This window comes from Pholcus phalangioides, unplaced genomic scaffold, assembly GCF_987345545.1.
Source record: "Pholcus phalangioides strain wild (caught in Gottingen) unplaced genomic scaffold, Ppha-v1.0 ptg000172l_1, whole genome shotgun sequence".
Classification (NCBI taxonomy): Eukaryota; Metazoa; Arthropoda; class Arachnida; order Araneae; family Pholcidae; genus Pholcus; species Pholcus phalangioides.
In genome coordinates, this window is record NW_028301637.1 from 4,613,643 (window position 1) to 4,727,158 (window position 113,516).

The 113,516-nt window shown below is 36.5% G+C and overlaps 4 protein-coding genes across 4 annotated transcripts; 1 reads left to right on the plus strand and 3 right to left on the minus strand.

The window, feature by feature from the left end:
- Positions 1 to 2,687: 2,687 nt before the first annotated feature.
- Positions 2,688 to 57,215, plus strand: LOC149063594 (DNA-binding protein RFX2-like). Its single transcript, XM_089255938.1, has 17 exons — positions 2,688 to 2,845; positions 8,616 to 8,761; positions 9,339 to 9,576; positions 11,889 to 12,006; positions 15,282 to 15,387; positions 17,329 to 17,451; positions 19,227 to 19,409; positions 22,324 to 22,505; positions 24,078 to 24,197; positions 27,317 to 27,581; positions 33,230 to 33,324; positions 35,582 to 35,727; positions 35,820 to 35,917; positions 39,257 to 39,406; positions 42,196 to 42,404; positions 50,062 to 50,215; positions 53,828 to 57,215. The coding sequence occupies exons 2-17, from the start codon at positions 8,633 to 8,635 to the stop codon at positions 54,119 to 54,121; spliced, it is 2,610 nt and encodes an 869-aa protein (XP_089112064.1). The 5' UTR covers positions 2,688 to 2,845; positions 8,616 to 8,632; the 3' UTR covers positions 54,122 to 57,215.
- Positions 57,216 to 71,551: 14,336 nt separating this feature from the next.
- Positions 71,552 to 89,701, minus strand: Trs31 (trafficking protein particle complex subunit 31). The gene is made up of 7 exons (XM_089255820.1): positions 89,600 to 89,701; positions 89,419 to 89,507; positions 84,303 to 84,429; positions 83,597 to 83,654; positions 79,764 to 79,823; positions 75,580 to 75,644; positions 71,552 to 72,291 (listed from the first exon to the last, which is right to left on the minus strand). The coding sequence occupies exons 1-7, from the start codon at positions 89,666 to 89,668 to the stop codon at positions 72,193 to 72,195; spliced, it is 567 nt and encodes a 188-aa protein (XP_089111946.1). The 5' UTR covers positions 89,669 to 89,701; the 3' UTR covers positions 71,552 to 72,192.
- Positions 89,702 to 93,788: 4,087 nt separating this feature from the next.
- On the minus strand, positions 93,789 to 99,984 carry RpL21 (ribosomal protein L21). The gene is made up of 2 exons (XM_089255821.1): positions 99,847 to 99,984; positions 93,789 to 94,385 (listed from the first exon to the last, which is right to left on the minus strand). Exon 2 carries the CDS (start codon positions 94,377 to 94,379, stop codon positions 93,843 to 93,845), a length of 537 nt encoding a protein of 178 aa, XP_089111947.1. The 5' UTR covers positions 94,380 to 94,385; positions 99,847 to 99,984; the 3' UTR covers positions 93,789 to 93,842.
- Positions 99,985 to 107,637: 7,653 nt separating this feature from the next.
- LOC149063597 (uncharacterized) lies at positions 107,638 to 110,213 on the minus strand. The gene has a single exon (XM_089255797.1). It carries the CDS (start codon positions 109,442 to 109,444, stop codon positions 108,404 to 108,406), a length of 1,041 nt encoding a protein of 346 aa, XP_089111923.1. The 5' UTR covers positions 109,445 to 110,213; the 3' UTR covers positions 107,638 to 108,403.
- Between the last annotated feature and the right edge of the window lie 3,303 nt (positions 110,214 to 113,516).

The following is a 113,516-nucleotide window of genomic DNA, read 5'->3' on the forward strand; positions in this document are numbered from 1 at the left end:
CTTCGGTGTGAGATCTCAGCCTGATTAGTCTTCCACAAGGTCATGTGGAAAATTTGTGAAACACAATGAAATGCTTTATTTTATGCTGCTTCTCTGTCCTTATTGGTTGTCCTCATTTTTAGCCTATCTACCGCCGGTGATTTTCATGCTACAGTTGCCGTTCGAACGCTATTTAGGGTTTTTCACAATGGAGATCACATTCCAATACAAAAAACTTGGTGTTGCCATTTGATATTTTCGAAATTTTCTCACTGTAACCGTAACTGTTAGAGTGACACTGTTGTTTTCCATATCATTCTTGAGCGCATACCTCAAAATACCTTATGCCAAAATTTCATTCAGTTTCTGTGAATGGCATGATAGTTAGGGACCCATATGTCGGGATACTTTTTTTATAATCACCCTGTATACACAGTATATAGTATACAGTTATATATACACAGTATATAGTTGTATAGTATATAGTATACAGTTATATAAACACAGTATATAAACACAGTATATAGTTGCATAGTATATAGTATACAGTTATATATACACAGTATATAGTTGTATAGTATATAGTATACAGTTATATAAACACAGTATATAGTTGCATAGTATATAGTATACAGTTATATATACACAGTATATAGTTGTATAGTATATAGTATACAGTTATATATATATATATATACAGTATATAGTTGTATAGTATATGAGAGTTGAGTTATTGTTAGACTTGAGAAAAATACGGGATACTGGGATTCGAAATCCCGTTCCAATTCCAATTGGGACATCACCAATTATCGCCAAAAGTTATGCCAAAAACGTAAGCAAAGCTGCCAAGTATTGCTAAAATCATCAAAAGTCGCCAGTAGTAGGAAATGAAGCAAAATGCAGTGGATCAAATGCACTACGGAAGAAAACACTTTAAAAAAAGACAATTTATTCTTATTTACAGTCGTAACTATCGTAATATAGATATAGATGGCTTTTTTCTCAGCCAGAGATATCAAGGAAACAGTTATTTTCCGGATATTATGCTGAGAAGGGTTGCCCGGTATGCAAGAGGGCCTGGGTTCGAGTCCCGGCGGAGACGTGATGACTTTTCTTTCCGAGCTCACCTCAGCATAATATCCGGAAAATAACTGTTTCCTTGATATCGTAATATAATTTATAAGTTGGGAAGATGATTTTATAATCGTTGATTTTTCAATGAAGAATAAAAATTCAAGTAGACTTCGTCGAAAATACGTGAAAAAAAACAGACATGAGGCTTTTTGGATCACGTGATATTTTCCCTTTTTCTTGAGAGACGTACAAGGTAACCAATATGGCGACTTCCTGTGCGACTCATGAAAGAAACAATGCTAAATTAAAGAAACAGAAATGAATCGGGTTTTTTTTCTTTTTAATGGGAGGTAGATACTTCGAAATCTTTTTTTTTAAGTTCAAGTTATTGATCTGCCTGTTTTTCCTTCAAAAAAAAATGCTTGATTAAAGCGGCAGAACTTCTTCAATGTAATTTATATGGGCCCATAATTAATTTCAAAACATCATAAACTATATGGATTGATGCAATTGTGTAATATAAGACAATACGGAGGAGACATTAGTTCTCATTTTCGCGCTTGAGAAGATATAAATAAAAAGCTGATTGATGTTATTGCAGGGATATCCACCTCAAAAGTGTGGGTCTGGCTCATTATTTTATATTTAATTTTCTGGGTTTCGTACCTCTAAGTGAACTCAATATTTCGAAAACCAAAGATTCAATTCAATTTTTAAAAATAATTGACGTGGAGGAAAACCCCACTAAATTTCTACGCTGAAATCGGCAATTTTAACATCGATCTCTATGGGGGAATCATCTAGTGTTTGTCTCTCAGTGTGATGCTGATGATGATTATGACGGCTATTCGAAAAGCCTCATTTTGCAAAAAATTCGGGTTGTTTAAGAAAGAAAACAAGCAGATCTCCTCGTCAAAAAGGCTACTACTATTATTAAACCAGAAAAAAGGCTCACCATACAGAGCAACCGGACTGCAGCGGTGCAATTATTCAATAATTGCATTTCACTCATAGCTATGAAAAATTAATGGCAGATGGCAGCACTACACATAACAAGCGTTGCACGGAAACAAACTTTATGTTAGGTTCACAACAAATACACAAGCACGTTTTCCAACTCTTCAACCACCTGATAAAATTTCTTCATTGAGACAGAGCGGTAGGCCATAATCTGGTTACGAGGATGAAAATGACTAAAATTACATGAAAGTACGAGGATATCTCTATAAATGTGGGACGTATAGTTAGTTCACAGTTATCCGTAAATTTTTCTTTAAAATATGGTCAGTTGGGCCTTTTTCAGTAAATTTCCTCGCTCAAATATGGTCACGTTATCTATAACATTATCCTACATACAATATATTACTTGTAATTTTTCTGCTAACAATCATGAAAGTAAATGAAAAAAATTAATTAATAAAATAATTAATTACATGCTACATAAATTATTTGAAAATCAAAAAAAATAAATTTAACACTTGAATTGATAAATCCTGTTTGAGGTTATATGCGAGGCAAATGTGTCAAGTTTTCTGATTGGCTGAGGTTGTGGAAACAGGGAGCAGGGTATGAGTGGGGTGGTTTGGGACTGCACATAATAAAAAGGATTAGATAGATGGCCGCTCCCGTGGCAACAGAGATTTGTTTAAATCGCCATACTAGTCTCTGCCTAGGATGATGATGTTCCCTATGCTGTTGTTGTTATTGTTGTTAGTGCATCTGTCAAAATAGAAGAAAAATGCACAGTTGGGGTTTGAGCCGCTGCCCTTAACAATCGCTTCCCACTAACGAGGTAAAAATATAATTAGCTCTCCTACTTTTTATACATTTTTTGTTATTTCTGTGTATCGGCGTTGTCTAGGGTCTGTTTCGTCAGTGAACGCGACAACATCCTCTAATCCATTTCCGATGCGGGTTTTTTGAAACTTATTTTTCATCAAATCGTGGTTGTTATTTGTTGATCTCCGTGAAAAAGTGTAATGAGTCCAGGAGCTCCCCCCCCCCTCCTCCCCTATCCCCGGGCAGGGACTCGAACCCGCGATCTTTAGAGGCACTGAAGCAAGGACGCTCAACGTTTTAGGAGAGTGGAGTGGGGGCCACTTTATTCGTTTGTAAACGTGTCGTGGGCCGCTTGGGTGATCTGTAGGTATCGTGTTTTGGAACCGCGCCACAGACCACTTAAAAGTTCCGTGAATATGCCGCGAGTCACTTGAGTGATCTGTTAATGCGCTGCGGGTCCTTCTCGTGATCTGGAATCTGTGGCCAGAGTCGTTCAGGTGGTCTGTGTATATGCAGTAAGGCACTGGAGCAGGCGCGGATCCAGGACGATGTGACGGGAGGGAGGCGAATTGTGCGAGTTCGTTTGATTGTCCCTTATTTTACAGGACAGATGAATTTTCAAATATTGTTTGGCTCTTGGGCAGTCGTTCTTATTGCTCCGCTCTTGACTCACGCCAGAGCAGGCTGCAGACATCTTTAGCTACAAATGGAATTGGGGGGGGGGGCAGGCATTTTCAGCTGTGAATGGAGTGGAGGCTGGCATCTTAAAATGCGATCAAAGCCAAGGCAGATATCTTCATCTGTGAATGGAACAGTGGAGGCGGGCATCTTCAGCTGTGAATGGAGGGGAGGTGGGCATCTTCAGCTGTGAATGGAGTGGACTCGGGCATCTTCAGCTGTGAATGGAGGGGAGGTGGGCATATTCAGCTGTGAATGGAGTGGAGGCGGGCATCTTCAGCTGTGAATGGAGTGGGGGTGTGCATTTTCGGCTGTGAATGGAGGGGAGATGGGTATCTTCAGCTGCAATTAAAGCTAAGGCAGATATCTTCATCTGTGAATGGAACAGTGGAGGTGGGCATCTTCAGCTGTGAATGGAGTGGAGGTGGGCATCTTCAGCTGTGAATGGAGTGGAGGTGGGCATCTTCAGCTGTGAATGGAGGGGAGGTGGGCATCTTCAGGTGTGAATAGAGTGGAGGCGGGCATCTTCATCTGTGAATGGAGTGGAGTTGGGTATCTTCAGCTGCAATTAAAGCTAAGGTAGGTATCTTCAACTGTGAATGGAGCAGGGCAGGCACCTTCAGCTGTGAATGGAGTGGAAGCAGGCATCTTCAGCTGTGATTTAAGCCAAGGCAGGCATCTTCAGCTATGAATTGAGCAGGAGCAGGAATCTTTAGCTGTGAATGGAGTGGAGGCGGGCATCTTCAGCTGTAAATAAGAGTAGAGGCGGGCATCTTCAGCTGTGAATGGAGTGGAGATGGGTATCTTCAGCTGCAATTAAAGCTAAGGCAGGTATCTTCAACTGTGAATGGAACGGGGCAGGTATCTTCAACTGTGAATGGAACAGGGCAGGTATCTTCAACTGTGAATGGAACGGAGCAAGCACCTTCAGCTGTGAATGGAGGGGAAGCAGGCACCTTCAGCTGTGAATGGAGTTGAAACAGGCATCTTAAGCTGTGAATGGAGTGGAAGCAGGCATCTTAAGCTGTGATTTAAGCCAAGGCAGGCATCTTCAGCTATGAATTGAGCAGAAGCAGGAATCTTCAGCTGTGAATAAAGCAGGCAGGTGAATCCAGAGCTTGTATCAAAGTGGAAGTTTTCTCTCAGCTCCAGAACCTTCACTGTTATTTTAGTGTTAAAATTTTCCATCAACTCAAAAGTTTTCTTCGCCTTTGAAGTCAAAGTTTTCAGGTGCGATGAATTTAAGAAAAATTGCTTCTGGTGAGGAATTCGAGGAATTGTTTTTTCCCTTTCCTTTCCCGCTTTTTTTCTTTCCAGTTTTGTAGATAAACTTACGAATGACTATTGACGTGGCAATCTGTGCTAGCAAATCTTTTTTTACACATCTGGTAACTTCTGTATCGCCTATCGGCTCAGTTTGAGTGCAGCGTTCAAACTTCAGAAAAAATCTTTTTTTTTTTTTGAAAATGTCATAGTAAAAGTTGAAACCTCTAGATTTGAGACAAAAATAACAAATTATCAATGAAGTTTGGATAAATTCAAACCGCAAGGAAAGTTTATTGGTGAAAAAGTGAGGCAAATTAACCTGTGAATCGAAAAATTTTGATGCGTAGTTTGATTTTGATCTTGAAAAATGGATTTCCAAATTAAAGATATGACACACTTAAAATAATAAATTGGTTGGATTTGTTGATGTATAGATGAGGCAAATATATGGGGGAAAAATGTTCAAATTCATCTCGCCAGATCTCATTGGTGAGCGTCTTTTGCTGACACATTGACAATGACATCTGAATTTTAATTGAAGAAAACTACTTTAATAAATCTAGAATCGCCGTATTTGTGAAGTATATTCAGAATTCTCTAGCTTTTACTTCTAAATTTTTTATGAAGAGACATAATTAGAATGAGGTTTGGCAGCTGAGTCTCGAACTTGGCTTTCATTAAAAAAGTTATCAGCAAGGCCTGGATGTTGTTGCCCTAAAAATTCTTGAAAAAGGCTTCAAAAAATGCCCTAAAAACTTGAAAAAATGCCATCAAAATAATGAAGATCTTTTGAGAAAGCGGTTACGTTTGAATGTCAAAAGAAAAAGTTTTGACAACATCAAAATCATGTGTAAATTTTTTTTCTCAAGTTTTTCCCCCTATTTTTATATATTTCATCAAAAATAATTTTTTTAATAAACAAATAGTTCATGAATCGGTTTGGAACACTGGTGTTATGCACTGATAGGGCTCCAATTTGAGGGCCTGAGACGATTCCTATTATTTTTTGTTTTTCACAAGAAATTCACTATTAAGAGGCTTGTGAAGAATCTGATCGGAGGGTCCTGTTGCCAGATGTGGTGCCCATGACTGCCATACTGGGGAGGAGAATAGGGATTTTTGAAGTAGAAATTGAAAAATGAACCACCTCCAAGGAAATCCCATGTATGCCTAGGGGGTTAATTTTCCATAATCTCAAACCATATTAATTAACTGCACATATTTCTTTGAGTCGAATTTGCGTAATTTCTCCGTAGTTTTCTACATAGCCCGTATATTTCGATTGATTATAACACATTACCTGATGCTAGATTGATTTCATGTAATAAATTGAATTTTTGTGCAATTCTATGTGTTTTTGTCTGCTATATTAAATTGTTTGGCAAGAAAAAAAAGTTGCCACTTTGGCGGTGACCACACTTATGGAAAGTTAACTTGCCTAGGGTTAGGAAGCCTAAAAAGCAGCTTTTATTTCATTTTTCATGAAATCCAAACATATTTCTTTATTAAGTACTCAATGCAATCAGTATTCATATAACTTTCATCCATCTTTTCCATTGTCAAAAAATTATAAAAGTAAAAAAAAAATCACGAAAATGCCAAAACAAATGCCCTAACAGTGAAAAAAAAACAGAAAAATGTAAAAAAATTCAAATGTCATCAGCATCTGGGCCCTGGTTATCAGTATACCACACACACACAGCAGTTCCCAAACACTTTCAGTTGTGGACCCCTGGAAATATAAATGTGTTTCTGTCATGAGTCCTTATTCAGAACAGCACTAACTACAGCCATCTATCAACAAGCTTGAACGATGGAGCACATTTCATCCAGCACTAGCGAATGTTAAGATTCTCATCTGTCACAATGAAGGTTGTTTTCAAGGTCCTTGAGTTCGATCCTGGGGAAGAACATAAATAACAAGTTCTTTTCTCAAAAAAATGGGGTAGACTGTCATAGACACGGCTGCAAGTACTGACATGAATATGTTTTTTGTGCCTTGAATCGTATGTTAGGCGTAGGCGGAGATAGATTCGGAAGTCTGGGGGGGGGGGCAAGGTCATTATTGCTGGGGGGCACGATGATGATGATGATGATGTCAATTCATACACAACATATACATTAGATCTGCCCACTCCCTTTTTGATGCTGGGACCCCGCCCATGATGTTAGGCTACTACTTAACTGTTCATGCACCTTGTACGCATTCCTCTATTGAATTTCTAACGAATAGGTACATGTCGGAATATGCGTGTCTGTGTTGTGAACCTAACATGTTTGTTTCTGTGTAATGCTTGTTATGTGTAGTGCTGTCCCCTGCTATATTTTTTCTAACTATGAGTGAAGTGTAATAATTGAAGATTTTATCATTGTAGGAATGTCGTTCTCTGTGACGAGACTTTTTAACAGGGAGATCGGCTCACATTCGTGCCTCTAAGCTGGGAACAGGAGAAAACAAACTTCAGCCAACTTTCACTGTGTCACTTACATGTAGATCTTTCAGAAACTTTACAAATTTGTGTTTTTTAGACTTGGCGTATTTTCTAATAAACAATTATCCACCATAACTCGAAAACGGTTTGAGATAGGACAAGGTGTTGATGGGGGCATTTCATGATCCACTTGGGCTTGTCTATCACCCCCTTTTGTATGGCAGAATAGGTTTGATTCAACCTATATAGCCATGTGTGACACGTTGGTGCCTACTGTACCATCTTGCATCAGAACATCAAACTTTGACTAGCGATCTCTGGCCACAGCTCGAATCATTTCTGAAAATCGGACTTAGGCCAAAACTCTTGGCTTATTTGCAAATTGGCTGACCCCTTCATGAATTGGCTGCACTTCTGACTTTGGCAGTAACATATACATACCAGGGCTTAACAAATCTCAGGCGCCAGGTAGACATGGCAAATTAAAAAAAATCTATATTGGCCCCTATAATTTTTTGTGTGTGATCAGTAGGTCTCAGGACAAAATACAGTGTTTAGAACTAATTTCAGCACATCCACTAACCCGAAAAGGGATCACCAAGTGAAAAACACATTATTCAAAACCATTTTTCCATGAGAAAAAAAAATGCTTTATCACTATGAAATTCGGCCAATGCCAAAATTTTTTTTCAATTCATCAAGCATTATTGCATACTCATAATATGTTATGTCTACATTTTAAATAGTTTTATTTTTCAATATTCTCCCATTTAATAATTAGGCGTTAGAATAACTCTGTGGTCAGATGGCAAACTGTCACAATTGACTTTTCCCAAAAAATTTAGTTTTTTGCATTCTGGTATCTCGTTTGTCAAAATTTTAGAAGGTGACAAAATTTCATCTATCTCTTTCAGTTTATGAGGAACCAACAGAAGCAGATTGCAATAAGTCAAAAAGCCTCAAAATCACATTTTTGTGAAATATTGTTTACAAATTTGCCCTCTGGAAATTTTGAAAATGTGACTTGTTACATTTTGCCATCTGAGCACTGAACTTATCATTACCAATTTTTTCATGTCCAAGTAATTTGACTATTGTTGCTATTTATACGATATTTGTAAATAATACTGTTATGTTTGAAAATATTTTTTTTACTTCAAAATTGGAATTTCCGATAAGTTAAACTATCAAACTAACTTTAACTCAAAGTTTTCTGTTGGTTGCTGCACATTCAAATTATCAAGATATTATTGTATTAGTCATCTCAACTCATTTTCATTTTAAGTTAGAAATGAAGTATTCCACCAACTCACTGGTTTTGGCCTTCTCATTGCTTTTGTTATCATTAAATTGTACGAATTAATATGGTTTTTTTTAATCATGAAAATATTAATTTTTGTTCGTAAGGTTCAGTATCAGTCGCCATGGCTGCCCAGACTTTTATGGCAGACATGCAAGCTCTAAGTGCTGTGCAGCAAAATTCACCAATGACGCAGCAACAGCAGACAGAACAGAGTATTACTCAAGCGATCCAGGCGACGCAATCTAATCAGGTGAGATGCAGTCATTCATTTAATGAATTAGATTGATATTAAGGATTGCAAATAATTGTCTTAAAAATGCTAATGAAATGTGGTCATTTTGACCACAAAAGCTACTTTGACCTTAACAGTTTATCTCAGTTCCTTGAAATTTCATGACACTTTTCATAATTTTAAGGCTCTTAAATTCCTAAAATAAAAATGTTCTAGGTTTCTTATTTTAGTAGTGAAATGAAGTTCTACCTAGAACGACTGCAACTGTCATTTTGACTGCTATAGAGATATTTAACTAATACGATTGCCGAACATGCTGAAATAGACAGTCATATGGGCAAACATTAATAGTGAAAGAACAGATGTTTCACCATGGTGTTCACTTTTCTCCAGTACCCATTTTGTGCCATTCTACACTTGCATCTAAGTTTCTTTATGTACTTATCCTGGTTATTGTTATCAAAACCCTCAAGCCCTAATGTGATCATGATCACATTTAGCGGCTTGCACTGTTTGTCACCACATTGGAAAAAAATCTTGAATTGCACTGGTTTTTTGTTTAAAATTATTTTCCCCCTCTTTTGTTTCAATGCAGAACAAAGTACAAACATCTGTAAGTAACTCATTATCACCATCTGTGAATCACAACACTCATAATGGACAACAGCCGCAGAAAGCTAACGTCCCTCAAGTTCCGGGTATTCCTTTGTCGCCATCAGTCTCCTCGGCCCAGGTTCCTTGTCACTCTCCACCAAACCAGCAGAATCAAAAAGCCGAGCCTGTTGTACAAGCTGCCTCAGCTGGTGCTGCATCACAGTTTATTGCTGTAGCAGGTAATTTTATTGACTTGTTTTTGGGTTTTTTAAAGAAATAATTCAGATCCACAGTATTTTCCTGTGTATAATCTTTGGATCATACGTTTCAAATATGTATGTGTACTGACATTTCTTAACGTAGACTTTTTACTGCTGTGTCTTATCTGCAGCATTTTTTCTGAGAGGTTGGAATGGAAAAATATGTTTAAAAAATTTTGTATAAAATAATTTTTATAGATTTATAGGTAGCGCTATGCAAACAAAAAAAATTGAACATATAACAAAAAAAACAATCATTTAAATCTCCTCTGGACTTGAGGGGTTAATCATCAATATAATGAATCTCATCTCGTAGGCCGAAGGAGATTAATGGAATTGTGCTGATTTTTGCAGGTGTTTAATTAAAAAATTATAACTTTTAAACTAAGTGTAGAATTAATTTAAAATTTTTTATGTTTATAAAATAATGTCTTGTCTAGAATATTATATAGTATCATGTGTGTTGTGTGCCCATACTGAGTTGGCCTCTGACCTTGACCTGCGAAGAGAAGGTTTATTTTCCAAGGAGGTGAAAAACTCACTAAAATAGCACAAAAGACACCAATGGAAAATACCAACTACTCCTTTTTCCTGCGATCTTTTTTACCGGAAGAAGATAATAGAATTGTCCATCGTGACATTTCGTGACATAGCCAGAGAACAACTCAGCGTGGGTATACAATACCTAATTTTTTTTCTGTATTTTCATTTTGGTAAAATTGTTGGTTTCCTCTTCTACCACGGCCCAAAAATCAGATTTAAAACTCAGCCTCATTGCTGTAACAAAGAACTAACTCAATTATACTGGACATTCCAGCTCAAAAGGGACTTAAACACTCACTTTACAGTAATAATTATGCAGAGTGTTTTAGCTCAACAGGCTAAAACATGTTCTTTACAATAATATCTCAGATCCCCACATGTTAAGCAGCAAAGGTTCATCACTCACAATTAAATACAATAAATGAAAATAATATAACAACTATGATTGTACAAAGCCACATTATTCCTTTTTCGAATGATATCAAGCATAGAGGTCGTGAAATAATATAATGGATTAAAAAAAGATATGTATATGTTGTGGTTGGCACTATCGCTCTGCGACATGTGAAGTCAGGGCCCAATGTACAGAGTATGTCGCTCAACGTTGAGGGGTTAAAATGTTCATTTGTTGCTTTTCCACTGATATTTTTTATTTCAAAGTAGAGAAATTTGCATTTGTGCATTATATGTAAGAAATTACAGAAATATTTATATTTCTACACTAAATGTATACAGTAGAGCATCGATTATTTGAATACAATCAGCTGAAACATTGTTTAACGGAAAGCGTTTCAGTCGGGAACTTACAATTCGCATGCTATGTAGAAGTTCTGCTTGTAGCCACAAATGCTAAAATGATACTAAATATATGCAGTTTTGTGTTTAATATCATTGCTTCTTTGCTTCATATTATACCTATGATACTGGTATTATTTTTTCCCATAAATGATCGGTTATCCAAACACCCCTAGTCCCGAATTGTATTGGATAATCAATGCTGTGCAGTATGTGCTTCAGGGCTGGACAAATCTCCAAAAATTTTCATACCCGACTTAGAATAATACATGCCCGAATCAATATTTTAGATACTAGCAGCAGACATGTGGTTGAAAAATTACATGCCGGACAACATTTTTATCCATGGGGCTTGTTCAGCTTTGATGTGCTTATATGTGGTGCTCTGTAAGTCCTGATTTGGCCTTTATCTCATCAGCCATTCATCATAGAGGTATGGTTTCAACTTAGAACTTGAATGTGTTCAAAAATCACTCTAACAGTTTTGAGAGTGAAAACACAATGTGTCAAAAATAAAAAATTTAAAATTTTGTATGGACACCGTCTTAAAAAAAACCTAATTAGAAAATTTTTGCTCTGTTTCTTCTGAAACCAACAAAAACATTTCATGTTTCAAAGTGCAATATTAACTGACATTTGAATTCAAAATTGGAGAAACATTGGGAAAGAACAGCGTAAACTATAATTCCTTAAAACAGTCCAGACATGGTCTTCTTAATGCTGGCCCATGCAGAAGTCTCATGATAATGAAATCTGGGATTATGATTTTTTCATGAGTAAACATTGAAATAGATAAGCAGGAACTTTCAGTTAGGTAGCCCCCCAGAGCATCATTCAGCCCTTGGTGCTCTTAAGATGGTCCCGAGTCCAGAAAGAATTCTTATTTAGGTTAAGTTACAATGAAATTCATATTCGAGAAAATATATTCATAAATTGACTCTTCTTTTCTTCAGTTTCTGAACATGATCATAATGCTGAAGGCAATATAACTTTGCAAGCAGCTCATCCGACATATGTGCAGTATGTTGACAGCAGTGGAGAGCCAAATATTTATGCCACAAATGGACAGATGTAAGTATGAAATAATATTTTTGTTATTATGCAGATTAATTCAGATTGTTTGTCCACTGGACTACCTTTGCGACTATTGAACATTAGAGGACCAGACATTCCTCTCTTCACATCTCAGAAAGATATCAAAGTTTTTCCAAAGGATGGTTGCACCCCACAAATTTTAATTCTTTTCTCTCTTTTTTATTTTAAATATTTGCTCATCAATAATTCATCAGCATTAATGGGCAACCAACAAACAATCATTACTTAACCATACATGCATCTCATAAACATTGTTATACAGAATTTCAAACAAATTGGTACAGGACGCAGGGTACGTTGATTTAACTCTTTACACCCAGATAGAAAACCTGGGAGGGTCGTGAAAATACCAAGTTTTTTGTGTTCGAAGTGGACTCGTCCAAATTTCGGCCACTTTCCCTCTCCCCACCCTTTCTCCATGAGTTTCTATTCATGCCACCCTTTGCATTGACGTTCACCCCTTCATTTCAATGGATTTTCGGGAGATAATTTGTCTATATATATATATATATATATATATATATATATATACTGAAAACACCCCTTTCCTCACAGTATTATCTCTTCGTAAAATGCATTGAGTACCCTTAATTCATTCTCAAGGAACATTCTAGTGCATCAGCTTTTAAAATCCCATTGATAGGGCGTTGCAGTTGTCTTTCCCATTCCCGCCTCTGACAAGAGCTTTCATCTTCTTCCCCGTTGGTGACAAAAGCCCACCAAAACATACCCATACCCCCTAGCTGGGCCGACTTGAGGCGGTTATGGGCATTAACCTACTCGGCCGACTTCGGGCGATCTGGGCATTATAGAGTTAAATCACTTGATTTTTTTGGAAAAATTGTTGATTTAAATCACAAAATTAAATTTTTTTCTTTACATAACTTCAATGATATTGAGGCAAAAGTAACCTGTTGTGGTATGCATGTTATTGATATGTGGTAAAGTTCATAATTAAAAGTATAGAAGATGCTCATAGACTTTCTATGTTGAAAGCCTATGGCATTGTCCTAGTCTTTCTCCAAGTTGGACATCACCCATAAAAAACTGTTCTTTAATTTTGAAGTCTTACCAAGTTTACTATATATACCATGCCATTAGGTTTGTTTTGTTAAACAGATTTAAAAAACTGATAACATCTGAGCTAAAGCTTTGGTAATTTCATGCCATATTCTGACGTCATATTTGAAGATAAAAACTTTTCGAGAATTTCTTTGTTTCTTTTCCAACAAAACAATTTGAAATTGTTAAAGCTTTCATCTATTTTTATTTTCTTTATAAAGAGCATAATTAATTGTGTGAGGGGACAAAATGCATGGAAGCCTTTTAGAAATGCACAAAACATGTGTTTCTATTCTTTCCTTTCAAAGTGTGCATAATTTATGCAGTTTTTCTAATCCAAAATCTGATATTTTCTGGTTTTATAAGTAGTATATATTTATTCCTTCTGGCATACCCTGAGGGAAATGCCAAATCACAAATTTTGCATACCTTTTTGAAAGTTATACCAAAAATCATGTCATACCAAAACAATCAAATTTTCATTAAAAAAAGTCAGTGTAATGGCCAGCTAGAGTGTCTGAAACGGTAACCCCAGATCTAGCATGGGGGGGGGGATAAGGGGGACCCCCCTTGAATATTTTTTATGAAAATTCAACCATGTGGGGAGTATTACTTTTCACATTCTTTGGTTCCTTTATAGTTAAATTTTAAATCATTGATCTTACTCATATATCTAATTTCTTTGTCTGTAATATTCTCATTAAACTGGTCTATTGCGAAGTCCAGAAAAATATTATAATTTGAATCTAAATATATAATTTGAATCTTGCCCTATTTATATGAAACAAAACTCATTGAAATCATTCCATTCCTGGGGAAAACTATATAGCCCTTGAATAGATGATTATTGTTTCTAACCACATTTCATGGATGTTGGGTTCTGTAAGAAACCTGTGTCATACCTTTCATCAGACATTTTGAGGTATTTTATTATGTTTTGGGGTACAATTACATCTGAATTTAAAATTCTTATATTTTTACTCACAGAACGGATCAAAGTATTCCATAAAATTGCACTTAGGGTCATTATTACATTTCTTGAAGTCAAAAGCATATGCTCACTTACAATATAAGACTTTGTTAATTTCATTCTCTGTTATATCCCTACCATCTTCATAGTAAGCAATAGATGTTGTACACTTTCACTGCAAGCACATTGCCTTGCAACTTCTTTAAACTGTCATTTTCATCTGATAAAATGTGGTCATCACCCTTTGATAATCTATTATTTTCTGATTTCACTTTTTTTATTTCTCTCGTAGGCAATCAAAGCATCCTATCTTTTAATTTAGAATCTAGATCTTGGGGAGGGGCATTATGAACCCCCTAAAATGGAGGTCCCAATTTGGGGCACTCTTTCCCCCCCCCCCCTACTAAAATTTTTATTTTTGAGGTGATCGCAACCCCATTCAAAGGGAACTCCCCATTTCATCCAGGCCAAATCTTGAGGGTTTTAGGCCCCCCAGCAGGCTGTTACCCTGACTTATTTAATGAAAATTTGATTTTTTTTTTTCATTTATTTATCCAATATTATTGGCCCTGGGGACTATACAAGAAGAGGATGCAATTGAAAGTGGCAAAGATATTGTTTGATATTTATTGGCTAAAAAATTAGTGATAGTGGGGGGGGGGTCTACAATAAAGCTGGGGAATTTGTTCCATTCACCAATGGTCAAAGCCGTCACTAGAATCAAAAATAGGTTCTCTAATTTAAGGGAATGACCTCATCTTCTGTAGATGTGGGATGATTTGCTAGGATACCAAAGTTGAGATGACCATGGAAAATCTTGTATAACTTTTGATATGAAATTTGTTATGAAATACATGATTTTTGGTGTAATTTTCAAAAAAAAAAGTGAAATTGGGAATTGGGACATTATCCCGGTTGTGCCAGAAGGAGTAACTATATACCACTTTCATATGCCCAAGTAGTTAAGTAGTATTTATATCACAATTATTTATGACATGTAGAAAAATAATTTAACATTGCAACCATTGAAATGTTTGTTAATATATTTTTATTGACTTCTGCTTAGCGATAGAGATTTTTTATTTTGTGAGACCTGCTTGCACTCAATAATTTTTTATAATTTATGACTTTGACAAAAATAAGTTATAAAATTGTTTTTTCATTTGCTTATTCCTAGCTCTGTTAATGTATTGATCAAAGTTTTTTTCATAATTTGTAGGGCGGGTTACTCTGTCTATAGTGTCACTGACTCTGCTGCGATGTACACACCAGCTACTGCTACTTATTACAGTACCAATAACGGTACACCTGTTACATATTCTCAGGTGAGCGAGACTGATGATTTATATCTTAAATTGTAAAACATAACTTTTTTCTATAATATCTTAATCAGACATACCTCACTTTACGTGATTAATTTTGTGGAACCAATTAATTGCATAAAGTGAGTTGAATTTAGCATGAGTAAGATAGCAATTTTGGGGGGGGGGGCATTCTTCAGTATGATTTTAAAAATGTAGTTAATGAATTAGTCAAGCTGATAAATAAAAAATTGATAAATCTTCTTTGTTGGATGAAATGGATTTAATTAATACTATTTTATAAATGCTATATATTTCTGGCGCTCTTAAATCGTATGACAAATGCACTAGTTCAGGTCAGTGTGGGTCTGCTCTCCTGAAATACTTGGTATGATAGGGGCTTACACATTTTTTTAATGAAACAGTCAAGATTCATCTTAAAAACAGCATTCTTCATTATATTAATGATTTCCCTACCTCTCGCAAATGTGAAAATTCTATTTTTATTGGAAGGGTTTTATTTTTGATCACAATTCTGATGGCATAGTCAAGTGATGGGCAAATTTTTTTTGGAACCGGGCCAAAAAGAAAAAAGAAAACATTTTCGTAGAGCTGACATTGATCCTTAATTAGAATTTTTATGCTTAGAAATGAAGTGGCAGATGTGTTATATACTTTGAGAACTGCCACGGTTTCATTGTGAATGAGAGAGAATGGTTTGTCTTTTATAACTGTGAAAAATATGTAAGTTTCCTATATTTTAATAACTTTCTGCATATTGCACACTTGTTCCATTTTCTTTATGTGCAAAAGTTTTAAAATCAGTTTCTATTTGAATTCTCACAACTATATTTTTCAAATGCAAAAAGAAGGAACATACCCTTGGATAAATTTTTTATTAAACACTGACATTTGAAATTTCTATAGTCCCTTTTGAAGCCGCTGTGGTGGTCGAGTGGTCATAGCGAGGACTCGCATCATGAGGTCTCGGGTAACCCCACCATCGCAGCAGTGGTGGTCGGCTAAAGTTGGGTTTCTGTGGTTCCCAACTTCGAGGTGCAAATGCAGGCTGATCTCCCCACTAGAAAGTCTTGCTGCAGAGAGCAACAAGCCTACAATGATAAAATATTCAAACACTACACTTCACTCATAGTTCAAAAAATATATGGTAGATGGCAGCACTATAACAAGCATTACACATAAACAAGCTTCACGTTAGGTTCACAACACAGGCATGCACATCACAATGTGTACCAATTCGTTAGAAATTCCTCAGAGGAATATGGACGAGGTACATGTGTGGTTTAGTAGTAGTCCCTTTTGAAATCTGTGGGTGGGCCGAGTAGAACCTCTAAGTAGGCCATAGTTTGCCCATCACCATCACAGTCTAATGTGTTAAAAATACATTCTGGCATTTGCTTTCTTGGAAACTTTTTGAGCTCAATAAAAACTGATAAGACTTAACAACAAAGAACTTTATCATTTATGTTTAATATTTTCATGTGAGCCATAAACATTATTAATAAATGCGTCACTATGTTATTAACTCGCTGTGGCAAGTGGAATTTTGGGTGTTTTATACATCCTCAGATCCAAAAGATTTTATGATAACTTTATAATTTCTTTAATTTAAACTCATTTTCAGAATTTACATCATTAGAATCAAACTTCAAACTGAATTTCCCAGGTTTGCAAGGTTTTAAACGAGTTTTTAAAATTGGGTTATATTGAAAATGCATCAAGTGACGTATAGCTATACTTAAAAACTGAATTTTTTGTATTATATATTTCTCTCATACTAATTTGTTATTTTGAGAATGTTACTGAATAAACAGTCATGCTAATAAATAATTATCTTACGAGCATATATGTTATTCTATCATTCACTTCATTGGGCAATTCACCTAATGTGGACGTGACTTTATTTAGTGATTCTCAAAAATCTTTCATGTTATTTACATTCAGCTGATTGAAGATAGTGGAGATTTCAAGGTCCAAGCTTCAGCATTAGGTGGCGATGCCACTCACCACACCCTGACTGCAGCATCTAATGCTGTGACCTTGGCAAGCAGGATGTCACCTGTTTCTGTAAGTATGCTGTTTATATTTCCATTCCCCCCTTTTTTTAAGTGGAATCTGTTCATCTATTCACAATTACGATTCATCAAACCTTGCAATTATTATGTAATATTGTATTGCTAATGAACAGAATTATCCAGCAATGAAATCATTCTGAAAATTTTTTATTGATCAGAAAGAAGTAATTATTACAGTAGAGTCTCTCTCAATAATTTGAGTCTCAAGAGTTCGAGGTTGCATATAATCTGAGGTGATAGAGCTTTTGAAAATATTTTTTCAAACCTCTTTTTTTTTCCTATTTCTCACTGTGAACACGTTTTATTTCATTTTGTTTTGATTCATCCAATGAATGTGAGTATAAGCCCAGTTTTTACCCTTTCTGATGCATTGTCCCCACAGTGAGACCACCTGTTTACATTGTTTTCTATAGGTTGTGGGAAAATGTCTGCACTTCAGAGGATTAAGGGGTCTTGATTCCTAGGCAGAGATCTTCTGTGGATCCACTCTCCCCCACACCACCAGCATTTTCCACATGTTTCTCTGTAGTAAATTTGTAGTGTAAAAAAATAACATTCATATCGGGTCCCATGGATACGAGAGACTGTCAGCCTCCCTTGTAAAGAGGCCATCTGTCTTGGCAGCCCTAATCTCAATGAGCTAAGCAGTTGAATTAAAAGAACGAAATAGATCCTAGTAAGTATGAATACATAGATCTAAAGCTCTCTCCCTCCTACTCTGAAAGTCTATTTCTGCTGTTCTTTTAGGATAATCAGAGTTTTTGTTCAACTGAGGCACAGCTTCCATCCCGTTCACCTCGAATTATCAAGACTATTGCAAATGTGTAGTTGTGTACTGGCACAGACTGGTGACAGGTTAAAAACGAGTCTCTCCATCCTTAATAAGTGCTATTGAATTGATGTTTCACACTTTCAATTAAAATATTTTCACAAGCAATCACAATTCAATACCCAGTGTCAGCCTAAGGTCATAGTACATGGTACTGTTTCTCTCTCTTGTGTGACTGGTAAACGTAGTTCCAGAAATGCCCAGCTGACTGTTTTTGTGAAGCATGATGTCATGGCCGCTGTTGTCACATTGTGAATCCAGAGTGAAGAAAGCAACTAGTTTGATATACAAATAAGGGTTAACCAACCACAAATATATGGTTGGTTATATTTGTGGTTTCGTCAATAGCCGGCTGTACGTAAGGCAATGGGAGTCTTAGTGCACTTACATTTCAACTTCATTCACAGTCTCAATCAGCTGCATTTCCCCACTTGCTGGTAGACTCTGCTTAGGTAATCAGAAGCCTCTAGTCATGGGAAAGCTCTACCAGCCCAAAAGTTCCTGATTCCACACAGGCTGCTTCTTTACCTAAGGCTCTAGGATATCAAGGATTTGTCAATGATCACTCATGGTTTGCTGACCTCCAAGATGGGGAAAAATCCTGGTGACAAAGATTTCAATCAAATTTGAAAAAATTCTAAATGTTAATGGTTAAATTCAGTCTGTGAAATTAAAAATTATGATTTTGAGTTCATTTTCTGGCTCTTGTTGCATTGGATTCACTCATGATACTCACTATTCTATCAAACCAGAAGTGTAACCACTTTCATCACGATTGCAAATAGTAAATGTTTTTGATATCTTAAGTCATGTTAAAAATGAAATGCACTGAACGTATATTTTGGAGGAAAAGGTAAAAGAAATGAAGGGTGTATTCACAAAATATCCAGTATAGTATTTTTATAGATATTTTTATTCATGATTTTTCTAATTTGCAGGAAGATCCTCAGAAAGTTGCAGATATCATTGCACCCTTCACGAATGATCAGTGTGTGATTCAAACACTGCACAGCCCCCATGATAATGGACAGTTGCAGATGGCATCGCAACAGACCCAGGCTCAACCCGCACCTAGTCATCACTCCCAACATCAGAATGTCAGGGACATGGATATCATTCATGTATGTTTCATAAATCAGGTTTTAATAAAATTTAATCTTTATATGCTGATTTTTGGCAGTGTCTGAACCTTTTAAAGTATGGAGAGACTTCGGAGAGCTGCCAAAACTTCAATACAATACCCACAAAAAACATGAAAATTCTGGCATTTGTTAATTTCAGATGTGGAAGTAAGCTGGCAGCATGTCAGGGCTTAACTAGAATTTCTGCCCCCCCCCCCCCAACTTTAAAATTCGATAATTTTATAAGTGTTCTTTTTTCCCACCTGAAACTGCCACTGCCTTAAGTTTTGCCATTGGGGCAGTTGCTCCCCATTCTAGTTCCGAGCCTGAGTATGTCTCAAATATGAAACAAACATAATACAGTAGACTCTCTGTAACTCGACACCCCAAAAGTATAGACAAACATGTCGACTTAAGCGGATGTGGAGTTAGCAGGGTTTCACTCTAAATTTTTGTCCAATCGTTTTTGTGTACGTAATTATATACATTCTAACAATTGTGTTAAATAAAATGCTAATTCTCATTAATTTTAATTTGGGGTTGTTTCAAAATAGAATCAAAACGTATAAAAAAAATTTACCTCATGAAAAATAATCAAGTACATTTGCTTGTTTTTCTTTCCGAAGAGAAAACAAACAATTTTCTACACTATTCAGTTTATACTGTTATTGTTCGGCTCTTTCCTGACTGTGTAGGAAGTGAGGTATCACATCTAGAGTTTCTAGTGCATCAGGGAGAGATGGTGCTTCTTCATCTGAACTTTCTGTGATTCTATTTCTTCGAAACTTGAAGCACTTGCTGTGGGTGATTGATTCTAGAATATTGTTGTCTGCTAAAAGTCCCGAAGTTACAAGATCAGAGTCAATACTCACAAATTCATTGTCGATACAATCACCCATAGTACTATTTGTGCTCTCTCCACACTTAATCTGGGAGGAATTTTCGGAGAAATCATCGTTTTCCAAAGACTCGGAACAAAAACCAACATGACGGAAGCAGTTCCGAATCGTGGAACTCATGCCCGAGTTCCATGCAGAATCAATCATTTCAACTGAATCTAAAATAGAAATTTTTGCATTCTAACATCCACAAATTCACAAATTTTTTGTCTGTAATTTTCTGTAAAAAGTTTTCATATTTAGGATAATTCCTAATTTCCTTGATTGAGACTTTTTGCGGAATCTTTTGCTTTCTCTTGAATTATTGATCCTGATAATGGGATTAATAAGTGAGATTGGGGATTTGAACCACAAAAGAGTTGCTTCCTCTACATTGCTGAATTCTGATTTTTTATGCGTTTTCTGCTTGGTTCATAAGAAGATTCAAATGCTTAAAAAAAATTTCCCTCATTTTTAGCAAATGTTGAAATGGGTTATGTGCAACTCCATATTCTTCGGCGAGTATACTCGCAGAGTTTTTCCCGATTCTAGTTTTTTGAAAGCTTTAACATTTGATTTTAAAGTTAAGGTATGAAGATCACATGGAACCATTGCATTCACAGCCGTCGATACTCACAATGATAACCAAATGACATATTCAGTATCTAACCAGGCTTTAGCTCTTTTTCTTTTATTTTTCCAAGAAATCATAAAACCGAGTTCTGCCAAAAACATTCTCCACAACAGACAATATCAAAACTCACAATAGATAAGATTTTTATCTTTATTGGATGTTGACAATTTCAACATCCAATAGCGATCACACCACACTTTAGGGATCATCCACACTTCTTTTGGCCATGAAAAGAATGAAAGACCCCTGTCCTGGAAACGTCACTAAAATGATAGGCCGGCCAAGAGGCTTCAAACATTCATTCTTCACATGCACGCCCCCCCCCCCACCCATAGCGCAAAAAAGAAACCCATCATATAGAACAAAGAAACAAAGGATTATTGAAGTATTGAAGTATCCACAGACAACTACAAAAAATGCTTAGAATGCTAATACATGGGAAATTGTGAGAAAGGAACAGCAAAAAGGGACAGAAATCGTAGTCGACTTAAGCGGAGTTAAGCCAAACACATGTCAAGCTAGAGAGTTTCTCCTTCATTGAAATTAGTATTGGACCAACCAAGGGAATAATAGATGTTGAGTTATCCACGTGTCGAGTTACCGAGAGTCTACTGTACTCTGACACCATAAACATGTTATGGCTCACAGAAAACTTTCTAGCATGCATCAGTTTATTAGAAATTTTTTGCCTCTAAAGACTGTTTTAAATACAGTTTCTTTTCTAATACCATAGTTGAATGGAATGTTTTCCTCCACTATTGTTTAAGCTCCCACATTCTCTGATTTTTTGTCAAATATTACAAAACATCCATGTGTAAATCTACCTCTTCCTCTTGTCTAGGCCTTTCAAAAGGCTTATACAAGAGGACACAAGGATATACAAGAGGAAATTCACCAGAGGAATATTTATAAGGTGCATGCATGATATAGTAGTGATTGTGTCTGCATATTAATTTCAAATTTTTGTGTAATGGACATTCTTAAAATCCACATTATTAGAATTTTTTTACTCTTCATTTCCAATTAAATTTTATCAAATAACGTTTTTTTACTCTGTAAAGCAATGTGCAAATAAATATAAGTGAAGCTGTAAAATTTGTTTAAAAAAAATAAAGTTACATTCACAAAAAAACAGAATTTTTATGATGTCAGTTTGAAAAAAAATTGCCTCCAGTAATAAGAGTTTAAAATAATCAGTTTTTTTTAAACTTCAATAGAAATAATTTACTTAGTATGAAATCAAAATCAAGAATTTGTGTGAACATGTCTAGCTGTACAAAATGTTCTCACAATGATCTCTACTATCTTTGACGAATAACTTGAAACACTGACAAAATAGTTATAAAATTCAAATATAATTCTGGTTTTTCTTCAATTGCCATCTTTTGTTTTGTTTTTTTAGGTTCAATGGTTGATTGATAATTATGAAACAGCAGAGGGCGTTAGCTTACCCAGAAGCACATTGTACAACCACTACCTACGGCACTGCTCTGAGCATAAGCTTGAGCCAGTGAATGCTGCTTCTTTCGGCAAACTGATACGTTCTGTCTTTCTTGGCTTGCGAACTCGACGATTGGGAACCAGGTATTCAATTAGCTACTTATTTTGATTAAATTCAATAACTACCAAGTTATTATTTCTTCATATACGGTTAACTGCTAATGTTTCCACGAGTGAATCGTTTGTAGAAAAATCTGAGATTGTGTAACGTGGCAATGAATGCTCATAATTTTAAAAAAGATGCTAAATTATTGAAACTACAATGAAATCTTGCTACAAGGATACTTAATATAACAATAAATTCCTCTACTGCGATATTTTTTTGAATACAATTTGATATTGTATTGTCTATTGGGTAACTCCTCTTGATACAGTGATATTTTTTACTATGATAAATCCCTTATATAACAATTTTTTTTTAGGATACTTTGAAACCACTACAATGCTATTCTTTATATTTCCACTCAAAATCACCTTCAATTTATTCCTAAATTCCTCACCAGTGTTTGTTTTTTTGAGGGTGTTTAATACATCAGTATTTTGCTCTATCTACCCTCCGAAAGTGTTAATGAAGTTGCTAGTAGTGAAGCTACTTTCTACGTAGTACACAAAAGTGTTCTGCAAAAAATAAAAAACAACTATTTTACAGGGGGAATAAGCTAAGTATTTTGTTCATCAACTGATCAAATAAATATTTTATCATGAGCAAATACTTTACATTTTGTGGTGGTATCAATAACAGCAATTCAGAAGGGATGCCAAAAACAGCATAAATTTGATGGCACCTGATGATAATGCTACTTCTGGATATAATAATGATAACCCCTCCACAACTATTTGTTTTCTTGGCCCTCAAAATATCATTATATTGAGGTCAGGGTTGGTCTGATTTTGCCTAACCCTCCCCAAAAAACCACCAAAAATTACACCCTGAACACTGTTTTTTCTTGGAAACAGTATGCTTTCTAATGATGTTATTGCACTGTTGTACTCTATCGTATCCTTTAAGTGGTAATTAGAAATCACTGAACACCCTCCCCTGTTCAAAATGCCATATTTTTTTAATGAAATAGGCCCTTTTTCAATTTTCAGTAGGCATAAACTAAGGGGTGTAGGACAAGGTTCCCGTTGAGAAATAATTTTTACAAAATATTTGGGCATAAATACTCTGTCTATTATATTTATGTAGGCTACAGCATATATAACTTGCTTTCCTCCTCCTTCAATATTAAAAACCAGAGTTTTTGCCAACCCTGATTAAGGTTTCACTGTATTTCACAAAATGTTTTCAATCATTTACTGTGGTTCTTCAAAAGTTATTTTATCTAATGAAAATCACACACATTGTTTCATGTGTAATATCATTCCTACATCCCTTTTTACTCTAATGTTGAACATTAAGATCAGATATACCAAGTAGTCTTTATTCTAACCCTTTCAGTTCCATTATTCACAAATGGGAAAAGTGAAGTTCAGCCTCGACTTCAACAACAAAACACGCATAATCCTTGAAGTCGGAGCTGAATTCCCTTGAGGTTAAGAAAAGGAATATCTCTCCAAAGCAACCCCAACTGTCTTATTTCATTCTATATTAAATTCGTTTCGAAAGTTATCTGGTATGTTTTATTGTAAATGTTTCTCTTATTCTTGTTTCAGAGGAAATTCTAAGTACCATTATTATGGAATAAGAGTGAAACCTAATTCGCCATTGAATCAGTTGACAGATGAATCTGCATCGTCAGCTCTCAGACAGCAAAACCTCAACCAAATTAAAAAGTAAAGGCATTAATTTTTTTCTTGACATATACATGTAATTCAGATATTAAGTTTTATTTATTTTAATTAATACAGTCAAACCCTGTTAGCGAAGAAATTTAACGAAGACTTTGTTACAAGAAACTTGGAAGAAATAGAATTAAACACAGTCTGTAATTGTGAAGATGACCAAACAATGACTAATTCTAACAATTCTATGTACTTCTTTGAAATTAACGATTATGATATTGATTAGGTTATGTCAGAATTGAAGACTAATAAAGCAAGTGGAATTGACCAAATAACCCCTAAGATGATGAAAATAATTGCCCATTATCACGTGGATGTAATAAAAAACCATAGTACACCCCATTTATAAATCAGGAGAGACAAATAACTTACTAAACTATAGACCCATATCAATTCTTCCAATATTTTCAAAAGTAATAGAAAAGTGCATAAAAAAACAGCTCGTAGATTTTCTTAATTATCAGCATCATTTAGCTCCTAACCAATATGGGTTTCAGAAAAATAAGAATACAGAAATGGCCATCTTAGAGCTGTGCAATTATTTAAATACCGGGTTCAACTGCAATAAATTTTCTATAACGATATTTCTGGATTTAAAAAGAGCCTTTGATTACGTAGATTTAGAGATACTCACAGGAAAATTGTCAACAGCTGGTATACGTGGAAACATATTGAGCTGGTTTAAATCATACTATTCTAATAGGAAACAATCAGTTAAAATAGGTGAAGAAATGAGTACATTGATAGAAGTAAAAAAAGGTGTCCCCCAGGGATCTGTGCTTGGCCCGATATTGTTTCTCATTTACATAAATGATATATTCAAACTCAACATAAATGGTAAATTAATCTCATTCGCAGACAATACAGTACTGTATGTTGAAGACACTGAAATTACAAATTTAATAAAAAAAGTTGAAGAGGACCTATTTAAAATCAGTAACTGGCTCAAGAAAAATAAACTAAAACTAAACATACAGAAAACTAAATACATATGCTTAAAAACAAGAAACATAAATAGTTTGACAAATTTGAGTATAAAAATTCATGATCATTGTCTGTGTCAACATATATTACAATGTAACTGTCAAGAAATTGAAAGAGTACATGAATACAACTACCTAGGAATAATAATACAAGATGATTTAAAATGGAAATTACAGTGTGAAAAAATAATAAAAAAATTAAGAATATATGCAGCAATTCTTTATAGACTAAGAGACACAATAGACAATAACTTTTTAAAAGATTTATTTTATGCTTGGATATATTCAACAGTAACATATGGAATCACTGCTTGGGGAGGTGCATATCAAATAGATATACAAAAACTAGATAATATACATAACAAGATAAGATCCCAAATAACAAGCACCACAATAAACATCAACAAAACAGAATGCCATAAGCTAACTATAAGACAAAACTATACAAATACAACACCACAACAGGCAAATTGCCCAACGAGGTGGCTGACTTAAGAACATAATGGATCCCCCGAGCCCTTTTTTACCCTACCTACAAGCCCTACCTACTACTGCTACACCACACATGCACCCCGCCCACAACCCCCCGCGGAACCCCCAACAAATCGGTACATGCAGGAATGTGCGTGTACGTGTAGTGAAACCTGACGTGGAGTTTTTTTGTTTCTCTGTAATGCTTGTTATGTGTAGTGCTGCCATCTGCCACCAGTTTTTCAAACTATGAGTGAAGTGTTATGATTGAATGATTTTTTGTTGTAGGACTGTTGCTCTCTGTGGCGAGACTTTTTAACGGGGAGATCGGCTCGCATTTGCGCCTTGAAGTTGGGAACCACAGAAAACCAACTTTAGCCGACCACCACTGTGGGGTTCGAACACGGATCCTCACATCGCGAGTCCGTCACTATAACCACTCGACCACCGCAGCGGCTATGTTTATAGACTAATAAAATTTTCATTCTTAAACAATAATTGGTTAAAAATGAAACAAAATAGAATGTCATCTAGATTAAATAACATATATAAAGTGCCAAAAACAAATAAAACGTTATTTCAAAAGAGTTATAGATACACCGCTCCAAAAATAATGAATCTATACCATGCAATCAATCATACAAATAATTACATAAGATCTAATAACAATATATTCACGTTTTCTATGAATACCAGTCTAGAATCTATATTACAACAATAATACAACCACATGATACAATCCATCTGTACGTAAAATTTCTTTGTAACATAAATACAAAAAAAAAAAAAAAAAAAAAAGCTGTATATTGAACAATTATAAACCGACCTAAACCATAATAGGCTGTTGCTAAGAAAAATAATCTACGGAGAAACCCTGTAGACCTACTGGAAGGACAGGCATGTCCCTTGAGGTCAAAAGTGTATGTTTAATGTGTTTCTGTATATGCTTGTATATATGTTTGTATGTTATTAAAAAAAAAAAAAAAAAAAAACTCCAAGAGACAGGAGAAATCACTTTGTTATAATGAAATTTTGTTACGAAGGAATTCCAAGTTTTTTAAATATGCTCATATGTAAACTTATCTGTGGGCTTAGAAAAGTGCTCATTAAAATAAAGTATTTAGAGACATAATAAATAAAGTATTTAAAGAAATTAGAGAAAATAAAGATTTTTTTTCTATAACGGTATTTGTTAAAATTGGTTTTGACTGTATTCATTTATTGTAAGATGCCGGACATGACACAACAAAGAAGAACAACAACAATAAAAGCAAATAATAAGTTAAAGGTATAAAGTCCTAACATGCAACAACACTGTATGGATGCCATTTTCAAAGAATTTGTATAATCACACACAATAGAGCTCTTACCAGTGATCTTGCATGGATTGGTTATGAAACTGTAACTCTCAATTAATCCACAGTAAAATAATGTTCAAATAAGTGGAAGTTGTGTTCAGAATGAAGCTGAAGGAAATGCACCAAAACATGTCAGGAACTTCTGGCTTTACCTTCGTTATGTGCCTTTAGCATTGGTTTCTGCTTTACTATGTATTAGTATCTGGCAAAGGATTATTATGAGTTCTTTATTTCTGATTAAGCATTTTAAAACAATTTTCTGGTTTTTTTTTTTATTTTCAAAATTCCTCTTTTCAAGTCGTTTCAAAGCTAGTCCACCTTCTAAGTCAGAAAGTAATGATGGCAGCAGTGCATCCAGTACCTCAGGTGTTGCTAGTCAAACAGAGAACACTAGCATGCAGCAGCAGCCATCTTCTGTACCACTCCAACAACATCAGCAGTATTTGGGTGATGCCTCTGCAGCGTTGCCTGACTTTGCAGACATTGAGATAACTGATCTACCTGAGAGCTTGAATCCAGAAGATCTTGAGGCATTTAGACTTCTTTATAAGGAACATTGTGAGGTGAGACTTATTTTCAATGATTTTGTTTCTCTTCATAAATTATTCACTATTTTAATTATCGTATTTGTTAACCTCCCTTCCCCCATAGCCCAGTATATATTTGGATATACATGGTCAAAAAACTATTACGCCAATTCTTTTAACAATTTTTTTTGGTATTTTAGAAAGTAAATATCTTTTAGTGTCATTTCAGTACAAAATATGTCTATACATACAATATTTTTTTTATCTGGAAAGAGTTGAATGCCTGTTAGTGTAATTTTTGAAAGCTGCTGACATTTTACATGTTCGGAGAAGTATAAAATCCAGTGGCAGCTCATCACAGAAAATTCTGGGATGTGCCGAAAGTATTTTGGATTGTATTATTATGCGGGCAGGACCTGATTTCCACATGAGCAAGTCGGGCATTTGCCTCGTGATTTTGGGGGCCCAAATTTAGACATATATTCATTGACTAACCAAATATCTTTGACCTCAATTGCTGTGGGGGGGGGGGGGTGGAATGTGTATCTACTATTTTTGCTTATCAAATTGTTTTTCACAGTATCTGCACATCTATGCAGTACAAAAATAATAATTCTGTATGGACCCAACATTAAGTAAATAATTTGTGCAGGTAGCTTCATAACTGATATCTTAACAGCATTGAAAATCATCATTTAGGTTCAGCAGTTACCAGTAGCAATTGTTTTTTGTGAATTTTGAAAATGCATACTCTGCTTTCGACATTTTCTAATTTAAAAGATGTGTTATATGAAATACATGAAGATAAATGCACTGCAGATTATGTTTGTATATTTAATTATATTCTAAGTAGCTATAATGTGCCTGGAGCTTCCTGGGTTCTCTCCATATCCTTGGCAGCATTAAAGAATCGACAACCCATGATAAAGGAATAACCATGTATGAAACGCACTGCTAGGAGAAACTACTACTACTAAACCACACATGCATCCAACCTCATCCATATTCCTCTGCAGAACTTCTAACAAATTGGTGCATGTTGGAATGTGCATTTATATGTTGTGAAGTTTGTTTCTGTGTAATGCTTGTTATGTGTAATGCTGCCATCCACCATCAATTTTTCTAACCATGACTGAAGTGTAATGATTGAATAATTGTTAGGAAACCACTGCAACCAAAGTAAACATTCCAAAAAGTCATTGCTGATGCCCAAAGCATTGTTGACCGGCAGTTTTTTGCCAATTTCAAGCATTTAATCAGCTCTGATGAACTTTTAAAGTAACCTATTGTTCAAGAGTTGGGTTCTGTTTAGTGTATATGCAAAGTTTGGCAAAGATGTGTATATATATATATATATATATACGGGGTGATTATAAAAAAACTATCCCAACATATGGGCCCCTAACTATCATACCATTCACAGAAACTGAATGAAATTTTGGCATAAGGTATTTTGAGGTATGCGCTCAAGAATGATATGGAAAACAACAGTGTCACTCTAACAGTTAAGGTTACAGTGAGAAAATTTTGAAAATATCAAATGGCAACACCAAGTTTTTTGTATTGGAATGCGATCTCCATACTGAAAAACACTAAATAGCTTAATATACTTGGAATGGCACCTGTAGCACGAAAATCCCCGGAGCTAGGCAAGGAAAAAGTAAAAAGGACTTTGCCGTGCACCAGAGCATTAATGTTCGTTTCATTCGTCACACCGTTTCTTCGGCTGAGATCCCAGCCTGATTAGTCCTCCACACAACGAGAAGAAGAAACCAAGAAATGCAAATTTCGGGTTCTACGTAAGACACAGTCATGACTGACGTCGTCACTCTAGGTGAAAGAAAAGGCACTGCGAAATGCGAGCCATGTATGTTGCTTTCTGCCATTCCAAACAAGATGCCGCTTTCAGGGAAAGAACGTGGGGAAATCGTAAAGATTTATTACCTGAATGGACAAAATGCCGCAGAGACATTGCAGAAACCATGAAAACCAGACACAGAAACCATGGATTACGGGGAGGCCCGTGCACTGTCAAAGCTGTACGGGACTTGATTCATAAATTTGAAGAAACTGGTTGCATATGCGATCAACCTCGGTCTCAACGACCTTCCGTTCCCATGGAAGCTGTTGCAGAAGTTCATCAAATGATAAGCACAGTTTGTCCCGCAAGTGCACGTGGTGTTTCACGTGTTCTGAATCTGCCAAATTCAACTGTCCGCAAGATTCTGCGCTCTGTTCTAAACATGTTTCCATATAGATTCCAGCGTGTCCAGATGTTGGAAGCGGGAGATTATCAATTACGGCTGGATTTTGCGAATCAATTCCTTATCTGGTACGATGAAGATAGCAGCTGGCCTTTACGCATTCTGTAGACAGATGAGGCTCATTTCTCGTTAACTGGTAACGTGAATTCGAAAAATTGTGTGCACTGGGCAGACAATAATCCACATGAGGAAAAAGTGACTGTGTGGTGTGGTATAACGAGTACGTTCATCCTCGGTCCTTACTTTTTTGAAGAGGTTACTGCCGGTGATCTGCAAACATGTACAGTAACGAGTGCTCGCTATCTGGACATGTTAACTCGTTACGTGATTCCCGCATTGCAATGGCAAAATGCTCTATCTGAAGTTGTGTGGATGCAAGATGCCGCTCGTCCACATGTAGGGTCTTCAGTCAAACGTATCTTAAGTCAACAGTTTGGTGACAGAGTTATCTCCCGTCATTTCCCGTTTCTGTGGCCACCAAGGTCTCCTGATCTCACACCAATGGATTTCTGGCTGTGGGGATATCTGAAATCCAAAGTATATCAGTTTTGTCCGCAAACTGCATCTGATTTGAAAGATGCCATCAGAACTGTGATTCAAGAGATTCCTATTGCCATGGTACGTGCTGCAGTGCTATCCACCATCTGCTGCATGCAAAGTGTCATCGTGTGTGAAGGAGGTCATGTGCAAAATTTGTGAAACACAATAAAATGCTTTATTTTATGCTGCTTCTCTGTCCTTATTGGTTGTCCTCACTTTTAGCCTATCTACCGCCGGTGATTTTCATGGGACAGTTGTCGTTCGAACGCTATTTAGGGTTTTTCACAATGGAGATCACATTCCAATACAAAAAACTTGGTGTTGCCATTTGATATTTTCGAAATTTTCTCACTGTAACCGTAACTGTTAGAGTGACACTGTTGTTTTCCATATCATTCTTGAGCGCATACATCAAAATACCTTATGCCAAAATTTCATTCAGTTTCTGTGAATGGTGTGATAGTTAGGGGCCCATATGTCGGGATAGTTTTTTTATAATCACCCCGTATATATATGAGTATAGAGAACATATGCACACAGACACGAAAAATCAATTTTATATATATAGATTTGAAAAATAAAAAGTGAAAGTTTGGAGGTAGATGGCAACATCAGCATCTCTGTAGCTGCTTTTTTGCGCTCAGTCAGAAAAAACTTAATAACCTGTATAACAACCATTTCTCTGTTTCCCTTTCTCATGCTTCTACCAAGGCTGTCTCTTGCTTTTGTTTGGATAGAATGTGCCGCCAAACCTTTTTTTTGGAAAAATATGGGGTGACAGTATGACTTGTATTTTACAGGACAAATTCTATTTCATCAGCGCTTCTGAAAATATTTTTCTAATGGATGTTATGAAATGCATTTGAAGAATTAAATTAATGACTAAAAGTTTTCTTGGGATGCGTGTCTTCGCACCTTCTTCAAGAGCTGCCCTTGGTAAAGCCGCATTGAATTGAGAGAATTGGAAATAAAATTCAAAGAAACAACTATTCAACTCTGCTAAGCAAGATTTCGGCTGAAGTTGGTTTTCTGTGGTTCCCAACTTCAAGGCACGAATGCGAGCCGATCTCCCCGTTAAAAAGTCTTGCCACAGAGAGCAACAGGCCTACAATGTCACAAATATTCAATCATTACACTTCACTCACAATTTGAAGTATAGATGACAGCACTGAAATATCGTACACAACACTAGCTACACACTCAGATTGTTAGGTGCACTCACTTTGTTCCAGACTCTGCCACGAAGCTGGGCTGGAAGAGATCTCGGCAATGGGATAAGTCCGGTGGCAGAGACCCTGGCATTCATTCATTGCTAAGCAAGATTTTATCTGCTTACATATAACAGTGAAATAAAAGCAAGCTGTATATTTTACCTTTCTAATTGTCTATTGTAACTAATTAAAAAAATCCACTTTAATCGATTAAATTGCTGTATTGGTGTATTGTTTCAAGTAAAAGTATGCCAACAAAACCAATTTATATCCGTTTTTGTAAATAAAAAAATTTATATGTTTTTATGGGGGTGAACCATAGAAAGTATAAGATGCACCTCTATTTTTTTCATTTTGTGCATTGAATCAAAAACTATTGTGGTGGATCCCTTATTCACGAAGTCTCATCTCCCTAGTCCAAATATTTTTGTCAAAATGTTTCCATTGAAGAAGAATTATTCCTTGCTTGATGTTAGTTGGTATTGCGCAATCTCAATGAAAATGCATCAGTCAGTATCTACTGTATTGATATATTGTAAAACACACTCCATAGAATAATTTTGTTTCACATAGGTACTACAGGTTAAACCTTGGTTAATGAAGTTAATGCATTCCAGAACCATATCCGTTATCCTGAATGCAATTTTCCATAGATTTCTATGGAGAATTGTTTAATTCATTCTAAGAACTGCCCAAAATTAAATCAAAATATTTTCATAAAACCCTAAGAAGCACTGTAAAAAAATAAAAATAAAATACTAACCAAAGGCTGATATAAAGAACTTCACAATTGGCTGAAGGGGAATTTAAAGGAAGGTGGGTGAACTGACATTTTTTTTATTTTACTTCAAGTACGCTACATAGTCAGATTCGTAAGCCGTAGTGGAAAAAAGAAAAGGTGTGAGGTTGTGTGCTATGTGCAGTTCATTTCTCTTTCACGCACATGCAAATGGAAAAAAATTAGTTCCTAGAGTGTCCAGATTGGTCAGTTTGGTATTAAGAGTCTTACCATATGCACTAAAACTATTCAAGTCTAAGGTTTTCCTCTTATTTTTGCATTTTCTCTTAGCTTAATCATTCATTTTATATGAAATGACACAATCTTTCTGAAAAAGACGTGTATATCAGAGAAGCGATTCTGAGGTGGAAATAAATTTATTTGGCTGAAGTGATTCTTAATTGTTTAATTCTTCAACTTAATTTACCCATTGAATTCATTTTGATTACCATAAAAATTTAGCTCTTGACACAACTGTTTTATGAAAGATCATGCACCCATATCAACAAAAGTATTTGTTAGCCGGATCTACATTCATTAGCTGAGGTAAAAAAATCTGAAAAAAATATTCATTAGCTAGAAAAATTTGTTTGCCAAAGTATCACTGTATATGACAAACCTCAGATGAAGCAAAAAGTTCTTGACAGAGCTCTGGTATGAGTCAGAATCACAGGGACACAGATCTGTGTAATCTCTTTGGTTTTTTTTAAATTGTCAAGAAGTTTTTGAAAAATTAATAGAAGACTGAAAGAAAAAAATAAATTGAGTTCCATTGTCATATTTGTTAATGTCTGAATAAATTATTGGTTTGATTTTTTTTTTTTTTTTTTTTTTTTGCACAACCAACGAATATTCCGGTTCATTTCTTCAACTCTTTATTACTCATTATAGGCATTCTTGGATGTTGTCGTAAACCTGCAATTTTCAATGGTAGAAACACTATGGCAGTCATTTTGGAGGACCTATAGTAACAATCTTGGTAGACGGTAAGTTATGTTACATATACCATTAAGTTATTTATTAGATTACTTCACAAGTTAAATACCAGAGGTCTCAAATTTAAGTCAAATCTAACTTGAAAAATACGTGTAATAATGTTCTTTATTGATTTAAATTATAATTATAAATTTAAATTATAATTGTACTATAATTTAAATCAATCATCCCTTAGAATCATGGTTAAGAGACAGGTCGCAATGAGTTATGGTGGACAGGGAATTCTCTGATTGGAGGAGTTCCTCAAGGAAGTGTCCATGGCCCCATACTTTTTCACTTTTTATCGATAAACTCGATCAGGGTATCGATGGGCTTGCTAGCATATTGATCATTGATAATATTTGTCGCACCACGGTCATATTCTGCACACGAGGGCTAATTAGACCGGGACCTACAATTTATTGCCAATTCCGAATAGCAGGCTTGTTTTTTATACTCATCGAGAGATTGGTGCGCTAACCCCTTTCGGTTTTTTTTATCATATATAGAAAAGAGTTCAAAGTATTTTTTGAAATAAATTTGGAAGCACTTCAGGTCAATATAAACTTTTTTGACAGATTTTGAAATTTGACATTTTTTGGGCATTTTTCTTCTTCAAAGTAAAGAAATTTCTTTTTATTGTTACATGTGAACAAGCTACATGTTCCTCTGATCATGACAGCTGTGGATTCCATTGGGAAAAAAATTGCATATACATAAACATGTGATCATTATAGACCCATACATAATTATTATAGCGTGCTGGATAATTCATTCAGAGTTGTGAAAAGCAGATCATGTTTTGCATTCGGAATTCCGAAGAGAAGTGAAATAAACCTCCTATGAATGAAGGTGGGCTTAACCATTCATCCAGATCCATGTCGGATGAGGAATAACTGAAAAAAGATGCCAGGTCATATCTGATGTCCATTATATTGTGTCTGTGAAGTAAGGATGAGTGGTTTGCCAAAAAAACACTACGTATTAATGCTACCAATGTGACAAATGGACCCATGAAAAATGTTTTCTTTCTTTTATCATGGATATTAAAAAAGAATGCGAATTTTCTGCACACATTTTTGTGTTACATAATTTAAATTTAATTTTATCATGTATATGTAGTCTTTAGTTTTCATGATTGCATTTTTAATTGGTGGATTGCTATATTTTATAAATATATAACATCCATATTTGTTATGGGCATCTTTTTCTCAGCCATCTCATTGGGAATTAAGAATTCCTTGTGGCATTCGTATTTTAAAAAATTGGTATGTCTTATGAATTTGTAGCGTAGAAAATTAAAAATTTTGTGTGGTAACTGTACTTCGGAAATAAATAATTGTTAGCATGTGGGTGATACCAGTTTCCCCTTTCACTTCTCCCCAAGTGCCATTGTTATGGAATATCATGAAAAACAAAGAAAAAATTTTTTTTCTTCAAATTTCAAGATTGATCTATGTATAGGCATGTAAAAGGACCTCAAATTCCAAATTTTAAAACAATAAGAAACTTTGTTCATAGTTTGGCCTTTAAACAGTTAATTAATCTGGTACTTGAAAGTTGCTGCTCAGCACTACACGCTTACAATGAAATAAAAAATTACCAATCCAAATATGTTGAATAATACATAATAGATATTTTATTTTACCACCAAAAAAAGTCATAATTTGTTTTGTACATTTGTTAGAAAACATTTTGTAAAAGCCGTGTTTTACTGCATCACACAAAAATGTATTGCATGCAGTAAACACTTTTACGGTGACGAACCATCTAATTGGATTTTATTAATTGACATATTTAAAGAAATAGTTTTCACGCACATTGTGCTGTCATCCGGTAATCATAAAGTAGCTATACAGCCTTCAAGTTACCAATGCTCAACAACGTATGTAATTGATATTACGGGGGTTAAAAAGTTAGTGGTACTTTAAAGTACTGTCAGTAGTAAAAGTTATTCTTCTCCATGTTTTTATAAATTTCACTGATCCACAGTATAAATGGCACACTGGAAATCACTGTACCCTCTGTAAAAAATGCCACTTTTTTTCAAAAAGACTTTCTTCTGATTTTGTGCAGGTGATAGTACCTTTCCCTCTGGGCTGTGGGTAAGGGGGAAACTGTCTGGGGTGGCAATCGTAAGGGCATATAAACATAATTAAATGCAGAATTTTTTTTCCAGTTTTTCTATGTAAGAAATTAGCATTATTAATAATAAGGAGAGAAATGTTAACAGTATTAATAAAATTTTTAAACTTTATACTTTTACAGAGAACAAGATAAACTGTTTAGTCGCACAAAATTTCTCCAACTTTGCAAATACCAACCAGTGCTTCATTTTGTGCGTAAATCTGATTACCAATTCTATCAGAATCTGGTGGACGTGTTGATTCCTGATGTTCTTCGTCCAATCCCAAGTGAGTTTTGCTCCTTCCTCTCATTTTTTATTCATTACCCAAGTGGATGAGAATTCTGATTTTCTATTAATTTTTGTTTCACATTACTTCAGGTTCACTGACACAAGCCATACGAAATTTCGCTAAATGTTTAGAATCCTGGTTGTCAAATGCAATGAATGGTTATCCGAGTGACATAATAAAAGTCAAGGTAACAATTTCAACCACTGAAATTCTGTTTTAGCAATTTGTTAGCACATAGCAATACACTGACATAGCTGCCAACTTTTGAGAGTGAGAATCGGGGAGGTTTTCGCATGGATTTAAATTCTGTACAAAAATAAATATGAAAGGGATTTTTTGAAAAACAATTCAAGGGTTTATCATTAATAAAAGTAAAATTGTCAGGATTTTTCCCCTTTGCAAAAGCATGACATAGTGAAAGTTGTCTCCTATTATCACCAATCAATTTGTTAAATTGCCTATCATTACTAATCTCAAATCAAATCTTCTCTACCAAAAATCTTGCTACCATCAGAACATACAGATGCAACAAGACATATGGTCAAAGCAGATGCAAGTCATCTCACTGATTTCTGATGTCAAAAGGCAGAATAATTGACACTGGCTGTTTTGTAAAATTTATCTCTCCCCCCCCCCCCCCCCCCCGAAAAAATTATTTACTGTAATAAAGACAATTTACATTACACATGTAATGTCATTTCTGGGATAAAAAACAAAAGTAATAATAAAGTAATCTTTTAGTAATAATTTTTATGCATAAAATTTAGTGATTTTTTTTACAATCAAAGTCAGAATTCAAAACATACAAGAATTTTTGGGAATCCTGGAGATGTAGTTGAAATGCAGGAGCCTCTCGGAAAATCTAGGAGACTTGGCAGCTATGCATTGATGTTCAGAGGAGATGTGACACCAGCAAAGACATGGTTTACTGAATTACTCCAAAAGCAATGTTTGTTGGATTTTTCTATGAACTATGTTATAACTGCTAGTCAAAAGGAGTATACTTAATTTAATATTCTGTGACTGTCCAACTTTAACTTCTAATTTACTGCTTGGTAATGATGCCGCTGTGGTGGTCGGGTGGTCATAGTGACGGCTCACGTTGCAAGGATCAGGGTTCAAACTCCACCAGCGCCACAGTGGTGGTCGGCTGAAGTTGGTTTTCTGTGGTTCCCAACTTCAAGGCGCAAATGCGAGCCGATCTCCCCGTTAAAAAGTCTCGCCACAGAGAGCAACAGGCCTACAACATTACAACATTTCAATAATTACACTTCACTCACAGTTTGTGAGTGAAGTGGGTGGGTGTTGTATTTGTATTTGTATTAGTTTAAAGTAGAGATGGCAGCACTGAAAATAGCAGTCACAACACTAGCTACACACTAAGACTGTTAGGTGCACTCACTTTGTTCCAGACTCTGCCATGAAGCTGGGCTAGAAGAGATCTCTGCAACGGGATAAGTCCGGTGGCAAAGACCCTGGCGTTCATTCATTCATTGCTTGGTAATGATGGATTGAGATTGGTGTGTGTATGAGACACTATTTCAAGTATAATTCATCATTTGAAGAGTTCATTTTCAGAAAGGAACATTTCTATTTTTTTCGAAATTAATTTTTCAATGGTTTCTGAATCTTTGGGATGATCTCTGTCAGATTATGCAATAGGGTTATTTCAATGGAAATAGTTTTGGTAAAAATTACGATACAAAGTTAGTACAAGATTCATTGAAAGACTGGTTATTTGTGGAGACTAAGATTGCAAGGAAGAAAATTCATCACTGCCCCCACAGGGACTCGAACCCTGTCTCTCGCTTGCCAGATGAGTGCTCTACCATCTAAGCTATGGAAGCAGATAGAATATTTCAACCTTGAAGCATCTATCTGCTTTCATAGCTTAGATGGTAGAGCACTTGTCTGGCAAGTGAGAGACCAGGTTTGAGTCCCTGTGGGGGCAGTGATGAATTTTCTTCCTTACAATTTTCATCTCCACAAATAACCAGTCTTTCAATGAATCTTATATTGACAAGTGGAGAGGACATTTCTATATGCACAAAGTTAGTAGTTTCTACCAAAATTGAACATATCCACTTCGTTCATTAACTTCAGTCCTTTTTGGTAGAGCCACTTGATAACACTCACCCATTGGACCTAAAATTCTGTCCATTGATGGATATTAAAATTCATTGATGGAGTTCTGTTGACATAATTCAAGAAAGTGTCCGTTAGTGGGCATGCCTATTATGGGAGGTTTTATTATAGAATGATTTTTTTCTTATGCTAATGGAGAGGTCTGTAAGGGTACCTACGGAAGAGTAGATGACTTTGCCTAATTATACTCAGAAAATCATCAACAAATAAGGCAAATACCAGGAAAAACTCAAAATTCCTAATGCATTTCCACACGCTATGGGTGTCATTTTCAGAGGATAAGAGTATCACATTGACAGAGTTTCCCACTTGGATTGATTACAAAATCTTCAATCTCAGTTGCTCAGCGGAATGAAAAACAATACATCTGTTCAAGTCAAATGTTGTGGCAAGAATGAAGTGAAGCACCTGTGTGTAAGTTTTTTGCAACAACTTGATTGGCTGCTTGCGAATTGGAGCTATCCGATTGGGCTATTCAAATTTTCTTTAAATTCCCACTTGTAATGAATTTAAGCCATGACGATGCAATTGGTGGTGTGATTTACTGTAGTTTACTAATTTATTTTTGAAGGCCCAGATGTATGTGCTTTCATGGAAGTCTAAATCTGCCATGGGTTTCACTTAATGAAAAACTCTTGCTTCCTGAAATTTGAATCTATGGCCTTCTTACCAGCAGTGAGCGGCGATGGTTGATTTTTCACATTCTTGATTTTTAACACAACAAGCATGTTCATTTAATCTAGTTTTTATGGGTCTTCGTGTTTGTCCTATGTAGCCAAGCGAGCAATCACCACATGGAATATAATAAATGCCCCATTGTGTCTATTCTGTGGTATAGCATCTTTAGAGGGTTTGAAACAAAAGTTTTTAGTAAGCACATCTATGGTTGTAAGGTTATACTTTTTGAGAATCGGCTTGATCTTAAGTGAGACTATTGGATCGTGCATATCAGCTCAATCATATACATATTTGGTAGCTGAAATTTCAATTCACATCTCATAATACACAATTTCATATGTCAAATATTTGATGTTTCCGATCATTCTTTCTGTTGTTGCATTTCCTCTGAACAGTGGTGTGTAACCTCTGAAAAATTGGATGATGCAGAATGAATGCAAAAACATTTCCTCATTCCAAAATTTCATCTCCTTAGACCAATCAAAATGATCAAATTATTATTTTTTTTTATCGCCAAAGAATTTGTTTAATTTAAAAGATATAGTATATTTAAGAAGAAGGAAAAATATTTATTTGATAAATTTAAAATATATATTTATTTGAATATGTTTTTTTAATATGCTGGGTTTGATGTCACATGTCATTTCTACACCAACTTTGTGAAACAAAATATTTAACTGTATGAATTTGTTGCTTCTCTTAGGTTAGTGCTGTAAGTGCCTTCGCTCAGACTCTGAGACGATACACGTCGCTGAACCACCTTGCGCAAGCAGCCAGAGCCGTCCTGCAGAACTCATCACAGATTAGTCAGATGATGGCAGATTTGAACCGAGTTGATTTTCACAATGTTCAAGTGAGTTAGTTTTTTTTTCCTTGGATTATGTGTTTTTGTTCCAGAATATTAGTCAACGCTTATTCTAACTACTCCCTTTGTTCTGTCAAACGTTGCATAGATATTTTGTTAATGTCTAGTTTTTTGTAATAAGTCATGAAGGCATCATGCTGGACTCTCATCACGGAGATTCAAACCCAGTTGACAGCACACTGGTGGTCGGCTGAAGTTGATTTTCTGTGGTTTCCAACTTCGAGGCACGAATACCAGCCACTCTTCCATTCAAAAAGCGTCTATGCAGAGAGCAGGCAGATCTACAACATGATACTTACATAACATGAAAATCTAAATATATTTACCATCTTCAATTCAAAATATGGGAGACAGATGCAGCATTAGCAGAACACAAATCAAGTGTAACTCTAACAACATAAATACGTTAGGGGCCACACATACAACTCATATATATACACATTCCGGCATGTACCAATTCATTACACATTCTGCAGAGGAATGTGTATGAGATGCATGTATGGTTAAGTAGTAGTAATAATGAAGTCATAAATTTTTCAATTTAGTAATGATTGAATCATTTGCATGTTTTTTGAAATTTTTGAGAAAGTCATACATTTTTTTCTTGACCTTATGGAAAGCCAGCTTGCGCTTATATTTCTGAGTTGGTTATAATTTTCAGTTTAGGAAATTGAAACACTAACAATAGTAATGTGATTGAATTCTTACCGTAAACTCTACCAACATTATATCACGTGGTTGTTATATAGAGAGGAAACTTATGGATAGTTGTTATATTGAAAGGAAACATCTAGAATAGTCATTATATGGAAAGGAAACATCTAGAATAGTCATTATATGGAAAGGAAACATCTAGAATAGTCATTATATGGAAAGGAAACATCTAGAATAGTCATTATATGGAAAGGAAACATCTAGAATAGTCATTATATGGAAAGAAAACATATAGGCCCCAAAGCAGAATGCTCTGCATTGTCCTGCAACGAGCCCACATGTGACCAGAAATGTTCTGCAGTAAAAATTCCCTTAATAATTTTTTTTTTAAATTTCTTAAAATTCTTCCTGATTGTTCTGCAACGTAAGTCACAGTTTTCAGCTTATTCTGCTTTGGGGGCATATAGGATAGTCATATGAAAATGTTTGGGGCTTATCCTACCAGTCATTATAATGGAATGGTTGCTATAACATGGGGTCATTATAACAAGTGTGGGTTGCATAAATTTTCCCACTTTAAGATTGATCTACAGTTAGATTACAATCAAACCTACAATAAAGTCACAATTCAAACACTATCCTGGTCCACTTAACAAAGAATGATGAATTTACTATGTTCCTTGCAATGACTGTCACATTGGTCAAACCAAAAGATCTATCAAACAAAGATTCAATGAACATCAGAGACATGTTGATAACCATAACCAGGAAGTAGACAGATTCAGCATTGCTTCTCATTGTTTGAATGAGAATCGTATTTTCAATTTCTGGGTGGGGGGGGGGGCAGAGTTGTAACGACAGTAAAATCTAAATATCTTCTGGATTTCTATGAAGGTGTGTACATTAATATCTTTAATAAACAATGTGAAATCAACACCAACTTCATCGCCATGGCTGACTATTTTTCAGAAGATGTTTGCACCACAGTTGCTAAATCCAAACTGTCCAATTAGAGGATCAAGGTGACAGCCAAGCACGACAGAATATGGTGAAAGTAATGAATGTTTCATTCTTGTAGATTGACTGTTACGTCATATAGTCTTAACACCTTTGAAAATGGCACCCAGGAGTGCCGAAACGTGTGTCAAGTTATTTAAATTCCTTTATCATTTGTCTTGAAAATGTTGTTCGAATTGTGAATTTATTAGTGTTATAGCACAGTGCAACATATATATTTTTTATCAATCAAGTTGCTTTTTTTAAAAAAAGAAATCCTTGCATTTACTGTATTAAATCAATGTATTTTCAGCTCTATTTCGATGTATTTTTTGAAAGTCCATCTCAAAGGCTAAACCACGATGAAGAAGAAAACACAGAAATTCCTTTTCTTTCACACAAATCTAATTTTTTTGCCCCAAAGGTGAAAGAAACTGATTAGAAAGGATATTCATGATGGAGAATTACAACCCATTGTGATAATGTATCTCGTTTTTACCATTTTTGGCACGTTTTTCCTTTCTTTCTTAAAAACTTTCTCAACATTTTTTTCAGTCTCATCAGTTTTGAAATAGAGCCAGTGATAGATGTAGGCACTGGTGTGTGGGCATCTATCTGTAGGACCAATTGTTGAGCTCCATTATTAAAGATAACGATCAGAAGGTTTTAAATAAACATGATTTATTTTGTACGGACACATAGAAATATAGGACATCACATAACAATGGTTACTTGCCGACTGGGAAGAAAAATATTCGATATTTTATCGCAACTTGCGTTGCTAAGTAACATTCATTCGCACCAGAAAAATGTGAAGCGCAATGTCTTCAATTTTCCGTCATCGATAAAAGTTCAAGTAGAGGTCACTACAGAGAGGTTTGACAGTATTTCCTTGTTTTAACAATTAAATTAAATGGTATGGACAGAACTTCATTGAAATCTTGACATTCCTGATTTACTGAAAACATTGGTGTGGACAAAACATCATTATAATCCATTGTCTTTTTTTGTTCCCTCTTCACCAACAAAATTTTGATAAATTTGTCGTTCTTTCTGCAATTTAATAACTTGTGCTGGACTCAAGAAAAATTTTTAAACTAGTTTTACCATACTTTTAACACTTTCAGGAACAAGCATCATGGGTCTGTCAGTGTGATGAGAGTACGGTTCAGCAACTGGAACAAGATTTCAAGATAACTTTGCAGCAGCAGAATTCCCTGGAGCAGTGGGCTTCGTGGTTGGAGGGAGTTGTAGATCTGGTTCTACAGCCTTATGAGGGAAAACCTGATTTCCCGAAAGCAGCAAGACAGTTCCTCTTAAAATGGTCGTTCTACAGGTATGAAACACATTCTAATTAATGCACGTTTTTAACTGGAAATAACTATTCACTATTTTTATGTGTGCCTCTTTGTCCATTTTAGTATCATGGAATGATAATTTTTGAACTTATTTTAGCAATAAAACTTTTCTTATATTTTATAAAATAAACAAAGAGAGGAGGTAAAAACATCTTTCTTTTCAGTGCAGTGATTCTTAACTTTTTTTTTACTGAACAAACACCCCCAGCAAAATTCAATTTACATTCTTAACTTAATACAGTGCTGGCCGCTTAATACATCAAATCGGGACTCATGGTTTCTGATAGTGCAATGCATGAAAGTTGCATTCCCGGCTCATTTAATGATTTTATGATCCAATATTGCACCACAGATGACAAGAATGAATTAACACATTTTTCCTTTTAAAAAATTTATTTGAACATTCTGAGATCAGATCGCACACAAATAATGTTTTACTCAAACTTAATTATCAATATTAAATTTTTCGTTAAAGTTCTTTTAGCAACAAAGTTTCTAGAAAAAGTTTTGGTCTCACCAATTACATTCCGTCAAACCACCATCACAAGAGTCATACAATTCAATTAAGAGGGTCGTCCCAATCATCACTCGATGTCACCGCAGCATTGTGGGAGCGGGCATTCAATGGCATCTTAGACGAACTTCCGTGTTAGCAGACTCGATCTAATCCAATTTGATCAGTAATGTAGCACCCATGTGAAGAAATCTGACAACCACCAAACCAGCAGCACATGATGTCAGTAGAGGCAATCGGCAACCAGTGTATCCGTGCCCAAGTCCGCTATTCAATCAATGGTTCTTGATGATGATGCGAGAGACAATGTCTGGCATGCACCTCTGGGCGAAACGCCTTAGTAAGAAGAGCAATTCAGTGCATTTTTGACTCAGTATATTTGAATGCGTTTCCAGCGTACTGTCGCTATTTAAAGGGGCCATTCCCAGCATCCCCTGCCTCACCATCGAATCAGGATGGGCAGCCTTCTGCTGTGGAAAACTAACACATAATGAAAGGCAAGTGCTATTTGCATAACTATTCAGAATAAAAATACAATTATTACATGAAATCTGGCAATACTGATATGTAAACAATGGTGGCAGATTAGCAGAAATCTACAGCGGACCGGTTCTCTGAGATGAATTAAAGGTCAGAAAACAAAGATTTCAAAATGACTAGATCTAAGACTATTCCACTGGGGGTCCAAGGTAATGTTACAATAGCAATGACCAATTGATAACTTTACTCAAAAGAAACCCAGAAGCTAATTCAATGATCATACGTCCCATTCAAACACCTCTGTTTTCATTTCCCATGTAACTGGTTGCAAAATGTTCAGTTGTGAAGGGATTTTTCGCCACATTATTTTTTCCCCAACAAGAAAAAAAAAACAAATTTTGTTTTATACAAAAATTGCCACGTTTTTAAGACAAATAAATTCAATTGGTCGAATGGTCGACGCGTTTCGGCTCTTCAATGGAGAGCCGTCATCAGGACCTCGTGGTCAGAACTCACACGAATGAAGAGTGATGTTTACGTCTGGTCGTCCGAAGAGTTCGCCTTTGTATTTGCTGCGTCCGAGTGGTCTTTGGATGCGAATTGGGGAGCCATCTGTTGTAAAGTGTTGAAAGTTTTTTCACGACTGAGGTTAATAAAGCCTGTCCAAGCTGACGAAATAGGTGGTGTGTTTCTTCCATCATTAACGAGGAAATTCTGGCATGTTCTGATGAAGTATCCCTCGAGAACATGCCAGAATTTCCTCGTTAATGATGGAAGAAACACACCACCTATTTCGTCAGCTTGGACAGGCTTTATTAACCTCAGTCGTGAAAAAACTTTCAACACTTTACAACAGATGGCTCCCCAATTCGCATCCAAAGACCACTCGGACGCAGCAAATACAAAGGCGAACTCTTCGGACGACCAGACGTAAACATCACTCTTCATTCGTGTGAGTTCTGACCACGAGGTCCTGATGACGGCTCTCCATTGAAGAGCCGAAACGCGTCGACCATTCGACCAATTGAATTTATTTGTCTTAAAAACGTGGCAATTTTTGTATAAATTAAAACCAGGCAAAGTTACTCATTTTTTGTGATAAAATTTTGTTTTTCTCAAAACAAAAATCCTGTGTTTTAATTATTATTATTATTATTCACTCATTGTGAGGAATTACACTGCTCAAAACAAATAGGGGAGCAAGCAAAAAAGTGAAGAAAACCGTGCGAGACAGCCACGTATTGGCATACAATGGATAGTACACGCGTATCAGTGGGCAATACAGAAAAAAGACTTAAAAAAATTTGGAATTAAGCGACATTAATGTCCGTGACATTATGTTGTGTTTGCCCGGATTCCAGTCTGCCTATAACACGCCATGCCATGGATTCTGGTAAATCATGTTGTTGAGACATCCTCAAGTCACCTTGTCTCAAAAAAAAAAATACTGCGCAATCGAATTTCACAGTTACGGCAGTAAAACAGACGTTTCTGCAACATCCAGATTTCTGCCCTTATCTCCTTTTTCTGGTTTTTGACGTCATGAACTTTGATTTGCATATGAAGTTTTCTTCTTCCGTTTCCTGCTAGGCTTTAAATTATGGATGATTCATTTTATGTTACTTATCGGTATACATCTTTGCGTAATTTTGTTAAAACCATGTGCTCCCCTAATTGTTATGAGCAGTGTAGAATGAAACTATCTAATGTGTATTACAAATTATGATAATTTTTAATATGCGGTACATTTTATAGATACCTTGAAAAAGTTTTTCAGCCGAGTAACTGTGAATCTAGTCAAGTTAAAGAAACTGACCAAGAATTGAAAAAAAAAAGTTTTTTTCTTCACCTTACATTTGACTCCACTTTTAAAAGGACATTGCAAAAGCAGCTACATGTGTATGTGGATCATAGTGGCTGCTACGGCACAATTAGAAAGTTATGAACAGAGTACAGAAATATATAAACAAAAGGGTACACCTTTTGATCTCATACATAGTTTTATGTATTGATAATAATAATTTATGGGGGGGGGGGGGAGGAAATAAATAAAATAACATTAGACTTTAAGCATTTCATAAAATGTGCAAAAACAACTTTCAACATAGAAGAAAAAACTGAAATCCTGATAACTGCAAATGAGTTTTTCCCCATGTTGTGTGATATTAGTCTGTACTTTGCAAATGTGATAACAATACTTGAATGATACCATTAAGCTGAGTATACTACAGTGGTAGAAGAAATGATGAGGCCAGTGAAAAATGGCAATTCAAAAAAAAAAAAAGCAACGGTCAGAATTTTTCTCAATTTTTATCAGATGAGAAATACTACAATGAGAAATTATATCTTGAAAGCTTGTTTAAAAATGTGCAATACTTTTCCAACAAGCATTTTTTTCTCACTTTTCATCACAATTCAAATGGAAAAACCTATCAGGCCATTCCCATTTTTTGTGTCACTTATATAATTTGCATATCCTTTTGGCTAGGCATTATTTCTTGGAGTCTTTCAAATAATTTGGTGTCTTAAATAGTGTCAAATAATTTGGTGTCTCAATATTTAATTCGAGCTTTGCTGAATTTTTTTTCCCACGAAGCTCAATTCGTAAAAATGGAAAGAGGCAAGAGCCTATCTTTTATAGAAAAAGGTAAGATACATGTTTTAAAAAAGTGTCAATTAATTTCTTGAGAAATTAGATAGAATGTTAATATGTCTAAGGTACTGCTTAATAATTTCCTGAAGAACAATGGATTTTATTCCGGATATAAAAGGACTGTTAGACTTGTTTTGTTTAAAAGATTACTGAAGAGAATATCAATAATTCAAGATGTGAACAAGAAAAAAATTTCTTCAGAGAAAATTGCAAATGTTTTAGAACTCTCTAGTTCAAATGTCCAAAATAGAGGATTAGTATGTCTCATACCTTGTGCTTTGAAAAAAAGGGCTTCCCTGACCACACCCTTTACGAACATACACACAACGATGAGATTGAAGCTTGCTAAAAAGTATTTAATTTTAGGGAAATGAACACTAAAAAATCTCATCTTTTCAGATTATAATCCATATAAAGACTATGTAAAGTTTCAAACGTTTATCCCCTTTGAAATTAAGTGCTTTTCAGTGAACTCTAATGTCATCGCTGTGTGTGCTTGTGAAGAGTGGTGAAGGAAGCCTTTTTTTTTCGAACATGCAGTATGTGACATCCTAATTCTCTTGTGGACATTTCTACTAGTCCAAGAGAACTCTAAATCATTCACAATTTTCTCTAAAAAAAATCTTTTTGTTCACATCTTGAATGATGTAAGCACCTGGCAGCCCAGTGGTTAGAGAGCTAGCTTCTGATTGTGCAGATCTGGGTTCCCAGTTTAGGCATGGATTTCTGCTAACACTAACAAATTCCCTGGACAGATCTAATGGATCTCTTGGGAATAGGTGAGGATCACATTTTAAAAAAAATTGCTATTCTCTTCAGCCAATCTGTTGAAGAAAACAACCTGTCTTTTTTTACCCAGAATAAAATACATTGTTCTTCTAGAAATTATTAAGCAGTGTTTGCAGACATATTAATATTCTATCCAATTTCTTGAGAAATTAATTACACTCTTTTAAAACAAGGATCTTACCTTTTTCCTATAAGAGATAGGCGTTTGCCTCATTCAATTTTTATGAATTGAGCTTCACAGAAATAAACCACACAAAATATATTTGAAAAGCTCCCATCAATATCATCCACCGAACCAGGGTTCACCCTGACTTTTTATCGATTGTAGCAATTTGGCTAATCAGATGAAAAAAGTTGTAGCCAAATGAGAGAGAACCTTAATTAATTAAGCCAAATTGACGCGTCGTAAAATGTGGATTCCAAAACAACTCATATCAAGTTCAAGATGAAAATATAAATCAAAATGCAAATCATGTGTAAATAAAAATTGTTTAATATAAAATTTAAATTTTTTTAAAGTACAAAAAATATTTTAGTTCCCCAGAATTTGCAGAGATTTTTTTTTTTGCTGTCCACAATTCAAAAGCATTTTCGAAATTCAATTGTTGCCTACTGGGACCATTAACAGAAATACTGTTATTTATATTTTTTTACATTTATTCTGTTCCGCAATTGTGATTCAATGAGATTCATGATACTAAGGCAGAGCTGCCACTCCACCTTCATCTGTCAGAGGGAAACTCTTTTTTCCTGACTTATATTCATTTTGATTGATGTATGATCACTTGTCAACATTTTCATACTGTGTTTAACATTTCTATGTCTTATTCATGAAGAAAAGCTAATTATATAAATATAATAAAGTAAGAATTATAAGCAATATAAATATAACTAATTATATATATATATATATTAACTAATTATTATACATAATAGAGCTAATAAATATAAGCAACTAAAATAAATGTGTACATAATAACTGGAGGGGGAGGGAATTGGGATACCTTTGATGAAAATCCAAAATTTGTGTGGTTTTTATTTTATTTTTTTGGTTAGGAAAAATTCATTCTGTACAATCACACTTGCAGCACGATTAGGTATGGAGTTCAATTACTTAAATCAGTTCTCAAATTATTTTTAACTCTAAATTTTCAGAATCAACAATTTTGCTTGAGGGGGGGGGGGTATTTGGGCACTTTCCCTTACTAACAAAAAAAATTAATTTAGTAAGTATAACTAGGTTTAGTTTTTTTTACATTCATTGCTAAATATTCTATTGGTACAAAAAAGAGCTGCAAAAAAACCCATCGACACTGAGGAATTAGCATGTGTAACAAATTTAAAACATATAATTAAGTTAAGCACATTATATATGTATAAGGTATTTACTAATAAATGAGTCTATAATTTCTCCGATTGATTTTTCATTTCAGCAAACCTTAGTTCCAATAATAAATTTAAAGCAAATGATTCGATGATCATCTTCTGATTCATGTAAATCCTTTTTGAGCAATTCCTAGTTGGAATGATTTTCTGCCCCTCCCCGATAGTCCACAACTGTGGTCTACCAAAATTTAATTTCCACAAATTTCATGCCTTAATATAGGAGCTATGGCAGATTTGTATTGCAATTTCTAAACAATAATAAACTTTTGAGCACTTTCATCTCAGATTTTGCGACCCTCCCGGAGCGGCACCGCGTGTGAGTCACGTATCCCAAGAGCCGCTTCTGCGTCGTAGCAACGGATTATTTTTTTTTTCAAAGGATAGCCAACTGAAAGTTGGAAAACTTCAGGAAATCGTATCTACCACCACTGCGCATTAGCGGCCTAGCGAATCCAAAACTTGGATTTTCGTGACGTGAAACTCACGACCGCATAGTGGCTTGATGACTGGATATTTATGATAGAGTTTTTACAGATTCCGTTTTTTTCCTCCAACGATCTCGGAAAAATTGTATTACGATTCGAACAGGCGATTCTTCAAAAAATCGCATTTACAATCTCGTGAAAACGAAGTGAATTTACGCGGTAAATACGCTGTCTCTGACGTGGGTGGGTAGCCGCGAACGTACCGTAATTTCCGATATATAACCAACAGGAGGGAAACCCTGAGAAATTGGAAAATTCGGTATAATAGCCGCTCTCATTTCGGGACGCAACTTGATATTTCGTCAGCCTCATTCGTTTTTAACGTCACGACACATCATCGCGATCATGATAGACGATGAGGAGGAGGAGGAAAAATAAAATAAATTGGTTCATGGGTTTTTCCCCCCTCTCCGTATTTTCTTTTTTCTTAAAACTCGGAAAGTGCGCGTTCCACGGGAAACGTGAACAAAATTTTTTATGCATCTTTTCCCGAAATTCCAGGTATTTGACGCGCAATAGCGCGTCGGCGGCATCTCTGCTGAGAGAAGGATTATCATCGAGTAAAGGGTTCACAAACAACAGGTTGTTTTTTGCATGCAGGCTCTTGGAGGTGCGCTCAACTATTAACGCTTCTAGATGAGGTTCATCGTCCCTGTCACCCCCCCCCCCCCGGAACCGTACCGAAAGTAACTGAACATTGTTCGCGATGGGCCAACAAAAATTTCCACTTCCGAATTTTCGCACATGCGTCAAATGGCCGATTTGACTATCAAGAGGCCGAATGGACACTCGAGATTTGGCGAACTCAATCTTTGCTTTATTCACACAAATGAAATATTTTATCGCGATTTGGCGCAATGGCGATCGGCAGCGCGTACCCTGCACCCAACTGGATTTTAGCATGCTTCCATATCCCTATAAATTAAACTTCACTCAAAGCCTACCGGTGTGGCTTATACATAGCAGTGTTTCCCCTGGTGTAGCCTGCGGCACTGTAGCTGACTATTATATTCGCCCTCGAACAGTGAGAATTTGGCCCACCTCCCTGATTGATATTAATAGAGGTTCTCAATTTCCTAAGCGAATATTGACCCATTTCTCCGGGTTAATTGAGGTTATATTCTATTTGTTAAATTGAATAAATTATTTTTAATGAGTCAAGTCCATTTCTAACAGAATTTGTATTATTCTAGAGCTGTATATTATAATTTACTGTGAATTTATGTTCAGTTACAAGTATATTTGGTAAAGAGTAAATTGTTATTAAATGTAATTAATTTGAGTACAAATCTCTTGAGAGAAATAACATGTCTAATCTTCATTTACAGCTCAATGGTCATCAGGGATTTAACATTACGAAGTGCTGCTAGTTTTGGATCCTTCCACCTGATTCGACTTCTTTATGATGAATACATGTTCTACTTGATCGAGCATAGAGTTGCTAAAGCTATAAATGAGACTCCCATTGCTGTAATGGGTGAAGTAAGTTACGTTACTTCATTTTTATTTTCAATTCCGATTGTATTTCTGACATATTAATGAATTTTGTTTTGGTCAATGCAAAATTTTTTGTGACTAAAACAATTCTCAAGCACAGAACCTGATTGTGCTTCCATGTACTACTTAAACATACATGCGTATCATTCCTTTGGGAAATTTTAGAAATCTTTCTGTGTATTACAGAATTCAAAATATGGCAGGCATCATAGACAGTGATATATATATATTATATATATATTAGCCAATATATATAGCCGATATATATTATATATTAGCCAAAACTCTATTTCCCATATGTTTCCATAGGAAATTATTTAACTTGTTCTAGATGTCTAGATATCACTCAAAATTTGAAGATAAGTTTTATAAACACTAAGAAACATAAAAACTATGAACTGGCCAAAGGCTGAAATCAACAACTGCACAATCGGATGAAAGAGAATTTAACTCTAAGCGATATTGGCGAGATATCTTGCCTCCTTAAAAGTCTTTTAGTTTGGCATGGGCAAGCCCAGCTATTTTGTAAAGTTGTTTCCTCAGTTCAATCATTTTTCCTATACCCTCTTGTTTGCACCTGCTGAAAATCGGACATTTTTGCTTACTTTATTAAAAATATTGGCATTTTGAAAGGGGGGTTCTGTGATTTCTGCTGTGCTCCTTGAATAGTGGAAGAAAAAATGAGATACTGAAGATATTTTTATTTTATGCAATGCATATAACCCAGTCAGGTTTGCAGGTTTTTTCCCCTATATGATGTTGTCAGTGTATTTCTTTGTTTCATACATGCGTATGGAAAAGAAAGAGTGATAAAGGCTAGACCGTTCAGTTTGATGTTAAGAGTTTTACAGTGTAAATTAGAGTGGCTCTAGCTATAAGTAACTTTCAGAAAGTTAAAATTTTGCTGCTCCGAGCTCCTAATCCTGTTCCAATCAACAAAAAACTATCTGTGTAAAATTATTGCTCAGTCGGACAACTGCTACGTGATCCTTAAATGCCTTGAAGTTGTAATCGCAACACCCACGTGACCTCGCCGCTAATTTTCGTTCTCCTGCTCAGTGTGGCATTGCTTCTCATTGTGTGAACACATCACCCCAAGTGTCTAGCCAAACAATTCCATGGGACCAAAAAAATTTCTAGAGCCAGCAGCCCTTTGAAGAAGAAAGCCATGCCCAATTTTAGGCAAATTTTAGAGTTGGAAGAAATGGATCTCTTTGGACAGCTTTCTTGTGCAGTATGGGTCCACTGACTCTGAAGCTGATCCTCGTGCCAAAAGATCAAAAGGGGAAGTGACCTCAGATAGTGCCTTGATACCGAAGGTCTTTATGGAGGGGGATTCCACCTCCAAACAATGATATTTATTCTCTCCCCTCCTCACTGTTTTCCATATGCCAGGAAAAGTCTTCGAAAAGGTATAAAAATGTAAATGACATGTTCATTTATTCTTTACATTAGTCTATTCTTTGCAACCTATGACCTGTGGGTCATAGAGTGGCCCATTTCATAATATCAATTGACCAACTTGAGTTCCGAAAAGAATGCATAATTATATTCAGATATATATAAAGTATATATCTGAAACGTCTTTTTAATACACACATTTTGGTTGATTTTGACCCACAGCCAAAAAGGTTGCCGACCCCTGCATTAGTCTTTTATATCAATTTTTTATTGTTTTTAGTATTAAACACTATATTTATCCTATATAAAATTTAATAGTTCTCTATATATTAAATTCATTTTCTGTGTGTATGTTCTCTATACAAATGTACAATTTTAGATCTATCATCACCAAATTTTGCAAATATACCAAATGGGACCCGACTTGAATGATAGGTTACTTTAAACATTCATCAGAGCAGGGCAGATGCCTGAAATGGGAAAAAAACTGTTGGGCAATAATGGTTTTTGGACCTCAACAATCACTTTCGGAATGTTTACTTTGGTTACCGTGGTTTCCTAGCAATGAGTTTCAGACATGCATATGCCTTTACAATGGTTTGTCACTTCTTTAATGCTGCCAGTATTATGTGTAATAGATAATACCTTTATAGTCGTTTGTGACTTTTCCAATCCTCTCACAGAAATTGAAGAAAACCTGGGCAGCGCTGAATATTATAGCTAGTTCTCTATAAAATGTGTTTTTGATATTATTTTTGAGTGTGTCTAGAACAAATTAATTGGATTTACATTGATTAATACGGAAACAATTGCCTCAGTTTTTGTTGGTTTTGTATTTTGCTGATTGGTTTCAGACAGATCTATATATATATAATTGATTTTCTGTGTGTCTGTCTGTATGTGTGTATGTTCTCTATACAAATCTACAATTTTAGATCGATCGTCGGCAAATTTTGCATATATGTACCAAATGGGACCCGACTTGAACGATAGGCTACTTTAAAATTTCGTCAGAGCAGGGCAAATGCCCCAAACGGCAAAAAACTGTCTGGCAACAATGATCTTTGAGCCTCAACAATCACTTTCTGAATGCTTACTTTGGTTACCGTGGTTCCCTAGCAATGCATTTCAGACGTGTATATGCCTTTATAATGGTTTGCCACATTTTCGATCCTCTCAGTAATGAGACGTTTTCAATAGATGCCATAATCATTATCAGCATCACTTTGAGGGTCAGGCAAACGATGATCCCCATAGAAATCAGTGTTAAAATTGCCAATTTTACTGTAGAAATGCAGAAATTCTGTGGGGTTTTCCACCACATCAATAATTTTAAAAATTTTATTGAATTCTAGATTTAATATGAAGTGATGAGCTGGACCTACTTTGAGTTGGACATTCATGCAATAACATTGATTTCAACCATTTATTTAGATCTTCTCAAACATGAAAATTAATGTCTCCGTATTGTGTCTTTTAATATTCAACTGCATAAATTCATATGGTTTAGGATGTTTTAAAATTATGGGCCCGTAAAAAGTACATTGAAAAATTCCACAGCTTTAATTAAGCATTTTTGAAAGCTGAAACTGGCAGATGGATAACTTGAAGTTCGGGGGGGGGGGGGGATCGAAATACTCAGCGCCCCTTAAAAAAGGGGGAAAAATATATTCATTTCTACGTTTCTTTAAATCTGGATTTATTTATTTCATGAGTCGTGCAGGAAGTCGCCACATTGGTTAACTATTAGACACGGTTTGCATGTCCGTCAAAGAAAGAGGGAGATATCACGTGATCCAAAAAGCCTCGCTGAAGAAAACCCGGGCAACGCCGGGTATTATAGCTAGTTATCAATGAAAATCGAGGTATCACCATACCAATTTTGCACATAATTAATTATTGTATATAAGGAATTAACATTGCTTATTAGGTTACAACTTCAAGGTGTTTGATGGTAGCCTAGCAGTTGTCCGATTGAGCTAAAATTTTGCATAGATCGGTTTTTTGAGTGGAACTGAATTAGGGAATGGGAGCTGAACTTTTAAAAAATTGAAAAATAAGGGCCACGTTAGTGTGCATTGAAAGCATTCAAGACTAAACTTTGTTAATTAATTTTCTCTTAGCTTAATCATTCACTTTTTTTTTTCATGGCTTTTCCTATGAAGAATCATTTCTCACGTATTAATTTTCTTTCAGTTCATTGGTTTGGAGTCTGGTTTACATGATACTGGTATTATGGACGCAAAAGGCTTGGCTATTGCAGTAGGCAATAAAGACATCTTGGAGAATGGCTCACTCTGTGAACCGCACGGAAACATCTCGCAAGACATATATGGCAGTGATTCAGAGATGGCCAACGGATTGAAGGATTCTGACCTTATAGGATCGAGTCTGATCGGTCAACCCCAGGTTAGATTCATGAACTCTCTATCTGATTCAGGAAACGGGGAAAACACAGCCCAGCACCCAAAGAAATTCAAGACTGTGTGACAAGCAGGAATTTTCACCTTTACATTTGCATTGAAATTCTATGAAACAGAAAGTGGGGGCTGTCTGACAGCCAGCGGCTTAATGCATGTGAGAAGGGAATGAAAACACAAGCAAATATAATATATCATTCGTTATCTCGCTTTACTGAAGAAATTGCCTTAAAAATTTTTAAGCATTTTGCAGGTTTGAAGAAGAAAAAACCAAATATTTCATGATGTGAAAAACAAAACTTTACAGTAACCAAAGTATAAAAAAATATCATTTTCTTTTATTTTCATGGCAAATGTATACACACATATATACATTATATATATATATATACATATTGATGTTATCATCATTATATTATTACTACAAGTTCCTTTTTTCCCCTCCCCAGTTATCAATTGAGAGTCATTGGAATAATCTAGTCTTTTGCGGCATCTGCTCTGTATGAAAGTTCATGTACATAATTATTTATTTTTAATTATACATACGGTATTTAAGCGCGTGGAAATGATGCTTATATTTTGAATCATCATCTTCGTATGTTCCAAGTTATAATTAGAGTGATTCCCATTACCTAGAAAGGTTTTGCCAGTTTATTCTGTCTAAAGGTGAATACGACTTTACATACATGTAGACACCACACTTAAGATTTATGTTCCACAATCGTTGAACAATTTGCAATTTCTCTCATATCAATCAACGAAGGTAAAAAAATCACTTAAATACCCCATCTTGAATCACGAAAAAGTTTAGAATTAATTTTAAGCAGTGGCGGTTAGTGGGTTGAAAATATGGATGTTGCAGGAAAAAAATGTATTGTTTTCAAAATGGTATTCTGTTTCAGGATCATAGTCAGTCACTCTGATTCGTAATTGAGTGTGATGTGTTTACATGTGCAGCTAAAAAGTTTTAGGCCTGAGATTGTAAAAGAAACAAACTACACTAAATACATTATTATTACTGGTTATTCTGCACATGATCTTTGTGAAGCCATACATTGGTTTGAATAAACTGCTAATCCTCTCTAGAAGACTATATGGAAATCCCCTTTGCTCCCTAGTAATGTTATCATGGGTCGTCTTCATATTATTAAGTCTTTTTATCTTCAGCTTTAGAAACAAAAAGTACTCATCTGATGCTAAGCCTGGTGGGTACTGACTGAAGTAGTGTAGCATAGTTACTATTTTTTTCTGCCAAAAACTGACAAGTAACAGCTGTGAATTTGTACAGCACATTGCTATACAGCAAGAACCTATTTTAAGAACCTAAGTCTAGTCACACAAGTATGATTTGTTTCATTATCCAATCCATTACATCCATGTAGAACGCTGCTATCATTGTTTGTCTCTCAGGATTGAATGCCATGTAAATTTTCTCCCTGCAGTCAGGGTTATGATGAGCCCTCAGACAACTTCGATGTTCAAGCCAATTCTCTAATGCAAAGGACGCCCAGTTCTGCCACCATCCCTTAATATCCTCTCTACCATCTCATAATTTACTAAACTACAGAAAATACATTCAAACGAGACAAACTCATCACCATATGCAATGTTTGTCAACATTTTGCAACTGCAGACTGGTGATAATAGTTCAAAAATTTCCCATACTAGCAGAAATGGTTTGTGGACATGAATGAAAGTAAATAAAAGTAGGATAAATAATTTGCAGACTGGGAAAACAGAAGGAATAATTTCCAGACCACCAAAAAATTACAAAAACAGGAAAAAATAACTTGCAGACCAGCAAAAAAATACAAGAAAAATAATTTGCAGACTGGCTAAAAATTCACAAACATGAGAAATAATTTGAGGACTGGCCCAAAATAGGTTCCCTACGTAAACAGCATATAGACCATACCTTTTTATTTATGGAATCAAAAATTATGTAGCAGCTACATGTGTGAACTATAGATGCAATGTTTTGTGGACCAGCAGGAAATTCCCACGCATCAGCACTGGTTCAGCGGTTGAGGAACGCTGACCGTACACATTCTGCATTTGATAAGTTTCTCTAGCTTTATTAAAACAAAACTTTATTGCATGCCTCTATTCCAGATATGGCTCCATTACAACAGTAAACAACAGACAAAAAGTAAAATGTGTCTCGATAAGAACTCGATAGCAACTGATGCCATTTGGTGTCAGCAATGGGAATGATTTGAGAAGATCATTTCTAATGTGTTTCTCAATCTCACATTTATTTATTTGATGCTTGAATGAATTTTTTTTATAAGCACATAGTCGACAGATTTATGCGAACTAAAATAACTCTTTCAGAAATCGATTTGTCGTTTCCTTGAAAACTTGTGACTGTGCAACCCTGCAACATTGCCACTGGCTGCCACTGATTTAGAATTATAATAAGTAATTAAACATTTACAGAGCTTCAAGAAATTAAAGTTATAGCAAACTTTTCTTTGTGCATTCTGTATAATTAATACAGCTACATAATGAAATTTCATTTCAATCAAAGTTTTTTAGTATTATATTTAATGTTCATAATGGATTAAATTTTGAAATTTATTCTTCATGATGAACTGAGAAGAATAAATATGATGACAGGGTGATTATATTCAAACTGACCTTACTCAGACCTATGGGGAGGCTGTTCAGGTTATATCTTTGAAATTTTTTATATATCGTCCCCTGCATTCCAGAAGCACAAATTTGCAAAATTTCTCCCTTCTTTTTTACATCAGCTGGTTTGATACCTTATTTTGTGCTCAGTTTTGTCCGAAATGTGAATATGTACCCCTATTGAAACACATGATACACAACATTTCAGGAAAATAACTTCTATAGAGTAACATAGGTAGAGTAAACATTAAAACATAATTTTCTACATTCTTTTTTTTCCAAGGACATTGCACATTCATGCTTCTGGCACGAGTGGGGAGGACAATGTGTTAAATCGACCATGGGGAAAAAAAAACTGCAATGAAATTATATTTCAAATATATTTCAATATTTTAAATTCTGACCAGCAGATGAAATAGTGGTGCACAAAGAACATGAAACACAAATTGGAAACTTCAAACTTTATCTAATCACAAAATTTGTTCAAGATACATTCCATCTGCATCAATTGCATGTTCAAAGCATGTGTTCAACAGTAAAACTAAGGGTCTCTTGTGGAATCGCAGCAACGTGACATAATATGTTTGTTTTCGGTTCAAGCAGAGTCTGTATGCTTCACCCATAGAAACGATCTTTTGGGAATCCCCTCTCCAAAACCAGACGTCAAAGTCCAAAGAATGAGGAAGTTAGGCATTCTGAAAACTTCTTGATATTACTCAAACATCTCCAAAATTATCATGAAGCAGTTCTTTTTCTTGTCAGTCAATAAATGGTGTGTTGCACCATCTTGCATGAGGGCAATAGCCTCTAAATATTCTTCTTGTAAGGTAGGAATGACTTACTGCTGTAGAAGCTTACAGTAACGACCACTCTTGACAACATCTTTTAGAGCCTTACAAGACACGTATTTGAGCACGTGAATGATCCAAATATAATTCCCATCCAACAAATGCTGTGATTAAATGCAGTATGTTTTTCATTTGTTTCCTGTTGTTTATCATCACTATTTTTACCTGGTGGTTGGAATTCTAACTATTATTCTTTTTTATGTAGATGTCTCTTCCCCATTGTCCATATAACGTATACACAAAATACATCCTCACGAACGGGCGCTTCATAGGTCAGAAAAGTGTCTCCTTAATCATAACTGCCCTGTATATAGAGCTTACACTGAATACATTCCATTTGATTTCTAGTCACTAGGAAATAACCACATGTTATAAGTTTATGAGTTTTCCCGTTGATAGTTTGTTTTAATTTATTTTTACAATTTTATATTTTTATTTGTTATATTTTTAAGCTTTGTTTCCTAAGTATACTAGCCGCTACTGACGTGAAAAAAAAATATACATAGGAAGAAATTTTTGTGAGTGATGAACATGGGTGTTATCATGGCCCCCACATCCTGAAGCAGGGCCCATAGGCTGGGATCTTTTACGGGCCCCCGACCAGACTTCCACGGGGCCCCCTTTATGATGAATTTATGGCGTGAAAAACAAAAAATGATTAAAATCCTCCCGGGCCCCAGGGCTGGAGCCTTGTCAGCCCACCCCTTGTGGGGGCCATGGGTGTTATATATGGAAACGTGTGCCTCTAACCATTACATATTGTAAAATTTTACTCTTTTCCCCCACACAGTTGTTGTGTATTGAACTGTACACATAATTGGTATATATCAGCTAAATTAATATCAGATTAATAGAATCTTTTTTTTTTCTTTCCCTAATCGTGAATCGTAACAGCATATCAACAAATACAACTGCCAGTGCTTCATTATTATCGTGAAATGTTTAAAAAAAAGCACACCTTATGCCATTACTGTGTGTGTGAATACAATTATGTATACTGAATATATGTAGAATATTTGATACTCAACCAAAAAAATTATGGGGGGTTAATGTTTCGTAACTGTCAAGTCGTATCAATTTGTTTATTATTTTAGTATTGCTGAAAAAAAAGGCTTATTTTGAATTATTTCAAAATATCTGTTTTTGTAATTAGGTCATTGCACTCTAGTTCACAGTATTTTCTCAAGCTTTAGATCAGAAAAGATCTAAACCAAAAAACTGATCTAGATCTCCTGCAAATGTTAAAAAAAGATTCATAGATAAAATAACAGGAAGTATGTTTAGGCATTTACTCCCTCTGTTCCCACTTTAAAAGGGTGAAACTTCTAAAAAAAGTAGCTGTAACTTGTCTCGTGTGACAGGATTCTGTCAGTTTACTTTGTGCCCATGCTCCCTGAAAAAACAAAAAAAATCCCCACATGGGCGCATTTAATAGGCCGTTTTAAGAAGAAATTTCTTCTGGTGAGAGTCTATTTTCAAAAAGAAGCTGATTCTGAAGCAGGGATTTCCAAACTTTTTTTATGTTCATGGCATTTTAGGAAATTTTTATCTGGCAGCACTACTGTCTGATCTCAAGTAGCTTAGATGACACCCCTAAAATGCGGTGACAGTTTTCAGGAGTCTCAGCCTTACTACAGCTTTAATAGTTTTGTTCCCAAGATATCTTGTGGCACATCTTTCCGGAATCATTGTTGCAAGTCATTTCCAAACTGTTATGATTGTTGCGCACTTGAGAATGAGATGTGTATTTGACTGCACCTCTGCCGGCCAGGGCCATCTTAAGAGCATCATGGGCCCCCGGGCCAAGTGGTTTTTCTGAGGCCCTGGCAGATAAATTCTAGAAAATTTCAACCAAATTTCATTTTTGTGAGGCCCCCGGGCCGTGCCCACCCATGCGTTAAGACAGCACTGTTGCCGGCAAGACTGATAACCTATCTCATAGCACCTTGAGGCCATATTTATTCTATATTTCATTCTAATTAATGCTTTATCATGAAACCATGTCATTCGGGGCCCTCTCAGTTTTGCCGCCCTTTTCCCATTCTATTTTAATTTTCATGATCACTCACTTCTCAAATTTATAGCTTCTCTGAACTTACCGCCCTGGGCTATAACCTGCTAAGCGCTGCCCCGCCGTGAATACGCCTGTGGGAATTCTTAGATTTTCCCAGTTTCTCAGTCGCATGATCTGTCCACCCTATATGTAGGCAGCTCAGAACATGGCAACTTTAATTATAAGTACCTTATGAAGGTTACTACACTCCTATAAAATATGAATTGTACTACATCAGTTAAAAAATTTTAATTATGTTAAAAAAAGCATATTTTAAAATCAGAAAATACCAAAGCTATTGTGCTTTGGCCTTCGTAAGATTATTATTTGTATTCAAAAATACAGTCATTAGTGATTTGAATACGAGTACTTCCCGAATTCACTCTAATCAGAAAAATCCATAAATAAATTTTAGGAGTATTTCTCAGCATAGAATCATAATTTTTGAATGAATTTGATGATGTCATTTATCATGGCTGATAATTTTCTTTCCTATGTTATTTATACACTAGCAATGCGAGTTTTATGAACATTTGAAAAAAAATATTGTTCATTATAACTGTATACATGGCCCTTCACCACAGCAAATATTGTTTTATTGTTCATAAATATTGTTTTTTAGAGTTCACAGTATTTTTTACCTTTCACCTCATTTGCGGAGCTGGCATCTGCATTAGTGTATTGATTTTTTTTATTTGAATATACTTTGAATTATCATATTATCAGGTAATTAAATACTCTATATTTACTGTATTTCCATAGCCAAAGTCTCGTACTAAGTCATTTTTTTTCGTACTCAAATACATATCAGATAAGTGCCATTGTATGGAAAATTGAAACATTCCCCCGATCAACGGCCATCAACTTAAGGAGCTTGTTGTAAGAGTAAAGAAATAGGTTTTTCCTTTTTTTGTTATTGTTATTATTTCGAGAACATTCCATTTTTGTTTCCCCTCTCTCCATCACAAAAAGAAGTAAACCCATTATAATGATAGTTTCCCTTCATTCCAGTTGGGGAAAGAAAAACTTTGTACAGAAAACGAGTAAATATATACGATTGTGGACAGCCTCGTGGATCATGTACATGTTATTTTGATATGATTGCTGTTTGGTGCGACAAAAAAAAATTTACTTTGCAAGAAATATCATCGTACAGGGTGTCCCTCAAAAGGCTTCCTGACTTTATAATGAAATAACTCAGAAACTGTGATCAATAGAATAATAAAACAAGTGCTATATATGTCTATTTTGAAAGCTGTAAGAATCTTGTACAGAAGTTTGAAAATTGGCTACAAATGTTGCCGACAGATGTTGGCGTTACACACTGAAGTCATAGTAAAAAGTCACAGATTCCAAGGCTATAAACTGTTCTTTTCAAGCAGTCATTGTAATCACATCACAATCCATTCACAATTTTGTAGCACAGAGAGCACAAACAAGGAGTGAAATTTTCAGTCACCCTCTGTAGTGCTTCAACAGAAGTGGACACACATGCAGGGATGAGCTTAAGTATTTTGCAGCTCAGTGCAAAAACAGCTTTGCTGCCCTTTCTCTAAAACAGGGTTCCCCAATTCCTGTGTGCATGAACACCCTAATGCACGCCTGGTTTACATTGGCACTCCAGAATGAATATCGCACTACTATTATTTCATGGTCATGGAAAAAACATTCAAAGATAAATTTTGATGATAGTGCCCTCTACCCAGCCAAAAAATTGCAAGTGTGCCCCCAGACCATGGCCCCCCATATCCTGGAGCAGGACCACTAGGTTGAGATCTTTTGCAGGCCAGACTTTTCATGTGCCTTTCTTTAGTGAAATTTTAGTGTGAAAAAGAAATGATGGAAATAGTCCCAGGGCTGGAGTTTGTCAGTCCTACCCTTGGAGGGAGAGAAAGTCATGCAACAGACACTCAAAAGTTTAGATGCTGTTAGTAGTGCCGTCTTTAGGCATAGGCCCACCTGGACCTCATAATGAGATCTGGTTACAGTTATATAAAATGGTAGGCAAAGATATTTCTGGCCAGGTGGGGGGGGGGGAGAGCTTCAGAAAAATCCATCTGCCCGAGGGCCTATGATACCCTTAAGACAGCTGTGGCTGTCTGGGTTAGAGAACCAATTATCCACCCACGACCACAACTAGATACCCTTTCACACAAGCGGTCAAGCATACTTTATGCCTCCTTTGTGTAATTTTGAATAATTGTAAGAGAAGAATTTAGTGTCCCCACTGGTCATACACCAGCATCCTTCTCTTGGCTTGGTTCTGTGAAAAACCCTAGGCCAGAGGGTTTGATTTCTGGATTTTAAAGGTTTGAACAAATTTTAAGCTTTTTGCTTTGTGCTAATGTCAAGTAAAACAGAGTCAAAATGTAATCAAAGCATTTTTTCTTGTTTTGCACCCGGTGCAACTGCAACCTGCCTAAATCTGGCCGTGTGCACATGCCTCATAGATCAAATCCTGAAGCTCGTCCAGTGTTTCAGGATTGCTCTAGAAAATAATGTCTTATGATTTTCCCCACAGAAAGTAGTCTTAGGGTGGTAAGATCGAGTGAGTATGGAGACCAATCCATGCCTGTTCTAATAAATGTGGAATAGTTCAATGCAATGAGTCTATTTCTGAAGTGTCCCTCAATCCTCCAACCCAGGCAACAAATTGTTCCAAAACAGGAATGTACCATTCAGTAGTGATTGTTTGCACCCTCTCTGTGCTGCAAAAGGTGCACATTTTGAATTGATTGTGATGTGATTGCAAAACGATTGCTTGCGAAGGACATACTCTTTGACATACACAGTTTATATCCTATTTCTCTGACTCTGTGCTGCCATTGTCTTCTTCGATCACCTGCTTATATCTATTTGTCGAGACAGAGCGACGGGCGATGATCTAGTTAGGAAGACTCTGGTATGTGGTGCCACCTATTACCAACATTTGTAACTGATTTTCAAACTTCTGTATCAGATTTTTACGGCTTTCAATATAAACATACCACTGGTTTTATTCTTCTATCGATCGTCTTTTTCGAGTTGTCTCATATTAAAATCAGGGAGTCCTTTGTGGGACACCTTGTATATACATATATATATGATATACATTTGTGTGCCTGTAGTTCATTTCAGTGCTAGTTTTGTCCCGGTATCGAGCGTACACATTGATGTTGAAACAAAAATATGTATACAGAAAAGAAAATAATTATACATACGATATATATATATTTGTGCATTGTGATACTGTGCTTTTTTTATATATACTCGTTGCTTATACTTTTGCTTATTTCTTTTTCCGCGTTTGTGATAAGTGTAAATATTATATAGTCCAGTAATATTGTAGCTGAGATATCTTTCTATGTACAAAGAATCGGGTTTCTCTTGTTGCATTGTTTGATATTATTTCCAACATTTTCTTTTCAAGCCTGTCCAATGACGCTTGTTAAATCTTTCATTTTGTGTATTTTAATTAGTGAATTTATCATTATCGCCTCTCCAGAGCTTTTCGCAGGTAAATAATACACTTTGTATGATAAACAGTGTTTCTCGGTCAGTGTGCCATTTAAAAAAGTATTGCAGAGAATTTTTTGTTATTTCATTTGAAACTGAAATATGTTGTTGCTTCTGAAATATCATGATGTCAATCCCCCGTCATTTTGCTGCACCTTTTGCTGCTGCAGAACTTGGCAAGTTTCGATTTGGATCCAAAATTGAATTGATAATCAAATGATAATCATCTAATTTTGAAGATTTTTCTTTCTCTGGAGGTGGTAGACAATTGCAGCCAATGGAATAAATATAAATATATTGTCTCCACTGTGTGAAAAGACATTGATATAATTATACAGTTGAAAAGAATCATAGGGATGGCCTAATTCAAAAAAGGCAACGCTCACTAAACTGGTCCCTTGCTCTTTTGATTGCCCACATACTTGTGCACGCTCTACATTACTCTTTTGATCATTCTTATGCTTCCACATGCTCTAGAAGATCAGTTCTTCCCAACGTGGGCATTAACGCTCCCTGAGGGCGATGGAATGTTCGGGTGGGGGGGGGGGTAGAAGATACGGGTATAACATAGAATCCTACGGGTTTGATTGCGTTGGGGGGTGATGGGAGAAAAAAAATTCTGAAAAAGGCGATGGGACAAAAAGAGGTTGGGACCTATGCTCTAGATCAATCTTTTTATCTCTCACTAACCTGTTTCTCACTCTCCTAGGTCACCCTTTTGGTTGATCACATACTTGCACACACTCTAAGCCATTCATATGCTCTAGGTCAATCTTTTGGTCTCTCACTCTGCAGGTCACTCCCATGCTCACACACTCTGAAGGTCACTTTTGATCGCTCACAGACCGAGTCCTCTCTCTAGGTCACTCTTTTGATCATTCCCATGCTTCCAAACCAAGGCCGTAGTGGGGGGGGTCTACCCACACCCGAAATGTGAGAAATTGACTGAAAAAAAGAGGAAAGATGGCCAAATCTATTGTTCTATCACTTTGGTCATTCCCCCCCCCCCCCCCCACTGAAAGAAATTTCTGACTACGGGCCTGTTCCAGACTCTCTAAGTCACTTGCCTCCTCTCTGAACTTGCATTCTGATCTATAGCCTGCTAAGCCCCCCCCCCCCCCCCGTAAATACAAATATGTCACTGTGTGTGGCCAAATACTAAAAACTTCTAGGTGTTTAATTGAAGGTTAGCTATATTGTTTTAACAGAATGCAGAAACAATGTAGCCACAAACTTATTATTTTGTACTGGATAATTGCCACAATAAAACACAAAATTTTTAACATGGTACTACGTTAGGTACTTGTAAATTCAACTGCCTATTTAATTTACTCTTCCTCTTAGCAGTACCTTCACCAAACATAACGGTATCTGTTTCTTCACTGTGTCAAAAACTGTAAAATTGTAGAAAGAGGTAGCTCACTTCACTTTTATTGTTATTCTCAATAAAAGCACTGCTTCAATATATTACAGATGCGCTATTATCAAGGCCCCACATTTATATATTTTGTCACCTGGGGCAAATCGGCATCTTGGTGCCCCTTGCCATGTAGAAGCAGTTAAAGGGTGAATTTTATGCCTCCTTATGGTCCAGCAGCCGAGGCATCAGACTCACCTGCTCTCCCCTAGTTGTGACCCTGACTATTATTATTAAACATTATTTTGAACCATTCAATGCCTCCTAAATCGTATGGAAACAACTACTCTTATAACATACAATTTCGGGTCACAAAAGTTGCTGCTGTCTTGAAATGGTTACTGAAGTAAAAACGGTCAGTTCCATACAGATTTAATTACAGTAGGGGGCATATGAGCAGAGATAGGAGTTGTTGTGTTATTTTGCAATATGTAGAGGCATTTTCCCACCAATCTTATGCTGTGTATAACTTAAAAATGTAATTTTATGAGTTGTCTTTTTTGGAACTGGGCCGTCAAATAAGGTTAAATAATTATTTACACAAATTATCCTTGAGAATGCCTTGAATTATACAAAAAAAGCTTATTAGATTGAATAAAGTTAAAATTTAGGTATTGTTGATGTTAATTATAGCAGTGTTGGATCATCAAAATTGATCCAATTAGATTGTGAATCCAGTCAGTCTAAAATAGACTATTGCTGAAGGAGGGTGGACAGCAAGATTTAAGCGAGCATTCCAGTTGATTTTTTACATTCTCAAACGGATTCATATCATTCGGACAAGGTTTTGGTTACACCGCATGTCCAATTCTGGTGCGTATAATTTGTCAATGTGTATGAATAGTGAACAAAATGCATTAAATTTGCAGGCATTGTTCTTCCAGCTTGAGACATCATGAAACTCGTTGTTTTGCAGTTGGAAAAAATGGTCAAGATAGTCTTAGATATTACTTGCCCTTAATTATTATCGCCCCCAGAGAGAGAAATTTTAAAACCTCCTTTATATCGGATGGATAATTCAAATGAAAGAAATCAATTAATTCCCGATATTGAACATCTCAAACTGTAATCATTAATAGGTTCCGAAATGGATGCCAAGTTCTGCCGCATGTTTTTTACACATACGTCGCAGGAGAAGAAAAAAAACTGAATAGCTAGAATATTTTCATAAAACTTGGAAAAAAAATAAATGAAATTTTTCTATGATATACGAAATAAATTCTCGCTGTTTGATGGTCACGTGGGAAATCAGATATTTATTGTTGACATTATTGAGTACAATTAAGAGGAAGAAGAAATATGCCGTGCAACATCATTTTGTATCATGCTGTTTATAAATAATAATGATTAGTATATATTGTGTAGCATACATGTGAGCCGCTCGTTCTCCGAGCGATTGTCAGATGAATACATTGTGTAAATTTATTATTTTCCATTTATTTTTGTTGTTTAATTTATTTTTTCTGGAAAACATGTTTATTGTTTGTGTTATTTTCATTTTTGTATGTTATATGCCCATATTTACACAAATATTTTACTTTACACGTTCCATGTTAAAAAAAAATTCCCGCAGCCACAATTTTTTAATTCCATGTTGTTCTCATTTCAAAAAAACAAACAAGCTTAGTTTTACCCGATTATGTGGAAATGATAATAAAATATTTTATGTCCATATTTTTAGCATTTTATGTAATTTCTAAATTTTTTTTGTCGTTTATATAATTAACTAGCTGATACCCGGCGACGTTGCCCGCCCCGTAAAAAAAAATGTATATATGTATAGCTTATTAATTATTTCTTAATCAAAAAAAATTCTGCTTCAAGTAAGAAAAAATTACTTTTATTTTAAAATAATTAAAATATCTTAAAATATCTAGCTGATACCCGGCGACGTTGCCCGCCCCGTAAAAAATTTATATATGTATAGCTTAATAATTATATCTTAATGAAAAAAATTTCTGCATCAAGTAAAAAAAATTACTTTTATTTTTAAATATTTTAATTAAAATCTTCAGGCAATCGCTTGTGGATACACAATATTTTTGTTTGTCCATCTGGTGTGTAGATGTACAAATTTTTGCTATTACCAACACGTGAACAGGTGACGAAAAGGTGTCCGTGTGAAAAACAGGGCTCAAGTAAGTTGATACCTGCCACTGCTAACGACTGGCCTTGCGCTTTGTTGATTGTCACAGCAAAAGCTAAACGAATCGGGAACTGTAATCACTTGAAAGTGAATGGCATTTCTTCGGTGATAATTGGGATACGTGGAATGAAGACTTCTTCTTCTTTTTTCACATCCAGTTAGAATCGTTGCTTCAATGATGCAATTGTGAAATTTCTTCACGCAGAGTCTGGTGCCATTGCAGAGTCTCAGTGTGTCCAGATTTCTTAAAAGCATTATAGGTGCTCCGACTTTGAGGGTCAAATTGTGTGGTGGCACACCCGGAATATCCTGGCTTGAAATCCTGATAATGAATCATTATTATGTTCACACGAACAGTTTTGTCACTGCGTTACGCAATGACAAAATCCGTATATACCGGGTGACTGGAAATGTTACGCCGTCCGCCAATAGAATTTTTTTTTTTTTTTTTTTGCCTTGTAGCAGTAAATGTCTGTGCCGTGTCTGTGACAGTGTCAACCGATTTGTAAGATGTGGAGTCTCCTGGAATAATTTTTAGGATTTTTCCGTTGATCTTGTTCATACTGTCATTTTTCGGTGCCAGAATCGCTCTCAGAAAGCCACTCATGGTTTTGGTCATTTTGTTGAATGTTTGGGAAGACGTGGTCTGCAAGTTCTTGAACTGAGTTTATATATATAATAACTGGCAAAATCCATTTGGGAACGTTATCAGTCCAGTGCTTGGGTCTACGGGAATTCTTCCATTGCCAAGTTTGATCAACTGATGTGAAAATGATAGAAGTGCTGAGTCATTTTGCAGTTGAACTCGCATGTTAGTGGATAATGATAATTTTTTAGCTTCGTGCCAGAGTGCTGATGTCCTAACAAACTCGAGGCGACCACCGATAGACAGAACCTTCACTTCCAACCCATCTCACTAATGGCAGTAAATTGCAATGTAGCGATATGGCCAGAGTTGGTGTTTGGTGAAGTAGAGTGCTGATGATTTGAGGCAAGCATTGAGTTCATCACCTGGCGTAGAACATTTTTATTCCCTGTTTTATCGTCGTAGTTGTTGTTCTCTGTTGACAGTGACGCCATATGTCCAGCTTCTGCAGCGAATATTATTCAAACTCCTTTTAAGTACTTTTTAAATTGAAACTATACCTCAACGATGGGTGGTTGATGAGATAAAGGCCACATTAGCACTTACAGGACACCCTGTATACATGCAAGCAAAAATATCTGGCGCTTCCAGGGTTTTTTTTTAATTACTGGGAGTATTGGAAAAGAGCCAAACCATTATAAAGGAATAAACTGTAATGATGGCAGCGTTAAAGATGTGACAAACCATTGTAAAGACATATACACGTCTGAAACGCATTGTTGGGAACCACGGTAACCAAAGTAAACGTTCCGAAAGTGATTGTTGAGGCCCCCAAAACCATTGTTGCCCGACAGTTTTTTGCCCATTTCGGGCATTTGCCCAGCTCTGACGAACTTTTAAAGTAGCCTACGGTTCAATCCCGGACCTGTTTGGTATATATGCAAAATCTGGTGACGATCGGTCTAAAACTGTAGATTTGTATAAAGAGCATACATACATACATACATACATACATACTTTCACATTTATATATAAGATGGAGCCCAGATTATATGTACTTGAAAAGTGGCAAAATATGCTTTAAAAAATGCTGAGATATGCACTAAAATGCTCAAATATGCAGAGGTATACCATGAAATCAAAAATATGTGCACAAAATAAAAACGAATCCATCTAACATCATATGCCGAAGGACAACACTAAAAATGTATGTTACTGCCAAATTGGCCAATTGACAAAGCTAATGTCAGAATTCAAACTTTTGCTGGGCTTTAACCGGCCCTGTATATCGATCCCTATGATTCGTGGTCAGTGTATTTTTTGTGATAATTCTGTGCTAAGATGGCAAAATGTTATAAGTCACTCCCCCAAAAAATTCAGTTGCTTGCATTCCGGAGTCTCTTTCTATAAAATTTTGGAAGGTGGCAAAATTTCATCTTTCTCTTTCAGTTTATGAGGAAACAATGGAGGCAAATTGTAAAAGGTCAAAAAGTCACAGTATATTGCATGTTAGCAAAATATTATTTACAATTTGCCATTGTGAAATTAAAAAAAAGTGACACATAATATTTTGCCATCTGAGCACAGAATCATGGTTATCTATGGCAACCCTAATGATTAAAGAAATCAGCATATCAATATCTTAGGAATGGATATATAGGAATCTGTTACAGGGGCCGGCCAGAGCCTGGCAAAAGCAGACATTGGCCGGGTTAACTGGGCCGGCCAGTTTGCGAATGGGCCAATTTCAGACTTTTGCAGTAACAAAAATTTGCATAAAGTAAAAACTATGCCTTAAAAATTCTTCAATATGCCCTAAAGAGTATGTATAAGTATACTGAAAAACACACGTGAGAAATGAAAAAAAAATACATTTAAAAATGCTAAAATTTCTGTAAAGATGAAAAATATGCACACAAAAAATATATTAAAAGCACTGAAGTATGTCCTAGCCTAAGAGACACGGAAGAATATGCAGTAAAACCAAATTTTATGGGCAAAAATATTTTGAAAATGCAAAAATATGCATTAAAAAATGTGCCTAAAGTGAACAATACTCAATAGTGAAATATTTTCTTGAAATTTTATCAAATTCGAAGAATAACGTAAAAAATAATCTTGAACATATATTAGTACAAACGTGATTAAAATAGAGAAAAAATAGTAAAAATATGAATTTTTTTCACAAATTTTCTGTGATTTTATGCATTTATATGCACACTAACTATAAAACAGCTAAAATATAAAATTGCATATGCACTTATGAATATAATCAAGGCTCTATATAGTAATTTCTTTGTTTGAAATTGATTGCATATGCGTAGAACGTAGATAGCAGAGCAAGTTGTTTTCTGATCAAAATTGTGAGGTTGATGCAAATTTTGGCATGATAGAGGAGGAGAAATACAGTTAAACTCGGTTATTACGACATTGGCGAATCTGCGAAATTTTGCCTTTATAACAGGTGTCGTTACAAGGAAGGGTAATATTTTCAAGACCTTTTTAAACAGGAAAAATATAATCAGGTGCAATCAAATAGTGTGTGTGAAGTAAATTGTTTTATTATAATTGTTTAAGATCATAGATTGGAGGCATCGTTAATTCTTGCTTAAAAATGTTTTTAATACTCGGCTAAATCGCTAATTATTTCTTATAAATAATTCTTGGTGAGAAATGCAGTATTGAAAAGCAAGTCTGCAGTGATTTAAAATATATTACACGGGGAATAAAAAAGTTGAACACACAACCAGGACCATCTTAACTAGCATCACAGGCAAATTGATTTTTCTGCAGCCAACCCCACTAAATGACTGGAAATACCTTCTACCCAATTTACATACTCACTGCCGAAAATTTGACCAAATCATATTTTCCTGAAGTCCTTTCTGCACCTCAGGTTGTGATGAGAAAAAGGCGAGATTAATATTGTTATATATATATATATATATATATATAGTTATATAATTACCATAATATAATCTATAAGTTATGCAAATTGACTTCATCCAAGATTTTGGTAAAGGTTATGAATAAGCTTCATTGGAAAGCTGAGACCAATTGTTGAAATTAAGGGAGGCTGTAATGTGTCTACTCAACCAGTTTCAGTACTGTGCATGTTTTAGGGGGAAGAAAAGTCATATCTGTGCTGTATAATGGTCAGTACTTGCCTGATTTGTAAGAGGTCCTGGGTCGGATTCAATTCCTGGTGGAAACAGTAGGCTTTTCTTTCCCAAGTTCACCTCAACACAATATCCAGACAGTCTCTTGATTTGATGCATCGTGGGCTGAGGGAAAATACATCCATCTCTAATAAATCAACTTCTTTCTTATCTAAGTACACTACTCCTGGTTAAGAACCACTGTTCTGTGGGACATTTTTGTTCTTATCAAAGGATCATTGAGAACCTTCTTTAACCGTTTAAAGGCCAATGTTCCATAAATGGAACATAGTTTTTATTTACAAAAATATCAGATAAAAATGGATTCAAACATTTCAGGTTTTTTATCATATATAGACAAGAGTTCAAAGTACTTTTTGAAATAAATTTAGAAATTTCAGGTTGATATAAACATTTTTGACAGAATTTGCAGTAGACAATAGAAAATTTCATGTGATAATTGTACTCCAGAAATAAATAATCGTTAGAATATAGGCGATACCAGTTTCCGCTTTCACCTCTCACCAAGTGAAAAACAAAGAAAAATTTTGTTTCTTCAAATTTCAAAGTTGATTTATGTATAGGCATGCAAAAGGACCTCAAATTCTAAATGTCAAAATAATAAGTGACTTTGTTCATGGTTCTGCCTTTAAACGGTTAAGCAAGTACAGTGTGAAAATCCTCCCACTATCCATGGAAGCTGCAGAATGCTCTACTAAACCACACATGCACATCGTCCATATTCCTCTGCGGAACTTCTGACGAACTGGTACATGTTGGAATGTGTGTGTGTTTAATGCTTTTTGTGGGTAGTGCTACCATCTGCCATCATTTTTTCTAATTATGACTGAAGTGTGATGATTGAATAATTGTATCGTTGTAGGTCTGTTGTTCTCTGTGGCAAGACTTTTTAAGGCCTGCATTTACACCTTGAAGTTGGGAACCACAGAAAACCAACTTCAGCTGACCGTCACCGTGGGACTCCTCGCAATGCAAGTCTGTCACCGTGACCACAGCAGATTGTTCTGAAGTGCAGCTGGTCTCCCATTTGAAAAAGTCCCCCCCCCCCCAATAGGATACATATTATGAAGAATCAACCGCCTGTCATTTTCCGTTCGAAATAAGGAAGGTGGATTACAGCACCAGTATAATACAGAACAAGCTTATAACAATGCAAAATATAATTTATTGAAAAAAAACATACACATGTTTCTACATACACATGATAATACTACAGGTGACATGCACTTTCGTTATATATTGACCTTCCATTGTTCCATCAAAAATGGATGTTATATTGTATTCGTTATATCAAAAGGAAAACATAGGATACTCATTACATGAAAGCATTTGGGACCTAGCACACTGGTTGTTGTAATGGAATGGTCGCTGTAACTTCGGGTCATTATAAAAAGTGTCAACTCTCTGTATTAACATTACCTATATGAACGGAGTAACATGGTTTTCAATAAACTTTTACAGGGACCTCATAACAAATTCAGAGCCCCAATTTCAAAAAGGACAGGTAGGAGGGAGAATCAGCATTAAAAAAAATGTATAATAATAGAAATTCAAGTTGGGGGAATGACCACCCCAGAGCACCTGCTGGATCATTCGTTAAAACGCCATAGTATTCTCGACATAAATACTGCACTTAAACACAACTGCTTTAAATTATTAACTCGGAAACGATTCACAAAATCAGACAGAAATTAGTCCTAAATATACAATATATATATATGGTACACAATAAAAGATGGTTTAATCGACAGACGAACTGGATACTGTACATCACATAAAACCATCATCTCTGCTCCGGAAGGTGATCTCGAGCAACCACGGAATCCTCGAACTTCACCATGAATGTGGTGCCTTTATGCCAGTGTGCAGTGACTTTTGCTGGCTGAAAATACACAAAAAATACTGTTGAAAGCATAAAAAATTATAGTGAAACCTGATTACAACAATACTCGATAATAATAAATCGCTCAACAACATTATTTTTTTAAGTGTTGTTTGGAAATGAAAAGTGGAAATAGTATTTTGAAGAAAACAGATTAGCATAGTCGGTTTTTTATGTGCTTTGACACATACAAGATTACTTGCACAAACTGGTTTTAGCAATTCACTAACAATCGATGATGTATTGTACAGGGTATCCTGTAAGTGATGATGCAGACTTTACCTCATCAACCATCCATTGTAAAATCGTAAAGGTATGATTCCAATTTAAAAAATGAGTGAAGGTGCCAGACTTCAGACAAAAGCCCCATTTGCACGTGTAATATTGTGGTAGCATTGGCACCCACTTGATGACTTAACCCCCCCCCCCCCACAGCGAAAGAGGAGGAAGTATTGGCACCCTTTTCTATTAAGGATTTTTTTTGCAGTGAATATTCCTTTCTTACAATTCTTTGTGATTTGTCTCCATTGTGGAGTGAAGAAAACCAGATTTTTCATTTCCTATGTAAACAGGGCTATACACTGAAACATTAATATACTTGCTTCAAATATTGGGTTTTTTTTTTGAGAAGTGGGGAAGGTTCAGTGTTTTTTTACTCTTTAAAATCTTTGACAGACACATCTGATAGAAGTTTTAAATTTTTTTTCCAGAATCATTGAAAATAACTTTGGGCACAAATCTGGAAGTTTAGGTGAATTTCTCACTGATATAGACAAATTCTGTTAATATGACAAGTGTAAAAATTGTTTATTTGCTCATATTAGCTGTAACTTGTAACAACTGAAAAAGCAATAGAAGCCTTACATACAGGCAAATTAACTGTATTTCATACATCATTTTGAAAACCCTCACAGATGTAATTAATAAATAAATAAAAATGTCCAATTTTAGGCCACGTAATTGCTGTCTCAGCTTTGTAGTAATATCTTCTTTGTGTTATAACCAGTGCTGTGTATGAGTAAACAGTTTCATACTCCCTTCCAGCCAGTGTTGCATATCCAGTGCTGTACCTGGTTTTTCTGTGCTGCCATCTATATTTCAGAAGTGAAGTGTAATGATTGAATATTTATACTGCTTGTAGGCCTATTGCTCTCTGTGGCGAGACTGACTTTTTAACAAGGAGATGGGCTTGCATTTGCACCTAGAAGTTGGGAACTACAGAAAACGAACTTCAGCCAAACACCACTGTGGCGGTGGTGGGAATTGAACTCGGGTACTGTGATGCAAGTCCGTCACCATGACCACTCGACCACTACAGCGGCAGGGACCCCTACCTAGCTAGAAGTACCCGTTTATCAATTTACATGCAAATACGAAGGTTGCATGCAACAGGCAAACTGCCCAATCAGATGGCTAAAAAAAATGCCTATAAAAATTACTTACATCAAATATATTTAGCAACCCAAAATAAAAAAAAAAACAAATTTCATGTGAAAACTAAAAACTATGAGTAAGATATAATACATTGCCAACAAGAAATTATGGTTTTCTTTATCTAAGTATGGATAGCTTCTCGATTTATCCCACTATGTTTATCGTATTTCTTTTTAAACATGGTGTAATTCATGACACCCGGGGGTAAACTATTCCATTTATTCACAATCCTGTTAGACAAAAGTTCCTTGCAACACCACAACCTGGAATTGTCCCTTACCAAACAATATTGGTGTCTGCTTGTCGAAGCGCTCGATTGTCTGCTTAGCTATAAGTCATGATCTTATCTATCCTCTCAACACCAGCATTCTTCTGATGTAAACACGTTCAAGAAACCATGTCTGTCTTTATAGGTCAAGCCCTGCATACCAACAAGAGCCCACATAGCTTTTCTCTACACCCCCAATTCTACGTCCTCCTGAAGATATGGTTTCCAAAACCGTACTGCATACTCTGTCAGGATGCACTAAACCTCCGAAAAACAGAAGAATGACTTCAATAGAATGTGAAAAGACCTTTTCAAGAATAAAGAAAAGCATTCTATTCGATTTTTTAAACCACTGTGGAGCAATGTTCAGAAAATCTAAGCACCATGTCAATGAGAATTTCCAAATCAGTGAGCATCTGGAATAATTTTACCATTCAACTCATAAATGAAATGTACGTAGTCTCGAAAGCCATAGTATCAAATTCCATTATTGCAAGGCTCTAGGGCAACATTTTTCAAACCACTGTGTTGTAAAAGGTAGTGTGTTGCGACTATTTTTAAGAAAGAAATTGACTTAATTTTTTGTAAAGGAGTCAAAACATCATTTCGTAACTTACGATTTTGTTTCAGGAATATTATGTTTTTATTTCAATTTAACAGTGAATTATTTCATCTGGGTTAGTAAAAGATATATTAAGAGAGATATAGTAAATCAATAAAACTTTACTTTCTAAAAATCTCAATTCAAATGTGCCACAAAAGTTCAACCGTACCTTCAAGTGTGACATGAGATGAGAAAGGTTGGAAAAACATTGCTCTAGGGTTACACCCAAATGAAACTGCATTAAGATAGCCTTGGATCTAGCATCTTCATGACCTCTAAAGCAGTTTTCGGAAAATTTCCTAAGTTTGGGACCATGAGCGAGTTTAAGCCAGAACTCTGTCACCAGACTTATCCTATTGTAGAGATCTCTTTTGCCCGTGGCAGAATCCGAAACACTAATGTGTTTAAAAAATTTGGGCTGATACATCCTAGATATTTCAGCACTCCTAGATGTCTCAGCTAATGGTAGGTTTGTAGGATGGTCTGTAAAAATGGTCTAATACTATCACAATAGAGAATCAAACATAAAGGCAAATAAGAAAAAGAAAGTATATATGAATCCTGAAGGTGCTGAAACATGCTAGAATTAAGCGAGTTGAAACAGCAACTCATGGATGTGTGGTTCCAAGGAAATGGTTTTCAATCTGAAGTCAATTGAACTAACTCCAAAAGATTCCCCTCAATCTCTAACAGTTAACTGTTTGTGCTTGGAAACTTTCTTGAAGTACTTGATGGAATATATTTTAGTCCATTGGCGCAAAGCCAACCAAAATTGGAAATCTTTCATTCTATATTATATACTTCCTCTATGTGTGGAGCGTATTTAAAATTGTAGCAGAGAATTCTCTAATTTATCAACATCTAAGAAATTTGAGATTTTACAGATTTTCAATATTGCTGCAGTATTAGTAACATCTGGATGCAATACATTGATCATTAAATCATGAAACGGAAGTATCTGAAAATATAATGGAATACTCACAAAGTTACAACCTATTAATACTGCCTCAATGATACCAGCTATGAATGCTGCGCAGTTCAATGTGCCTATAAGATTGTATAACAAACAGAAACATGAATTTTTGATGTAACAAAAGCAGTTACATTACACTTACATTACATTTTTTCTGATGAAATATTACTAATATTTATGTTTTTTTACAATAATAAACTCTGTTATGCAATTGTTAGATGCGTCAAAAGAAAATTAAAGATCAGATCAAATAAACAAAAATAAGCTCAATAAAACATATCTATCATTCATTAATGAATTAAAATACAGTTGAATTCTGATATAACAAACTCCAAGAGACTGGAAAAATCACTTCGTTATAACAAAATTTCATTATAAAGGAATTACAGGTTTTTGCATTTTTCCTATGTAAATTTATCTGGGGATTAGAATAGTATTGGTTAAAATGAGATTTTCGCTATAATGGTATTCGTTAAAACAGAATTCGACTATAATACAAAAAATACAGTTTCTAATTCAGTCTAGGATTCTAGGTAGAATGCAAGTCGATCTCCCATTTGAAGTCTCTGCAGAAAGCAGGCAGACCTTCAAACAAGATACTTACATAACATGAAAATTCAAGCATTTGCCATCTTTTATTTAAAAATATGGAACACAGATTCGAGCACTAGCAAGAACACAAAACAAGAACAACTCTAAAGGCGCGTATACATTAGCATGGATCATGCAATGAAAGCATTCACAATTGGTTGCTCAGTAATTTGTAGTATTGTGCATGATTCTTGAGCTGTTTGAACTGGACCCACCTGGAATCAGTTTTTTCAATGAACACAAAGGAAGTTTGTGCATTCATGAACACGAACGGATTAGAACTGCTGCAGGGGGTCGTACGTTGCAAGATCGGCAGGCTAATGTATACATGCCATAACAACAGAAATACACCAGGGTCATGCATATACATACACTCACACAAAACGTTCTGACATTCGTTAGAAATTCCTCAGAGGAATGTGTACGAGGTGTATGTTCGGTTAAGAACAAGTCTGGAATCCTACAATTAGAGATATAGTAAGTGTTGGATTAATCATTATAGAAATGTTTTTAATACTCCAGTTCTTTCCCATTTTTTTCATTACTAACACCTCAAACGATTACTTTTTAAAAGACAGATATTTTGAATGGATATTTGACTGGAGTTTATATCAAAGGATGATGTCACTCTCCGCTACCATATGAAGGTTTTTAACAACTGGCTGTTGCGAAGATGAATTTTTGGAAAGAAAGAATATTCAACTGCCTTTGCAGGGGAATCGAACCCACAGCCTTTCACTTTCCCAGTGAATGCCCTAGACCAGTGTTTCTCAACCACCGGGTCCTAACACTAGTCACACAAGGAAGTGAGTACGATACCAAGTTTCATTTTCCCATTAATTTCTTGTTTGTTGTGTGTATGACCGGGCCTTTCACTTATGCAAAAGAGATTTACCAGGCCGCGGGCTTCCAAAGGTTGAGGACCACAAGACTACAAGGGCAACAAATCTCTCAATCTTTCCTTGGAGCTTGTGTGCACTGAAATGGACCGTACATGAACGTCTGGACCTGACTCAGGCCAAGCTCACAACCGCTCACCCTGCCACCAGATGGCGACTTATGAAAGAATGACATCACTCTCTGCTACCATACGAAGGTTTTTGGCAACTGGTAGTTGCGAAGATGAATTTTTGGAAAGAGAGAAAATTCAACTGCCTTTGCGGGGAATCAAACCCACGTCCTTTCACTTTCTGGTGTGACTTCCCTAGACCACAAAGGCAATGAATCTCTCAGGTCCAGCCATCTATGCACGGTCCCTTTCAGTGCACACGAGCTCCAAGGAAAGATTGAGAGATTCGTTGCCCTTGTAGTCTAGCGGTATAGGGCATTCACCTGCAAAGTAAAAAGACATGGGTTCGATTCCCCACAAAGGAAATTGAATTTTCTCTTTCAAAAAATTCATCTTCCTAACAGCCAGTTGTTAAAAACCTTCGTAGAGTTTATATACTTGTAACAGAGCCTATACTCGTGTCTATCACTACATTTGAAAAGTTCTGGAACTTATTTTATTATGGAAGAATGAGTACAGATTAGGGATGGGACAAATAATGATTTCGCCGAATATCAATTTTCTTAAAATTTATCACAAGTAAACCTGGTGTTTTAACTGAAAATAAAATTATTGGTAATTTCAAATTAATGAAATCAAATTTTAATTATGTAATTAATTATTTAAATAAATATAAAAAACTGGTAATTGAAAGATTTTTATCGACACGATACTGACAATTAAATTTAACAATGATATATCATATTTTAATATTACTTACAAAATCAATTTTTTCTCAACACTTGTTCCGATTTTACACATGTAATTAAGAAAAAATGTCAACCAATATTTATTCTCAACTAGAAATGAATCATAAAATTTAAGATTTATTTTCTTATTTTTCCTCTTTAGATGTTCTTTGCCCCCCCCCCTTCCCCATTTGCCTGTCTAGGTGCATCTTCCAGTTAGTGAACTTTTGTATATAATTCATGCTCACTTCCACCATATTCCTCTTCGATCATTTTTGTCACACCATGATCATTTTTTGCACACAAGGGTTAATTAGACTGGGACCTCCAATTTATTACTGATTCCGAACGCAGACTTTCTATACTCACTGAGAGGTTGGTGCGCTAACCCCTCGATGTGGAACTCCCTGCGGTAGCAATCTTTTTCTGTGGTCATGTCACTGTTTCTGTTGTATCCTTGCATCAGGAAAGTTTCTGACAAGGACAAACCAGGCACTGAACTCACAACACCTCTAAACATTCTTTGGTACTTTAGGCGAATATCTTATCGACCTGGGCTACCGCACCCTCCACCATATTGCAGGATTCTATTTTCAGTTTAACGTTTTCTTTATCCTAGAAATTCACCCTGATATAACCTCTTTCACTGAAAGGGATATACACCACACAATAGCATATAATCAGTAAATTTTATAGGAAAAATTCCATATAATTTGTAAAAAATTAGTTTCTTTTGCTCAGATATTTGGCTAAAGATCTGTGTAATTGATTGGCCTAAGCATTATTCAGCCGGGCTGAATACAGAATAACAGCCAAATATTCGTCCCATCTCTAGTGCAGATAGTCTGTCTGCCCTTTTTAAACCGTCAATGTCTCTTCTAAACTCTATTTTGACACATTGTTGTTTCACTGTACACTGACTTAATCATTTGATGTGTCTCAGCAAAAGACGTTCCTAGCAACACAATATTTGGCGTTTGAACGTTGTTTGAAATCTGACATCTTTTAATTGCAACAGGAAGTTTTGAATGCCTGTAATGACAACGTATGTGCATGCTGTATACATATTTGAACTGGATGAAACTGGTTCTGACTAGTCACATGATACTCTTTGCTTGTTCTGCGGAAAATGACATAATTCATTTACATGTGGGAAATATTTTAAAAGTTTTGGAACTTTTTGAATGAAGTGGTATTTTTAATCCAGCAGCATACAATAACAATATGAGACAGTATCTATGGAAAGAAAATTTATTATATTAATCCAAAAATAAAATAAGCATATAGGGTGTTTGTAAACTATTTAGAAAAAAATGGAGCGGGGATAGTACCCATAGAGACGAACAATATTTACAATGGAGTCTATGTTCCCAGTCCGCTAACAGTCTTAGGAAGGCAAAACTTAAGTCCTCACTTCTGCCATCATTTACACTCTGCCGGAGAAGCAGCATTTATCTAGAACATAATGTCATTGTTAATCATTCACCATATGCAAATTTCTAGTGAAAATAGGCAGCATCGACAGATATCCCTCACAGTGAATTGGACGTGGTTGACTTGCAGGGTGTTTTCCTTGCTCGTTGTACCTAAATCCATTAAACTTCTTGTGGGAGCACATGAAAGCTTGAGTCTTTCGCTGATCTGCACAGGAATTTTGCAACTTATGATTTCATTATGTCTCCATTTTTCACTGTCAGAGGTTCAAAACTGATAATTTCCTTTACACTTTTCTGACACTGAGCTGAGCGGAATGAGACCATGTTTCACTGTAAATATTGTTCGTCTTGATGGGTACTACCACCCATCTAATTTTTTCTAAACAGTTTACGAATACCCTGCATACATGTAAAATATAAATAACTCACCTTTGTCCTTAGGAATTGAGATATATTTATTCACCAGCGGTTCTTTCTCTATAATGAAATCTGAACTGTTGTCAAGAAATTCAATACGCATAATGTGCATGAACACAAATTTTTGATTTAAAACATAAAAAAAATTGTAATACATTAATGTCACTCTATTTCTTTTGTTGAAGAACCCGGGGGCATTACTTAATAAAAGTGTACATTATTTCAAGAAATTTCAGATACTGATATCCCTCGCATGATTTAGCTATAATGCGATTTTGAAAAGTTAATTTTAAAAATTGTGATCCCACAAAATTTGGTTTGTAGTTGGATTTCAATCCTGAAAATTGACTTGCAAAGTAGAAATATGGCATATTTGAAATAAAAACAAAAATCTGTTGGATTTGTTAGCGTAGATCAGACAAATAGGTAAGAAATGCTCAAATCCATCTCACTAGATCTCACTTATTAACATCTTTTAATAGCACATTGACAATGTGATTAGAATTTTGAACAAAAACGATCCTAATGAATCCAGAATTGTCATATTTGCAAGGAATATTCAGAATTCTCCCCAGCTTTGCTTCTAAAGTTTTCATAAGGAGGCAAAAAAAATGTTTCTTGTCTGCTGAATCTTGACTGCTTTCATTAAAAATGTTATCAGCCTATCACATATCAGGAAAGAGAACATCCACACACTCACTAGAATAGATACGCAGTAGTGAAAACAGGAGCAAAAGTATTAATCAAATTCATTCATACAGCCTAAATTAACGACATTTATTTATAAGTTTTTCGATAATTAATTCGTTCAAAAAAATCTTATTTTGCTGCTGAAAGTTGGGTTTATTTTTTCCTGTCTTACCAGTGTTAAATTTAACTCACTTTACATGATTTTGTTGTACATGATTATTTTGCGGACCCTATTAATCGGTAAAGCAAGGAATGCCTGCATTACATACATTGTAGCGCAAGTGATTTAACTAGAATATGCATTGAGATGAACCAAAGCAAAGCTAACAGGCACATTTTTATGTACAGGCTATCCAAAATTGTTTGCACAGCAGATATCTCTGTAACTGTTGACTTTCCAAACATACTTCAATTACAAAAAGTTTTGAAATGACATGCAGTTACTTAAGATCTTACTTTGTTTGAGGGGGTTGCGTACATAAAAAAAAGATTTTTATACAGTCAAAACCCCAATTAGACAGTTTTTGCGTCTCTTATGGGGACAAAAAATAAAATAAAAAAAATTCCACGATTCTAAGTTCAATATTCACTAACATATTCAAAATTTAAAAAAAATAGAGAAAATTTGGGAATTTTTTTTTCAGTTTTTGTTGGAGATCAGGAATGATGCCATTCCATTGACTGGAACTTTTTCCTTTAGTTTTATGTGAAATCTATGCCTCATTACTAGTAACAATGTGAGTCAAAAGCTACTAGCCATCTTATTGGTAGCGACTGAGAAATGTCAGTGCAGCTCCTATTCATGATTTCTTTCGTTTTTAACTGGCAAAGTTCAAGGAAACCACCTGACACACATTTTTTGTAGCGTAAGGGGCCATTCAAGTATTACAAATACAAATACAAATACAACGCCACAACAGGCAAAATGCCCAACGAGGTGGCTGATAAAAAGATGCCCATAAAAATATGGATGTCATATGTTTCAAAAATACAGCAACCCCATTAAAAATGCAATTAACACAAATTACAAACAATATATACACATGATAAAATATTATACAATGCCCATAAAGAATACTTATGGTTGTCTTATTCTAAGAATGGATAGCTTCTCGATTTACCCCAACATGTTTATCGTATTTCTTTTTAAACGTGTCAATTGTGTTACAATTTACTACCTCCGGGGGGTAAGCTATTCCATTTATTAACAACCCTATTGGAGAAAAATTCCCTGCGACACCATAACCTTGCATTGTCCCTCACCAATCGATACTGGTGTCCCCTTGTAAAAGCAGTCGATTGGCGGTGTACTAAAAGTTCATGGTCCATCCTATCCATCCCATTGAAAATTTTGAACACTTCGATCATATCTCCTCGACACCTGCGTTCATCCAATGTAAACATATTCAAAAAATGAAGTCTTTCTTCATAACTCAAGCCCTGTGTGACAATAAGGACACGCGTAGCTCTTCTCTGCACCCCTTCAACCAAGTCTATGTCCCTCTGTAGGTATGGTCTCCAAAACCTTACAGCATACTCCAGTCCAGGACGAACTAAGCCTCGAAAAAGCGGAAGAATGACTTTAGGAGAACGCGAAGAGACCTTTTTGAAAATGAGACCAAGCATTCTATTCGATTTTTTGACAACCGCTGAACAATGTTCAGAAAACTTAAGTCGCTCGTCAATGAGAATTCCCAAATCGGTGACTCTAGTTGCATCCGGGATAGTAAGCACTTACGTAAGCAGATTTTCAGCCATTTTTGACCCCCTCCCCCCCATCAGCAAAATTTCGTCAGCAGCTTAGAATATTTCATATCTTCAAAAAGGGGGTGGTTGATGACGTAAGCAACCTTCAAACCCCCTCCCCCCTTGTCATCAAAAGTCAGAAAATCCGCAACCCCCCTCCCTCCTGATGCTAATGTAATACTTGAATGACCCCTAAGTCACTACTAACAGTTTCATGAAGAATAGTTGTTGAAATTTCAGAACAGACAGAATGCAAATCATCAAGGGTAAAGCATCTATTCTTTTGAATTTCTCCCTCAGTCCTTGATTTCAGCTCATCAATCACGACAGAAGATCGGCCAGAGCATTCTTCACCCTGAACATGATGCACCATTTTTGAACTAAATATCCATTCACTACACTGTCGTGAACCTCAGTGAGATCCATCTTTATATTCTGATTACAGGAACTTTCTTTGCATTTAGAAAGCGGATCACACTGCATACCTCACATTTTGTGGGATAGTTAATTTTGTCACGTTTCAAATTTGAACAAACAAATAGTAAATATTCATATTGGTTTGCTGTTAGCGTCCAACTGAAGTGAGAGAACCAGAAGGTCATTGACTGTGTCTGCAATTGCAAACAAACATAATTATCTTGCCTTGGGTTCATCCTGAAGTGGAGGATTCAAAAATTAAAATACATAGACTGGTCCACTTTCTGGAGCAGCACCCTGAGGATATCAGAGCTACAGCCCCAGAACCAGATAAAGAACCACCCATGCTTGTTAGATCTACTAGAATAAGACTCCAAGAACATCCAGAGAGCGACTTCATACATGTTTAGAGAGAAGAAAAAAGATGAGAAACAAGAGTAGTCGAGATTAGATATGACCCACACGGACTTACCGAAAAGCTGGATACAGGTAGCAATTGCTGCCAAATGTTTTTGGACCAAATCAAATCCATGGTGCAGTGATTAGATCAACCCAGCTGCAGATTGAATTAGTTACTATCAATCAATGAAACTGAAGAGAAGCAGGTCAAATTTTATCAAGAACTATTCTTAATTATGTGATTTATGACCTGTGATTTATAATTGCGATTTATTTACTGCAATCACCATTTTTGATCATAAATTTCATACTTGTTTACCGGCAACGTGCATAATGGCACCTGCCCATGTATAGATCTATCTTGTTCAAGCTCAATAAATTGTTAGGTTCCCCGGAGGCACCCGAGTCCTCAGGGACAATGTGCTTATATCAGAGCGACAGACCGTGGGTCTCTCAGTTCCAATCACTATCACACAAATATATCATGCACTGATACTTTCGTAGAAACACCTCTCGCAGGCTGAAGGCTGTGCATCCCTGCAAATAAATTGTACTTCCTTCAAATTTTTGCATATATAGTTTCAAAAGGATACACGTTTTTTCATCATCATTTGCATGTTCCAACTTGTCTGCTTCTTTCCCGAACAGAGTCTAAAAAAAAATCAATTTTTTGTTCATAATTTTCATTTCTTAAAAACTAATTAAATAATTGTTATGGATAAGATAAACTAGAGATAATGCCATTCTCCTCTATTTACACAAGATATAGGAAACTAGATACAATGTAAAGATGATTATTTTTGAAAGGAAAATTTGCATGCCTTTATAGCAGGGTTGGGTTTTTGATGTCAAAACCTGGTTTAAACCATCAAAAACTGTCAAAAACCTAAAGAAATGCTTTTGGTTAATATTTCAAATACAATATTTATTGTGTTATCAACATAGGTTGATAACATGATGAGAAACTTACTTTTTTGTATATTACAATTTATTTTTAAACACTAATTTATTACAATAGAACCTAGAATCAAGAGTCTAGAACAGATAATATATAATTTTATGGTCCATTTTATCTATTGATTACCTGTGTTCAATTTGCTAAGTGAAATAGAGCTGTTTATTCAAAATATGTGGTGTAATAGGAGATCATAGGGTTAGGTTTTTGACCTCAGACACTTACTCAGTATTAAAACAGTCAAAAACTTAATTGTCAATTTTATCACTTTTAGTTTTCAATTTCACTTTCTTTGTCATTCTTAGTTTTAAAATTCAATTTTAAAATATAGGAAAAAAGCATACTTTCCACAGAGTTGTTTTAATGAACACCAAAATATTTATAAGCTTTGTTTCTCGCTTGAAATTTCGTTCTCTGACAAATAGCAAGTCTAGAATCCTTTCACCGACATGATATCCAAGTTCAGACAACCTGAAAAAAAATATATATTGCAAATCAAAGATGATTGAAAAAAATACATGGTTATGCAGAGAAAAAACTATTGTTGATCCAATGCACCTACACCAGTGGTTCTCAAGGTTCCTTTACCCGCGGCTTCCTCGGCCAAATCATGGTTAATCTGTGGCTCTCAGAACAGTTTAGCAGATATTCCCCCATATAAAGGAACCACTTCAAAGCATAAGTACAGTCGAAGCTGGATATAAGGATCCCCTCCATCCCATCAAAAATGGTAGTTATATTTGAGGGTCATTATATATTGGAAGTAATTCATATAATTATGATAGTTGTTCTATGAAAAAAATTGGGACTTACAGTAACTGTCGTTGTAATGAAATGGTCGCTATAACGTGGGGTTGTTATAATGAGTATTGACTGCAGTAACATAAATCAATATCTCCAGCTCCCTGCAATGCCCCTCACAAAGATTAATGATTCCTCTAGGAGCCGCAATGTACCATTTGAGAAACACTCACCCACACAGTAAGTCAATTTTCTGACACATTGATTCATGGCTAAAGATGCCTGCCCCGGCTTCATTCACAGCTGAAGATGTCTGCCTCCATTTCATTTGCAGCTGAAGATATCTGCCTTGACACAGCCACAGCTTAAGATGTCTGCCTTTGCTAAGACATGATCCAGAGTAGAGGACGATAAGAACAATTGCCGTCTTAAGAGCAAATAATATGGGAAAATTTGTCTGTCCTGGTAAAATACAGGATGACCCAACAAACTTACACAATTTGCTCATCCTGGTTCAATGTTTCCTCACAGCACTGGGGAGGTTAAGTATAAAACAAGGCTTGACAAATTGGAAAAAAATTAGGCGCCAGCAAAATTTCAAATAGATGGCAAGTATTTTTGGTCGATAAAATCAGTCCAAAATAGTGAATTCTTAGACTTGTCCCCAAATTAAGGAACTTCTTTCCATGATAGAAGATATGCTGAAACAAATGTTATATAATTTTATGCTGCCCTTGAATGTCAATTTAATTGTACGAAATTTTAAAAAATAGGCACTAATGTTAAGATTTTAGTCGCCATGGTGACCTAGGATTTGACCAGTCCTGGCATAGAAACATGAGTTAACTTGTGACCGGTGAACCAATCTTCAGAAAGGAAAGTGATTTGTCTCCTCCAGGAATCAAACCTGGATCCTCTTGCATGCCTGACAAGTGCGCTAACCAACACACCAGAGACACACTTTTCATTTCCTTATAACACGCATCATTAGCATGAAGCACTGAGTTAGTGAGCAGCCTCCCTGACTAGCAATTTTTGCCCCAGGTGGCAACAGCATGAAGAGATTTTTTGGCCCGAAATGTACCGAGAAATATACGGTTGCAGAACACTTGAGCATCCGATATATTTTCAGATCATTTAACTGACCCATGGCACAACTTCAGATCACTCTAGTGGCCAACTGCACATTATCAGATCATTTAAGTGACTTGCTGCTCAGTTCCAGATCACTTGAGTGACCCACAGCCACAACATATCTACTGATCACTCAAGTGGCATGTTTCACATTTATAGATCACTTTTATAGTCTGCAGCACTGTTCCACATCACTTGATTAAGTGGCCTGCGACCAAGTATGGATCCAGAGGCAGTGATCTCGTCCCCCCCCCCCCCCCCCACAAGAGCTGAATAATATGGGAGAAATTTGTCTGTCCTGTAAAATATGGAAAGATCTAATGCATCTAGACCATAGTCTCCCAAACTTTTTGTTTCATCGCCCACTTCATCAGAAATTTTTTCCTCTCATCGCCCCCAACTCAAGTAAACCCATAGGATCCTGTGTTAAATCAGTAGGTTCTATCGCCCTCTTGGACCATTCCATGCCCATCGGGGGCAATATTGCCCACTTTGGGAAACACTGATCTAGACAATAAGTCGCTTCTCAGACACATCACCCTGGATCCACCTGCCTCCACTGCACAAGGTTATCTGCCTTTACTTGATTTGAAGCAGAAGATATCTGCCTCAGCTTCATTAGCAGATGAAAATGCCTGCCTCAGCTTCATTAGCAGATGAAAATGTCTGCCTCCACTCCATTCAAAGCAGAATATGCCTGTCTCTGCTCCATTCAAAGCTTAGGATGCCCGCCTCTGCTTAATTCACAGCTGCAGATATTTGCCTTGGATTCATTAGCAGCTGAAAATATCTGCCTTCACTATATTCAAAGCTGAATATGCTATTCTCAGCTTAAGATGTTGGTCTCAACTTCTTTCACAGCTAAAGATATCTGCCACGGCTCATTCATAGCTGCAGATGTCTGCCTTTGGTCCATTCACAGATGAAGATGTCCGCCTCCACTTCATTCGCAGCTAAAGATATATCTACATCATTTGATTATTTTTGGTGCACCATGGTTATTTTCTATGCACAAGGGCTAATTACACTGGGGCCTACAATTTATTGCAAATTCAGAACAGAAGCCTTTTTTCTTCTCTTTTAATATACTTACTGATTCTGTTATACCCCAGCATCAGGAAAGTTTCTGGCAAGGATGAACTGGGTATGGAACTTACGACACCTCTGAACATCCTTTGGTACTTTACATCCTATTTTTTGGGCATCTCATTGACTTGAGCTACAGCGCCCTGAAGATGTCTACCTCAGCTTCATTCACAGCTGAAGATGTCTGCCTTCACTCAGGAACGGATCCAGAGGTGGAGGGCATGACAGACATCAGCCAAATAATATGGGATATGTTCTTGTCCCGTAAAATACAGGATGATCCAACAAACAAACACAATTCAGAACAGCTTTGGTATAATGTGCCACTTCCCATGGTAACTTTTTTCCGGTAATAAGTTATCAAGGCGACATAATGGTACTGGGTTGCCATTTCATCTAGGTCTTTCTATGAAGGTGGTGCTAGCTCATAGGAGTTTTCAAACAGGTTCCCCCCCTTTCTTTGTTTGACAGTGTTTTTTGAAATTCGCAACAGCACCTTCCCCATTTCATCATTTTTCCCAGTACATTAGTTGCCATGGATTATTTATTTCTCTTGTCTATAGGTCAGGCTAGGTTGTATCGTTCAGTTAATATTTTTATCATTTGTTATATGTAGGCCTAGAGATATTAATTTATAACCCAGAAATATCGGAGAGAGAGTATTTTTTTCCAGGAACCCAGACCTTATTTATGTTTATACTGTTATATTTCTCTTGTGTTTTGTCTAGAAAGTTATATTTTTATTCTTTATTATCATGCTTCCTCGTTATTATGCTTTCAATGCTAGAATTTTTTTTTTAGGCATCCATAGCATCAGTAGATGGCTTTGGCAACTTTTTGTCAGGCCGTTGGATGTGTTTGGCGATGGGGAAAAAAAGTCACCAGGTGGCAGATAATACCAAAAACCTGTTCCCAGGATTCACCCTCTTGGCACATCATCCCGGATCCATGTCTACCTGCAACACGTTTTCAAACCAATGAAGTGGCCTGCATTGCCATAAAGGTTGAGCGGCCTTGAACTATGCATTTAAGTGTACATATTTGTTATGGGCATCTTTTTCTCAGCCACCTCGTTGGGCATTTTGCCTGTTGTGCCGTTGCATTTGTATATGTTGCTGCCGAAGCCGGAAGTTTGGACAATTCGCAACAGGGCTAGCCACTTCACGAATTGGCCAAAGTCTGAATTGCAGAAATGATTTGAACTTTGGCCGGAGATCCATGGCCAAAGTTTGATATGCTGATGTAAGATGACCTGGTAGAAGCCAAATTCATTTTTTTAAGTCGCCAACGTGTGTAGCATGTCTATATATAGCAGCTGTATTGGATTTGCTCTATGTGACAAGAGGAAAAAAAGTGAAATTTGGGAGATAAAACTATAAAAATTATGAACATGCAGTTTCTTCTGCCAAATTTTGGAGAAAAAAAATGATTACAGCTTCGTGACTGCCATTTGATGGGTTGCCATAACTAACATGAACAATAATCATGACAAAAATATGCCAACTTCACGATGATCCCGAATCTAGTCTTTTGTTATCTGACTTTGGCCAGGAATCACCAGCCACTTCGCAAACTGGCCAGTCAATGAATGAAAACATGCTAAAACTTTGCCACTGGACTTATCCCATTGCCGAGATCTCTCCCAGCCCAGCTTCATGGCAGAGTCTGGAACACTTTATTTTGTGTATTAAAAAAAAGAGAGAGAGAGAGAAAAAAAAATAGAACAAAAAAATTTCTAAAACATTTTCCCCGGACAATTGGGTACTGTCAGTGATTACAGACGAGATGGAGTTGGAGAAAAGTTATAGGGTTTTGTTAAGACGAATGAATGTATGCATATTAGGATTGAGGTATACTTCAAAAGCAATTGGGGAGCCTCCCATGCCATCTCATCTGTTATCTTACACTTGCTATATCATATACACAGGATACCAAAAAAAGAAATAAGAATCTTATAGTGAAATATAAAATATCCATCAGAGTGAGTGATCTCTCCTAACACCTTATAGGTGAGCAAAAGGGTTTGAAAACTTGCGGACTAGAAACCAGCATCAGTTTTATTGGGTCGAGTTCACTCGCTTCAGTGGATTTGATGAAAAAAAATACAAAATAGAAATATTGTGTGGGGGAATATATATAATTAGGGATCATCAGTGCCATCTCGCTTAGCACCTTATTCGGTGAACAACATGAATATGACAATATGAGTAAGCACGTGTGTTGTGGACATGAAATGCGTGAAGAACTTGAATAGAGGAAAGATGGATGAATGTACGCATATTAGGATGAAGGTATATTTTAAAAGCAATTGTGGAGGAAGCCCCCCCCCCCCATGCCATCTTATCTGTTATGTCCGGCCAATGTCTGGGGTCAATATTTAACGAAACTGGCCAATTCGCGAAGTGGCCGGCCCCATCGCGAATTGGCCAATTTCGGGATTTGGCAGAAACACACATAATAAACAATAAATAAGCCTAATTGTAACAATGATTAAAATACTTAGTTTGCAGCTCCGGCACTGAAGTCACTCTGTTTTGACAGTACTGCACGATTTCCGAGAATAATAGGGCGTAAGTACTGACGTTAATCTGTGGGAAGAAAAATTATTATTATATATAGATAAAAGAATTTAACATTAATCAACACTTCAAGATGCACATGTTATTATATTAATATTTACCTCGGATTTCCCTTTACTTAAAGGTTTCTCCAAGATATTAATTCTAGGCATTGGACGCAAACCCGACATTTTTTTGCTTTTATTGCTTTCACTAACGCAAAATGTAAACAAAAACACACAAATGGTGTTGCCAGATCCTTGAAAAATTTCCAGCCAAAATCAGCCTGGAAAGTAGTAGTCCCAAGGTATTTTAACTGTATATGGTCAGATGTGTACTAATCTGGTTCGTAGCGTCAAAGGTGGAGTCGACTGATCTATAATGTATATATGAATTGACATCATCATCGTGCCCCCCATAGGCCTATGAATGACCAGAAGTGCCCCAGAAAGCGTGCGGCATGGAAATGCAGACGGGCCAGCTTTTGGAATCCAGAGATTCTTCCGGAAGGGCCCCCCCCCCCCATAGACTTGATCAAAAAAAAAAAATTTTAATGAATTAAAAAAGTTCCATTTTCCCTCAAGGCAGGTTCAGCACATTGCCCCTGAGCAGAATGTAATTTCATGTCAGTCTTTCCATGCAGAATAGAGAAATCACATCTAAACTGAAAAGCCAAAAAAACTGGTTCGGGCATGCGTATGCAAATAAAGAGATATGGAACCAATCAGAGTACGACGCTGCAGTCAGCAACGTCTATATAGCACAACAAGTGTCTGGCGTAGTTGTTAGATCGGTTACTGCTGCTACAATGGCAGGTTATCGAGATTTAAGTGAGTTTGAACGTGGTGTTATAGTCGGCGCACGAGAGATGGGACATAGCATCTCCGAGGTAGCGATGAAATTTGGATTTTCACGTACGACCATTTCACGAGTGTACCGTGAATATCGGAAATCCGGTAAAAAATTAAATCTGCGACATCGCTGTGGCCGGAAAAAGATCATGCAAGAACGGGACGACTGACGAGAATCATTAAACGTGACAGACGTGCAACCCTTCCGCAAATTGCTGCAGATTTCAATGCTGGGCCATCAACAAGTGTCAGCGTGCGAACCATTCAACGAAACATCATCGATATGGGCTTTCGGGGCCAAAGGCCCACTCGTGTACCCTTGATGACTGCAGGACACAAAGCTTTACGCCTCGCCTGGGCCCTACAACACCGACATTGGACTGTTGAGGACTGGCAACACGTCGCCTGGTCTGACGAGTCTCGGTTCCAATTGCTTCGAGCTGATGGACGTGTACGGGTATGGAGACAACCTCATGAATCCATGGACCCTACGTGTCAACAGGGGACTGTTCAAGCTGGTGGAGGCTCTGTGATGGTATGGGGGCGTGTGCAGTTGGCGTGATATGGGATCCCTGATACGTCTAGATACGACTCTGGCAGGTGACAGGTACGTAGGCATCCTGTCCGATCACCTGCACCCATTCAAATGTCCATTGTGCATTCCGACGGACTTGGACAATTTCAGCAGGACAATGCGACACCCCACACGTCCAGAATTGCTACAAAGTGGCTCCAGGAACACTCTTCTGACTTTAGACACTTCCGCTGGCCACCTAAATCCCCAGACATGAACATTATTGAACATATCTGGGATGCCTTGCAACGTGCTGTTCAGAAGAGATCTCCACCCCCTCTTACTCCTACGGATTTATGGACAGCCCTGCAGGATTCATGGTAATTACCTCCAGCACTACTTCAGACATTAGTCGAGTCCATGCCATATCGTGTCGCGGCACTTCTGCGTGGGCCCTATACGATATTAGGCAGGTTTACCAGTTTTATTTGGCTCTTCAGTGTATATACTGTTCATAACACACGAGTATTTCCTTTCGTGGATGCTATTAGTGATTGATAATCTCGGGTATATGAACTCTTAAAAGCTTTATATTTTCTTTCTGAAGACATATTTTATCGGAGGAAACAAAAACTTCAAATTACTAACTAGAGGAACTAAGCTTCTGACGAAAAACTTGTGTTTACCGCAAGGCTGTTAATGAAATACACTAACGTTTATACAGGAATTTCGGTAACCAAAGTCATGCCTCCGATAAATGATTGCCATTAAACGCTACGTAAACAAAGTTACGTCTTTGCCAGTTGCTTAAATGCGGTCACCAAGACTTTTTACGGCTGTTCTCCATATGGGTGTTTTTCCTCGCGACGACGGCAGTCATTGACGTCACGAAAACGTGAAAGCTCGCGTAAAATCTAATTTTCTGCCAAAAATCCGGAGAGTTGGCAGGTCTGGAAATGATCCAGAGACTAGGTCAGTGAGCAACCAAGAGAGTGGCTTTGTGAGCATGGGAGTGACCTAGAGGATGTGCAAGCACGTGAATGACCAAAAGACAGAGGGACCAAACTAGTGGTTGACCGAGTGTGCAACCAAAAGGTTGACATTGGGACAGAGGCGTACTTACAAATACGGAGACCCAAGCAGTTTATAACTCAGGGAAGCAAATTTGAGTGGTCAAGAAAATTAAACTACAGTGGGAAGAAAGGCAGCAAAAAATATAAATCCCACCCAAGATACAAACTAGTCCATGTTCGATTTCATAGACCTACAATCCTCAAAGCAGAATGTTCATTGTTCTGCAATCACCCCTCAGCTAACTGGAAATGTTTTGCAGCAAAACTTCCCATATAATGGTGTTCTACATTTTACTGAAATTAAGATTGTTCTACGTCATAGATTTTGGCATATTCTGCTTTAGGGCCTCCAATTTCTCGGAGTTAATGAGATTTCACAAATTCTGAATACTTAATCTTTCGGTCCCAAAACAATATACCATTCCTTTGAACGTTTTTCTCATTTACGAACTAGTTTTCACATTCGTATGGATTAATAACACCTTTGACTGCACCAGGACGTGTGACAAATCAAAAAATAATTTAGGCACCAAGCATTCTTCCAAATGAAATCCACCCTAAATAGTGTATCTTTCACTTGCCCGACACTTTGGTACCTTTCCATGCTAGCAGACACGTTGACATGATCTCTGATAACCTTGTTTTCACAATTTAGTTATACCAGCTTTGTCCAAAAAGTATTTGATAATTTAATTTTCCGAGCCTGAACCGATGAAGCTCGGTTTGGTGCAGACATGTATGCAATTCTGGCGCGCCCGTTAATTTTTTTCCTGCCTGTAGAACCTGCCAGTTGCTGGCAGACTGCCAATGAACGGGGAAGTGCGAGCTCCGTCACATTTACATTTTTGCCAAAATGACAGGGAAAACTTAATGATGCTACTGCATTAATTGCAATGGGGCTGCTAGTTGCAGCGCAGAATCTCTTGGTAATAGTTGTGCCTACTCACATAACATGCCATTGGAGTGAAAGAATAAAGCATATTTTGACACCCCCCCCAAGTCCAAATAGAATGAACAGATCCAATGCTAATGCCCACCTTACATGCAAGTTATCTGATCATGATTCAATGATCCTGCATCACCAAGTCTCATTTAGGCAATAATGATCTCATTTCGGGATAAGACACCAGAATGTGCCTCCCTCTCTACTGATGTTTGGGCACCTTTGAAACGATTGCACTTTTGAACCACTGCCCCTTTATCGGCGTGATGTCATTTCTTCACCCCCAAAAAAGGTCTGTCGAATCTTGCGGATTGCTTCCACTCGGGAATCAGCAAGCTTCATACAAAATTTGATGCAGTAGCAAGTTTTTCCGACCTTCCTCATTTATTGACCATCTCCTAGTGACTGGCAGATAAATTCAAGCATGTGCACAAGGAACACGTATAAGCGTGCACCGAATGACACCTCCCCAGCCCCCAAAGCAGAATGTACCAAAATCTGCGACGTAAGTCGCAGAACAATTAGCTCTACCGCAGAACAGTTTGGAAGAAATTTAAGAAAAAGTGCGCAAAAAACAACACTATTACATGTATGGGGAATTTTTACCACAAAGTTTCCAGTCAGCCGAGGGTTCGTTGCAGAACAGTGTAAACATTCTGTTTTGGGGTCCCTAGCTTCATTGGTTTACACATGAAAAATTATGGCAAGACTTTTTTTTCAGCAAACCTTTTGCATAAAAAAATATTAGCCCCCAATATAAATTTTTCAGTCGCAAAGGCAACCTGGCATTTATCAAGCTCTGCTGATCACACAATTCAGACTTGGTAAACCTATGCAGCGATTTGTATTGTATACTTCACGAGTTCATTTAATAAAAAACAGTAGCAATGAATTCTTGAATAAGGTTAAAAAAAACTTGAGGCAAAGAAATGATTTTGAAGACTGAATACAAACGTGTCCAGAGACTTTTATTTAAACAATTCTTTATGCAATGAACTCATAAGGGATAGGCTCCAGATATTGTGGCTCATTGTCCCTCGTTCTAACAAAGTGTGCCTCCCTGGGTCCCTTGGCTTGTCGCTTGAAGTTTAGCCAGATGCCTTTCTCCTTGGCTTCCTTGATGGCGAGTGGGTTCCTGCCTTTGATCCAGATGCCTTTCTCCTTGGCCTCTTTCTTCAGCAGTTCGTTCCTCTGCACGCGCTCCCGGAACTCCTTGGTGCAGTTGGAGGGCTTGATGTGCTCCACGCGCACGTTGATCCTCTTACGTATGATGCGGTTCCTCACGCGCTTGTTGACGATGATCCCCACGCCACGAGGTGTCACGTTGAACACTTTGCCCGTCTTTCCATGGTAGTATTTGTGAGGCATGCCTTTGTGGAAGGCCCCGTTACCCTTGATGTCGACATGATCTCCTCTCTTGTAAATTTTCAGGTAAGTCGATATATGTTCGACTCCGTGACGACGGAAGTCCCTCGCGAACAAGTATCGAGTTCCTCGTCTGTACCCTTTTGTGTTCACCATGATTTACTACAAAGGGGAAAAAAACACTATTTAAGAACAATGCAACCTTTCACACCAAAATTGAATAAGACAACTATGAAAAAAATAAAATATAACAATATCACTTGGCGTCTTTTTTTAAGTTTTCATTGAATTTATGCCTCCAGTTTAGCTTCAGGTATTTACTTTAATGCAAATGTCCTAAATTTGTTCCATTTGTTAATCCACGCGTATAGAAACAAGCAAAAATATACCAATTTGGTGTCGAAAATACATGGTATGGCTATTACAGAAGAGTACCTGGAGTACACTTTCATATTCAGCAAGTGCGCTAGACAGGGTCGTCAATGGGAGGTTGCAGAATTTAAAGATCAGCAGTTCTAGGTGGGAACAAAGAACACCATCACAAAATTATCGAATTTTAAAGTTGCAGGGTGGCAAAATACCTAGTTATGACCCTGGCGCTACAGACAACCATTCTTTTTCATAACATGAATTAGTGCAGAAAATCACTTCATTGTGGTAGGCCTGAGCTATAGTCGGTTTCAGATAAAGATAACATGAATTAGTAGAGGAGGTGCCGCTGTACTTAACATTTAAGCGAAATAGGGTTCCTCTCGAAAAAAATTATGCCCCCATAATTCATTAGTATCTCTATGAAATTTTTCCAGCATGCCCCAGGTGTTTGATCACTTGCTTAAATCTCTAAGCTGAGACAGAGCGGCGGACCATGTTCTGAGTAGGAGGTATCTATGTGAATCAAATACAAAATTCATTTATAAAAACATGTTCTACCTTTAAAGGTTCATTTACTTTCATTGTCATGGTCTGGTTTTCTGCGGTTCCAAACTTTGAGGAACGAATGCGAGAGCCGATCTCCCCGTGGAAAAGTCTCGCAGCAGAGAGCAACAGGCCTACTACGGTATAATTATTAATTCATTTTACACTTCACTCACTATTAGTTGAGAAAAAACTCATGGTTTAAAAAAATTGATTGCAGATGGCACAGGGCTACAACAGAAACGGTGACATGACAGCAGAAAAAATTGCTACCGCAGGGAGTCCCCCATCGAGGGGTTAGCACACCAAAAAAAAAATCATTGATTTCAATCAAAAATTTATAATTTTTTTCTTCTTCACATAAATTCAATGATATTGAAGCAAATGTAACCTGGTATGGTTTGCATGTTACCGATATATGTGATAAAGTTTGTGATTAAAAGATATTTGTGATAAATATAGACTTGAACTTAATTCCTAGATATAGTGTAGAAAGGAAGCTGCTCTATTTATAGATTTTGTGCATGGAAAATATAGGGAGCTAAACTGTTAAAATAATTTTTTTTTAGATTTTCCATTCCAGATGGCGCTAGTAACATGGGCTGGTCAAATGGAATCTCCTTTTGTGTAATAGTATTTGAAATAGCGTCATTTCGTTTTCCGTTGTCTTGTCTCACTCGGATTATGTTCCCGCCAGGTTGTATTTTTCCAATAATTTATCATCATTGTATTTTGTAACTTAAAAGAGTCCAGTTTTATTTTTTTTATACAGAGAATATTTATTTGTTATTATTGTTGGTTTCAACTTTTGTTATCAGCTCTACGCTGGTTGGTGACTTTACCTCAGGCCGTTGGATGTGTTTGTCGCTGAAAAAAGTCTCCAAGGGACCTGGATTATACTGCACCTGTTCCGTACATCTTTATTGTCGTTTATTCATTAATGCTTAATTAAATTTGAGCAATTAGAAGAAAAAATACTAAAATTGGTAATTACTGTGCTGTAAACAGATTTTTCGAATTTTATAATGCGCTTCCTCGACATCTGGATATTTTTCATTCGTCTGTTACAGACTTTAGATTTTTGCTGTGATTACATTGTATATATTTTGTATAAAATTTTTGTTACTTTTTATTTGTCTTTTGTGTACTTTATCATGTCGTTTTTTCTATTCTGTGCAAATTTTTATTTTTACTGCAAGCTGTAATAGGGTTTAAACCTGTAGCTTTGTATTATAAAATAAATAAAACAGGTGATATGAAAATATGCATTCTTAATGATTAGCAAGATGTTTTAATTAATAAGCAGTTAATTTTAATTTAAAAAATCAGATTAAAAAAATTTATTTTTTTTCATACCCTAATATAGAATATATACCTATATATTGTCTTTAAATGCTGTCAGATAGCCGCAAAAGTACCGCAACTTTGGGTACGTAATCGGAGGGGAGAAAATCCACAGGCAGGGGTGGGAAGTGACTAAGTCTATATCGGAGCAGTTGTGGAGCAGCAAATTCAGGATTTGGAGCAGCAAAATATGGGATTCGGAGCGGATATTTATAAATGGGAGCAGTGAAATTAACAAGAATATTTTCGTTAACCCTCAACCCTTTTCAAAATAAAACTGCAGCATGTCTTTTGTTATCAAACATCTTTTCGTCAGCTTGATTTTTGTTTTTGGTGTTTTAGGCTTTTGACACCTTGTTTGAAAGAGCGGCTTCATAAAATTTTTTGCACCTGTCTATTTAAGATGATTTTTGCTTACTGTGGGCACTATTTGCTGCCTTGAACAGCAGCACTTCAAATGAGCTAAAAAAATTTTATAAGTTTTTAATTTTTTTATACTTGGAAAGAAATTGTTGCAAAATGGGAGAGAATTTCGGAAGAATCAACTCGATGTTTGGCGATTCAGAACTCATTATCTGGCGAGATTGGCGATCTGACACTCGCTATTTGGCGATTTAACGCTCGTTATTTGGCGATATTGATGATTTAACGCTCGTTATTCGGCAACATTAGCAATTTAACGCTCGTTATTCGGCGAAGTTTCTAAACTAACATTCGTAATTCGGCGGACACACGCTTTTTACTCCCGGAATGAAAATTTTTTTCACGAAACATCGGGATTTAACACAATGACAATCGACTACAGTAATTTCTGCTGCTTCCAGTGACGACTTTTTTTTTTTAAACGGAAACACTCGAATTTGCACTTTAAAGCTGAAAGGCATTGCAAACCATCTTCAGTTCCACGATCACGGACAATATCGGAGTTTCGCGATGGAAAGCCCGATCAGGGGGCCGATAGTTTAAGTATAGTGGAATAAAACACGCTCTTCTCATAAAGAAACGTTTCGTGGCTAGCAGGAACAAAAATTTTTTGGCGCCCTTTCCGAAATTCCGGGCATACTGAAGCAAAATTCGCTATTTGGCGCAGAAAAATGCGAAAATACGCTATTGGAGCAGGATGGCACAAGATATTAGTTTTGGCGCAGTGCAGCGCAATTGGCGCAGAGTTCCCACCCCTGCACAGGGGAATAGAAAGTCCAAAATTTAAAAATTCTGTACATGGTCCCTCATTACGGGAAGCAGCTAAATATCTTCAACTCGTGTGTATATCAATACAATACAGTATATAAAGTTATAAAACAATTTTTTCAAGGTCACATAATCGAGAGAATGAGAAAAAAGGAAAAGCTGGGGAGGTTTTTTCTTCTTGGAACTATGAGAGAACGTGTCCCGGAGGACGCATGAACCAAACTGTCACGAATCTTTCTCCAAAGTTTGGGTATTTGACGCACTATAACACATCATTGACAACTCTGAATAGAGAAGAATAGTTTTGCTATCAGCCCCAAAGCAGAATATTTAGCACTGTTCTGCGACGAGCCCTCAGCTAACTGGAAATATTCTGCGGTAAAAATCCCTATTCAGGTAATAGCGTTTTTTGCACCTTTTCTTTTTTAAAATTCTTCCAATTTGTTCTGCGACGTACATCACAGATTTTGGCACATTCTGCTTTGGGGGCTATTTTCATTTCAACCGGAGCAGAAATCCAGTTTATCACCATGGGTAATTTACTACTTAATTCACAGAGTTGGGCCGGAAGCGTGAGTGTGTGTACCCGATTGTCTGAGTGCACATTGTGGTGTGCTTTTCAGTGCTACCATCTAAATTTCAGAAATAAAGTCAGTACAGCGTAATGATATGAAATATTTGCACTGATGTAGACCTGTTGCTCTCTACGACGAGATCCCCAAAGCAGAATATGCAGACACATAAGCAGTCGCAGAACAATCTGGAAGAATTTCAAGAAAAGTGTAGCGAAGAAACACTTAAGGGAATTTTTACTACTAATACTAAGCCACACATATGAACCTTGTTCATATTACTCCACAGACTTCCAACTAATACATGTTGGAATGTGGGTGTACACGTTGTGAACCTAGCACATGAAGTTTAATTCTGTGCAATGCTTGTTATGTGTAGTGCTACCATTAATTTTTCTATGACTGAATAATTGTACCATTGTGTGTAGGCATGACATTAACAGGGAGATCTCAAACCACAACTGTGTCAATGGGGTTTAAAACCTGGGACCTCGTAGAACGAGTCTAGCAGGGAATTTTTACTGTCAAATATTTCGAGGCAACTGAGGACTCATTTCATAACAATGCAAAACATACTGCTTTAAAGGGGGAAGCTCCACTCAATTCAGACCTTAAGATGCTTTCCTTCGCTTCATACGAATGCAAAGTTATCTCGCTCTGCTTCATTTGTGATTGAAGATGCCTGCCTCAACTTCAGTTGCAGCTGAAGATATCTGCCATGCCCACATACGTTGCTGAAGGTGCCTACCTGCACTCCCTTCGTAGCTTAAAATGCCCGATTTCACTCAGACACAGATCCAGAGAGGTTGACAGGAACGACAGCACTCCCGAGAGTTAAATAGGGGGGGGGGGAGGGAATCACCTGTCCCGTAAGTTACAAGACAATGAACTCACACAACATGTCCCTCTCGGCACATCACCCTGGATACGTGCCTGCTCGAAGCACAATTCCAAATCAGTTGAGTGACTCATAGTGATCAAGATAGACAGACCAGACTTGCACAGTTCGACACCCCCCTCCAGTCATATCGTCCTGGATCCGCACCTACTTCAACAGTCATTATTTCCACGTCGAATAATGAAGTACGAGGAAAAACTGAATACAGTAGGACATAAGCTGTTATTCTGAGAAGCATAAATTAATTTCGATGCGAATCCGAAATCACACCTATACTCATTTTTAGCCACCTCTTAACCCAGGGGTTCTCATAATGTGCAGCTAGAGGGCGCGACGACTACACAGGTTTCTTCGAATCAATTCTTTGTTACACTGCTCTGGGGGGGGGGGGGGCCGCGAAAAAAAAAAGGGTTGAAGATGCCTGCCTTACCCAAACCACGTGCACAGTTTCACGGCGGAATGATAAACAATTCAAAACGCAACTGTCACCTCAAAAACACACTTTCTTTTCAAAATGCATAATCATTATGAAACTCAACTGCAATAAAATCATCAGATCTGTTCGGACATATATAGTTTTCTTTATTAGTACGAACTGGAAATTCCCACCGACAACTAAGCCTTGCATCCACAACAGAGTTACAACTATAATTCACAAATAAAGTATTATAATCATCAAATTCTATCATGCAAATGAGCTTACTTGGTTTTTACTTGCGCAGTGCAAAAGATAAGATTTCTTCTCTATAACGTTTCTCTTTATAATTAACGAAGAAGCCACGTCCGAAAACAGACACGCGGCTCTACCATTCCCTCACGACACGATCGAGTTGATGCCACCGACTGGGACCAACTTCATATGTTGAACGACCGAAATAATAAATTAAAAACTTCAACGAAAATTTAAGATCTTAATTTGTTCAGAACAACAAGATGATTTTTTCTTCCTTAAAACTATGTTTAAATTTTCAATTTTAAAACATAAGTTATATGTGTGAAAATTTTGATTCTAACATAAGCTGACCATATTTTCTTAGAGAAATACGGGACATCGGGATTCTAAATACGGGAAAATACGGGACATCGCCAATTATCGCCACAAACTACGCCAAGACACAATGGCGGGAAATTATGCATTACTGCAAATTGCAGTGGATAAAAATGCATTCCACGAAAAAAAAAAGTTTACCAAGACAAATGTGGGAGATTAATATTCCCATATATAGTTGTAATTATCATAAAATAATTTAGGAGTTGAAAAATAATTTCAATCTTTAACTTCAATAAAGAATAAAAATTCAAGTAGGCTTCGTGTGAAATACGGGAAAAACCGGGACACTTTTGCCAAAAAGTCGGGACGGCCGAAAAAACAGAAAATACCGGGACTGTCCCGGGAAATACGGGACGTATGGTCACTTTATTCTAACATGAACTACTTTTGTTTATCAGTTCGGATCATCAAAATTGACCAATCACTGTGTAGAAGAGTCAGAAAGATAGAATGTATGTATAGAATTCTATCTTTCTTGTTTTGCTTCAAACTTATGGATTTTAGTTTGTCTACTCGTTTATATGAGCATGACCATATTTTGACGAGATAAACACGTGTCTTGACAACACCTTCTAGAGCAGAAGGTGTTGTTGTGCTCTAAAAGGTGTTGGTCTTGAGGACATTTGTACATAAACAGAACATGACCATACATCTTGTATTTTTCAGGACAGTCTCGGTATTTTCTGTTATTTTTTTGAAAACGAAACCTACTGAATGAATGAACGCCAGAACTTTGCCACTGGACTTATACCGTTGCCGAGATCTCTTACAGCCCAGCTTCGTGGCTGAACAGTCCAGAACACTTTATTTTGAGTCAAAAAAGAAAAAAACATAACATACAAAATTTTTACATATTTTCCCCGGACGCTAATTTCGCAAATGCACAGCTATTCCGCGATTACATGCTTTCAGCCAATCACGTCTCTTCTTGGTTTACGATAATTCCCACTACCTTAATATCGTACGATCTGTTGTGCTTTCAGTACTGAGCTATAAGTAAACTTTACTTATAGCTCAGTGGCTTTCGGTCACAAGGTGGCTTCGTTATGTAATTACTGGAATGTATTCTAAAAGATTAACACACTGTATGCCAAACAAAATTGTTCATTTCAATTCGCGTAAGGGAAGGATTAAAATTCCGTGGTTAATGGTAGCGAGTGATGAAGGTGGTATAACACATTTCGGAAAACAAAGAAAAGAGAACTTTTTTTTCACTAAAAGCATATGATTTTGGTGATAAACAGTTTTAGGACTTCTGTCATCTGAATTAGTGTCGGTGATACGTATTGTATCGGACTGTGAACCTGATGACCAACGTTCAAATCCATCTCGAGGAAATTATCAATTTTTTCCCCCCCTTGCCAGAAAATTATTTAAAAATTTTAATTCTTTTTGCTGATGCAATACATTTTACAATATATTTTGCGGACTTTTAAAATACAAGTACTGTAAATCAGTTAAATATTATAACAAAAGCATGCAGAAGAAATGCATTGAAAAGTTGGAGAAATATTTTGCTAAAATTTGCAAAGATTTTCGTGATCCGCCCGTTTAGCTGTTTGAATATTTTAGTTTGTACCGAATTTATAATGTATTTATATTTTGCCGAGTCTTAAAACTTTAGTATATAATAAATCAATTAAATATTATAACAAAAAATATGTAGAAAAAATTATTAAGACCAATAATAATGTTCTAAAAAATGTAATTCCTTTTAGCATATCTTTATCCGTCTTAAGTCCTGATATTTAAATAGATGTTTAAATATTTCATAGTTGTTTACGATTACTAACATGCACGATACATTTTTTCATACTATAATTTATCAGTTTATTTTTAGTCCATTTGCTATGCATTGAAATTTACAATGCATTGATAAATTGGAGAAATTTTTTACTAAAATTTGCAAGAATTTTCTATCACATTTTCAGAAATTTGATATCATTATCCTCCTTTAACTGTTTGAATATTTAAATTTGCTTTAAATGTACGCAGAACATCGGTGTAAATGTCTACCTTGTTTGCGTTACTGTTCCGCGATCAAACGCGAAAATGAAGATATCGTAGAGTTATGCAAAATTATCGTAGAGGCTGAAGCAACGTGATTGACTGTGTGGAAAAAATTACGAAAGAAAAAACAATCGTGTAATCGCGGAATAGCGGTGTATTTGCGAAATATTCTCCCCGGACAATTGGGTAGTGCTGCGACTAACAAATTTTGTGGTGATTACAGACGAGAGGGGGGGGGGTTGGAATTTGGAGAAAAGTTCCGGGGTTTCGTTGAGACGGATGAATGTACATATATTAAGATAAAGGTATATTTTAAAAGCAATTTCAGGGGGGCCCATGCCATCTCATCCATTATCTAACACTTGTGATATTATGCAGAGTGGTAACTATCGACCGCCCAATAACTACACACGTGATTCCTTGTGAAAAACTAATATGGAAAAGTGTTTTTCGTTTTTTGATCTGACCCATAACTAATGAGTTATAACGCTTTAAAAATTGATGACGTCACTTAAACATCTGGCCCAAATTCACCAAACGTACACCAAATTATTATTACTTAGTATGGTATACGAAAACACTGAATATTAAATTAATGAATTAAATATGAAAAAGATGAGAAATAGGTTTCAAATTCTCTGCCAACAAGTATTTCTAGATATTTTTTTCTCCCAAGCAAATATTTTTGAAAAATCCAACAAAATATATTTGACTGTCCAGCGACTTTTTATTTTTTATTTATTATATAACTTATTAGAATTTGTATTTAAAATAAAAGGATACACAGGCAATGCACAAAAAAAACCAAAAAAACACAATGTTATTAAAATATTTTTTTATTCCCTGAACTACATTCATATTATCGATCTAATTCAAAGTTAAATTGGTTGCTGCTCTAAACATTGTCATAAAATTTTTCTGAATGTTAAAATTTATTAATCTATGAGGGGAACTTCGAAAACACAACATTTCAAAATTTTGGTCGGATAATTATTCTAGTATGCATATACTATACACATTATCAAAAGTCTTACTCTTTGCACTCATTTATAAAATTTCCTTAACCACGTATATGTGCCCTATGGATGTTTTCTCTCCCCGAATCTAATAACGCCCCCCACACACATGATTGTTGGTTTGTGTAAACTGTATTTGACACTGATATGAACGGGGGCCCCCCTTTTAAAAATTTGCTGAATATCTAAACTTACATTAAATTGATGTGTAACTGAAATGTTGCCTATCTTGATTCACTGCATCCTGTCCTTTGTTGAGATGATGTTACTTTTCTATTTTGTGTGTGTGTGTGTGTGGTAATGATGAAATCTAAGAAACCGTAAAAGAACCTGGGCGTGTATTCACCCTTCCCCCCCCCCCCCCATTATCACGGCCATCCCCTATTTAAGTTCTAAAATTTGTAAATGTCATTATAACAACTGGTGCCCGTGACCAGTGCCACTTCACTGGCATTAAACTTTTTCTCTTAAATTTTAATATGTACAGAATTTGTTTTTTCGTTCGATCTCAACACTGGCACAGGGAGTCAAGTATTGATATTTTGATGTGCATAAAAATATATCTTGGGGGGACAAGTACAATTATTTTCATTTTGGGTACACATATGTATGATTTTAACATTTTGAGAGGAACGCTCTTATTTCCCTCACAACAATGGACTTTTGCCGCAGCCCCACCCCCTCATAAGTGTTTCCCCATGAGAAGTTTTTCTCCTTGATTGCCTGTTTTTTTTGTGTGTAACATTTTCGTTGAGCAAAAGAATGGCCCGCAGACGGGGACAACAGGACCCTGAGGTGTCCTTTGTGATGCCAGATGGGGGAGCGAGTGTCACTAGTTGTTCGGGGTGTATCCCAACATTTAATGGGGAGGAAGACATCACACAGTTCTTTTTCCACAGGGCCACAACTAGATGCTTGGTCAGCCGGGGCAAACACGCATTTTGGCGCCCCCATAATATCGAAGGAGAGGTTAAATAGTGAAATTTGCGCCCCCTCTAGTCCAGCGCACGGGGCACCAGATCCGAGTGCACCCCCTAGTTGCGGCCATGTTTTTCCATATTGAGAATTTGGGTAATCATAATAATTGGTCAGATAGGGACCAGACCTTGGTTATAAAGTTGAAGCTGACCGATTCTGCAACCTCTTATTCGAGGGAAAACCTGTTAGAAAGGGGGACTTCGGTCTTACACCGACATCAAGTCAGCCCTCCTGGATAGGTACCGAGTACGCGAAAATCCCACACGCGGCGGTTACTGACCGCTTATCAACGACCAAGTGAGTCAGCAAGGGATTTCTCAGCTCGGGTAGAGGAAATTTTACCCTAAGAACATTTTTGCGACCGCGACAGAGGAAGCCACAAGGAAACAAATCGCCCTACAGGCTTTCCTGGAAGGGCTTGCGGTGACTCTGAAACCCATGGTTCTTTCACAAGACCCCAAGACCATGGAGGAAGCCTTCCGACAGGCCAAACTGGTCGAAGAAGTCGTGGCCTCAAAAAGTCACATGGCCGAAGTAGCAGTGGTCCCACCCTCCCACTTAGAGGATCAACTGATGGCCCAACAATGTCAAATTCAGGAGTTGACCTCCTGATGTTAAAATGGCGTCGGACTCGGAAAAGCGGTTTGTTGTAAGGAGCAGATCACCCCGAGATTCAGAAATAAAAATTTGTTATAAGCATATATTTGTAATTGTTTCCGCAAATATTGAACACACATGGCCCTCACATCCTAGAGCAGGGCTCCTAGGCTGAGATCTTTTGCGGGGCCCATTATGGTGAATTTATATCGTGAAAAAACAAAAAATGATGCGAATCGTCCCAGGTCTGGAGCTCTGTCAGCCCCACACTTGTGAGGGCCATGAACGTCTGGTGCTTGCTGGGATCTGCGTCGTTATCCCAGGGGTTTACAAAACCGGATTGTGCTTAGTGAACACCTCCCTGACCGAATATCATTGCCATCTTCCCGCCATTTCACGTATTCAACACTCCCCTGTGATTTGCTTCTTGTTGTTGAAATTCTCGGTGGTCCTCAACGCGATGCCCGAGGGTACCCAGGGCCGGGCTTAGGCAGGTGCGAAACGTGCGGTCGCACCGGGCCGCTAAAAAAGGGGGGGGCCGCAAAAAAAATGAAATCGTTTTTTGCCTCGGTAAATAAATAGTAATTTGTTTAAAAATTTAATTTTTTTCCGTAAAATACTAATTTTGGTTGAAAAAAAAAACCTGATTTCCGATCCCATATTGTTCAGGAAACTGAGGGAATAGCTTAAAGCAAAAAGTAGGGTCTTTTTCTAAGGCTAACTGCACACTACGGTTCGGCTGATGCGGCTGATTTTATCAGCAACCGTGGAATTTCGCGTGGAACACACACTGCTGTTAGCAACTGGAGTTTTTTTTTTATTTTTTAATGTCACGTGACATCTCGGGATTGGCTAAATTATTTTCGCCAAACTGAAGTTGGCTACGATTATCAGCAAATTCGTGCTCATAAGTTGCATTGCAGTAAAACACCCCTTAACGGACACCCCTCAGATGCGATCACCCCTCTTTTACAGCCAAATAGTAATTTACAGTTGCATATTATATAAAAGTATGTATTTCAAACCCCATGTTAACGATCACTCCTCTTTCACGGACGAATGGATTTTTACGTCCTGTCGGTGTCCGAAAAAGACAGGTTTTACTGTATATACTAATAAAATTTTTCAGGTAATTAAATTATTTAATTTTCTGTAACAATATTTGCCGTTTGAAATTAATTCGGAGTTGAAGAGGCAACCCAAAAGTTGACCGTCCTTACAATTCGCGACCAAATCGCACAATTTCTTTTTATATATGATGACTGGCTATTCAAATAACACATTTTTGAAGTTTCAAAAAATTTGGACATGAATTTATATAAACAAACAAACAAACAAACACCACCATAGCACGTTTTTCTTTGTAATTGAAGTAAATTTCCAATTAACTAAATTTCTAATTAAGGGAAATTAATCATAATAATTATAATTTTGGGAAACCCCATGTGACCAAAAAAACTAAGGAAAAATTTATTTCTGTTGATGATCAGGAAAAAAAAATCCAAATAGCAAGCTTTTGGCGTCCCCGTGTAAGGAAAGGTTAGAAGCAGTGGTAAAAGGGGTAATTCGGTGCCCCCTCTAGTTCAGCACTCGATACAGTGGACCCGCTCTCCCTAGTTGCGGCTTTGTGTGTGTATGTAAATCAAAAACTGCTTGAAAAGAACGGTAGGTGTGAAAATTGTTTTAGTGCACTCTTCGATACTACCCGCATACAACGTTTTGTCTAAATCAGTGGTTCTCAACCTTTTTTGACTCGAGGGCCGCGGAGCCCTTGGGAGTTCACACGGAGCACCGGTTGAGAACCGCTGGTCTAGATGGTTTTTTTTAATTGCAAAAACAACAGACAGACAGCCACATTCATATACTATACAAAAATAAATACCAAAAAGACAGAATAATGAAAGCAAAACACACAATGCCGCTCTTAGGGACATATTTCCTCCCCGGTTCATACTTGGGCTTTTAATAAATGTTTCAAAAGTTTGATACGGAAAATTTGCAAATATAAAAATTTATTCCCTCAGATGTCTAATTATTTTTATTTCTAATAATTTTTTATGAATTTAGTAGAAATGGTTTGGCCTCCTAGCAATTTGTACTTTTTTGGATGAGGTAACTAATTGGTTTTTTGCTAAAACGTTATAATCGGGATCCAATGCATTTCATTCAAGTATTTTAAAATATATACCTCGGTTTTAGCGTAATCACGTTAGTTTATGAATGGCATTATATCCGAGTTTTAATGTATGCTCATGTAGGAAAGCAAAAAAATGGATTAGTTAGAAAATTTTAATTTTTTTCTTCATTGGTTTTTTTATTGTTATCAGTGCAAGAGCGCCAAACAAAGAATTAGTTTCTGTCGAATGGATCTTCACCATACAGTTTCTCGAATTTGTCTTTTTCCCTCATTTTTATGGCAACCTGAAAAGGAGAGCAATTCCTTTGTCCAGTGCATCCGAAATCCCATCACCCTCCTTGTCAAACCACTTAACAGACAATGGAAGACAGCAATCGCAGGTCCAGCCGTACCGTCATCAGGGTGTTCAAACATTTCCAATAGTTGATGGCAGCTTTCCGGTTATGCCAACCGTCCAAAAAAATATGGATTTTCTCGGTTGAAAAAACCGCCCTCAGCGGTTGCATCTGTGCGTTAACAGTATCGTGGTTGGTCAATCCGGGATTCGAACCCGGGTCGTCAGGATGAGAGTCAGATAAAGGGTCTCACGACTCTTTCAGTATGAAAAAAGGAGAAAAATGTTCCCTTACTTTGAGTGGTTTTCTTAAATAGTAAATATCACTCAATCAATTCAAAAACTTTATATGTTCTTAAGAACATTTCATATATTCATAAACATTTTTTATTTGTCACTCTAGTTTGTATACTTTTTAAAAAAAAAAATTTAATTTAAACAAATATTCCAGATTTTTTAAACCGCAGTATCGCACCATCCGTAAGATTGTCAATGAAAAAAATCAGATAAATTAAATTTTGTGGCACGAAATTAAACTAGGTGAATGCCCAAATCGAATAGACCTCTATTGTGGCAATTGACAAAAAGGAACTATTTAAAAAAAAATGTTAAACACAAATTTTCAAAATTTACTATTTTTTTGAAAATGTACAAATTTATAAAAATTCAAAAAATTGTCGGATATCTACAACTGAGGTCTATTCTACTAGTATATGTTATATAAACATTCTTGCAAAATTTCAGCAAATTTAGTCCAATAGTTTTTCTTTTATCTTACGGATAAACTCCAAAAACTACATTCTGAGTAAATCGCGTTTAAAGTTTTTTTAAAGTGTAATTTGCATACTTTTTGTTTTCACTCAATCAAAAGTGCCCCTTTTGATATACCAGACCTTCTTGATCAAGGATATGTTTATTTGCTTCACTTTCATGCATTCGTCTTGCTCTCCTGGCCTCTAATGTGGTCAAGTCAGCACGTCTTTCAGCAACTCGCACACGCTGCTGATCTGCTTTCGTAGCTGCTATATGAAAAAAACAACCAGGCTCCATTCCTAGTGCACTCAGAACCTTTGCCCTAGCAGTTGCTCCCTCATTAAAACTTATTACAGCTTCATTGACTGCAATTTCTGCTATTTTTCACCCACATCCTGACACTTTAGGGCAAAATTTCCAAATTAAGTTGTTTAGCGACTCATTGTTGTTTTGCGTTTTAGCTCCTAAACATCTCTTTAGAAGCTCAGGTTCTGATAAATGTATAAAAACCTTTTTGATGTGTTTTGCAATTGCTGGAGGAATAGGGTTCCTATGATGATACTGATGTACTTGACCTTTGGGTGACTGTTTATATTTTTGGTACTTACACCAGGAGTCTGAACCTTGAGGACAAAAGAAGTGCATCGGTTCAGCATCAGTTGAACAAGTATGGCAGTAAATTGCCCAGACAGCTTTCCGCATATCTTCTAACGAGCCACTGTTATTTCTTATTGCATTTCCATAATAACATGATAACTTATCGATAAGTTTGTCAGTTAGACGTCCTTTTCCACTGAGCGGTTTCCCATCTTCAAGTTTCACTCCTTTCATTTCGGTTTTTAATTTGCGAAGTCTAGTCCCCATGCGCTTTTGAACATGTCCCACACATTCTATTTTGGCGATTGGCACATCTTTTCCATAGGGGTTACATCGACTCACTTCCAGAAATGTCTTTGCATCACCATCACCAATGTATTGCACATATTTCACACCCCATCTCTCAATGGATCGTTCGAAAATTCGCCTCATACCGTCAACTTCCATCTTCCCTGCTGATCCCACATGATTCTGAATACATTCATGGGAAGTTGAAGCAGAAAATTCACATTTTTTACAGTAACTTGACATTACTTCGGTGTCTATGGCTTTACCGCTTTGTGCGCCAACCACAGTGCACACACCAATCCGAGAAGTGTGGCCCCTAGTTTTCCAGGTACCGTCTCCACTTACACAAATCTCTGTGGATCCAGTGAGAGAAATTTCATTCCCAGCAGCTTCTTTCATAGAAATTATTGCCACATTTGTAGAAGCGTCTCTAATCTTATTTGTAATTTTATCATACGCATTTTGTGTGACAGGTGAAGGAAGATTCATTGTCGCACAGAATGTTTTTAGACTCGCCAGTCCTTTTCCCAAACAGCGCATAGCATATAGCTCTTCTGTTTATCTCAGCAATATGATAGTTCTTCCCAATCATTCGAGAAGACCGTATCGGCTTCAAATATTTACACTTACTACAGTTTATGATGAAATTTGATGCTAAGCCTCTGATTTGACCCTCTGTTACATCAATTTCACCATGACAAGTTTTGCAGCACAACAAACTCTTTAAATTTGAAATAAATAGTGATATCTCAATAAGTCTATATCCTTCAATCGAAGACGTTGCAGGGCTTTGTGGAGTCTTGAAGCTAGGAACACTCAAGTTCAGTTTCTTTGCAGATGCACTTGTGGATGCTGTGTCGTCCATCCTTTCCCTCTTGGGAGTATGCTGGTTTCCATAAAAGCTACGCTTTCGTGATCTGTACCCACATTGCTTCAAGTACTTTGAATTCATTATCCACGAATAAAGATAAAACTAATTAATAAAAAGTATATTTCAAAAACTCAATATTAAAAAAAGCAAGATCAAAAATAAAAACGAGATGTGGAAATAGCGTGGTTTCATACGAATGTAAACAAACGATGTTCTGGAGTGGTATAAAGTGCTTATCTTCTTTTTTTCTTCTTTAAAGTAGTCTGTAAGATATATAGATTCAATATCTTCCTTTTCTTGAAAAAAAATCTCCGCTTGCTCTGAAAGAAGTCACGGAAAACAGAGAAATATCTATATTCAAAAGATGGGCGTTTAAAGGGCCATTTAAAAGGACCTTTAAATTTCTTTGTTTACAATTATTTTTTCTTAAATAGCAGAAGAAAGAAATGGCCGATCGACAAGCGGTTTTTTGCATTCGATTCCTGATGAAATGAAGAATTTTTTAAAATTGTTTTTGAAAAATCGATTTTTTTAAGCCTCAAAGAGTAGTGAGACCCCTTAATCACTGGACACAGCACATCTTCAAACTGGGTATAGGAAGACTGTAAGGATATCAGGTATATTGGAAACAAATTGTATTCTGTATTTTTACAGAAGTAGCGTGATTGATCACTCCGGGATTCGAACACGAGTCGACAGGATGAGCGTCATATATATCTATGTATAGATATCTGGGTATCTCTTCTGAACAGCACGTTGCAAGGCATCCCAGATATGTTCAATAATGTTCATGTCTGGGGATTTTGGTGGCCAGCGGAAGTGTCTAAAGTCAGAAGAGTGTAGCCACTTCCTGGAGCCACTTTGTAGCAATTCTGGCCGTGTGGGGTGTCGCATTGTCCTGCTGAAATTGTTCAAGTCCGTCGGAATGCACAATGGACATGAATGGGTGCAGGTAATCAAACAGGGTGCTTACGTACCTGTCAGAGTCGTATCTAGACGTATCAGGGGTCCCATATCACGCCAACTGCACACGCCCCATACCATCTAACAACTATGCCAGATACTTGTGTTATATAGGCGTTGCCGACCGCAGCGCCGTACTCTGTTTGGTTCCATATGTCTTTATTTGCATACGCATGCGTGTACCGTTTATTAACCACTGGTAGACTACACAGCACGTCTTGAAACTGGGTTTAGATAGACTTTCAGGATATTTGGAATATTGGAAACTAGCATGAATTCCGTATTTGTACAGAAGTATCGTGATTGGTCATTCCGGGATTCGAGCACGAGTCGACAGGATGAGAGCCAGATATCTTAACCACTGGACTACACAGCACATCTTCAAACTGGGTTTAGGAAGACTGTAAGGATATCTGGAATATTGGAAAAACTAGTTTGTGTTCTGTATTTTTACAGAAGTAGCGTGACCGATCATTCCGGAATTCAAACACGGGTCGTCAGGATGAGAGTCAGATATCTTAACTACTGGACTACACAGCACATCTTCAAACTGGGTTTAGGAAGATTGTAAACATATCTGGAATAATATAAAATTGCATGAACTACGTATTTGTATAGAAGTATCGTGGTTTCTCATTCTGGGATTCGAACCCGGGTCGACAGGATGAGATTGAGATATCTTAACCACTGGACTACACAACACATTTTCAAGCTGGGATTAGGAAGACTCTAAGCGCATCTGGAATATTGCTATAAAACTACATAGTTTGTGTTCGGTATTTGTACAAAAGTGTCGTGGTTGGTCACTCCGGGATTCGATCCCGCGTCGACAGCCTGATATCTTGACCACTGGACTACACAGCACATCTTCAAACTAGGTTTATGAAGACTGTAAGGATATCTGGAATATTGGAAAAACTAGTTTGTGTTCTATATTTTTACAGACGTAGCGTGACTGATCATTCCGGAATTCGAACCCGGGTCGACAAGATGAGAATCAGATATCTTAACCACTAGACTACACATCACATCTTCAAACTAGGTTTAGGTAGACTGTAAGGATATCTGGTAAATTGGAAAAACTTTGAAATCTGTATTTGTACAGAAGTAGCGTGATTGATGATCCCGGGATTCGAACACGGTTCATAAGTATGAGAGTCAGATATCTTAAGCACTGTGTGGACTTCAGACTGGGTTTATACAAATACAAATACAAATACAAATACAACGCCACAACAGGCAAAATGCCCAACGAGGTGGCTGATAAAAAGATGCCCATAAAAATATGGTTGTCATATGTTTCAAAAATACAGCAACCCAATTAAAAATGCAATTAACACAAATTACAAACAATATATACACATGATAAAATATTATACAATGCCCATAAAGAATACTTATGGTTGTCTTATTCTAAGAATGGATAGCTTCTCGATTTACCCCAACATGTTTATCGTATTTCTTTTTAAACGTGTCAATTGTGTTACAATTTACTACCTCCGGGGGTAAGCTATTCCATTTATTAACAACCCTATTGGAGAAAAATTCCCTGCGACACCATAACCTTGCATTGTCCCTCACCAATCGATACTGGTGTCCCCTTGTAAAAGCAGTCGATTGGCGGTGTACTAAAAGTTCATGGTCCATCCTATCCATCCCATTGAAAATTTTGAACACTTCGATCATATCTCCTCGACACCTGCGTTCATCCAATGTAAACATATTCAAAAAATGAAGTCTTTCTTCATAACTCAAGCCCTGTGTGCCAATAAGGACACGCGTAGCTCTTCTCTGCACCCCTTCAACCAAGTCTATGCCTCTCTGTAGGTATGGTCTATGAAACCTTACAGCATACTCCAGTCCAGGAAGAACTAAGCTTCAAAAAAGCAGAAGAATGACTTTAGGAGAACGCGAAGAGACCTTTTTGAAAATGAGACCAAGCATTCTATTCACTTTTTTGACCACCGCTGAACAATGTTCAGAAAACCTAAGCCACTCGTCAATGAGAATTCCCAAATCGGTGACTCTAGTTGCATCCGGGATAGTGACACCATTCAACTCGTAAGAGAACCGTGGGTTGTTCGAACCAAAATGAGCGACCATGCACTTATCTACGCTAAACGTCATGCTCCATTCATTTGCCCATGCTGCAATCTTGTTTAAGTTGGTCTGGAGCAACTCCCTATCGCTTTCATTTCCGATTACCCCCATTAGCTTCACATCATCTGCGAATTTGCTAGTAATTCCATCGATACCCTGATCGAGTTTGTCGATAAAAAGTGAAAAAAGTATGGGGCCAAGGACACTTCCCTGAGGAACTCCACTTGTGACGTCTGTCCAACCAGAGAATTCCCCGTTCACCATAACTCGTTGCGACCTATCTCTTAACCACGATTCTATCCAATTCAGCAAGTTGCCCCCTATTCCAATCTCGTGTAAACGCTTCAAGAGTTTGCCATGTTGGACCCGATCGAATGCCTTCTGGAAATCAAGGTAAACAACGTCGACATTTTTGCTCTTACCCAAAGCCTTAGTCACGTAATCATAGAAGCGAAGGAGGTTAGTTACACATGACTTCCCCTTCCTGAACCCATGCTGATTATCCGACAATACATTATTCTCGTCTATCCACTTCACAAACTGCCTTTTGATGATAATTTCCAAAATTTTCGAGAGGGAGCTCGTCAAACTCACTGGACGATAATTAGACACCACTTCTCTACTACCCTTCTTAAATATCGGAACAACGTTAGCCAGTTTCCAATCTCTCGGGACGAT

Bases quoted from the DNA above. Each gene is read 5' to 3' on its own strand.
- Trs31 (XM_089255820.1), bottom strand. From the start codon at position 89,668: ATGTCGGGTTTGCGTCCAATGCCTAGAATTAATATCTTGGAGAAACCT. The intron at 84,430-89,418 runs GTATTTTAATCA...ATTTTTTTTCAG, and splicing joins GTGCCGGAGCTGCAAACTAA to GTTGTCTGAACTTGGATATC. The intron at 72,292-75,579 runs GTGAGTATTCCA...GTGTATTTTCAG, and splicing joins TATTAATAGGTTGTAACTTT to CCAGCAAAAGTCACTGCACA.
- RpL21 (XM_089255821.1), bottom strand. From the start codon at position 94,379: ATGGTGAACACAAAAGGGTACAGACGAGGAACTCGATACTTGTTCGCG.
- LOC149063597 (XM_089255797.1), bottom strand. From the start codon at position 109,444: ATGCGCTGTTTGGGAAAAGGACTGGCGAGTCTAAAAACATTCTGTGCG.
- LOC149063594 (XM_089255938.1), top strand. From the start codon at position 8,633: ATGGCTGCCCAGACTTTTATGGCAGACATGCAAGCTCTAAGTGCTGTG. The intron at 8,762-9,338 runs GTGAGATGCAGT...GTTTCAATGCAG, and splicing joins AGGCGACGCAATCTAATCAG to AACAAAGTACAAACATCTGT. The intron at 35,918-39,256 runs GTAACAATTTCA...TGCTTCTCTTAG, and splicing joins GTGACATAATAAAAGTCAAG to GTTAGTGCTGTAAGTGCCTT.